Source organism: Salvelinus fontinalis, chromosome 32 (assembly GCF_029448725.1).
Source record: "Salvelinus fontinalis isolate EN_2023a chromosome 32, ASM2944872v1, whole genome shotgun sequence".
Lineage (NCBI taxonomy): Eukaryota > Metazoa > Chordata > Actinopteri > Salmoniformes > Salmonidae > Salvelinus > Salvelinus fontinalis.
Genome location: NC_074696.1, coordinates 43,132,282 through 43,248,311, shown reverse-complemented (window position 1 = coordinate 43,248,311; position 116,030 = coordinate 43,132,282). Strand labels below are relative to the sequence as shown.

The 116,030-nt window shown below is 42.9% G+C and overlaps 4 protein-coding genes across 15 annotated transcripts in view; all 4 read left to right on the top strand.

The window, feature by feature from the left end:
- Positions 1–1,485, top strand: part of mrps21 (mitochondrial ribosomal protein S21) — a 6,068-nt gene extending 4,583 nt beyond the window's left edge. The window contains exon 2 of the mRNA XM_055894777.1: positions 863–1,485. Within this exon, the coding sequence (XP_055750752.1) occupies positions 863–1,043 (181 nt within the window). The 3' untranslated portion in view covers positions 1,044–1,485. The remainder of the gene's footprint in view (positions 1–862) is intronic.
- A 6,919-nt stretch (positions 1,486–8,404) lies between these two features.
- On the top strand, positions 8,405–11,153 carry LOC129831402 (uncharacterized). The gene is made up of 5 exons (XM_055894776.1): positions 8,405–8,664; positions 9,554–9,915; positions 10,031–10,185; positions 10,301–10,445; positions 10,570–11,153. The coding sequence occupies exons 2-5, from the start codon at positions 9,556–9,558 to the stop codon at positions 10,984–10,986; spliced, it is 1,077 nt and encodes a 358-aa protein (XP_055750751.1). The 5' UTR covers positions 8,405–8,664; positions 9,554–9,555; the 3' UTR covers positions 10,987–11,153.
- A 9,907-nt stretch (positions 11,154–21,060) lies between these two features.
- On the top strand, positions 21,061–83,740 carry LOC129831400 (CUGBP Elav-like family member 3). 11 transcript variants are annotated; one of them, XM_055894775.1, is made up of 15 exons: positions 53,748–54,079; positions 58,920–64,784; positions 65,317–65,588; positions 66,156–66,238; positions 77,473–77,521; positions 78,219–78,344; positions 78,733–78,812; positions 79,057–79,200; positions 79,405–79,540; positions 79,733–79,873; positions 80,091–80,150; positions 80,262–80,366; positions 80,553–80,696; positions 80,918–81,066; positions 82,901–83,740. In XM_055894775.1, the coding sequence occupies exons 3-14, from the start codon at positions 65,444–65,446 to the stop codon at positions 81,043–81,045; spliced, it is 1,341 nt and encodes a 446-aa protein (XP_055750750.1). In that variant the 5' UTR covers positions 53,748–54,079; positions 58,920–64,784; positions 65,317–65,443; the 3' UTR covers positions 81,046–81,066; positions 82,901–83,740. The 11 variants fall into 11 exon arrangements, with proteins under 11 accessions (XP_055750742.1, XP_055750741.1, XP_055750744.1 ...); XM_055894774.1 differs by having other exon boundaries at positions 78,216–78,344; XM_055894772.1 differs by adding an exon at positions 81,550–81,634 and having other exon boundaries at positions 78,216–78,344; positions 80,091–80,366.
- An 8,145-nt stretch (positions 83,741–91,885) lies between these two features.
- Positions 91,886–115,820, top strand: cers2a (ceramide synthase 2a). Of its 2 annotated transcripts, none has more exons than XM_055894763.1 (11): positions 91,886–92,058; positions 103,797–103,979; positions 104,324–104,441; positions 104,716–104,834; positions 105,359–105,416; positions 105,559–105,609; positions 105,892–105,984; positions 108,064–108,192; positions 108,471–108,577; positions 108,920–109,073; positions 113,927–115,820. In XM_055894763.1, the coding sequence occupies exons 2-11, from the start codon at positions 103,798–103,800 to the stop codon at positions 114,074–114,076; spliced, it is 1,161 nt and encodes a 386-aa protein (XP_055750738.1). In that variant the 5' UTR covers positions 91,886–92,058; position 103,797; the 3' UTR covers positions 114,077–115,820. The 2 variants fall into 2 exon arrangements, with proteins under 2 accessions (XP_055750738.1, XP_055750737.1); XM_055894762.1 differs by having other exon boundaries at positions 91,886–92,341.
- Positions 115,821–116,030: the final 210 nt, after the last annotated feature.

The window sequence follows — 116,030 nt, the reverse complement described above, 5'->3', positions numbered from 1 at the left end:
ATGAAGTGCAGAGCTGGAGAGAGAAGAGTTGCAGGCTCATGTCTATCAGAGCAGAGAGAGGGAGCAATGTCATATAATGTGAATCTCATTCTAGTTCTGTGAGCGACACGGCCACACGTTGGTCTGTAGGTAAAAATGTTGTTTAAACAAACCCGTGCCGGCACAACACAAATAAAAAATGTTGAATAACAGGCCCTTTTTCACTTTTTTCTTTTTTTTGCGGGCATGATAATTAGGAGGCAACTTGAATTAACTCTGATTGCTTTTATTAAAAATGTTACATTGTAAACAGTCCCAATAATTGTTCATGCCACGAGGTACTGGATTATGGCAAATGGGTTCTGGATCGAAACAGTCCAAAACTGAGCGGTGCCAGATCCTGTTCTCAAATTAGCGAACTGAAGATTTAGCTTGCTACTGTGTTCACGATCACCAAATCAGTATCGCCCAAAATTGCTACCGTCGAGGGGCTATTTTCTACTGCTTTCCCTCCCTTCCTGCTTGGTTGCCTACCTTTCCATAAGACTCTCCATTCCCTCTTGCATATTAGAAATTTTGATAAATTTTTTTACCTAAAGCCCGTGGCTTTAAGGTTCTGATACATTGTATTTTAAGACTAGTTAAGTCCCATGAAAACCCCCTTATGTCTTGTTATCCATGCATGATGCTGACTAAAAAAACTGACATTTGAGATGGATTCATATTTCCTACTACTCAGAGACCTATTATACGCCTTTTAATAAGACGCATAATAGCTAACACATCCTCATGTCAAAGAATACAACATTTTACATGGAAGGTATACAGGTGTGGGCCTACTTCTAACCCATTTCTCTCTGCTCTCTCATTTTACACCCTTAAGAGTGCTGTCTGTGGACGGAATTATCGAAACGGTGAAACGAAAGCGCTACTATGAGAAGCCATGTCGGCGCAGGCAGCGAGAGAACTACGAGAACTGCAAGAGGATCTATCATTCTGAAATGGCCAGGAAGATCTCCTTCATCTCCCGGACGCAAAGACGAGACCCCTGGGTCGGCTCCTAGATGGAGGGCTATGTTCCGTCCGTGCGAAGAGGACAGTTAGGAGTAAGAGCTCACTGAGTTAGCACTACCCAGCTGGAAGATGGAAGGGGAAAGAAAAGTCCTCTGAAGGGAACTTCAATAAACCGGATCCAACTAGATTTGTATTCCACAATCCAAAGGGTTAGGGTTAGTTAGTGGCTGACACTTTGAAAAATTGTTTATCATCGAAATGATGTCGTCTGTTTTGAATGATAATTTTCCCTGTTCATTATAGCACAGTGTGCCAGAGGCGAGCATGTCTGTCTTGTTTGAGAAATTATACCTTCATTCTTGTTTGAAACAAGACAGTAACTATTTACATGAAACTATTGTTAACATTTTAGACACAAAGCCAAATTTATGTTTCGCACCTGGATCAAAAGTTGTGGTAATACTGAAGTTAAATAAATTGTCTCATTGTGTACGTTTGTTTCTAGTACGTTTTGTTTCTGAGATTAAATTAACCAATTTTGCTTGCGCCCACCACTTATTTTTGTTAGTTTTGTGCCATATTGCACTATTTTGAGGTAAGCCATGTTCTATAAATGAAAACGTCCTTTATACAATGCTTTTTTAGAGTATTGTAAAAAAGAATGGCATTTGTTTTGGGATGAACAAACAATTTATTAATTAGGTTGCAAGTTGATAACAATATATTCATTTTAAAAGGAGAATTTGAACAACAGTGTAATTATGCATGACAGCAGGATATCAGTCTCCTAAGACATTGGCTTCATCCCAAATTGTACCCTATTTCCTATATAGTGCACCCCTTAATGGTCCATTTAAGTCCATTCCTTGCCAGAGATGCATAAACTATGGACGGGTTGTCACATCCACTGGTTTCTCTAAATGGGGGCCCCAATGTGAGCTTGTGCTCTAGCGCCCATAAAAGCAAAAGCACTTGCTGCCCTGCAGAGGTTGCTGGCCAGAGCAAATCGTCTTGGCATTGTGGAGTAGGGCAATAAATTATCTATGATGGATTTGCAAGTTTTCCGGTTGGCGGCTGACCTACCTCCAATAGAGAAGTGGCGGAAGTCAGAATCGATGATTTTGGAAAGCGGGCTATAGATAGACTATAATAAAAATCGTGGAGACTGTTTAAAAGGTAAATCTACAACATGTTGGCCACTCATTTCAAGCAATGTCTCATGATACACTTGTCTCAAGAAATTGCCTGAAATTCTGATATTCTTATTGTTTCAAATAAAATATTATTTGTTACATACGCAGCGCCACTCGGGCACTTCATCTCAGTGCAAGAGGCGTCACTACAGTCCCTGGTTCGAATCCAGGCTGAATCACATCCGGCCGTTATTGGGAGTCCCATAGGGCGGCGCACAATTGGCCCAAAGTCATCCGGGTTTGGCTGGGGTAGGCCGTCATTGTAAATAAGAATTTGTTCTTAAACTGACTTGCCTAGTTAAATAAAGGTTAAATAAATACAAATATGTTTTGCTTATGTTAACACAGGTGTAGCGAAATGCTTATGTTTGCAAATAAAAAACATTTAAAGAAAATAATTAACAAATATAAGAATGAGCAATCTGAGTCCGGTATATAACTAGTGCCTTGATGAGGGGGAAAACTATTTCATCCATTTTAGAATAAGGCTGTAACGTAACAGAATGTGGAAAAAGTCAAGGGGTCTGAATACTTTCCGAAGGTACTGTATATGTGTATAGACATTATGGACAGTATATGAGTAGAAAAGGTGTGTACAGCAGTAATTATATAGGATGAGCCTTAACTAGAATACAGTATATGCATATGAAGTGGGTAAAACGGTGTGTAAAATTATATTGTAGTAACCAGTGGTCAATAACTTTGTACATACAGCAGCAGTCTCGAAGGTGCAGAGTTGAGTATCGGGTGTTGGCCAGCTAGTAACAGGGACTAAATTCAAGGAAGGGTACTGGGCGGAGGCCAGCTAGTGGTGACTATTTAACAATCTGGTGGCCTGGAGATAGAAGCTGTTTTTCAGTCTCTCTGTCCCAGCGTTGATGCACCTGTACTGTCTCTGCCTTATAGATAGCGGGGTGAACAGGCAGACACTAGGCCCTCAAAAACCTGCAGACACTAGGCCCTCAATGGAATGAGTTTGACACCCCTGGTCTAGGGTGTTGGGTAAGGTGGATGTGATATGATCCTTAACTAGCCTCTCAAAATACTCCATGATGACAGAAGTGAGTGTTACAGGGCGAGACGATAGTCATTTAGTGCCGTTATCTTCACTTTCTTGGGTACAGGAACAACGGTGTACATCTTGAAGCAAGTGGGGACAACAGACTGGGATAGAGAGAGATTGAATATGTCTAAACACTCCATAAGAACATTGTGGAAGGACCTCCAAATATAATTAGGCCTGTTCATTTCTGGATCAGATGATATGTTTTAGGAATGGTTGGGTCATCACAAAAATGTAAATGGCTATTATAGGGTATAATTTATCTACACCAATGGTACCCAAACTTTCTATAGTCCCTACCCCTTCAAACGTTCAACTTCCAGCTGCGTACCCCCTCTAGCACCAGAGTCAGCGCACTCTCAAATGTTGTTGTTTTGCCATCATTGTAAGCCTGCCACACACACACTATAAGATACATTTGTTAAACATAAGAATGAATGTTTTTGTCACAACCCAGCTCATGGGAAGTGACAAAGAGCTCTTACAGGACCAGGGTACAAATAATAATATAATAATAATCCATAATTTCTCTTTATTTAGCCATCTTACATATTAAACGTTATTTGTCGCACGGGCCTCCCGGGTGGCGCAGTGGTCTAGGGCTTCGCGCCCAGGGTTCGCGAAGGGGGTTCGCGCCCAGGCTTTGGGTTCGCGCCCAGGCTCTGTCACAGCCCGCCGCGACCGGGAGGTCCGTGGGGCTACGCACAATTGGCCTAGGGTCGGTTTGGCCGATAGGGATATCCTTGTCTCATCGCGCTCCAGCGACTCCTGTGGGGGGCCGGACGTAGTGCGCGCTAACCAAGGGGGCCAGGTGCACGGTGTATCCTCCGACACATTGGTGCAGCTGGCTTCCGGGTTGCGCTGTGTTAAGAAGCAGTGCGGCTTGGTTGGGTTGTGCTTCGGAGGACGCATGGCTTTCGATCTTCGTCTCTCCCGAGCCCGTACGGGAGTTGTAGCGATGAGACAAGATAGTAATTACTAGCGATTGGATACCACGAAAATTGTGGAGAAAAGGGGAGAAAAAATGTTTAAAAAATGTAAATAAAAAATAAATAAATGGTGAATAACTCACCACAGGTTAATGAGAAGGGTGTGCTTGAAAGGATGTTGGGTTGTATTGGAGAGAGTCTCAGTCTTAAATCATTTTCCACACACAAGTCTGTGCCTGTATTTAGTTTTCATGCTAGCGAGGGCCGAGAATCCACTCTCACATAGGTACGAGGTTGTCTCTGTGTCTTATCAGCACGATTTGCCAAGGCAGGATACTCTGAGCACAGCCCAATCCAGAAATCTGGCAGTGGCTTCTGATTAAGTGGACTGGAGGCAGGGCATGAAAGGGATAACGAATCCAGTTGTTTGTGTCATCTGTTTTGGGAAAGAACCTGCGTAATTGCGCACCCAGCTCACTCAGGTGCTTCGCTATATCACATTTGACATTGTCTGTAAGCTTGAGTTCATTTGCACACAAAAAAATCCTACAATGATGGAAAGACCTGTGTGTTGTCCTTGTTAATGCAGACAGGAAAGAGCTCCAACTTCTTAATCATGGCCTCAATTTTGTCCTGCACATTGAATATAGTTGCGGAGTCCTAGATTCAGATTATTCAGGCGAGAAAAAACATCACCCAGATAGGCCAGTCGTGTGAGAAACTGGTCATCATGCAAGCGGTCAGACAAGTGAGAATTATGGTCAGTAAAGAACTTTAAGCTCGTCTCTCAACTTAAAAAAACGTGTCAATACGTTGCCCCTTGATAACCAGCGCACTTCTGTATGTTGTAAAGTGTTACATGGTCGCTGCCCATATCATTGCATAATGCAGAAAATGCACGAGAGTTCAGGGGCCTTGCTTTAACAAAGTTAACCATTTTCACTGTAGTGTCCAAAACGTCTTTCAAGCTGTCAGGCATTCCCTTGGCAGCAAGAGCCCCTCGTGGATGCTGCAGTGTACCCAAGTGGCGTCAGGAGCAACTGCTTGCACGCGCGTTACCACTCCACTATGTCTCCCTGTCATGGCTTTTGCGCCATCAGTACAGATAGCAACACCACTTGACCACCAAAGTCCGTTTGATGTCACAAAGCTGTCCAGTACTTTAAAAATATCCTCTCATGTTGTCCTGGTTTGCAGAAGAGGATGTCTTCCTTAATTGACCGTCCATAAACGTAACGGACATATACTAGGAGCTGTGCCAGGCCCGCCACTTCTGACTCATCCAGCTGTAACGCATATAATTCACTGGCTTGTATGCGAATAAGTCCTCCACAATAGTATGGGAATTGCCTGTCCTAGCCAATCTGTAGCTCACCATATAAGACGCTTCTAGCCCCTTCTTATTAATGGTATCTGTTGCTTTTATACATGTCTTATTACTCAAAAGTCATCTTTATTTTGCTAAACAAAACTGCTGTGGCTTATTTTTCAAATTGTCATGTTTAGTTTCTAAATGTCATGTTTCGTTTCTAATTGTCTGCGCAAGAGTGAAGGTTTCCCGTGAGAGAGTAACGGTTAATGTGATTGGATGCTAATTATTTGACTAGGCTACCTGTATTTGACATTGTGTTGTTATTTCGCTGATGGTTGAATTTTATTTTTGGCAGTGAAACGAGGCTACCAAATGTACGTATAGCCCGTTGGAAATATAAATGTACTGTTTGAAAATGTGAAGAAAAAAAGATATATATTTAAATGTGAATCATATTTTTATTTGGCGTACCCCTGACTGCGTTGTGTGTACTTGGGAATACCTGATCTACACTAATTAAAGGTGCACTATGCAAAAATCACTCATATCCTTCTTGCTAAAATTCTAATAGTTTTCCTAATTTCAGTTTGTGACAAAACAAGCAAGCAGAGTGTAGAGAATCATTGTACCGTCTAAACCGCTGTGAAATATATTTTCCTTAACATAAAATATTGTATTTTCAGCTGTTTGAAGCTGGTGTACAAAACTGAAAGTAATAGACACAAAAACGAAACTTAAGAACGGGGAGCATAGAAAAAGAAGCACATCGAACAGATCTACAGTTTCTTAGACTTGCTTTCAACGAGAATGACATATATATAACTAAAATGTCTATGTGAATTTGGTTGGGTTGTCCAAAACATTACATATTGCAGCTTTAACAAAGATACACTAAATGGGGAGTAAACATGCAAGGTAGTTTTGGACAAATCCAGAATATGCATGCCTACCCCACGAGAACAAAATGTTAACTATCTACTAAATTCAGCAAAAAAAGAAACATCCCTTTTTCAGGACCCTGTCTTTCAAAGATAATTTGTAAAAATCCAAGTAACTTCACAGATCTTCATTGTAAAGGGTTTAAACACTGTTTCCCATGATTGTTCAATGAACCACAAATAATTAATGAACATGCACCTGTGGAACGGTTGTTAAGACACTAACAACTTACAGACGGTAGGCAACTAAGGTCAAAGTTAGGAAAACTTAGGACACTAAAGAGGCCTTTCTACTGACTGAAAAACACCAAAAGAAAGATGTCTCTGCTCATCTGCGTGAACGTGCCTTAGGCATGCATGTTGCAAGGAGGCATGAGGACTGCAGATGTGGCCAGGGTAATAAATTGCAATGTCTGTACTAATGAGACTCCTAAGACAGCCCTACAGGGAGACAGGACGGACAGCTGATCATCCTCACAGTGGCAGGCCACGTGTAACAACACCTGCACAGGATCGGTACATACGAAAATCTCACCTGTGGGACAGGTACAGGATGGCAACAACATCTGCCCGAGTTACACTAGGAACGCACAATCCCTCCATCAGTGCTCAGACTGTCCGCAATTAAGCTGAGAGAGGCTAGACTGAAGGCTTGTAGCCCTGTTGTAAGGCAGGTCCTCACCAGACATCACTGGCAACAACGTCGCCTATGGGCACAAACCCACCGTCGCTGGACCAGACAGGAAAGTCAAAAGAGCTCTTCACTGACGAGTCGCGGTTTTGTCTCACCAGGGATGATGGTCGGATTCACGTTTATCGTCGAAGGAATGAGCGTTACACCGAGGCCTGTACTCTGGAGCGGGATCAATTTGTAGGTGGAGGGTCCGTCGTGGTCTGGGGCGGTGTGTCACAGCATCATGGGACTGAGCTTGTTGTCATCGCAGGCAATCTCAACGCCGTGCGTTACAGGGAAGACATCCTCCTCCTTCATGTGGTACCCTTCCTGCAGGCTCATCCTGACATGACCCTCCAGCATGACAATGCCACCAGCCATACTGCTCGTTCTGTGCGTAATTTCCTGCAAGCTAGGAATGTTTGTGTTCTGCCATGGCCAGCGAAGAGCCCGGATCTCAATCCCATTTAGCACATCTGGGACCTGTTTGATCGGAGGGTGAGGGCTAGGGCCATTGCCCCCAGAAATGTCCGGAAACTTGCAGGTACCTTGGTGGAAGAGTGGGGTAACATCTCATAGCAAGAATTGTCAAATCTGGTGCAGTCCATGAGGAGATGCACTGCAGTACTTAATGCAGCTGGTGGCCACACCAGATACTGACTGATACTTTTGATTTTACCCCCCCCCCTTTGTTCAGGGACACATAATTCAATTTATGTTAGTCACATGTCTGTGGAACTTGTTAAGTTTTTTGTCTCAGTTGTTGAATCTTGTTATGTTCATACAAATATTTACAAGTGTTAAATTTGCTGAAAATAAACACACTTGACAGTGAGAGGACATTTCTTTTTTTGCTGAGTTTAGTTGGTAGCCACTCTAACTCGACCATTATCCAATTATGAATTGCCCCAGCTCTGGTGCGTCATCATCAGGCTGATCCATAGCTGATGACATCAGTTGTTGTCCAGTGTTCTACACGTGGAGTCTGAAACCGTAAGTACCATCTAATCACTAGCCTTACATTATGATAATGCAGGACAGGACACCTCAGCCACACTATATAAACCGTGTGGTTACTGCCTCGTGTTTTCCCTTGCTGACTATACAGCCACAGCCTTCCACACGTCTGACACGTGCAGTGAGAGAAAAGCGTGACAAGTAAGTTACTGGCCAATCAGTATTTATGTAGTCACTGAGTGGTTATATTCTCAACCAATGAGAGCGTTTTTGTACCAAGTGCTAACCAATCGTGGCCGTGCACACAGTTCAGCACGTGTAGCGCATGGTAGCAATTCACATGTTGCCCCTCGCTGTACTGAGGACTGAAAGGTAAACGGAATTTGAAAGGAGGGAAAGGAGGAAACAGTACTGAGACGTTGAGAATAGAGGACTCTAACAACTATAGCGCGCAATCAACATCAGTGTTTGTCATATATATATATATTTTTTTTTAAATAAGATCTTGTCAGAATTGTAATTGGAGAAGGAAATAGCAAATATTCAACTAGTTATCCATTTGACTGTTTTATTTTATTGTCTTGATATCGGCTTCATCCTAAAAAGGTAAGATTTTTCTTTAGAGTTTTTTCCCCCCTTGTCCTATTTTAACTCGATTTGAACTGTCAAATGTGCACTGTTGGATACAATAATTTAGCAAATAGTAAAAATAATTATTGGTTGTGCCTGAAGTATGCGCTGGTTCAGGATCAGCTTTCCCAGCTCTAGCCCGAACCTTCCTTTGGTTAACGCCTCAAACCAACCTGGAATCAGTTTATGGCATTAGTTATCTCAATGTATGTCATCTATATATTATTTAAGAACTTTAATACAGTATAGACTAATTTAAAGAAAAGGCATAGGGGATTTATGAGAAGCGTTCAATGAACATTGACAACTTTATAATGCGTGAAACAATGTAGTGTAATGCAGCCTCTGGCCTTTTGTTTCAGGATAGTCAATTAGTTTGATGTTAAAATGGTCAGATGTTTGAAATGTAACTAATAGCTGACATAAAATCCTAGAGCAATACAGCCAAATCCCACTGGACAGGGTGCGTCACACCCCCACACACCACACGATCACATGTATAGATAGCAACGCAACAGCTCGTGGAGTTTGAACCAATATCAGTGACTAACAGCATTCCTTCTTGAATATTTATTAGGGGACACACCTACTAGTATTCTGGAACGTGATGTGAAACTCATGCATTTGCGTTGTTATTGTTTTTTATTTGTTATTGTTTTTTTATCGATAGTTTTTTCATTTAAATTGTGATATAGGTATGTCTATGACTATGTCATTTTGTTAAAGTTTTTTTTTACTACATTACTACATTACTACATGCCGGACTTGTTGTAATGCCTAGGTCACTATTAACTCTACTCTGAGGTTTGTCTAATTGTAATATCCATTGGGACTGACCTGGTCTGTTCTCTCTCTCTCTCTCCAGGGATGCATTTGTTGAGCATGTCCACCAAATGGCCGTCCTACGACTCCCGCTCCTCCACCCCCAGCTTCCTCCTCAGCGAGAGCGACGCGACGGAGGATGAGGCAGACATTGATGTCTTCACCTCCGAAAGCGAGGGAGATAGCTCAGGAGGTGGCAAGACCTGCTCAGTACCCTTCTCCCTGGCCGGGGGTGGCGAGGCAGCCCCTAGGTTACACTGGTCCATGGCTGGGAGTGGACAAGCGGAATGCTTTCCCCACACCACCATCTACCCATCCATGGTGGCTTCCTCTTGCAGTGCTGCATTCTACACAAAGGAAAGCACAGAGCAGACCACACAAGGAGACCTGGCCTTCGCTCAGAAAGTGAGTTTTGTTTATTTAAAGACTGATTTAAACATACTTTGTTACTGATTTTCTCACCCAGGGACATTATCAGACAGTAGATGTTGATGTTTTCTGTTTCTCTTCGCTCTCCTAGTGTTCAGAGCTACAAAAGTTTATCAGACCCCTGTTGGAGCTTCTGAATGGACTCAAGACGGGGAGATTTGAGAGAGGACTTAACAGTTTCCAGTCGAGCGTTGCCATCGACAGACTACAGAGGATCCTGGGTATTCTTCAGAAACCTGACATGGGGTAAGCAAACCATCTTGTGTATAGCTAGCAGTAACTTATGGTGTAGTCACACATTTACTTTAAGTGTTTCATGTCGTAACATGTTATTAATGACAGTACTCCTCTTTTTCCACAGAGAGAAATTCCTCCGCACCCTCCTGCAGGTAGAGATGATGCTGAAGATGTGGTTCCCCCATGTGACCCCTGTCGCTGCCACCCAGAACCCCACACCCAGTCTTCCGCCACGATGGCACCAAAATCAGCTGTGTATGCCAGTCAAAGTGGGTCTCTTACTGCTCTAGCTATCACTGTTTCATATGTAATTGTCATAATGATTCCCACAGCAATCTATAATATGTAAGACTTGTATCTAATTTATGTTTTTCTTCACTCTTGCTCCATCAGAAGCGCAAGCTTAGCTGGTTGGACTCTGATTTCCCCAGTGCCGCCCCACCCAGCTGCAAGCGCCTGCAGCGTGAGGACAACTACCAGGAAGTGACCTCACAAGACTTTAGCCTTTTGAACACAGACACTTATAGCCCGTCATGTCTGACTGTCAGCAGGAGAAGAAAGGGAAATAAGAGGCTTGACATTTCACCTTGCTCTGCATGTGGTAGCCCAGCCACACAAGACAGCCGTGTCTCCTCAACCCATCTGGTGTTTCACTCACATCAGTTCTCCCTCCATGGACATCAGCCACGGAGATGCCACAGCGGGCCTGGCACAGTGAAGACACAGACCAATATTACATCAGTGGGAATCCAAAGGAGGAGTCAATCTATCCCCACATTACTAAGGTCTATGAAACAAGAGCTGGAGTAGAAGCACAGACACATAAAAGTGGACATAAAACTGAACTCTGAACTCATTGCACCTTTTAACCATCTTTCATTTTTCATTTTTTTACTGAAATTTACCTGGGAATATTTTTTATGGTTGATGTGATAAAGCAGTGTTGAGTAATAAATAAATAAAAATATATACTGTTACATTTTTATTTTATTTTAGACTTCAACAAAATTAGACATACAGTTCAATCACATGAAATACACTATACACGAATAAAAGATTGATGGAATACCTCTAACTTAACATCAACTCACAGTTATGAGTAGTATTAATAGTAGTACATCTTAAAACATGGACAATACAATGAAAGACAATACAAGAACCTGGTAATCCTTTAGCTGATGCAGCACAGTGAAAAAAGGCAGCTGAGTGTATAAGGCTTGCTATACCACCTCATTGATTGTAAACCATAACATACAACTGGCACTAAACCACTGCCAACCAGTGGCAACAAAACCATGTATTTATTACACAGTTTAATGTAACTATTGACTAAATCGACCTCAGTGTGAATACTAACTACCCCAGTAGCATACAACTGGAACGAAGGCAACCATTAGGAACTACAAAAGAGGATAAATAAGAATTATGTTAGATTTATTGTATTTCTCATAAAATGGGTCTGTTCTAGAAGAACCTGGATGCAGACTAGAGCCAGGGATTCCCTATTACATTCTAATTGGCTTTATAACTATTTATTTGATAGTATACATTTATCATCCTTTACTTTTTGATACATTTGATGTCAGGTTTATTCTACGGTGTGAAAATAAAAATATTTTGAGGAATACGTCACTGCCCAAAAACGATTTGCACATGAGTATTTGACTTTCGATAACAAAGGATATTCCACCTTATTGATAAATGTTACTATTGTGATGACGCCAAACACCTCATTTCTTTTATCTTCCAGGAATGTTTCTATTGGATTGGGAGAAAATCCATAAAAAGTATTTCATTAGTGTCACGTTCCTGACCTATTTTTATGTTATTTTGATTATGTTTAGTTGGTCAGGGCGTGAGTTGGGGTGGGCATTGTATGTTGTGTGTGTTTGGTTAGTCCATGGGTGTTGTATGTGTATGGGATAGTGTTTGTTAGGTTGTCTAGTTATGTCTATGGCTGCCTAGATTGGGTCTCAATCAGAGACAGCTGTCATTCATTTGTCTCTGATTGGGAGCCAGATTTAAGGTAGCCATAGGCAGTAGGCTTTTGTGGGTGTTTGTTCCTGTGTCCTCACAGGACAGTTGAAGGTTAGTCTCATTTGTTGTTTTGTAGTTTTGTAGTGTATTGTTTTGCTGTTTTCATTAAAAGATGGCTTATTTCCCTCAATTCGCATCTTGGTCCTATCCATGCTCCTCCTCGTTTGAGGAGGAGAACAACATTGACTGCCTTTACAGAAACACCCACCACAACAGGACCAAGCGGATTGAGGAGAGAGAGAAGGAACTACAGCAATGGGGAAAAGAGGAATGGACTTGGGAGGAGATTCTGGACGGGGAAGGACCCTGGGTAGAACCAGAGGAGTGTCGCCGCCCCAAAGCGGAGCTGGAGGCAGCAAAGGCGGAGAGGAGGTTTTATGAGGCAAAAGCAAGGCAGAGCGGCTGGAAGCCTGAGAGGCTCACCCAAAAATTTCTTGGGGGGGGGGCTAAAGGGGAGTGTGGCGAAGCCGGGTTGGATACCTGAGCCAACTCCCCGGGCTTGCCGTGGAGTAAGAGGGCGTCGTACTGGTCAGACACCGTGTTATGCGGTAAAGCGCACGGTGTCCCCAGTACGCGTGCTTAGCCCAGTGCGGGCTATTCCACCTTGCCGCACTGGGAGGGCTAGGTTGGGCATCGAGCCGAGTGTCATGAAGCCGGCCCAACGTATCTGGTCTCCAGTACGTCTCCTCGGGCCGGCGTACATGGCACCAGCCTTACAGGTGGTGTCTCCGGTTCGCCTGCATAGGCCAGTGCGGGCTATTCCACCTCGCCGCACTGGCAGGGCTACGGGGACCATTCAACCTGGTAGGGTTGGGGAGGCTCGGTGCTCAAGAGCACGTGTCCTCCTTCACGGTCCGGTATATCCGGCGCCACCTTCCCACCCCAGCTCAGTACCACCAGTGCCTACACCACGCACCAGGCTTCCAGTGCATCTCCAGAGCCCTGTTCCTCTTCCACGCACTCTCCCTATGGTGCGGGTCTCCAGCCCGGTGCCTCCAGTTCCGGTACCACGCACCAGGCCTGGAGTGCGCCACGAGAGTCCGGTGTGCCCAGTTCCTGTTCCCCGCACTCGCTCTGAGGTGCGTGCCCACGGCCCGGTGCCTCCAGTTCCGGTACCACGCACCAGGCCTATAGTGCGTCTCAGCCGGCCAGAGTCTGCCGTCTGCATAGCGCCAGAGCCGTCCAGCCTGCCGGAGCCGTCCAGCCAGGACCTGCCGGAGCCGTCCAGCCAGGACCTGCCGGAGCCGTCCAGCCAGGACCTGCCGGAGCCGTCCAGCCAGGACCTGCCGGAGCCGTCCAGCCAGGACCTGCCGGAGCCGTCCAGCCAGGACCTGCCGGAGTCCCTCAGCCAGGACCTGCCGGAGTCCCTCAGCCAGGACCTGCCGGAGTCCCTCAGCCAGGACCTGCCGGAGTCCCTCAGCCAGGACCTGCCGGAGTCCCTCAGCCAGGACCTGCCGGAGTCCCTCAGCCAGGACCTGCCGGAGTCCCTCAGCCAGGACCTGCCGGAGTCCCTCAGCCAGGACCTGCCGGAGTCCCTCAGCCAGGACCTGCCGGAGTCCCTCAGCCAGGACCTGCCGGAGTCCCTCAGCCAGGACCTGCCGGAGTCCCTCAGCCAGGACCTGCCGGAGTCCCTCAGCCAGGACCTGCCGGAGTCCCTCAGCCAGGACCTGCCGGAGTCCCTCAGCCAGGACCTGCCGGAGTCCCTCAGCCAGGACCTGCCGGAGTCCCTCAGCCAGGACCTGCCGGAGTCCCTCAGCCAGGACCTGCCGGAGTCCCTCAGCCAGGACCTGCCGGAGTCCCTCAGCCAGGACCTGCCGGAGTCCCTCAGCCAGGACCTGCCGGAGTCCCTCAGCCAGGACCTGCCGGAGTCCCTCAGCCAGGACCTGCCGGAGTCCCTAAAGCCAGGACCTGCCGGAGTCCCTAAAGCCAGGACCTGCCGGAGTCCCTCAGCCAGGACCTGCCGGAGTCCCTCAGCCAGGACCTGCCGGAGTCCCTCAGCCAGGACCTGCCGGAGTCCCTCAGCCAGGACCTGCCGGAGTCCCTCAGCCAGGACCTGCCGGAGTCCCTCAGCCAGGACCTGCCGGAGTCCCTCAGCCAGGACCTGCCGGAGTCCCTCAGCCAGGACCTGCCGGAGTCCCTCAGCCAGGACCTGCCGGAGTCCCTCAGCCAGGACCTGCCGGAGTCCCTCAGCCAGGACCTGCCGGAGTCCCTCAGCCAGGACCTGCCGGAGTCCCTCAGCCAGGACCTGCCGGAGTCCCTCAGCCAGGACCTGCCGGAGTCCCTCAGCCAGGACCTGCCGGAGTCCCTCAGCCAGGACCTGCCGGAGTCCCTCAGCCAGGACCTGCCGGAGTCCCTCAGCCAGGACCTGCCGGAGTCCCTCAGCCAGGACCTGCCGGAGTCCCTCAGCCAGGACCTGCCGGAGTCCCTCAGCCAGGACCTGCCGGAGTCCCTCAGCCAGGACCTGCCGGAGTCCCTCAGCCAGGACCTGCCGGAGTCCCTCAGCCAGGACCTGCCGGAGTCCCTCAGCCAGGACCTGCCAGAGTCCCTCAGCCAGGACCTGCCAGAGTCCCTCAGCCAGGACCTGCCAGAGTCCCTCAGCCAGGACCTGCCAGAGTCCCTCAGCCAGGACCTGCCAGAGTCCCTCAGCCAGGACCTGCCAGAGTCCCTCAGCCAGGACCTGCCAGAGTCCCTCAGCCAGGACCTGCCAGAGTCCCTCAGCCAGGACCTGCCAGAGTCCCTCAGCCAGGACCTGCCAGAGTCCCTCAGCCAGGACCTGCCAGAGTCCCTCAGCCAGGACCTGCCAGCCAGGACCTGCCAGAGTCCCTCAGCCAGGACCTGCCAGAGTCCCTCAGCCAGGACCTGCCAGAGTCCCTCAGCCAGGACCTGCCAGAGTCCCTCAGCCAGGACCTGCCAGAGTCCCTCAGCCAGGACCTGCCAGAGTCCCTCAGCCAGGACCTGCCAGAGTCCCTCAGCCAGGACCTGCCAGAGTCCCTCAGCCAGGACCTGCCAGAGTCCCTCAGCCAGGACCTGCCAGAGTCCCTCAGCCAGGACCTGCCAGAGTCCCTCAGCCAGGACCTGCCAGAGTCCCTCAGCCAGGACCTGCCAGAGTCCCTCAGCCAGGACCTGCCGCCCCTTGTCCCGGTGCCGCCCCTTGTCCCGGTGCCGCCCCTTGTCCCGGTGCCGCCCCTTGTCCCGGTGCCGCCCCTTGTCCCGATGCCGCCCCTTGTCCCGATGCTGCCCATTCAGTTAGGTGGGTTTAGTTGGAGGGTGGTCAATGGGTGGGGGATACGGAAGCGGGGAGTGACTATGGTGGTGTGGGGACAGCGTCCAGAGCCGGAGCCACCACCGTGGACAGATGCCCACCCAGACCCTCCCCTAGACTTTTGGTGGTGCGTTCGGAGTACGCACCTTGAGGGGGGGTTATGTCACGTTCCTGACCTATTTTTATGTTATTTTGATTATGTTTAGTTGGTCAGGGCGTGAGTTGGGGTGGGCATTGTATGTTGTGTGTGTTTGGTTAGTCCATGGGTGTTGTATGTGTATGGGATAGTGTTTGTTAGGTTGTCTAGTTATGTCTATGGCTGCCTAGATTGGGTCTCAATCAGAGACAGCTGTCATTCATTTGTCTCTGATTGGGAGCCAGATTTAAGGTAGCCATAGGCAGTAGGCTTTTGTGGGTGTTTGTTCCTGTGTCCTCACAGGACAGTTGAAGGTTAGTCTCATTTGTTGTTTTGTAGTTTTGTAGTGTATTGTTTTGCTGTTTTCATTAAAAGATGGCTTATTTCCCTCAATCCGCATCTTGGTCCTATCCATGCTCCTCCTCGTTTGAGGAGGAGAACAACATTGACTGCCTTTACAATTAGGCCATTTGGGTATTTGAACCACAATGTTTTTGCTGAGCAAATATCATTCATGTCGAAATGCCACTTTATCCCTGGCCACTTTCAGAGAGTCGCTCTTGAGTTGTAACTACCTCGATGGGAGTAGGCAGGAAACCAAGAATAACTGGGTACTGACTTGATCTGCCAACTTAAAGAAGATTTCTTGATAAAAACGAATACAGACAACTGAAGCTGGTAGTATGTGTTATTGTTCCTAACCGTGCCAGGGATGGCCCAGGTCGTTGGACAGCATAGGAGAGAGATCACTGCAGTTGTAAATACAGGTAACTGTGTTGAGGCAATGCACAACCCTTCCTAAAAACTGGTCATACATCAGCCAATTGTGGAGTTGTTTATTTAGATATTTCCCTTGAGGAAATACTGCAATTTCATGTGATGTTTTTGGTGTATGTAGCCTAATGCTCCTGCTTAATTAATAGTGTCCCGTGTGGCTCAGTTGGTAGAGCATGGTGCTTGCAACACCTGGAGAAGCGTGTCTGTTAAATGACTAAAGTGTAACATTAAAAAAAATCGAAAATAAAATGTACATTTCCACATAAATAGGGCCTATGTTTTGGACATTTTCTCAGTTTATCAAAAGAGGACAAATGGTTAGGCTGAGAAGGATACTTCGCTGTTTTATGTTATCTTCCTTTATTCAAGCCATTTCCTTTGTCTCCTTTCTTCCTACCTTTTACCCAACACCCTCCATCACATTTTTGGGTTGGACATAATATAATTGTTTTTAGGTTACACACAATGTACTTGTGAATAATATTTTATATATAATTGTTTGAGACCTACATTGTTTTTGATGAATTGCACCCTTTTTACTCAAATAAAGTAACGTGTTGGTTCATCAGAACTTGACGTCTGACACACATTCAAATGATTTCCCTGAACATCTGAGCGGATGTAGAATTGACTGTGGCCCTGCTAAATGATAGTTCAGGTAGGCCTCCGCGCTACAGCAAGAAAGTAGAAGGGGTGCTCGACAACAATGACAAAAATCCAACAAAATAGCCTACCAAGAAAAACTTCCAAAAGGACTACCGGTAATTTGAGGCAGGAAGGAGTTGGTGTACTCAACGAAAAATGCAGAGATACATTTCTTATTTACTGAAGCTTTATTCCATTGTTAGGATGAGTACAGGTGACTGATGTCAAGCTGCCAGTCACCTGTACTCGTCCTACTTCTTTCAGAGGAAGACATCAGTTTGGCGTCGAAACGTCAGTCACCTGTACTCATCTCGATGATGGATTAAAGGGACAATCTGCAGATGCTATATTTATTTGGGGATTTATAAATGGATGATATATACCCATTGATTCTTGAAGAATGTCACTTTTAAATGCCTCATGGGCTTCACACCCTGTCAGAACCTAAAATATAAGCTTGTTTTAATCCAATGTTTACTCTACTGTTTACTCCAATGTTTGTACTCCAGTATATTACTCCAGTATATTGTTTCAACTGTGGATTGGCCATTTAAAGCCTGAGCAAATCTACAGTATCCAGCTGCAGTCCTGCAGCATGGCCTGTCACTAAAAATGGCCTTTCACTAAAACCCTATACTATTAACTAGCTACTTTTCCCTTCCTAGTTCTCTTTCTTCCTTTCCTCCTATCCTTTCTGACCTTCCATTCCTCCTTTCCTCACTCCCTTTCCTCCTCTCATAGCTATATTTCCTTTCCTCCTTTCATAGCTTACTTTCTTATGTCCCTTTTTCTTTCCTCTTCTCCTAGCCCCCTTTCATCTTTTCTTTCCTACTTTCATTTCCTAGTCTCCTTTCCTAGCTCCGTTTCCTCATTCCTTTCCTAGCTCACTTTCCTTTCCTTGTTTTCTAGGTCCCTTACCTTAACTCCTTTCCTAGCTTCCTTTCCTCCTTTTCTAACTCCTTTCCTAGCTTTTTGATTTGATTTTAAACACAATACAACCACACATGTGGATACAGTACAATGCCATTAAAATCATTGACCATGACACAAAAACAATTATTATCCATTGTGGAAAGAAGGAAAAGACACTAAGAAAAGGAGGAAAGGAAGATAGGAAAGGAGGAAATTAAGCTAGGATAGGCAGAAAGGAAAGGAGGAAAGGGAGCTAGGAATGCCAAGAAGGGGAGGAAAGGAAGCTAGGAAGGAAGGAACGGAAGATTGGAGCTAGGAAAGGATGGGAGGAAGGCAAATGAGGGGAGGAAAATAAGGAAAGGGAGCTAGGAAAGGAGGAAAGGAAAGGGAGATTTAGCAAACATTATAGCCTTTTCTCATTTGCGCAACAGTCTGTCCTCCACTCTCTCCTCCGTCGGTTGTGGGCCTCCTGGAGGTCAGCCCTCCCCCTGATAGAATATGAACATGTCGGTTGGGGGCCCCTCCAGATTGCATATGGCAAAATGTGTATAATAGCTTGAGATTAGCTACAAAACTGTACATTTTTCTGTCTGCCCGCGGCAAATGTGTAGAATTGTATGAAGTTAGCTGTTTTCCGGGTGGTGGGGCCTCCTGAAGGTAGATTCCCTGCGGCCTGTGTGCGGTTTTAGTGACACGCAATGATGAGCTGGAGGACTGCAGCTATTTAGCCACAGGGTGGGACTACATTCACATTAGTCCGTTTTTAGTTTTCTAGTAACGACCAACCAACTACAATAAGACAGAAACTCAATAAATTTCTTTGTTGCTCAAATTGTTGAAATAAAACCAAGGACAGAATAAATACAATCGTTAGCAAATACAGTAATAACTTAATGTACTGTTAAAACAATAGCAACTGATTTATGCATAGAGCCAGCGCGGCACCATACTTTTTATAACGAAGATAGACCAGACCCTGTCGTTGGAGGGGCACAGGGTCTGAGCAAGCGAATCGAGGAATCCGGGTGGAAGAGAGCGTACTTGTTTGAAATGGAAAAACGTTGCGGTTGCAATTGATAAAGAAGAACATCAAGACGAAGCAGCTGCTTCCGAGGGGTTCGTGCTGATTGTACGGAGACTGTGACAGCCGGTTAAATGGCATCCCTTGACAAGGCAAGAAAATGTACACTACCGTTTCAAGTCAGTACTAATTCAAGGGTTTTAATTTATTTTTGCTATTTTCTACATTGAGCAATGGACATTAGACCGGTGAAAATGTGTACTTTGGTCTGGAGTCCAAATTTTAGATTTTTGGTTCCAACCGCCGTCTTTGTGAGACGCAGTGTAGGTAAACGGAGGACCTCCGCATGTCTATTTCCCACATAAAGCATGAAGGAGGAGGTGTTATGGTGTGGGGGTGCTTTGCTGGTGACACTGTCTGTTATTTATTTAGAATTCAAGGCACACTTAACCAGCATGGCTACCACAGCATTCTGCAGCGATATGCCATCCCATCTGGTTTGGGCTTAGTGGGACTAACATTTGTGGGAACGCCATCGAGACTGTTGGAAAAGCATTCCAGGTGAAGCTGGTTGAGAGAATGCCAAGACTGTGCAAAGCTGTCATCAAGGTAAAGGGTGGCTATTTGAAAAATCTGAAATATAAAACATATTTTGATTTGTTTAACACTTTTTTGGTTTCTACATGAGTCCATATGTGTTATTTCATAGTTTTGATGTCTTCACTATTATTCTACAATGTAGAATATAGTAAAAAATTAAGAAAAACTCTTGAATGAGTAGGTGTTCTAAAACTTTTGACCGGTCGTCTTTGTCAGGACAAGTGCAGTATTACCATAAGGAGACTTATACTTGGAATACGGAGGAGGAATGAAGGGAAAATGAGAGGCAGAGGAGGTCTAAGAGAGACAGGGAGGAAGAGGGTGAGCTTGAGTCGATTAAAAATTGTGAGAAAAAGGGAGATGGTTTGTTAAAGAAGAATGGTAGAACTTGTAAGCAGAGTGAGTTGAAGACCGGAGGAGAAATGGAAGTGAATGAGGGCGAAGTATCGGAGGTGGTAGGTGTGGTGAAGGCGGGGTGCCCATGGGGCTGGGGATCAGAAATATTCCGTGCAAGAGAGGCAGGTTGAGGTTTTCAGGGTTAGACTAGTGCAGAAGTTGTCATGCTGAGCCAGGGAAGAAAGTATAGGAATATGGATCAAGTGGGAGGGATCCTGAGAGGAGTGGTGTGAATAGTTGATCTATACCAGTACAGAGGGATAAACCAACAAGTGATATATGTTTCAGTAAGATTGTATTTTTGGCATTTATAGCAATGGTTATCAACTGTACTGCAGGGAACATAAGTCACAGAAAATAGAGGTTGTGGTGGGAGCTGCAAAGAGGTATTTGAGTGTGCAAGACTTGACATTATAAGAGTTACAGGGTGTGTAAAGTATTAAGTGTTAAGACACCACGTCTATTCCTTTCAGGCTGTTGGCCTGAAGTAGGACTAAATATATTTAAATAGTAGAGTATGGTATATATATATATATATTTTTTTTTGTGAGTGTAGTGTTTGGTAAGGTATTGTTGTTGTTTTTTCAAGCAAAGCATAAGGGAGTTATATTCCAGTCGAGTAGGTGGGCTAATGCAACATTTATTAGACCTCATCGAAGAAGAAGACCTTGTCGTTTCCAACGGGAGCAAATTAATCACAGCGAGCAGAACAAGCAAGGAGGTGGGCAGAGCCAAGCACGAGCTAGTGAGATCCTATTGGCGCGTTCTAGCATAATTTGTATATTTCCGTTAGGGAACGCCTACTCTATGAAGTGCGCGTGTGCAATAACTAAATTCCCACTTGCACTTAAACAAATTTTTTTTGGGCAAAGGGTAAAGTCTACAACACGCAGTCCAATCTGTTTGTTACTGATTATAGTTTTGGAAATAGAAAACTGTATGGAGATTAAATGTTTAATCGAAGAGAAATTTTGCAGAATTTCGCGCCATCTTCTCCTAATGCCGGCCATTGGGCTTTCTCTCATCACCATATTTGGTAGTGAGTGGAATCGACGCCAACCGGATGCTTCACATTTATACATCCGCTGAAATATCTGGCTCATTGTTTTATGTGTGGCTTGGCAGTGCAAGGCCCGAAGATGGCTGCAGGATCAGGCGCGTCAAGCGGCCAAAGTCGTGGTTTGCCTGTGGCTCTAGAGTCAACTTTGGACCGACGGTTTCAAGGAGTGTCGAACACAATGGAATCAATTCAAGGACTATCAAATTGGTGCATTGAGAACAAGAAATACCACAGCCTTATCGTGCGTTACTGGATTAAATGGTTGAGGAAATGTGAGTTGCTAATGTTAGCTAGCTAACGATAGCTGATTTGCCTGGCTAGCTTAGCGCTCGTTATATTGCTAGGTTAGCTAACTTTAGCTAGGTAGCTGTTGGCTGCATACTTTTACGTAAGTAACTAGCTATGTTTAGCGAATGTTAACAGTATCTAGTTAGTGACATTGGTGCACAACACAGGAATGTCATGTGAAATTAAATAATGTAATGTATCTTATAGTTAGCTTCTTGGGTAACGTTAAGTAACGCGGGAGTGCGCATATGTGGAGCTAGTTAGTTAAAAAGTTAGCTAATGTTGACTTGCAGTGTCAGCCAGATAATGCTATCACTACTAACGTTACTAGTTGTGATGTCTTGCAAATGTTTGTTATAACGTGTCTGGTCAGTTGTTGACAAACAATGGCTTTAATGAGCAAGTATTCTACGCATAGAATTAACGTTAGTGTAAAGTTGTTAACTAACGTTAGCTATTCTCCTGTTAAGACTGTCAAATTTCTTGAAGCCTTTGCCATCCTTGGTTTAACACCCTAAATCAGTTGGACTTAGATGTGTCAAACAGTAACAATCAAAATACATGTTAACTAGCTAGATAAATAGTTAAGTAATTAGCTAACACGTTTATAAAATATACTATGTTATTGAGTTTACTGTAACTTCCTGTTAACTACACAGTAGTTATTGCACAATAAAAATAGGAACGTTTTGAGGAGCAGACTAGCCTACCTCAGGAAATGACCAAACATTTTGGGAGCTTCAGTTGTTGTAGGCCCATAGGGAGTGCTTGTGTACGATAATTGAAGATGCCTGAATGTATTGTTGTTCAGGTCTCCCGGAGACTGGAAACATGCTGTGCTGCTTTTGCCAGATGCTTTCCTCTGCTTTTTTGTTAGTGACAGTGAAGCTTTGGTAGTCCATATTTATGTCATTGTGTGTTGTTTTAGAAACTATGTTATTTATTTTTTAAGAGTGTAGTTACTAGTAAAGTATGCCTAACATGCAGACCAGACAGCTCGCAGGCATTTTGATTTTGTCCTCCAACTCCAATCAGGACTAGCAGGTTGAAATATCACAACAAAGTCTGAGCCAACTATATTAATTTGGGGACAGGTTGATAAGCGAACATTTATGGTAATAGCTAGCTTGCTGTTGCTAGATCATTTGTTAATAGGATATAAACATTGGGTTGTTTATCTGACAATTAATACACAGATAAAAGGGTAAACCGATTTTAGTTGCTAGTAATTGCTCCTCCTTCGGGCTTCTTCTTTGGACTTTATATGGCGTTTGGCAACCAACCTTAAGGTGCATTACCATCGCTGACTGGCGTGAGGACCTCAGTTCATTTTACCATCACCCATGTGGGTATATGTGCCTAAAAACCAATGAGGAGATGCGAGAGGCGGGACTTAATAACGTAACTGACCTCACCGCTCGCGTTGCAAAATAAATGTACACATATATGTTATTCAATCATTGCACCCACACTGCTCACGCGCGTCAACGAGCATCTGCGTAGCCTGGTGCTAAAATAGAACTTGATTCTATTTGCGATGCGCTGCAAGTCCCGTCTCTCCCATCTCCTCGTTGGTTTTTAGGAGCGTATACCCATGTGGGTGATTTGAAAGATGAACTGAGGTCCACACTCCAGCCCAGTTGGTAGTGGTAATGCATCTTAAAGTTGGTTGCGAACCGCCATATAAAGTCAGAGGAAGAGAGATTACTAGAAACTAACTCGGTTTCACCCTTTTATGGATTAATTGTTGGAGTAGAGGACCTTGTCCATTTCAGGTAAAATAACAACCCAATGTATTTATCCCATGACAAATTAGTTAGCAACAGCAAGCTAGCTAGCTAAATTGCCATAAATGTTTAATGCTTTTCGACCTGTCCCCAAATTAATATAATTGGTTCAGATTTCGTTGACACTTTTCAACCTGAGTGTCCTGATTGTGGGTGGACAAAATCAACATGCTCACGTGACTTGTCTGGTCAGCATGTAACTCGAAATGACTGTGTAGTTTTTAAAGCCGCAATAAGCAGTTGAAACAATAACAAGAATTGTCCCGGCCAATGTTTCGGTAAAAATATGATGGATATGGCTGGGTAAATGTAACCACTGTCAAATTCAGAGACAAAGCTATGGATGAAAGTACTGACCATCCATCATAACATTAGTTTTGAAGAGTTATAGTTTGTTTACATTTACAAAAATGGGAGGTTTATTTTTGGTTCTAACGGGGTATGACTATTGAACTAAGCCCATTGGGGCATTTTTATAGGTATTCAAGAATCAATGGGTAGGTCTACATATCATATATTTATAAGTCCCCAAATGGATGTAGCAACTGCAGGTTGCACCTTTTTTTTAAGGTAATTTTCTTTGAGTTAAAAATAATGTGATTGTGTTGCAAGAGGGGATTGTGAGAGTGAAGAAGGTACTGCTTGTGAAAGCCTGGGGGGGGGGGGAAACTATTAAACACCTCATATTTAAATATGTTGGTGGTTGTGAAGGATCCAATGGATGGATTGGTTCATTGTGCTTTATATTCGCCCATATTACTGTACCTTGGTCAATGCTGTTGTGCTTTTTATGAATTCACAGCACTACACATGCACTAGATTCAAGCATCACTCCAATTCAACGATTGAATATTCAGTCAGGCGGCAGGCCCTGTGTTTGCAATGCGAGGTGTGAACACAGCCCCTCCCTGACGTTCATTGCGGTGTTAAAGCTTAATTAGGCTAGGCTTATTCTGTGTGCATTGTTCTAAGACAAATGCTGATAGAACCTGAATCAACAGTGATGGGCTTTTATTACGCTGAGCGATCATTCATAGGCTACACTGAAGGGCCAAGCCACAGCCGATATGTGCTAAAGGTGTATTGCCGTGCAACTTGGTGAAGGGGTCTTTGTAGGATTCCTTCATGATCCTAGTTTAGGAACAAGTGATAGTTCACTCACTCCAAAATGCATAGCCTGCTAATTACTCCTGTTAGTTTATACCTATTGGCTGAGGAAGAGTACAATGTTATGTTGGTATGCCTGGTCTTGTTACTACAGCAGGGAATTAAGTATTTTCACCCGGGCTTAGATGCGTATCAGGATGTTGCTGTGACTGCCTTGGAGGCGGAGCTCTGAGTTTTTCAGTCACCATGACTGTTTGCTGGTGTTCCTGCCTTTTCAGCAACAGAAGCTGATGTTGGCAATGCTTAAAAATGTTATGATGTAGGCTTAAAGGGCAAGTTTGTTTTGCATTACCTGGTGCCCCGGCTGGTGGAGATTTCACTTAAGGACCTATGTTGGCCTGAAACCTTCTTAGAGGTTCTTCCATTGGCACTTTGAAACCAACCCAGGTTGGGCTGGACTTGGTGGCCTAGCTCAAGATGTTTCCACTGCTTCCAGATAATTAGAAATTATGTCATGTTGCTAGGTAGACAATGTGACTGCAGTTGGCTTCACTAATGTTGCTAGCAAGCAAGATGTTGAAGAATTTAATTCACCCTCACCATACTGTAACTAACATTACCCCATACTCCTGCCAGTAAAAGCCAGACTCAGAGCGATGTATTTAGCTTGCTGAAGTTAGCTAAACGATTAGCGTAACATGCTAGCTAACTTAATTCCTACCTTGCTTGCCATGACATTGGCTATTAGCTAGCTAACCAAGCAAACCAGACAGGTTTGATATGATGTAGCTAGCTAGCTTTCAATACGACTTGGCAAGCTACAATTCTTGCTAGCTAGCTTGTTTTAACTCTGATTTGCTAGCTAATGTTTTTGGTCACTAGCATTTGAGTCACTAAACTTTCTCAAAAGTTTATTGTGTAGTGCAAAAATGTAATTAAGGATACAGCTATGGTGGTAATTAGTGTCATTTCTGACTACTGCAGTATTTGCTTGTCAATGTGCTAGCTAACAGAAACGAGTCCAGACAAGCTAGCTAAACGTTGTCAGCATCCAGCAGTGATCAGCTTGGTGGTTGCATAGGAACGGCATCACCAGCCCGACTTTTAATCGAGCTGGCACCAGTTGTGAAACTTGGCTGCGCTGTCCCAGGTTTCCCTCGACCTAGCTCGAATTTTAAGTGCTTTAGTGTCTGCTAGGGCTGGGTGATTAGACCTAAAAATAATATATATTTTTCAAAATTATGGTCGATAAACATATAAAACATTTAAAATGTTTTCTCTAAATCAGCGTTGTACAATTTAATGGTCACTGCATTTCAAACAGTCAGAAATAGTCTAATGAATTCACAGCTTGTGAAGTTATACCATGGATAAATATAAGCCTTCCACAACCATAAGACCCACTAATAATTACATTATTTTATCAAATTAGTTTTACCTGCTTTTTTTTGGAGATAATCACATCTGGCTTTCAAGTGTAAGAAAATGCCCTTTTTTGTTACAGATTTAACTAGACGATTAAAAAAACATGAGCTGGCGCTCACCCAGAGAGAGTGATTTTATGTAGAGGTGCTGACTAACTGCGATAAAGCTATACAAATATGTTGCACACTATATAAACTCCCAGTTATTTAACTAGAACCATGCATAATGCACGTTCACTAATGACTAACTTCTTGTAGCAGGCATAAGGCTATAGAAAATGAACACAGCTCTCATCCACAATCTCCCGAGTGGCGCAGCGGTCTAAGGCACTGCATCTCAGTGCTAGAGGCATCACTACAGACCCTTGTTCGATTCCAGGCAGTATCACAACCCGGCCATGATTGGGAGTCCAATAGAGCGGCGCACAATTGACCCAGCGTCGTTAGGGTTTGGCCGGGGTAGGCCGTCATTGTAAATAAGAATTTGTTCTTAACTGACTTGCCTAGTTAAATAAAAATCTCAAGCCCACGTGCTAGTGATAAGCCAGCTAATCTTTATTTCAAGTTCAGCCAACTTGGATCTATTTGCTAACTAACAAGGTTGAACAGTTTAATTGTTATGAACACACCCTTCTGTCTGTTTGCAAAGCATGTTAGCCTGTCCAGCCTGTCCACTTTGTTCAGAATGAAAACGAGTTGCCAATTCTTTATAATTGTGTTTTATGGTCAGTGCACATTTAATGAAAGACTAGACGGCTAGTATAAGTGTTTGGCTAAAATGCTGCTAGCGGTACCCCAATGCAGTGCGCGATAAACTGAGCATACATTTTTTCAATGTTCATTGATACCCTCGTTTTAGTAGTCTGCTCTGTGCACAATTTGAGTAGTTGAGACATAAAAAGGGTATTGTGAAGTTAACTTATCCTCTATTACAGTCAATGTTTCAATGTGTTTTGGTATCCATATGACAGATTCTGTTGGACCAAATTCAAATAGTGAGTTGAAGACGCTTGTCAGAGTGGAATATGTGATCTCAACTTTGTTGGCGTGAGAGGCAGGGGAGAGGCTTGTGTGCGTGTAAACCATAGAGGAAGAGGCGACGCGAGAGGTTTCACTCTTGCTAAAAACGTTCCAAAATAAGTAATGCGTTTCTAAGGGCTTATATTGGACCTAAGCTTGTTGCCTGCCTTCCCGACTTTGGGACAACAACGGTCTCCCATTTGTTAGGGCGGAGATGTGCATCTCGTCTTTATATACAGATCTCTGGCGTAAATGGGATGGTGCACGAAGGAGAAGAGACCAAAAATACAACAAGCGAGCAAGCGGACATAAACACTCCTAATAACGATTAAATGCAGATACAGGCATTTGGAATATCGGCAAAAAACATAAATTAATTAGATATAGTGTCTGCCTTTTATGGTGTGACAGAATAAACCTGTTGACGTAGGGTAATAGTGGCTAACTGCCTCCCTCTTTAGCGTATATGACTTCAGAACACTTGTGTTGATGATCTTATCGTGGCTAAGTGCTTTGCCTGGCTGTATATGACGTCTGAATCACAGTGTTGATGTCATAGTGGCTAATAGGGCTGGTAATTTCCAGGGACCTCACAATACGATATCATGATACTTAGGTGCAACTCAATATTCATGTTTTGTACACTCGGTGCATGTCTGCTGCAGAGGGACGAGAGAGACCAGAGAGACCCCCATCACTAGTGGCTACCTGCCTTTATAATGTCACAATAGAAGTTTTTGGGCAGGTTCAAGCGGACCATCGTTGATCACCAGCTTTCAAAGTGTGTTACATTATGGGTATAAAAATGGTCCTTCTTGCGACATGTTGACTGCAGGAGCTTTACAAAAACCTTGTGGTTTAAGGTCATGCAGTTTTTGATGAAGTCACCTTCAAGTCGCTTCAGTTGCTACTCGCCAATTACACTATGCAGCCATGACCTGCATTGTGGTTGACAAATAGTGCCTCCCAATCATTTGTGTTTTTGTTTGACCAATGCGAACGTGGCCAAAGACATGACTGAAACAGGAACCAACTTCCACAATTCTAAACAGTCCCTCCAGGATTTCGTAGGGATATTTTTGTGATATGTGCGGGCAAAAATGCTTGGTATTGCAGAGTCAATTCTGATATTTTGCATGGCAATGATTTTGTCACATGCGTTGAGGGAATAAGTTTGTTGACGTGTGGCTTGATTGAACCATATTGTGCAGAATAAATGTGCAGTGTTTGGTTAAAACATTTTATACTGCAGAGATGGGTCCCAAAAAAAAAATGTATCAAATAATGTTGGACTATTGCGTTTTTACTACTTTTTTATGTGGGAGTAATGCAGTGATTGGTCAAATGTGCAGGCACTCACATAATATGCAGGGAAGTATTGATTTAGCCCCCAAAAATGGATTGGAAAACTGGAGGAACTATCAATTCCCCTGACTGTTTACAGTGCCTTCAGAAAGTATTCATACCCTTGACCTTTATCAAATTTTGTTACAGCCTGAATTTAAAATTGATTACTTAAGTTGCATGGACTCTGTGTGCAATAATAGTGTTTTAAAGTGGAACTGACAGTTTTAACAACTTTGCAGTTATGAAACAGACAATCATATCAGCCAAAAAAAATCCCAGTTTATGCTTCAAAACCAACATAAGAGGTTTTGAAATGTGTTCTATTTGACTCAAAATTCCGTGACGTACTGTCAGGCATTGTGGGAAGTATAGATGGATGCAGTTCAATGTATGATTAATAGAATTCACCAATACATTTCTTGGTAGTCCAAAGAATCTGTCTATCAGATTGTAAAATCACAGCTGGCCTGGTACATTGTTTGCTGCCACAACTCATTCGAGATGCACTGTTTTCAATTATTCAATATTTTGAACAAAAACGGACTAACTAAGGCTGGGAATGGTTGACAAAACATTTTTAATCATGTTTTCAGTTGACATGTTACTACATAGCTACGTATTTATTTGGAGTTAAATACTTTTTGATTAGGGTCCACAGCATGTTATGCACATCTGCAAGCATAGCAGCAAAGGCTGGACATATTATTCATCTTTTATTTTAATATTTTAAAATGCTATAAAGAGCATCATAAGTGGACATTATAAAGTGCCATATTTTTCTGATAAAACAACGTTCAGTTGGGGTCGTAGTTGCATGTGTTTTTGTGAAAACAAATAGGCTATGGCTGGCCTGCAAATTCAGTGTTTTTAAAATATTGTCCGTGCGCAGATTGAATTTGACACCCCTGGGCTAGCGTAGCTATTTATTTAGCAAGCTAAGAACACTGAGCCTAATGCTAGCTACTGGGAGAATGTCATGTCATTGGAGGAGTGGGTGAGTGACCAACTTTTTCCCCTCATCATTTTTTTGTTGGCTACAGCAAGAGATGCTGCAGGTGTCTTTTGGTTAGGTAGCAAGAAATGTACATTGTTTTGCTAGCTAACTAGCGAGCTATGCTGAACTTGAACAATTGTTATCCACATATATCTTAGTTGTCAATCAAATGTATTTGGCATCGATCAAATGGGTGGGCAGGCAAGTTCCCATTGTCAACTTTGGTTGGGACAAGCATGCATTGGCGAGCAGGCTGCAGAAGGACTAGCAGGCTACTATTTCACCCTTTTTTTTAAAAATCAACTGACAGCCAACTAGTTGAAAAAGTTTGAGAGGGTGTAACTAATTTTCCCTCGTTTAGATTTTAGCTCATCTCACTCTGGCTAGCATTAGTTGTTGATCTTATTAATGTGCATCGGCAGCTGATGGAGAGAGAGCCTACTTTTTTTTTTATCAATAGGATTGTGACTTTCTCAAATGTAAGGCTCCCGTGGTGTTTACATATTTGCATAAATCCTTTCAATTGTATTTTGCAGCTTTTGGCAAATCAAATTTGATTTCTCACGTGCCGAATACAACAGGTATAGTGAAATGCTTACTTACAAGGCCTTAACCAACAATGCAGTTTTAATAAAAATAAGTGTTAAGTTGAAAATGGATGAGTAAAAAATAAAAGTAACAAATAATTAAAGAGCAGCAGTAAAATGACAGTAGGGAGGCTATATACAGGGTGTACTGGTACAGAGTAAATGTGCAATGCAAATGCAATGCAATGCAAATATTCTGGGTATACATTTGATTAGCTGTTCAGGAGTCTTATGGGTGGGGGTATATGCTGTTTAGAAGCCTCTTGGACCTAGACTTAGCGCTCCGGTACCACTTGCCAATGCAGTAGCAGAGAGGTCTATGACTAGGGTGGCTGGAGTCTTTGATAATTTTTAGGGCCTTCCTCTGACACCGTCTAGTATAGAGGTCCTGGATGGCAGGAAGCTTGGCCCCAGTGATGTACTGGGCCGTACGTACTACCCTCTGTAGTGCCTTGCAGTCGGAGGCCAAGCAGTTGCCATACCATGCAGTGATGCAACCAGTCAGGATGCTCTCGATGGTGCAGCTGTAGAACCTTTTGAGGATTTGTGGACCCATGCCACATCTTTTCAGTCTCCTGAGGGGGAATAAGCGCTGTCGTGTCCTTTTCACGACTGTCTTGGTGTGCTTGGACCGTGTTAGTTGGTTGGTGATGTGGACACCAAGGAACTTGAAATTGAACCTGCTCAACTACAACCCCGTTGATGAGAATGGGGCCATACTGTGTCTTTTACCTATTTGTCCATAAGCATCTCCTTTGTTTTGATCAAATTGAGGGAGAGGTTGTTGTCCTGGCACTACACTGCCAGGTCTCTGACCTCCCTATGGACTGTCTCATTGTTGTCGGTGATCAGGCCTACCGTTGTAGTCATTGGCAAACTTAATGATGGTGTTGGAGTCGTGCCTGGCCATGCAGTCATGAGTGAACGGAGTACAGGAGGGGACTGAGCATGCACCCCTGAGGCCACCCGTGTTGAGTATCAGCGTGGCGGATGTGTTGTTGCCTAACCTTACCACCTGGGGGCGGCCGTCCAGGATCCAGTTGCAGAGGGAGGTGTTTAGGCCCAGGGTCCTTTAGCTTAGTGATGAGCTTTGAGGGCACTATGGTGTTGAACGCTGAGCTGTAGTCAATGAATAGCATTCTCACATTGGTGTTCCTTTTGTACAGGTGGGAAAGGGCAGTGTGGAGTGCAATAGAGATCTGTGGATTTGTTAGGGCGGTATGCAAATTGGAGTGGGTCTAGGGTTTCCAGGATGAGGCTGTTGACGTAAGCCATGACCAGCCTTTCGAAACACTTAATATCTGCCGGTAGTCATTTAGGCAGGTTACCTTCGCTTTCTTGGGCACAGGCACTATGGTGGTCTGCTTGAAACATGTTATTACAGACTCTGTCAGGTTGAAAATGTCAGTTGGTCAGCGCATGCTCGGAGTACACGTCCTGATTATCCGTCTGGCCCTATGGCCTTGTGAGTAAGATTTTTAAAGGTCAATATTCACATCTACTCCCTTCACAGAACAGCGCAAACTAGCTCTAACCAGAGTGGGAGGCCCTGGTGCATAACTGAGCAAGAGGACAAGTACATTAGTGTCTAGTTTGAGAAACAGATGCCTCACTAGTCCTCAACTGGCAGCTTCATTAAATAGTACCTGCAAAACACCAGTCTCAACTTCGAGAGTGAAGAGGTGACTCCGGGATGCTGGCCTTCTAGGCAGAGGTCCAGTGTCTGTTTTGTCCAGCTTAATCTTTCATTGGCCAGTCGGAGAGATGGCTTTTTCTTTGCAACTCTGCCTAGCATCCCGGTTTGCGCTGTTCTGTGAAGGGAGTAGTACACAGCGTTGTACGAGATCTTCAGTTTCTTGCCAATTTCTCGCATGGAATAGCCTTAATTTCTCAGAACAAGAACAGACTGACGAGTTTCAGAAGAAAGTCTTTGTTTCTGGGCATTTTGAGCCTGTAATTAAACCCACAAATGCTGATGCTCCAGATACTCAACTAGTCTGAAGAATGATGTGCTAACATAATTAAAAAAGGGTTGATTAGCTAACACAACGTGCCTTCGGAACACAGGAGTGACGGTTGCTGATAATGGGCCTCTGTACGCCAATGTAGATATTCCATTAAAAATCTGCCGTTTCCAGCTACAGTAGTCATTTACAACATTAACATGTCTACACTGTATTTCTGATCAATTTGAAGTTATTTTATTGGACAAGAAACGTGATTTTCTTTCAAAAACAAGGACATTTCTAAGTGACTCCAAACGTTTGAACGGTAGTGTATGTACTGTCACTATGGGGATGACGTCATTGATGCACTTATTGATAAAGCCAGTGACTGATGTGGTGTACTCCTCAATGCCATCGGAGAATCCCGTAACATATTCCTGTCTGTGCTAGCAAAATAGTCCTGTAACTTAGCATTTGCTACATCTGACTACTTTTTAAATTGATGCTTCCTGCTTTAGTTTTTGCTCATAAGCAGGACTCAGGCTAGAATTATGGTGACATTTGCCAAATGGAGGGCAAGGGAGAATGCGTTCTCATGATCAAATGTCGAGCTGTTGCTACTGCCTGTAAACTTACAGTCCAGTTCAAAGTGAAAGATGGCACCCCCGTGTGGCAAATGGCTTTTTAGCATATCCCTACTGTTGCTCTGATTGGTGCACCTGTCTGGGTAGAATGCAGTCCTGGACAGTGTGTATTAATTGTCCAAACGCACAGCTGCTTTCCCGCTATATTGCTATAGAACTTTCACAAATGCCTGACTACGTAATTCCCAGACGTTCTATGAATTTATGAAAACGTGAAAATGACCATGTCCAAGTGCGCGCTTGTCAGAAAATGTAAAAAAAGGTGTTTGTTCTTTCTGTGGGTTTATATGAACAGGTTTTTAAGATTTTGTGTTGATAAAATGCTGTCGGTTCCACTTGAACATGATTTTTGAACGACTACCTCATCTCTGTACCCCACACAAGGTCCCTCAGTTGAGCAGTGAATTTGAAACAGATTCAACCACAAAGACGAGTGAGGTTTTCTAATGCCTTACATAGAAGGGCACCTATTGGTAGAGGTCAAAATAAAATAAAAAGTTGACACTGCATATTCTTTTGAGCATGTTGAAGTTATTACTTACACTTTGGATGGTGTATCAATACACCCAGTCATTACAAAGATACAGGCGTCCTTCCTAACTTAGTTGCCTGAGAGGAAGGAAACCGATCTCGGGATTTCCCCATGAGGCCAATGGTGACTTTGAAACAGTCACAGAGTTTAATGTTTGTGATAGGAGAAAACTGAGGATGGATCAACAACATTGTAGTTACTCCACAATTCTAACCTAACTGACAGAGTGAAAAGAAAGCCTGTACAGAATAAAAAATATTCCAAAACATGCATCCTGTTTACAACAAGGCACTATAGTAATACTGCAAAAAATGTGGGAAAGCAATTCACTTTTTGTCCTGAAATACATAGTGTTGTGTTGGTGGATTTGCCCCAAACATATTACGGAGTACCACTCCATATTTTCAATCATAGTGGTGGCTGCATCATGTTATGGGTATGCATGAAAAGAAAAATGGGCAAATGTTGTACAATCCAGGTGTGGAAACCTCTTAGAGACGTACCCAGAAAGACTCACAGCTGTAATCGTTGCCAAAGGTACTTCTACAAATACTTATCATTATGGGGTATTGTGTGAAGATAAGTGAGAAAACAATCAATGTAATTATTTTTAATTCGGGCTATAACCACAATGTGGAATAACTCAAGGGTCATAAATACTTTCTGAAGGCACTGTAGCTTTAATTTAGGTTATTGTTCATTCTTAGATTGTTATTAAAAAATATATAGGTCCATTATCTTTTTCTACATACATACTTTAGATTTGGTTTCAGTCATTCTAAGTTTAACAGAGTGTTTTTCCCATCCTGAAAATTATATATATTTAGGAAAATAAATCTTGGTTCTTGTGTAAAAAAAAAAATGTGGCATTGGCATCATAGACCATTTGGTTTGGATTTGTCCTGTATTTGCAATGCTTTGTCTTGGTGTACAACAGTATCGGTGACAATGATGCTGTCATCACCTGCTAAATGTATTGGGATGTTGGGATTAGTTTTTACGGGGGGAAAGCAGGGAAAATAAGCATTGTTTTGTCGTTTTTATATATTCAGGTCTGTTTTATGCTTTTCAACATTTTTCATGTTTTGGAGTGGCTCCAATGACCCTTTGCGGTGTCTGCCCAGAGCCTACTTGGCCTTGGGAAAAACTTTGTCACTGCCTTTTAGACTGGGGTTCAACTTTCAATCGCCCTAGGCCAGGGTATCTTGGACCCGGTACAAGGTAAGGCTTCAGGCCTGCATCTGAGTTAAACCTCCCAAAACATGGCGTCAATCCATGCAGGACAGGATGAAGAGTATCCTAGTTTGTACGAAACACAGGAAAGTTACCCTTCGGTTACAAGAAGGCAATGAACAGGTAACTGACAAAATTTAAGGAAAGACTTCAGTATATTAAGTAAATTGAGATCAGGTGGGGAGCATTGTCCTGGCAAGGTTTAGGTCCGCTCAGCCCCTTAGAGGGCAAGGTAAACGCCAGTAAATACGCAGCCATTCTGAGTGATCACCTTCAACTTCTGGTGAAGCATTTCTACCCTGATGGGAGTGATCTCTTCCAGGATGACAATGCCCACATCCACAGTGCACGAGGGGTCACTGAATGGTTTGATAAGCATGAAAACAATGTAAACCATATGCCATGGCTGTCTGTCAGCAGATCTCAACCCAATTGAACACTTATGGGAGTTTGAGGAGTGGTGCCTGAGATGGCGTTTTCCACCAACATCAATGAAACTCCTATTATGGAATTTCTTATGGAAGAATGGTGTCGCATCCATCCAATAGAGGTCCAGACCATTTTATTTTTTATGTTTTTTGTTCTTGTGCTTTTACCCCTTTTTTCTCCCCAATTTCGTAATATCCAATTGGTAGTTAGTCTGGTCCCATCGATGCAACTCTCGTACGGACTTGGGAGAGGCAACGTTCTAGAGCAGGGGTGTCAAACTCATTCCACGGAGGGCCTAGTGTCTGCAGGTTTTTGGTTTTTCCTTTCAATATAGCCCTAGACAACCAGGTGTGGGGAGTTCCTAACTAATTAGTGATGTTAATTCATCAATCAAGTACAAGGGAGGAGCGAAAACCCGCAGACACTCGGCCCCCCGTGGAATGAGTTTGACACCTGTGTTCTAGAGCCATGCGTCCTCCGAAACACAACCCTGCCAAGCCGCACTGCTTGAGTTCCAGACACTTGTAGAAATGATGGCGAGGCTCATTGAAGCTGTTCTGGCGGCTCGTGGTGGCCCACTGCCCTATTAAGAGAATTTGTTGGTTTTGCCTTTTTTTGGCAGTTACCGGTATAAGCCTAATGCTGTAATAGTGGCAGTGTCGGGTACTGAAAGGCTAGACGTATGAAACACTTGTCATGCTGGCAATTTTTACAGTCCCACCACTGTGGTTTACAATTCAACTATTTTCTCTCTCCCTCCCCCTTTTTCCTGCTATTTTCTCCTGGCAGCCGAGGCTTCTCATCGGCTCAATTTGTTCTACCTCGCCAACGATGTCATTCAGAACTGTAAGAGGAGAAATGCCATCGTCTACCGTACTGCCTTCGCCGACGTGCTCCCTGAGGCCTTCCAGCTGGTCAAGTGAGTAAACCACACACTGTTAGTTGAAGTGGCCCCTAGATGCTGATCATGGGTCGGTTATGCACTAATGGGTAAGGTTAGTATTGAGGGAGAGGGAGCAGATCATAGATCTGTACCAGTGTTTCTTCTAGGGGGAACAAATGTAGCAGTGTGGGGGAAAAGATCTCTTGGGAGTCCTGTTTCCAGAAAACTTGCATAAACACAGTGTTATAATGTATGCCTACCTGTAAGGGTAACTTGGGGTACTTCTCACAGAAAGCGCTTCATGTCCCAAAAAATTCCCCCAAAACTTTCCCTGTTTGCCACTACTCTTGCTCTTCAAAAAATGTAATCTGTCTCATTTAAGTCACTCCCCCAAAAATGATTTAGGAGTAGGGTGGTGGTTTACCCCAAGTTACTCTACAATAGGCGTGTTACATTTAGCCCCCCTCTCCCCTATGCACTCGAAATCAATTGCAGAGCGACAATGTGCTTAACCATGCTGTTGCTATAAACTCCAGGTTTACAATAGTGCAGTTCGAGGATATTTAGGAGTTGAGAAAAAAGTAGGAATGAAAAGCTGTTTTCCCTGCGACAGCAAGAATTGTTGTGCATTGACTGCTTGTTAGAATGCCTGTTTCCCTCCCTATGGCAGTCGTAACTTGAATGGGCCTCCAAATAATTTTAAATTACTGCAATAAAAACACTGATCCTGTACCTATGGGAAAACTTCAGCCCGGAAGCAGCTCGGTCAGAGCTAACGTCTACAATGTTTTTGTTTGTCCACCATACAAGTCAATGACTGTGTCCCAAATGGCTTCATATTCCCTTTTATATAGTGCACTACTAAACCAGGGCCCATTGAGCTCTGATCAAAAGTAGAGCACTATACACGCAGTTTATTAGGTACACCATCCCGTTCACAAAAATGAATCGCTCCTTCAGACCGTGAGTCACGTGGCCATGGCTTGCTACATAAAGCAGGCAGACAAGTATTGACAGTGTCTAGGGCAGGCCTAAGCAAGTATTTTCCATGGAGAACCACATTAGAATATATTTTTGCCGTCGCGGGCCGGAATCATATTACAGGATTATACATGTGTATGACTGTTGACAGACATATCTACTGTAAATCACATCCAGATATGCTACTTATTTAACTTGTTTAACATGCACATAAATAAACCACATCCGTGTTCTCCTTTTTGGTAGGTATTTTCATTATTATACATGCAATGAACTATACGGAGGGAAAAGTACACTGCATTCAGCACCACGGACAGAACTCTTGTTAATGGGTATGCACAAAAACAAAGAGCGCTCAACATTCCATTTAAACTACTCGATCAGTGTGAGGAGTGAAGTCTTTGATGGGCATTGACTAGAGCAGTGAAGTCCGGTATAGTTTCTGACGTCGCTATGCGCAGGATTGCTGAAAGGTGAGTCAGTAAGAGATTTTATTTTTATTTTTATTTTACCGTTATTTTACCAGGTAAGTTGACTGAGAACACGTTCTCATTTGCAGCAACGACCTGGGGAATAGTTACAGGGGAGAGGAGGGGGATGAATGAGCCAATTGTAAACTGGGGATTATTAGGTGACCATGATGGTTTGAGGGCCAGATTGGGAATTTAGCCAGGACACCGGGGTTAACACCCCTACTCTTACGATAAGTGCCATGGGATCTTTAATGACCTCAGAGAGTCAGGACACCCGTTTAACGTCCCATCCGAAAGACGGCACCCTATACAGGACAGTGTCCCCAATCACTGCCCTGGGGCATTGGTATATTTTTTTAGACCAGAGGAAAGAGTGCATCCTACTGGCCCTCCAACACCACTTCCAGCAGCATCTGGTCTCCCATCCAGGGACTGACCAGGACCAACATTTACATTACATTTACATTTAAGTCATTTAGCAGACGCTCTTATCCAGAGCGACTTACAAATTGGTGCATTCACCTTATGACATCCAGTGGAACAGCCACTTTACAACAATTAGCTTGGCTTTGGAGCGAGCGGTCGCATTCGCATTCGCTCCGCAGGTAGTATAACTTTTCATTACATTTCATTATAGTACAACGGTTTGATTTGTCTAACCTTAGCCATTTCTTCTTAGCTAGCTACATAGCCGTCTTTGTATCAAAGATAATTGCGTAATTATCGTATTTCGTCTTCCTATCGTAGTCTACACTGCTATCTGCCCAGCAGCTAGCCAGCTAGCCAGCTAGCAAACGTCCACCGTCTACCGAATAGCAGCACTGTAGAAACTATTACACTCAACGGAACGACTTGATTAGTGTAGTGTTAGCTAGCTACATAGTTGTCTTTGCTGTCTTCGTATCCAAGATAATTGGGTAGTTCAGAGTGTGTAGTTTTAGAGTGATTATCTTAATTTACCGAGGTTAGCTAGCCAGCTATTTGTCGTCCTTAACGTAGGAAACACTGCTAGCTAGCCAACAGCTAGCCAACGTCTACCGAATAGAACTTCCGCACTCAACAACCCGGTCGCATTCCGCTTCGCTCCACAGGTAGTATCACATTTTCATTTCATTTCATTACAGTACAACGGTTTGATTTGTTTGATCGTAGCTAGCTACATAGCTAGCTACATAGCCGTCTTTTATCAAAGATAATTGTGTAGTCTAGAGCGATTTTCTAGGTTAGCTAGCCAGCTATTGTCGTTCTTTTAACGCAACGTAACGTAATCAACACTGCTAGCTAGCCAGCTAGCCACCGAATAGCAGCACTGTAGCAGCACTGTAGAAACTATTACACTCAACGGAACGACTTGATTAGTGTAGTGTCAACAACGCAGCCACTGCCAACTAGCCTACTTCAGCAGTACTGTATCATTTTAATAATTTTAGTCAATAAGATTCTTGCTACGTAAGCTTAACTTTCTGAACATTCGAGACGTGTAGTCCACTTGTCATTCCAATCTCCTTTGCATTAGCGTAGCCTCTTCTGTAGCCTGTCAACTATGTGTCTGTCTATCCCTGTTCTCTCCTCTCTGCACAGACCATACAAACGCTTCACACCGCGTGGCCGCGGCCACCCTAATCTGATGGTCCCAGCGCACACGACCCACGTGGAGTTCCAGGTCTCCGGTAGCCTCTGGAACTGCCGATCTGCGGCCAACAAGGCAGAGTTCATCTCAGCCTATGCCTCCCTCCAGTCCCTCGACTTCTTGGCACTGACGGAAACATGGATCACCACAGATAACACTGCTACTCCTACTGCTCTCTCTTCGTCCGCCCACGTGTTCTCGCACACCCCGAGAGCAGCTGGTCAGCGGGGTGGTGGCACCGGGATCCTCATCTCTCCCAAGTGGTCATTCTCTCTTTCTCCCCTTACCCATCTGTCTATCGCCTCCTTTGAATTCCATGCTGTCACAGTTACCAGCCCTTTCAAGCTTAACATCCTTATCATTTATCGCCCTGCTTAGCTTCAGAAGCAAGCCAGCAGATGATCTGTGACTTGTTATATTTCATCACTGAAAATGTCTGTTCACATACATAGGTTGACCCAAACAGTACAAACATCCTCTGAGCATGACTTCTAATCTTTGGAAGTTTTGTTCGAGAGATGCATAGAACCTCGTCAGCGACATTGTTTTGAATAGTTCTCCAATCACTGCATCAGACTGAAGATCGATAAGCTCAAGTTGCAGGTCAGTGGGAGTGTTATCCACATTGAAGGTGAAGGGAGAGGAAACCAACAGCATGTCATTTTCCAACACTTTGAAATCCTCAAAACGACGAGAAAGCACGAGAAAGCATCCTCACCGTTCAAAGCACGCAGCAGCGATGTATACTTCTCCTGCTGGTCATCTGATAGGGAACAGACTAGTAGTGTCGGAAGGTGGGTGAGATCGTTGGCTTCTACTTGGCAGGTCAGGAGGAGTAATTTTCCCTTGTACAGCCTTGTCAAAGCCTTCATCTGATGTGCAAAAAGGCCCTTGTAGTTTGGAATTCAGTTCATTCATGAGGGCCATGATGTCCACGGTGAAAGCAAAATCAGCCAACCATTTTTTATCTTGCAGTTGAGGGATAACCACATTTTCCTTTCATTTGCAAGAACTCAGCAATCTCCGGCTTCAGGTCCCACACCCTTTTAAGCACCTTTGCCAAACTCAGCCATCTCACCTTTTTGTGGTAGGGGAGATCTGCATGACCCGACTGTTGGAAGAGACAGTGAGTCAAACTGCCTGTGGTTGAAAGATTTTGCTCTTATGAAGTTTACCACTTTATAGACTGTATCCACAACATGGCTCATTTTCAGAACACATTTACAGAGCAGCACCTGATGAATAATGCAATGCAGGAAAATCATTTTCTGATCTGGGTTCAGCTCAGCTACTTGATCTTGTATCCTTTTCAAAAGGCCAATGTTTTTTCCTGTGAAGTTTGGGCACCCATCAGTGGTCACACAGAATAACTTTTCAAAAGTCAGTCCCAGCTTTGCCCCATACTTATCCTCCAATAAATCTTTCCCTGTGGTTGTGCTCTTCATTGACTGCACTGAAGCGAGCTCCTCTGTAATTTCAAAGTCTGGGGTTATGCCTCGTAAGAATATCAACAACTGTGCTGTGTCACGTACATCACTGCTCTCATCCAAGGCCAAGGAGAAACAGGTGAAATCCTTTACCTCTATCTTTCAACTGTTGTTCCATATTCTCTGCAATGTCCTCAACACGCGTGTCACTGTTCGTCTTGACAGAGAAACATTTTCAACCAGCTCTTTCTTGTCTGGGCAAAGTATTGCTGCAGAGTCAAACATTATTTAATTAATTCGCCCTCAGTGACTGGCTTGCTATGTTTAGCAGTTTTGTGGGGCAGCAAATAGCTAGCTTTCGCAATTCCGTCGTTTGCTGGATGCAGTTTTGTGAAAAGTCCTTGCTGCTTTTGCAACTGAGAAAGCAACTCTTTCGATGCACTTGCCCTCTGCTCAGAAGACAATCCTATATTTCTCTGCATGATTTGTCTGGAGGTGTCTAGACAAGTTTTAGTCTTTCAAGACAGCGACGCTCTCTTCATACACTTAGCACCCTGATACCTCAAATAAATATTTTGATGTTCACTCTTGCTGGAACACCCTACATTCATTGTCTACTTCCCTTTTCTTTGAAATCTTTGAAAAACACATTTTTGCGCTATTTCTAGATGGTTACTATTTGTAACTGTTACGTGTGTATCAGCCTGTCAGTCACTGTCTGTCCTCGTGCAGTTATATATACGTGTCTTTTAAAATAAATGTCCCACAAGTGGTGGGAGTTAATCATTACACAAAGGCGAGTATTCATTGGGCCTTTGAATAACACATACGTCGCAGCATATCTCAACATTGTTGCTGACCAATCCCAATAAAGCATCTTTGGTATGAGAATAGAACGGGCTGTTTGCAGCATGGATGTACCACCGTCAAATCTGCCACAACTGTGTAATGCTATTCCTCCCTACACCTTGTAGAGTTAATGCCCCGAAGAATTCGGGCTGTTCTGGAGGCCAAGGTGGTTCCGACACAGTACTAGATGGGTGTACCTACTACCTAATAAACTGAACACGGAGTGTATAAGAAAAAGGGTTTGATCTGCTGGCCAGGGCTACTCTGTCACTTTACACATCAGTGCAATGTCAGTGATGACCTTCTCTGTCTCCTCCTGTCCTGCAGTAATGTCGGAGACTCTAAGGTGATGAATTCGGTGGACAGGATATTAACCATCTGGGAGGAGAGGAGTGTGTACACAGAGCAGCTTATAGCTGAGCTGAGGTCCAGTCTTGTCAAAGAAGAGTCACCTGCTGCTGTAGAGACGCCTAAAGGTGAGTAAATCTGTGCCGAACATGTACCACCAGCGGAGTTCACTGTGGTATACTGCTTCTTTTGAATATCATGAAGTATCTTTCGAAATTGCACAAATGTCATGTTTATTGTTGTGCAGTTCAATGCTTGTGTGTTGTGTTAACTTTGTAATTTCTTATGTAATTTCAGCTCCAGTCAACCCTAAGGCTGCTCTTCAATCTAAGATTGTAGCCGAATTTGTCGTAAGTGTCTACGACCCACTGTTCAGGATAGATTATATTTTCTGTTCTGTTGAGGTTTTCTTTTTTTTTTTATCCATCTCAATTGTGTATTCAGAAAATGTCAACTGCATATCCTCTTGATACCAAAACATACCAAATGAACTAACTACTGTACTATGAGAACTGTAAATACTTCAAGTAAATGTTTGTACTCCAAAGCTACTATGTTGAGTTGAAATTGACCCTGACTATTGTGGTGTGACTCTCTGACTGTCCTGTCATGCAGCCCCAGGCTTTCATCGATCACCTCTCTAAGTACCACAGCTCTGTGGAGGAGGTGGCACTGAAGGAGAAACAGCTGGCAGCCATGAGGGTGGATGTTTGCAGCACCGAGGCCCTCAAGAGACTGAAAGGTAACAATAGCCAAAGGTTTAAAGGTTAACACACAACCTGCTGCAAAGTTATCCATGAGCATTGATGCTGTTTGTCCCAAATTGCACCCTAATCCCTATTTAATGCACAACTTTTGACCAGGGCCCACATCCTCCTGAAATGTTGTCAATGAGCATTGGGCCAGTAACTGGAAAAGGCACTAGGCATCTCTTTCAGATCTGAAAGAAAAATACCTTGATCCCTGTCTGGCCACTCTAGTCTAGGAGGAGATAACAGTAGTTTTTAGACTGACCAAGGTTGTGTGTTTGTTTTCTTTCATTTCTCTCTCTAAATCAACTACCCATTCAGATAAGGCAGGAGGAAAGAGGCACTCCAAGGACTTTGAGGATGGCAGTGCGAAGTTAAAGGAGTTTGTTTCCTTCCTTGACCGGCAGATGAAAGGAGGGCCCCCTCTGTTGGATGTTCTTGGCAACGCAGATATTTTCTACGAGATGCAGTATAAGGAGGTCAAGATAGTTGCCAATGTGAGTAGCTGAATCAAATCAATCAAAAGTATTTATAAAGCCCTTTTTACATCATTAGAAGTCAAAGTGCTTATAGAAACCCATCCTAAAACTCCAAACGGCAACAATGCAGATGTAGAAGCACGGTGGCTAGGAAAAACTCCCTAGAAAGGCAGGAACCTAGTAAAAGAAAGGAACCAGGCTCTGACCGGTTGCCAGTCCTCTTCTGGCTGTGCCAGGTGGAGATTCTAAGAGTACATGGCCATTAAGGCCAGATAGTTCTTACCCATGTTCATAGATGACTAGCAGGGTCAAATAATAATCAGTTGTTGTCGAGTGGGAACAGTTCAGCACCTCCAGAGTAAATTTCAGTTGGCTTTTCATAGCATTCAGAGTTAGAGACAGCAGGTGCGGTGGAGCGAGCTCGTGATAGAAAGGGAGGTTGAGAGAGCAGGAGAGAGCTTAAGCTCACACAGGACACCAGATAAGCACTGTGGCCCTGTCCGACTATACCCCCGGACAGGGCCAACCAGGCAGGATATAACCCCACCCACTTTGCCAAAGCACCCCCCCCACACCACTAGAGGGATATCAACAGACCACCAACCTACTACCCTGAGTCAAGGCTTAGTATAGCCCACGAAGATCGCCTCCACTGCACGAGCCCAAGGGAGCACAAAACCGGACAGGCAGATTGCGTCAGTGACTCAACCCACTCAAGTAGATTATAGCAAAAAAGCCTGGGACGGCATGGAAGAGCACTAGTAAGCCAGTGACTCAGCCCCCATAATAGGGTCAGAGGCAGAGAAACCCGGTGAAGAGGGGAGCCGGCCAGGCAGAGACGTCAAGGGCGGTTCGTCACTCCAGTGCTTTGTCGTTCACCTTCGTACCCCGGGGCCAGACTACACTCAATCATAGGACCTACTGAAGAGATGAGTCGTCAATAAAGACTTAAAGGTCGAGACCGAGTCTGCGTCTCTCACATGGATAGGCAGACCGTTCCATAAAAATGTAGCTCTATAGGCGAAAGCACTGCCTCCAGCTGTTTGCTTAGAAATTCTACGGACTGCGTCTTTTGACCGTAGCATACGTGTAGGTATTTACGGCAGGACCAAATCGGAGAGATGGGTAGGAACAAGTCAAGAATCTAGCAGCCGTATTTAGCACTAAATACACTTCAGTTAGTGCTACCTGGGTAGCAGAGCATTTCAGTAGTCTAATATAGAAGTGACAAAAGTATGGATGAGCTTTTCTGCATACTTTTTTGACGACAAGTTTCTGATTTTTGCAGTGTTACGATGATGGGGGAAAAAAGTTGCCCTTGATATGTTTGTCAAAAGAGAGATCAGGGTCCAGAGTAACGCCAAGGTCCTTCACCGTTTTATTTGAGATGACTGTATTTAAGATTAATTGTCAGATCAAATATCACATCTTAGTTTCTTGGGACCTAGAACTAATTTCTCGTTTGTCTGAGTTTAAAAGTAAAACATTTTCCGCCATCCACTTCCATATGTCTTAAACACAGGCTTCTAGGTAGGAAATTTTGGGGCCTCACCATGAGTGTACTAGATGGTGTCCTTAATGTCTTCGTATCTGTTGTGAAAGGTTGAAAGAGATTTTCTTTGGTTTTAGTGGAGGGCTTTGGTAGTAAGACTTGAGTTGCATAGATTTGTGTTCGAGTTGTCTTTTCTTTTTTTTACTTCAAGGCCTACAAGACGTTTGCCAACCGGGTGTCCCACCTCAAGCGTAAGCTGGACAGCCTCAAGGCCACCTTACCAGACCTGGATGAGTCGCCCATCCCCTCGCCCTCGATGGATGCCCCCTCTCCCAATGGCTCAGAGTCCCCGTTCCATGACCTGGCTGACCCAGACTCCGACCTGGATGGCCTGGCCATGGATGATGAGGCGGACATCACTTTAGGGGAAGCACCCAGCCCCCTGTCCTCCCCTGGTGGCTCCCCCAAGCAGGGCTTCACCGTAGGGGAGTCAGACAACCGCGACGTGGAGGACATGGAGCTTTCGGATGAGGAGGCAGAGAACGTCAGTATCATAGGTGAGGGTAATGACATGTGATGCAGAGCATAGATGGGGGGCAGGTGGTTAAGGGACAGGATCTATACTGAACAAAAATATAAATGCATCATGCAACAATTTGAAAGATTGTACTGAGTTACAGTTCATAGAAGGAAATCAGTCAATTTAAATAAATACTTTAGGCCTTAATCTATGGATTCCAAATGACTGGGATGGGATGCAGCCCTGGATGGGCATAGTCCCACCCACTGGGGAGCCATGCCCAGCCAATCAGAATATGTTTTTTCCCCCACAATAGGGCTTTATTACTGACTGAAATACTCCTTGGGCTGACGTGGTTACACGTGGTCTGCAGTTCTTATGCAGGTTGGACGTACTGCCAAATTCTCTTAAATTATGTTTTGGGTGGCGTATAGTAGAGAAATTAACATTAAATTCTCCGGCAACAGCTCTGATGGACATTCCTGCAGTCAGCATGCCAATTGCATGCTCCCCCGTAACTTGAGACATCTGTGGCCTTGTGTTGTGACAAAACTGCATATTTTAGAGTGGCCTTATATTGTCCCCCAGCATCTTGATATGCCACACCTGTCAGGTGGATGGATTATCTTGGCAAAGGAGAAATGCGCACTAACAGGGATGTGAACACATTTGTGCACAACATTTGAGAGAAATAAGCTTTTTGTGCGTATATCAAATTTCTGGGATCTTTTCAGCTCATAAAACCAACACTTGTTGGGGATATGTTTTTGTTCAGTGTAGTACTTTTATGTGCCTCATTTATACCTGTAAGGCTCTATTGTGTTGCAACTTAGCTGTTTGGATTGAACATTTCCTCTGTTTTCAGTTGAGCAGCGAGTTGAAAGTCCCATCCCATCTCCAGTCCCCATTCCTGTGCCTGTTGTCACACAGCCGCCACTGGCCACAGAGGCAAAGTCTGTTCCACAGGCCACACCCTCCCCAGCTCTCGTAACCCCTATGACCCATGCAACCAACATATCAGTCAACCTCGCCAATGTGGACCTGGGTAAAATTAGCTCTATTCTCAGCAGCATCACATCTGTCATGAAGAAACCAGGTGAGAAACTTCAGCTATTGTAACATCATAAAGGCACTACATGCAGGCAGCCACTGTTGCGTTATCAACACTGCTATTCTGATGGGCCATCGTAAAGGCACCATGACATCATCAGCGCTGTTATTCTGATGTTGCGTCATAAAGGAAGCAGTCTAGAGTTGGGGTCAATTCAGAATTTAATTCAATACAACACTTGATTTTAAATTTCCAATATGAATAACTGGATAACCCCACCGAAAGCAGAATTTAAATTTGAAGTAGAATTGAATTAAACTTTTCACACGTGGGTTACAAATATCTCGTAACGGTGTGAGTTGTTTTATGCACGTGATGTCAGAATGCACCCACTGTTCCAAGATGTGATTTGTTACTCAAAAGGACAGTTAACACATGCTGCCTGCTAATTATCTATAGGCTCCGTTTTTAATTTGTCAATTTCAAATGATTTTCTAACAAATTGTATTTTCGATCAACAGTTTGAATTGAAGTGTGTTCCACCTCATAACAGAAGCCATGCCAATGAGGCCTATTTGTTATATGTACAGTAGTGATGCGTGGTTCAGCTGTTTATTGACCCGCACCTGCCCGCAATTGCTAATAACCCATCCGCAACAGGCCGACTACATGAAAATCTGAGGCCAGCACCCAATCCTAACACGGGAAATATAGAAATGTGATTTAGACTGCAGAACCATTTTTGGGACAGGGTGCAGGATTTTGTTTTGCCTGATATGTTAGATATGGTTCTGCTTATAAGTTCTGACATTTTGGAAGGCCTTTTGTTAGTAAAGTTGTCTAATTTAGATAATGTAGCTTCTCTTTTATCATATGTTGCCCTAGAAGACTAAATGAACCATTGCTCAACAGAATGTAATAGATCGATAGAAATGAATACAATTAAGAAAAAAACAAAGGGATTAGTTATTCTTTAAAATGTCTAAATGATAGCATCATGTAGGCCAAACTGTTTGTAAGCTACAGACGATTTTGTGAGGGGACTGCTTTTCAGGATGTCTCATGGTCTGATTAACACCCCTCTCGCGCTTTCATAGTTTCACTGCAGATGCGGAAGTGCGACATAGGCGGATGCAGTGGATTGAGACGGATCCGATGCCAAAAAACATATCTCTAGCATGAATTGCTAGATTTCTATGTGGATGTTTTCAATGCTTATTAATATTAGTGGGGTGCGGATATCGACCTCATGGGGGTTTTATCCTGTGTTCTCCTTTCTAATCTACACTAATTTGAAGTAGATTTAACAACTGACATCAATAAGGCTTCATGGCTTTCACCTGGTCAGTCTGTCATGGAATGAGCTTACACTCCGTGTATATGGAGCAAAATGTTAGAATCGCAATAACAGTATGCAATACGTATAGAATTGTGAGAATCACAATGCATATCGTATCGGCACTTAAGTATCGCGATACTATCGTGAGGTTCCTGGCAATTCCCAGCCCTATTAGCCGCTGACATCATGAACACTGTTATTCTCATAGAGATCCTATAGGTTATCAATAAAAAGCCTCAAGGTGCAGAGCGTTCAATTTGCCTGCAAGGAGACCCCCTGCTCTGCTAAAACCATTGACGACTGTGCTGTTTTCAAGTGATTGTTAAATGCGTTTATGATTATTCCATGCAAAACAATTGCGCACATTTAGCTCTATCAGAGTTATACAGCAAGTAACTGCTCGCTTTTCATCATCAGTAAACCTCAATTGATCACGTCATTTCAGATACTTGAGGGTTAGACCTATTTACTATTACATTTACATTTTAGTCATTTAGCAGACGCTCTTATCCAGAGCGACTTACAGTAGAGTGCATACATTTTATAATTTTTTTTTTATATTTCATTACATTTTACATACTGAGACAAGGATATCCCTACCGGCCAAACCCTCCCTAACCCGGACGACGCTATGCCAATTGTGCGTCGCGACAGAGCCTGGGCGCGAACCCAGCCCAGCCTGGGCGCGAACCCAGAGACGCTGGTGGCGCAGCTAGCACTGCGATGCAGTGCCCTAGACCACTGCGCCACCCGGGAGGCCATTAGGCTATTACATTGTTAAATAACATTTGATGTCACAACACCTTGTGAAGTCCGTTTAAACGAGAAGCCATTATTCTGAGCAGTGGTCACCAACCTTTTCTGAGTCGAGATCACTTTCGCAGTCAAAAAGCAAGCTAAGATCTAAGACTCAGATTTATTTTATTTTAAATATGACTTCAAATGTAACATTAACCAAATAAAAACCGTTCTGTAGGAATGCATACATTATCACAGTATTTTGGCTCTATGCCTGGCCTGCCAATAATGTTCTTCTCAGACCATATTATATTTCAGAACTCGAGCTTTGATAAGAAAATAGATCAGTTGGTGTAGCACTTGCAAGGCACATCTGAGCATAAATTGAAATGTTCAAGTATTTGCTTTTTTATTTTACTGGACTGATGGTACCTGTATCTGATGGTCATGGTCCTTTCAAGACAACTGAACTCGGGGAAACAACGAGGTCAAATCACGACGTCAGTCATCTTCATGTCGGAAAGTCGCAGCTCTAGAAAGGTGCGTGAGTTTCAGACTTGGAATTTCAAGTTGGATGCCTGTTCAAAAATATTTTTCCCAGTTGGATCTCGTTTTTCCCCGAGTTCCCAGTTGCCTTGAAAGCACTGAAATCTGAAGTTGGAGATTTCAAAGTTCCCAGTTTTGAACACGGCCTTATTCTCAGCAGAGGGAGGGAGAGAGTAGGAGAGGGTCCGCCTCTCTCGGTCCCTGCTCCCTCCTTCCTTTCTTCTGATGAGAGGGAACAGTCTTCCACCTGATGGCAAAACTTGAGTCTCACAGCATCTGCACAAATTCATGTTCATATGACCAGAGAAAGTGAAATATTGCTAATAATAAAAATGCAGGGTGTTCGATACTTGGCTACTCATTCATTGCAGCTGCAGCTCAAGTGGAAGTAGAGAGAAGCACGTTTTATTTTTTGTAATGGTGTTGAATAAAACTTAGACATGAACTCATAAAACCAGCAGTTTTTTACTGTATTCTTTGACAGTCTCTCTGGTCATGGTTTTAATGAATTTAAATCTATTTTCCTCTTTCCCCTAGGAGTGAGTCCAGGTGGTTCTTTGGTCTCCCCCTCTCCAGCCAAGACCATCCCTCCTGCCCCAGTAACCCCCCAGGTAGCCAGCCCTCTGGCCAGCATCCTGTCCAAAGTGGACATGACTCCTGAGGAGCTCTTCAGTGCACTGTCCGAATCCCAGGGGCAGGCCAGCGGGCTACAGGGTGAGAAACCGTGTGTTAGAGCAAATTTTAAAGAGTAACTGAGCTCATCGTTTAGCTCATTAAGAAAAACTAGATATCAGTCCTGGTGGTGTGGTTCGATGTGTGTTATCGTAGCCTGTCAGTTACTGGTGTTAGTCGCTCTTGAAACACTGTAGCAACAACAGCTATTAGCCTACCACTTCCTCCAAATAGTCATACGAAAGAAATGTTATTAATTTAGACTTTTTTGCAGAGGATGTTTTAGTCGCACAATTTTGCATCTAGCTAAGTTGTTTGGGGATTTTGGTATTTCTCAAAAAAATGTGCATGAAAACTAGTGGAGTGCACTTCAGACTATCAAGTCTACTGCTACTATCTATGACCAGTGTATGTGTCTATCTGGTGCTGTTTCATAGCGAATCATGTTACAAAACAGGGCACGGCGGGACACAAGATGCTTGCGAATGGGTTTAGAATTTTTGGAATAAGAAATGGCAGTTGGGATACAAGTAAGTGTGCATCGTCTCAATTCTCATTCTGCCCAAAACAGACTCCTCAGTGCTTGACTTGGGCAGGTCATAGAACTAAGTACCGGCACCTCACATTTTCTACTGCTAGAGGTCCTGCACCTCTAAGTGGCCACTCCAAAAAGGGCTTAGGGGCCAAATGTTCTTTAAACATACACTGAACAAAAATATAAACGCAACATGCAACAATTTCAAAGAATTTACGGAGTAAGTTCATATGAGGAAATATGTCAATTTACATTAATTAGGTCATCTATGGATTTCACATGACTGGAATACAGATATGCATATGTTGGTCACAAATACTTTTTAAAAAATGGCGGAAACTGGAACAAGCTTTTATACACCTTTTTGATCCAGAGCATCCCAAACAAGCTCAATGGTGACATGTCTGAGTATGCAGGCCAGGACTTTTTTAGCTTCCATGAATTGTGTACAGATCCTTACGACATGGGGCCGTGCATTATCATGCTGGTGATGGCGGCGGATGAATGGCACGATAATGGGCCTGAGGATCTCGTCATGGTATCTTTGTGCATTCAAATTGCCATCGAAGGTGAACATTTGCCCACTCTAGTCGGTTAGGACGCTGAACTGCAGTCAGGTCAAGACCCTGGTGAGGATGACGAGCACACAGACGAGCTTCCCTGAGACGATTTGTGCAGAAATTCTTTGGTTTTGCAAATCTGCGGCTGGTCTAAAAAGATCCCGCAGGTGAAGAAGCCAGAGGTGGAGGTCCTGGGCTGCTGTGGTTAAACGTCTGTGGTTGTGAGGCCGGTTGGACATACTGCCAAATTCTCTAAAATGACGTCGGAGGCGTCTTATGTTAGAGAAATTAACATTCAGCTCTCTGGCAACCGCTCTGGTGAACATTCCTGAAGTCAGCATGACAATTGCACACTCACTCAAGTTAAGACATCTGGCATTGTGTTGTTATAAAACGGCTCATTTTAGAGTGGCTTTTTATTGTCCCCAGCAAAAGGTGCACCTGTGTAATGATCATTGTTTAATAAGCTACTTGATATGCCACACTTGTCAGGTGGCTGATCTTGGCGAAGGAGAAATGCTCACTAACAAGGATATCAAGAAATTTGTGCACAACATTCGAGAGAAATAACCTTTCTGTGCATATGGAACATTTCTGGCATCTTTTATTTCAGCTCATGAAACACTTTACATGTTGCGTTTTATATTTTTGTTAAGTGTAACTTTGGCGACGTGTTGTCTTATGTACACTAATCTGAGGCACTGTGTAATGTGGGCAAGTCTGTCTATCTGTAATGGGGAGGATACAGCACAATCCGCATAACTGTTTGTCCATGCATGACAATTTTCCTTAGCCGTAACAATCCCGTGTATCAAAACCCAAGTACAACCCCGTGTAATTTGTCCCTAACTCAGTTACACAAATCTCACAACTCAGTTTTGGAATATACTGACTTCTTACACTTTTTTTTGTCAATTTTGGCACTGGAATAAATGATTCTGACTAATATGGAGGCCACATACACCGCTGCGTCACTCGGGAGCACTAAGGCACTGTATCTCAGTGCTAGAGGCGCCACTACATACCCTGGCTCGATTCCAGGCTGTATCACAACCGGCCGTGATTGGGAGTCCCATAGGACGGTGCACAATTGGCCCAGTGTCGTTAGGTTTCGGCCGAGGTAGGCCCTCATTGTAAACAAGAATTTGTTCTTTACTGACTTGCCTAGTTAAATAAAATAAACAGGCTATTTTCAACCAGAAAAGTTGGCTGTTGTATTGAGTTGCCCTTTAACCCTTGTGGGAATTGGCCTATATGAATAGGACTACATTCAAATGTTTCTTCCCGAAGAAATATGAAATGCATAACCATGGTAGCAATTGAAAGAGAACAGTTTGGAGACAATGGGAAAATTATTAGACCAAAGGTGAGTACACAACAGTTCACCTGACACAAGACTGAAGCCAAACATTACACTGTTGATTTTGCTGTACTTTTTGTCGCATTTGTTGATAACAAGATCTGAAAATACCCTGGATTCATTCAGTAGCATAAGACTATTCCTGCAAAATGTTAGGTTGGTGCAACATAAGGCAACAAAATTACAAGGATTTGAGTGAGAGGACTAACTGGTGTCTCCAAGTAGCCACAGAGTTCCTATGCAATTTCAATGAACTTTAATGACTCTGTCTTCAGCTATAAGTAGTATTTATTATTATTATTATTATTTTCAGCTCTTCTAGCTTTGCCGTCGAGGAACGAGAGCAAGCACACTTCTAGTTGTTTTGTTTGGGACACAACCCTGCATCACCGCCATCACACAATTACGGTTGTTATTTACGCAATCCAAAAAACGGTCCAATATAAATCGCAATCTGGGTCAGGTGGGCTTTTTTGAAAGCTTGTTCTATTGCCAACATGGCTAGCTAAGTGATAAAATGCGGTCTTAATGTTAAGCTTTCACAAGGCAAATCAGAGAAACGGGGTTTGTAATTGGTGTGCAAAGAAAGGAGTCGTGAGTGCATTCTGTTGCTTGTGCTTCTTCAACTTCCTTCACAAACAGGCTTATTCTGCTCAGAACAACCCAGGGTATGGCGCCATATCGTCTTGTAACGAACTGTACATCAAACCTAGTGATCATAAACGTTGACACTGTCACACATTTTATGATTTGGAAATGTGATGTGCACATTTGGATATCGTTGTTCTTGTTGACTGCTATTTGAGTAGCAATGGTGGGGACAGACGGGGAGTGTAAATCTTTATTCTGCTATCACTTTATTGTACTGGGTGAGAATCATTCAGATTCGTACAATGGAGTTCGCTATTCATAGTTGTCATGTATTTTAACACACATTTTAACACGCGTCTTCTCCTTAGGCCTCTCCACTCGTCTGAACAGTCCAGTGGGAAACCTCTCCTCAAACTCCCCCAGTACAGGCAAGCTCTCTCCCTCTGCCTCCATCCCTACAGTACCCTCTCGAGGCCTTCCTCTCACCTCCTCTCCGCTCGAACCTACCCCATCAGCCCCTGCAGTGGGGAACACCACCGCCGTCCATCAGGCAGCGTCCCTTCCCCAGTCCGCACTGCCTCTAGCCATCGGCCCTCATAGAGGGCTGGTCCTGGAGCAGGAGAAGGAAGAAAAGCCTTCCGCTTCCAGCCTGGAGTCCAAGATCCACAGCTTCCTGCAGGGTAATCCTGGCTTTAATGCCTTTAACCTGGGCTTGGCTAGCGTGGCCGCCCAAGCGGGAGGCAGCAACCTCAGCCCCTTAGCGTGTACAGAGACCCAGGGGGGCACTCCGGTACGGGACGAGGCCGGAGGAGGCACCCCCACCCTGGATGAGATCATGGATACTCCGGGAGGAGCAGAGCCCTTCCTGGCCAAACAAGGTCAGGTCTCTGGGGTTCCTAAACCAGAAGATGGCAGCCTGTCTCTGTCTCCAACTGCCTGCCATAACCAAGCCTGGCAGGATCCCAACAACACTCATGGCCATTTAGGACTACATCCAGGAGTGCCTAATGGTCAAGGGTACCACCAGTTGCCTTATGAAGGGAAGGAAGAGATGCATGGAATAGCTCCTTCTCTCAGAGAGTCTGGATTGGCCCATTACCAGCCCATCACGACACAGGTGTCAGCCCCAACCCTTGGGGAGGGGTTACTCAGTAACACACCAGGAGGGCCTCCGGCAGGGCCAAACGCCGACGTAAGTGAAGGAGGATGGTATGGTAATCCCTACCCAGAGGGACAGGCCCTGCATCCCAGCAACCACAACATGGCTGCCTCAGGTGCAGGAGATGGCAAAACCCCCATGTCAGGACTGTATGCATACCGGGGGGAGGGGCAGACGCAGCCCTACCAAACAAGGGATCCTCATGCTCTGCCTTTCCAACAGGGGGTCAACCCCTCAAGCTTCCTCAACAGCCCTCTGCCCCCCATTCCCCAGCTGCCCCCACCGCCCTTCCCTGGGATACCAGCCCCACCGCAGGACTACCAGGGCCCGCCCGCCTCTGTGATGGTGCCTGTGGAGGGAACTTCACCAAACCCTGAGATTGAGGATGACAGGGCGGGCGTCCGTACATTGGGTGGTCCGGTGATTATCAGTGACCCCTATCACCCTGATGACTTTCGCCGTCACCCAGATGACCTCCACGGCCACTCCGATCTACTCCGTCAGCCTGACAACCTGCATCACCTTGACGACTTCCATCGCCATCCCGGGGACCTCCGCCGGCACCCTCACGATCTCTGTCACCCAGACGATCGCTATTATCACCCAGACGATTTCCACCATCTACCTGTAGACGATCCTCATTATCCTTATAGAGTCAGAGAGCGCCTCACTCCCCCCCTCTCTCCCTCAGAAGACCCTTACTACTATAACTACCCTCTACGCAGCCCTTCCCCTCCATATGGTCACAGACACCCCCTTCCCCCTCACATGAACCTGCACCACCCTGACCACATGCCCCTGCCTCGCCATCCTCTCCACCTAGCTCGCCATCCACACCCGAGAGGCCTCCCGCGGGGACCCCCACGCCCACCTCTCCGTAGCCCCATGTTCAGGGGGAAACGGCCTGGGCCTCCTTTCGGTGGACACCCCAGAGGTGGGGGACCAGGTGGTCCGTTCTTTCCCCCCAAAAGACCACACCTACCTCCACGGTTCTGACTTGTCAGCTGACTTGGTTCACATCAAATTAGTGCTTAGTCTACCGGAATGTCATTGAGGCAGGCGACGTGACACATGGAGGGTGGATAAGAAATGAGTTGGGGAAAGAAGCTGAAGACTTCAGGTGTACTTTTAAACCAAGATGGGGAGCGGAGAAGAGGCCTGAGGAGGAAGGGGAATAGATGAGTACAGTTGAAGGAGAAGTGGAGGTGTAAATTGGGAGTATCTTAAGGAATCGAAGAGAGGATGAGTGAAGACGTAGATACATGGATCTGGAGAAAGAGGGAATGGAGAGGTCGGCCTGAACAACGGAGACGCAGCGGAATAAAAGAAGATAAGAGGTGGATATATAATTCAGTTTGATTATTGTTCTCATATTTGTTTGAGTATAAAACGTTACATTAAATATTTAGTTAATTTCCCCCTCTGAATTAGCTCTAAGCTTGCATATATGCTTGTGTGCATGCGTTAGCGTGAGTTACATCTAAGACTACTGTTCATTATTTAAACTGCATTTTAAGACGTTGTTCTTTTGCAAAGTAGGCTTAAGTGTCAGAGAAAGGTAGTTACTTCTATGTTTCTCTTGTCGTTTTTCAATTAAAAGTTGAGGTCTACTTTCCCTTTGCAAAGACCTAACCGAGATCCCAACACCCGAGATGATTGCTCCTACGTTGTCTCTTTTTGTTTACACTACATTTTATGTAAGTAGACACAAAGAGAATGTAAACGTAATATTATGTTCTTCTACAATATGCGTTTGTGTAGCTGGGGGACAATGATGATAAATTCCATAAATGTTATGACTTTGAATATTTATAATTGTTAACCCTTTACTGGCTGTGTCATCACTTCTCTCATTTCTCAGAGAAGGATGACACCAGCACAGGGGTAATAGAATAAAACAGGGCTTTGAGGGGGGGGGGGGGGGTGATATTTTTGTTGCCCCTAAACGACAAAGAAGAAAAGTTCATTTTGGAGCTGGATCAAGAAACTCCACTTTCCGTCTTCAACTATCTTTTACTTGTACTGGCTTTAATAAAAACCTGAGTTTGAAAACCGCATCGGGAGGTTACTTTCTTTCTCAGTCTTGGGGAAATGCCTCTCGCCTGAGTCATGTTTGCCTTTAATTCTTCCACCATGATTCCTTCCCATCACCACTTCCACAATAACATTGATGCCCCTCGGGGTTGTGGTCAATTCAAGTTGTAAACTGATGTTCCAATTCAATAAAAAATGCATTATTGAGAAGCTATTTTCAATTACTTCTCTATATTGAAAGGGAGGTGGTATATGTTTGAAAAAAATGTTTGGATTTAAATTCAAATCATTTCCTGGGTTTGTTGACTTCTGTTTCTGTTCTAACTGACCCCAACCATGATGCCCATGCACTAAACGAAAATCTAACAGAGAAATGTAAGTGCGTAGTCATCTGGTGTACTGTAGGAAGCGAATAGCCTAAGTGATTCACATCTGTTGCCATGCAACGTGCTGCGTAATTCATTTACTTAGAATGGGAGGTTTAGAAATTAGATTTGAGCTCGTGGCCATGTAGGAGTAGCCCACTGGTGCCTGATACAAAATGGTTGAGACACACCAGGAGACGTATTCTGTGACCACAGTGCAAACATTCACTGACCTGTCACAAAGATATATAGTGCCCTCTGTAATTATTGGGACAGTGAACAATTTGTTCTACTTTTGGCTCGGTTCTCCAGCACTTTTGTATTTGAAAGTATACAACGACTATGAGGTTAAAGTGTAGACTGTCAGCTTTAATTTGAGGTTATTTTTATCCTTATCAGATGAACCATTTAGAAATTACAGCACTTTTTGTACCTAGTCCACTCCCATTATAGGGCACCGAAAGTATTGGGACAAATTCACGTGTGTTAAATTAGTCAATTTTAGTATTTGGTCACATTCCAAGCACACAATGATTACATCAAATGTGTGACCCTACAAACGTGTTGGATGAATTAGATTATTGTTAGGGTTGTTTCAGATTTATTTTCTGCCCAGTAGTAATTAATGGTAAATAAGAATAGAATATGTTTGTAAACACTAATACATTGTGGATGCTACCATGATTATGGATAGTTAGACGCACAAATATCATCCAACAGTTTGAGTACAGCTTGGTGTAATCATTGCTTGCTAGGAATATGGGGCCAAATACTGAACTTTTGACTACTTTTAATATGCATAGGTGAATTTGTCCAAATACTATTGGTACCCTAAAATGGGGGGGACTATGTACACAAAGTGGTGTAATTTCTTAACGGTTCACCCGATAGGGATGAAACCTCAAACTAAAGCTGACCGTATGCACTTTAACCTCATAGTCATTGTTTGATTTCCAATCCAAACTTTTGGATTATAGAGCCGAAAGAAGGAAAAAATGCTGATTACGGAGGGCAATGTAAAACAAGTGATACAGAATGTTAATACATGGTTGGTTAGATTGACCTGTTGATTGGCTTTTAGATCAGGGGCCTTATTCATAAAGCATCTCAGAGTAGGAGTGTGGATTTAGGATAGGTTTTGCCATTTTTGATCACAATAAGAAAGATTTTATTGACAGTTGACCTGATCCTAGATCAGTACTCCTACTCTGAGACACTTGATACACATGGACCCAGATTGAATTGTCAGTCAATTTTAGAAATTAAAAGTACATCCAAAAACAGCTAGATCTGCTGTTCCTAGATGTTTGTGAACAGTAACTTATGTTAAATAATGAATGGTTAGTGAAAGACCTTTAATTAAGGTTACCTAAACAGGACTAGACAATGCCCTGCCTTCGGTTTAAGTTTTCGCTGCCTGTGCTTACTATTAGAGAACGGCCATCACCCATGGCCTGCATCACTATGCTTCCTTGAAAATAATACTTATAGGCCTGGGGTCATATGTAGGAGTGCTTAGAATCAGTTTAGATCACAAGAATGGACCTGGGGAAACTGATCCTAGATTAGCACCACTACTCTGACACGCTTTATGAGTCTTGCAGATCCTCAGTAATGTTGCAGTGCTCTTATGCTTTACTGGAAAGATGAGCTTTGATCAGTTTTGTCATTTTAAATTACTTTCAGCCAGTTCTGCAGTGCTAGTTTAAATTCTGGCCTTGATCATGAATACATTATCTATGACATGATTCTTTACAATACCAAAATAAAGCAAACACTGAAATTGTGTCGGAGCTAATATGTCTGAGTAGGCTTTGAATAAATATTGCGGGAATCATCTGTGGTGTAAAAAGTACTCAATTTTCATACTTCAGTGAAAGTAAAGACATTTTTTTTAATAGAAAATGACTCGAGGTAAAGTGAGCCACCCAGTAAAATTCTACTTGAGTAAAAGTCAAAAGTATTTGGTTTTAAATATACGTGTGTCAAAAGTAGCCAATTGCTAAAACATTTTATCAAAAAGTGAAAGTGTAAATCATTTCAAATGTCTTATATTAAGCAAACCAGATCATCATTCTTGTTTTTTAAATTTTATTTACAGATAGCCAGGGCCACACTCAATCACTCAAATCATTTACAAATGAAGCATGTGTGTCTAGTGAGTCCGCCAGATCAGAGGCAGTAGGGATGACCTCTTGATAAATGTGATGAATTTTACAATTTTCTTGTCCTGCTAAGTATTCAAAATGTAACAAGTACTTTTGGGTGTCGGGGAAATGTAGGGAATAAAAAGTACATTATTTTCTTTAGGAATGTAGTAAAAGTACAAGTTGTCAAAAATATAAGTAGTAAAGTACAGATACCCCCAAATACTACTTAAGTACTTTACACCACTGAATAATATGTAATGAAGACATTTATTGAAATGTAATTGAAGTATTTTTTAAAAAGTTAATTGAAAATAGACAAGATCATTGTATAATTTTGAGGATTTTTTTCAGTAAGGGGATCTACACATAAAAAAACAACCAAACTATGTGATCCTTTTACATATTGCAAAATGCATCCCAGTGTGTCATCCCTGACCACTATGTGAAAACGTTTTTTTCCGTTTTGCTATAAGTAATACTCGGGATCACGTAGGCCTATATAAAATGGTAATCAGAATTTTAGTTTAGGGTAATATTAGACATACTGTAGATGTGTATGTTGTATACATACAAACGTGGGCAATGTTCAGTACTCGGGCGCTAGATGTCAGTAAAGGTTCTCATAGGCATTTGTCTCGCAGTAAGAACATAGTCTAATCGGAAGAACGGTCGGATAACATCTGAGCAATTTGAGACACGCAGCATAGTGTTTTAAATGTAAAAGTGAAGTGATATAAAAAGCACACCGCGTTTGTTACGGTATTGGTTTACGTGTACCTTACCGTTTGTTGCCAATTCATAAGTTCCTCCTTATCTGACGAGAGCATGGGACGTTTCCCCGCTCATCGTTAGAGCCCCGCATTGTAATTTTAAGGTATTGACGAATGTTTTAAGTTGTATACAATCAGTGCGCAGAACCTTGCAACAAAAAATGCTTTTCATGTGCGCGTTTTCGAACTGTGCAGGTCAGGGGCGTGTTCAGCAGGACGCAACGTTTTGTAACGTTCAGATAGAAATTTGCTATGTTGGACAGACATGGCTACACTCCGACATGTAGATTTAAGGAATCGGCCCTATTCATTGAATTTCTATGTGCAACGTTCAAGAACGTTTTGCAACTGAACGTGGCCCAGGTGCTGGCACATTCAGGAAAGGGATTGACGCACGAAGATGAAAGATATAGGACAAATATAGGTACAGGATAATACCCGACAAAATAGTGACGTTGTTACTAATGTTGAATGGAAAACGATAGAGTAAAGAAATTGATATTTGAATGTTATAGCCACACTAAGTGCATACCATCAAAGAACAAAAATGTTTAAAAAAACATTTTGTATATTTTATTTAACATTTTATTTAACTAAATTAAATGCATCCCTCTGACATTTTCATCTGTAGGTAGCCCTACAGATTGCTAAAAGGTGTAAAACTTGTGGGATTTTGTTTTCATAAAACAAATGTGAAGTGATGTCCAGCTCTGATCTGGGCATTTGCCCTTACTATGATAATGGTTATCTGAATTTCTCGGGAATTGTTCTATTTTTAGGTGCTTTATTGATTTTTCCCTCACCTTACTCTGTTCTAATACCTCTTTTCTTTCCATCTTTCCTTTCTCCTGTTCACAGTAACCTGGATGACTGATTTCGGAACCTGTGTAAGGAGTGGGAAACTGCTGGCATGAGTGACAAGACAACAAGGACTGATATTATCTCCTCAACGTCCACTAAACCAGGGTAATAAAACCTTTAACACCGCCAAAGAAGTACTAAATACAGGGACGTTTCTCTGACACAGATTCATCCTAATGGTCTACAATTCTAGCTCAAGTGAGAATCTCTATTGAAAATGCTTGTGAGTCCAGGATTAGGCATAATCTGTGTCTGGGAAATCTCCCATGTATGACTGGCCTTGTGTTGGCCATAATTTAGTTGAGGAAAGTCATTTTATTTCCTCAGGTTGGTGAAACAATTTAAGTCAAAATACTATGTTGTTATTCAAGCACCCTCTAGTGGTGCAATGTCTTATTTGAGAAGAACCACAATGTTATTGTCAGGGTGGTGGTATGATTGACTAAGGCTGCTTCCCAAATGGCACCCTGGTCAAAAGTAGTGCATTATATAGGTAATCTCGTTCCCAGACACTTCTGCCCAAATGCATGGAAGGTCTAGTGGACCAATACGTCAAACTAGGCCTTCGTTAGCCAATAAGAAAGACGTGAAACTCCCGGCGTGATAGGCATTGGCTTAATCTACCAACCAATCATCTCCCACTACAGCTTCCCCCATGTGTCTTTTGCACCTCTGTCGTATCAGAGAGGAAGAGGCGAAGCGAAAGGTTTTAATCCTCCCAAAATCTGTCCATGAAAAATAAGCCCACAAGTTGAGTAATTTTTGTATGGAGGTAAATGAGTGTCGAATTTGGTCAACAATAACAATTTGTATTGCTTATTTGCTACATGAGGCTTATTTGATCTAATATAAGTCTAGTAATGGTTAGGTTGTTACGAATGGCATTTCGGCAACTTTGGGAGAAAAAAATGTTTTAACATTGACACTGCCCTCACCGTTTTAACATGGACACAGCCATTGAAGGCTTCCACAATTCCACCATGGGTGGGGAATCCTCTGAGCCAATAAAGATCGCCTCAATGGCGCTATAATAGCACAGCTACAAAGATGAGTCCTCTATCTAGCTCTCTGGCCTCTTCACACACTTATCTCCTTTTTCATTGGCTAGAATGATCCCACCTGATCTGGCTTCCTCCCCCCTGCCTTCCATGTATTTCCATTGTTGGAGTGGTATATCTACTATCTTGTCAATATAATAGACAATCTTTGGTTGTATCGGTCTGATGTCTTGGCAATAAAGAGATTGTAACTCTTATTGGGATAGTCCCACCCACGCGACACACATCGACCACAGATTTTAATGGTGTAGGCTTTCTTCTCTGTGAAGCCATTGGCTGGCTAGCTAGCTATGTTCATTGCTAATTAGTGAGCTGGAAGTTCTGTCTTTGCTAGCACACTGGCACAAGTTCCTGCCCGGGTCATGCCTCCATTTGGAGCAACGCCTCGCGGTCGTGTGATTCGCTAAAGTTAAATGATGACAAATACTTTACTCAATAAGTCACTCCCATAGAATTGTATGATCATTCACACTAGGCCCACTTTGCATCGTTGATATCCCAGGTTCATATGCGATGTGCGCAATAGCCTTGGAATGAGGTTACTATAAATGGAGTAGTATTGTTATTGTATTGTTATGACTGATTTGCTGTGTGTAACCTTGTCCCATCTCTTTGAATGTCTCTTGAGGAGAGAGGTGAGGGCTGTGAGCGTGAGGAGGAGAACCAGAGGGGAGCAGAGTGGTTGAGAGACGGCTAAAGGACATGCCACTTAGCCAGGGACAGTAAGTACAGCCAGAATGAGTGAGCGTGGTGCCGCAAACACGAGGCCAGACAGGTTAAGCTCTCTGTTTCGCACACACACACACACACAGTATTCTACTTAGGAAGATTCTGTACATTTAAACCATGTATTTTAACTTCTCTAGGGTAGGTGAGACGCTAACGTGCCACCAGGCCAACATCCGGTGAAACTGCAGAGAGCTAACATTTTAAATACACCATTCGTTGTATTAAACATTCTTGTAAATACATGTATCTTACATCATTTAAAAGATGAATGTCTTATTAATCCAGCCGCTGTGTCAGATTTCAAAAAGGTTTACTGCAAAAGCAAACGTGATTTTTTTTTGAGGACGGCGCCCCACACACAAGTATTACTAGCATTTTCCAACCAAGCATTAGCGTCACGAAAGTCAGAAATAACAATAAAATAAATCGCTTACCATTGAAGATCTTCCTCTGGTGGCAATGCCAAGTGTCCTAACTACACAGTGAATGTTCGTTTTGTTTGATAAAATACATTTTTATAGCCTAACATGAAACATTTGTAAACCGGTTGCGTCGTGATTTCCGTCACATTCAACTTTGGACGAAGCGTTCGTGGTAATTACACACACTAAACAAACGTTTATCCAGTCATGGTTGGTTTCATTGCAATTCTCTGGTTGTTACTAACACAACCATACATGATGGTTCTTTTCCCGGGACGTATTGACCGAAACAAACCGATTTGAAGACACCAATCAATGACCTCATTGCGCACCAATGGTAGGACCGGTCTATCGTTGATTGACTGTATTTTGGCCCAATGACCACTGATCATCTTGAAATCTAGCTTGGAAGATAGCCAATGAGCTGAGGTAAACGGCAATATGTAATGGTTATACGTTCGAAGACCAGCCTTTGTCGTAAACTCTGGCGTAAAAGAGGTTCATTCGCCATTGCAAATCCTACTTGACGGAGCCACGAGTGTTACGCATAGCAGTACATATTCAATAGCATTTTCAACAAGTTTATATATTTAAACTATGGCGAATAAATCAGGAAAATCTAAAACAAAGTCTAGGTATACAGATTTAACCCAAATTTATAAAGGAAATTGATAGAGACAGCCCCCCATCTCACAGCTAGCCTTCAGGGAGCTGCTCATCCAGGAGCTTGCTAGCTACAGCAAGTCCACTGCAACACCTTCTGCTCTAACCAGTGGTGTTCACCTGCCCAGATTCATCTCTGCAGGGATGAATGTGCCTCAGGGCAAAAAGGGCACAGTAGGGAGCCGTCGTTGTGCCCTTTGTCACAGGAAATGCCCCATCACCTGCACCACCTGTTCAGTAAGCCTCTGCTTTACAGCAGAAAGAGACTGCTATGGGCCATGGCACCAGCAGCACAACATTGTGTAGAGGACTGAGGGTCTTCACAATATTGTAAATCGAAAATGTGTAAATAGTTACCCTTGTTATTTGTTTGTTTATTATTTGTTTATATATTTTTCCATATATATATGTATTTTTTGGGGGTGTGTTAGAATAGCATTTATGTATTTTGTATATAGTTATTTCCTTAAATGTATCGCTGTACCAATTCGTCCACTTGGGTACATTTGTGTGGGACACCTGGGTGACTTCATGCTCAATGTCATGTAGCTCGCTCATTTTTGAAGTTATCTGTCTAAAACTTTGCTCAGTTATTGTTGCCATCTTATGTTCTTAATTCAAATCATCCACAGCATCCTATCTGTATGTTTGGCTGTTCTTGGTCATTTGAAAGATGATGCAGCAACAATAAAAAACAGAAAACGTATGTTTATTTCCTTGTATTTTCTTCTACCAGATCTATTGTGTTATATTCTCCTTCATTCAATTCACATTTCCACAAAATTCAGTGTTTCCTTTCAAATGATACCAAGAATATGCATATCCTTGCTTCTGGGCCTGAGCTACAGGCAGTTAGATTAGGGTATGTCTTTAGGTGGAAATTGAGAAGGGGGGGGTACCCCAAAGAAGTTAATTAACAGATTTGATTACAATAAAAGCAATAATAACATGTATGCTTCTCTTTACACAATACAATATTTATTATAACTATTTTTATTGCTCAGTTACTTGTATCTTTTGCATAAACTTGAAACTGACATTTCCATTGTTGATGCATTATGAGGCACAGTGAGTGACAGTCTAGGTATTCGTTGGATAGATCACACTTTTACAGAAAGTGTTCTATCTTGAAAATGTTATCGCTGACATGCACTATTTTTTGGAGCGTATTAGCAGCAGACAAATTAGCAAAATACGTTTTCCCAGAGTAAAATATCCCTTTTTAATGTGATTGTAATATAACGAATAACTACAATCCGTAGTGCTCTCAGGTTTCTCTTTCATCAACAGTGAAATAATACAATTGACAAAGTGATAATTATCTACATAACATGCCATCGTAGTGGCTTTCTGGAAATGGTTGCCAAATGTCGTTGGTCAGCAGGCCTAACCAGTGCTTGACTTGGACTGAAATGGGTTCCGGTACTCATTTTGGATGCTGGTACTGTTTATATGTAGGTGCAGGAGCACCACAATACTTTTGAGCTTATATTTTATAAGAGGAACAGGAGCTCAAGCAGTAGAAAATGTGAGGTGCAGGTACTCAGCTCAAGTGAGCCCCCGCTCAAGTCAAGCACTAAGCCTAATTTTTTTTCTCTTGTCTATTGACATGCACCATCTGAAATAATCACCTGCCAATTTCAACTATTTTCTAAATGTCAACCATTGTATTATATCATCAAGATGAGTAAAATAAACTCTAAAGTTTAGTCTAAAGATCTTAGTCCATGCATGTGCGTTGGGATGGAAGTGGGGATATGATTTAAGGAGGGATGATAGATGGCAAATTTAAGAAATGGTTTGGGTTGGGTACAATATTTTTTGAGGAAAAAAAAGATTAAAACACCACTGGCTATTTAAAACTGGGATAAACCCAATGTGGTTTTCGGCAAGAGCTCATACAAGTATCTGTTTTTCATTGTGAAGTGAAAAACAGTGTTTAATTTGAAGTGCCATGATTAGGTATGTGCGCATAAGTGAATGCTGTCATGTGGGCCTATTGTTTACATGTTCGCTCATTGAGGGTAAAGTGGGTGTGTGCAGCAGAACCATTCAAATGACATTTATTATGAAGTATGTCAAATTTAAAGAGATTTTGTTTTCATTTTTTTTTTTGTCAATCGAAGTTTCAGTCAGCGACCGCATCTACAACCATTTCAGCACCGCGGTCAGCTCTCACTACTAGAACAAAAGACAGATTTGCTTGCGTCCCTTGATGTCAGGCACCGTCAAAAAGTGCATGGCTAAAATGAAGGACGAAAACATGTCAAAACCAAAAATCCCTCTCACAATCTATCATTTACGTCCAATAAATGTTAAGTATTATACGATTAAGTAATCGATTTTGTATCATTATGTTGTCTTATTCTGCACAGTCAAGAAAAATTGAGAATGGAGGAAATATGTCTTAAGACCAGTCCTGATAGAATTCTTAGACGCTTCCTAACGGCAGACATCACGGCTTGTTACAACCTAAGGGAGCAAGCATATAGATCGACAGGGAGGGAGACACCGGTTTACGACGTCAAAGGCAACGGAGTACACAGACGGAGAGCCAGCCAACGCGGGAGCGAGCGGCAGCAATAGTCTACCATTTCCTGTGTTGGATCATAGGGAGCCGTTTATTATAACCACAAACCGCTTGAAAAATCCAGAAGAGGTTGTCATTTTTTTCGAAAATCCAAATTTGTGTGTATTTAGAGTGGGAAACCGGGTTTGTAGACAAATAACACAAACAAAACTACGAGATAAAGCATCACACGCTCATGTTTATGGATAAAGGACGTCGCCGCTTGGATTTGTTAGGTGCGCTCTTTTGGGGGTAACTTGTCAAGGCACGGATTCAGAGGGGTCCTACATTAGACAAATTAATTGAACAGGAGAATAGACAGAAACCGAAAATAAACCCTATTTGACAAGGGACAGAGGAGAACGGGTGATTCTGCTCTCAACTAACCGCGAGACGAAGGAGAGAGGATCACGGAGGAATAGTAGGTGATGATTTTGTTCTCTTAACGTATGTACAATTATGTTCAATTCATTGTTATCGTCACCCCATCTTGACAAAGGGACCAAACAGGCTATACGTTGACACAACGTGACAGTATAGCCTATGGGTTTAAACAAGCAATTTAGACCCATAGAGGTTTGAACAAAGGAGTACTTCGATGTCTGTTTTATTTACATTCATGTACCCATGTAAACAACGGTGTTAGTCAGAACCTAATAATAGGTTATCAGCTCATCAATTTCCCGATATATATATATATATTTTTGGTGCGGGAACAGATTACAAACAATTACAGGGAAAACCATTGCAAATCATTATAATTGCAACATTGCAAGATGTTTTGCATGGCTATACCAACTGATAACCGTGATAGCTCCTGCTATTCAAAACATTGAAAGAAAATGAAAGTAGTTATACATTTGAAGAATAAATGAATAGACTAGACCTCTTCTTCTCATCTGTTCCTCTGTCGTTGTGTTCTAAACACCTTCCCTCGCTCTCCTCGTCTCCAGGACCGAGTTGAAACCTTTGCCCGTCATCTCCAAATCGTCCGAAGATCTATAGGTCCTCCCGGCTCCTTCTGACCGTAATTCCAGTGTCCATCCTCGGTGCGCACATCCCCGCATCCACACCGTCTCAATGAAGGAGGCCGACGCAATCAAGCTCTTCATTGGGCAGATACCCCGGAATCTTGAGGAGAAGGACTTGAAACCGATCTTCGAACAGTTCGGGAAAATCTATGAGTTGACAGTGATAAAGGACAAATACACGGGGATGCACAAAGGTAAGGGGAGAGGAGACTACACTGTATAGGCTAGGCTGTAGAGCGCACGGAAATACTTAGTTACAATACATATTCCTGCTGTCAGGCATTAGACATTGTTTAGGCTGTATGACTGAGCATATTTAGGCTACCAGACCAATGTAACAGGTGCATGGCCACTGGCAGTTAAGTCTTTTCTGGCCAGCAATAAATGTAGTTCATCAGTGCACCTTCCAGCTTGTCTTTGTGGTCGTACCAGCTGAAGCAATGGTTAGCATCTCAAATGGCACCCTATTCTGTATGCAGTGCACTACTTTTGACAAGGGCCCATAGGGATCTGGTTAAAGTAGTGCTCTATATAGGGAATGGGTATCATTGTAGAAAATGTCACTTCTCCCCTCCATAGGCTCAGTAGCCTAATATACATGTATTTTCTACAACAGAATATTAAAAGTCACAGTGCAACCTGCTGCATTTTCTCTCTGCCCATTGTTGCGTCACGGAATACTAATACATTCCACATATAGACCTAGTGTTATGCACCCATCTTTGTTTAATGGTATAATGAACCCTCAATCCTCCCACCAGGCTGTGCCTTTCTGACATACTGCGAACGAGAGTCTGCCCTCAAGGCCCAGAATGCACTGCACGAGCAGAAGACGCTACCAGGGGTGAGTGCTCTCTCTGACATTCAACAGCACACACTGGCTGAGGACCAAATGACATCCTATTCCCTATGTAGTGCACTATTGGCTAGAGCCTTATGGGCCCTGGTCAAAATTAGTGCACTAGTACTACGTAGGAAAATCGGGTCCCATTTGGGACGCAACCACTTCCATGAGCACAAAGCGGAACAAGTGGCAGTCTACCTCACTGCACTACACACACACAGACACAACAGTGTGCCACAGAAAAAATAACTCACTCTGACATGTGAGCTCCACTTCCCTTTGAGTTGATTTGCCCAAGAGGAAGGTCAGAGGCGGCTTTCCTATATTTCCCTATACATGACGCATCCAGTCAGCGTCTTAGTCATCATCCTACGTCTTGGTGGGTTGGGAGTGACAGCTTAGGGGCATGCCGGAGTTACTTTGCCCTCTCTCGCGTCCCGCACATTCGAATCAAAGTTAGAGCAGCTTGTTTAGCATAACCAGGCAGCAGGTGTGCTGCCAAGTGACATTTATGGAGCAGAATGTGACATGACAGGCGTTCTCTCTCGGCAGTCTCTATAGAAACAGACTAGTATTGCATTCCGAATGCTATTGCCTACGGTGCCTTCAGAAAGTATTCATACCCCTTGACATATTCCACATTTTGTTCTTACCCATCTACACACAATATCCCATAATGACAAAGTGAAAACATGTTTAAACATTTTTTTAAACAAATTTATTGAAAATTAAATCTCATTTATACAGTACCAGTCAAAAGTTGACACTCCTGCTCATTCAAGGGTTTTTCTTTATTTTGACTATTTTCAACATTGTAGAATAATAGTGAAGACATAAAAACAATGAAATAACACATGTAGTAACCAAAAAAGTGTTAAACAAATCAAAATATATTTTATATTTGAGATTCTTCAAAGTAGCCACCCTTTGCCTTGATGACAGCTTTGCACACTCTTGGCATTCTCTCAACCCGCTTCATGAGGTAGTCTCCTGGAATGCATTTCAATTAACAGGTGGGCCTTGTTAAACGTTAATTTCTGGAATTTCTTTCCTTAATGCGTTTGAGTCAATCAGTTGCGTTGTGACAAGGTAGAGGTGGTATACAGAAGATAGCCCTATTTGGTAAAATACCAAGTCCATATTATGGCAAGAACAGCTCAAATAAGCAAGGAGAAACAACAGTCCATCATTACTTTAAGACATGAAGGTCAGTCAATTTGGAAAATAAATGCTTCAGAGTTCAAGTAACAGACACATCTCAACTTCAACTGATCAGAGGAGACTGCGTGAATCAGGCCTTCATGGTCGAATTGCTGCAAAGAAACCACTACTGCAGGACACCAATATGAAGAGACTTGCTTGGTCCAAGAAGCATGAGCAATAGACAATAGACTGGTGGAAATCTGTCCTTTGGTCTGATGAGTCCAGATTTGACATTCTTTGTTCCAAATGCTGTGTCTTGTGAGACGCAGAGTAGGTGAACGGATGATATCCGCATGTGTGGTTCCCACCGTGAAGCATGGAGGAGATGGTGTGGGGGTGCTTTGCTGGTGACACTCTGTTATTTATTTAGAGTTCAAGGCACACTTAATCCGCATGGCAACCACAGCATTCTGCAATGATACGTCATCCCTTATTGTTTGGGTTTAGTGGGACTACCATTTGTTTTTCAACAGGACAATGACCCAAAACGCACCTCCAGGCTGTGTAAGGGCTATTTGACCAAGAAGGAGAGTGATGGTGCTGCATCAGATGACCTGGCCTCCACAATCACCCGACGTCAACCCAATTGAGATGGTTTGGGATGAGTTGGACCGCAGAGTGAAGGAGAAGCAGTCAACAAATGCTCAGCATATATGGGAACAAGAATGTTGGAAAAGCATTCCCCCTGAAGCTGGTTGAGAGAATGCCAAGAGTGTGCAAAGCTGTCATCAAGGCAAAGGGTGGCTACTTTGAAGAATCTCAAATATAAAATATATTTTACAGGTAACACTTTTTGGGGTTTCTACATGATTCTATATGTGTTATTCAATAGTTTTGTTGTCTTCACTATTATTCTACAATGTAAAAAATAAAAAACCCTTGAATGAGTAGGTGTGTCCAAACTTTTGACTGGTTCTGTAAGTGTTCAGACCCCTGAGTCAATACTTTGTAGAAGTACCTTTTGGCGGTGATTACAGCTTTGAGTCGTCCTGGGTGTGTCTGTATCAGCTTTGCACATCTGGATTTGGGGATTTTCTCCCGTTCTTTCTTGCAGATTTTCTCAATCTCTGTTAAGTTTAGATGAGGAGCGGCGGTGAAAAGCAATCTTCAAGCCTTTCCACAGATTTTCAATGGGATTGTCTGGGCCACTCAAGGACTTTAATATTCTTGTTCTGAAGCCATTCCAGTGTTGCGTTGGCTGTATGCTTGGGGTCATTGTCCTGTTAGAACGTAAATCTTCCCCCTAGTCTAAGGTCGTTTGCTCTCTGAAGCGGGTTCTTATCAAGGATTTGCCTGTATTTGGCTCCATTCATTGTTCCTTCTGTCCTTAGTCTCCCAGTCCCTGCCGCTGAAAAGCATCCCCATAGCATGATGCTGCCACCACCATACTTTACGGTAGGGATGGTGTTAGATGGGTGATGAGCTCTGCATGGTTTTCGCCATACATAACGCTTTGCATTCAGACCAGAGAGTTAAATGTTTGTCTCATCAGACCACAGAATCCTTTGCCTTATGTCTTTATGTGCCTTTTGGTAAACTCCAGGTGTGCTGACATGTCATTTGGCCCATCTACCATAAGCCCAGGTTGGTAAAGTGCTGTAGAGACTGTCCTTCTGGCAGGTTCTCCCATCTCAGCCAATGAACTCTGTAGTTCTGTCAGAGTGGTTATTGGGTTCTTGGTCACCTCCCAGACCAAGGTCCTTCTTGCTCGGTTGCTCAGTTTGATTGGACGGCCAGCTCTAGGCAGTCTGGGTAGTTCCATATTTTTTTTCATTTCCCAATGATTGACACCGCTGTGCTCTTAGAAACGTTCAACACTGTATAAATAGTTTTATACCCTTCCCCAGATATATGCCTTATCACAATATACCTCGGAGCTCTATGGACAGTTCCTTGGACTCTATATGGTATAGTTTCTACTCTGACATGCACTGTCAACTGTGGAACCTTATATAGACAGGTGTTTCTTTCTAAATCATGTCCAAACAATTGAATTGGCCACACGTGGACTCCAAGTTGTAGTGACATCTCAAGGACGTTCAAAGGAGATTGTATGCGCCTAAGCTCAATTTGGAGTGTCATATCAAAGGGGTATGAATACTTATTTAAATGAGAGATTTCTGTATTTAATTTTAAATAAATTAGCAAACATTTCTAAAAACATGTTTTTAATCCATTTTGAATTCAGGCTGTAACACAACAATGTGTCAAGGGTTATTATGAATACTTTCTGTAGGTACAGTATTTACTGCACTACTTTTGACCAGGGCCCATTGGTTTCTGGTCAAAAGTAGTGCACTATGCAGGGAATAGGGGCCACCATTTGGGACTCTAAATAGGCTATATGCAACACGGCTAGGAATTATTATTGGACAAACCTGCTTTCCTCCTCCACTCACTCTGCCTCCTCTCAATATCTCCCTCTTCTTTTTATTGAGGTTTACTGAGTTGTATTCTTTATTGGGTTTTATTACCAGCATTTCCATTTTAAGATGGTAGTGGGCCAAATCAAAGTGTATTTGTCATTCGCCCAGGACACAGCGTAGTGTACTCGGTACAATGAAATGCTTACTCGCAAGCTGAGACAGTGAGGAGCATTTGGGAGCCAGAGAGGGAGAGTTAGCACTAGCAGCAATATACTGTAAATCCTATTATTAGCATGACAGTAGTCTGGCCTTCCTGACCTCTCAGAGGGGATCAGCAGGCAGGTTCCCCGTCGCTAAACCCTGTCTCCCTCGTCTATCTCCCCAGTGACTCGCTTCCCAGACCTTCTCACCTCAGCCATGTACAACCGTCCAAGAACAACCTCCCCCTCGTGTCCCCCATCCCAACCCCCGCAATGATGAAAACCACCTTATTAGCTAGACACTGACTATCCCCCCCCCCCCCACCCCCGGACAAGTAGTATCCCTACCCCCACTACCAGCTGTGGTGTAATCGTTATCTAATAGCACCTGCACTGCCAGAGAATAATTAACTTCACCATCCCCTTGTCAGGGACGCTATAAAGAAAAAACATGAAAGTAATTGTAAGACACGAATACACCAATGTGCTTCTGAATACAGAAAGCTGAAGCATGTCATTATCTCTCTCCTCTCTCTGCATTTATATTCAACATCCCTCGGTCTGTAGTGAGCTATACGCTGTCTGCCATGGTGGAAAATGTCGGTGCTTTTAATTGTCCTCACAATACTCAACTACGGCCGAAAAGTAGATATAAAAGGAGTAAGGAGAGGGGGGGGGAGAATGAAGGGACGGCGGGATGAACATATGGTCTGATCTGAGTGGCACCTGGCCTTGTGTTTAATTTCAGGTGAGAGACACTCCGTCTCACTAACATGGAGGCAGAGGATAGTGTCGAAAGGAGAATCTGCTGGTTTCTCTCTCTCCTCCCGTCTTGTACTCATGTCCTCCTGTCTCCTCTGTTTCTCCATCTCCCCGCTGTGATCTCTTGCTGTCTGAATTCTGTTTTGTTGCCATCCCAGTGTGTCTGGTCAACTTCACTACTACAGCTGCTGGAGACGGAGAAACTCTGGGCAGATAAACATGACCAACTCACAAATTGAATATAACCTATATTTATATCCCTTTTCCTCTATCCCCCTTTATCTACGTTTTGGATCTAGATTGTATGTGCTTTCACAATGGTCATCCCCACTGGTAAGGGTCAAATGCTTGTTTCGCTGATTTATTATGATAATGTTTCACTGAAATCAGAACCGGACATTGCCCTTCGTTAGCAAGAAATAACCAGGTGACGATGGATTTAGTAAAGTCGGCCTGTGAATGAAATTCCAATATTTTAGGACTCATTTTGAATGAAGAAATGTACATACATTTATTTTGCGTGCAGATTGCTGGGGCATGTCTCCAGAGATGGAATGAGACGACATAAGACTGTGTGTGTTGTGGGGGAGGGGGAGGGCAGGTGTTCAGACTGACATGGTTTGCTGAAGGGGGGATGGAGCGTGTATGCTCGGGAAGAAAACATCCAGAGATGTGGATTGGAGATGTTGACGTCTTCATAAAGGAAATAAGAACGTACACACCGCTCTTGTCAGTATCAATAGTTTATTTAGCTTCGTCAGAGCTTCTTTTTTTTTTTTTTAAGATCTTCATAAAAGAATAGACGCTCTCCTTAAAAAATTAAAATAAAAATGAACATCTGACTAAGCTTGGCATTTACTCAGCCATGAGTCAGACACATTATTTTGTGAATAGTCTGAAAATGAATGAATTTATGACTAACAATTGAGCATACACACTGTGTGTGTGTGTGTGTGTGTGTGTGTGTGTGTGTGTGTGTGTGTGTGTGTGTGTGTGTGTGTGTGTGTGTGTGTGTGTACATACATACAGTTGAAGTCGAAAGTTTACATACAGCTTAGCCAAATACATTTAAACTCAGTTTTTCACAATTCCTGACATTTAATCCTGGTAAGAAATCCCTGTTTTAGGTCAATTAGGATCAACACTTTATTTTAGAAATTTGAAATGTCAGAATAATAGTAGAGAGAATGATTTCTTTCTTCGTCACATTCCCAGTGGGTCAGAAGTTTACATACACTCAATTAGTATTTGGTAGCGTTGCCTTTAAGTTGTTTAACTTGGGTCAAATGTTTCAGGTTGCCTTCCACAAGCTTCCCACAATAAGTTGGGTAAATTTTGGCCCATTCCTCCTGACAGAGCTGGTGTAACTGAGTCAGGTTTGTAGGCCTCCTTGCTCGCACACTCTTTTTCAGTTCTGCACACACATTTTCTATGGGATTGAGGTCAGGGCTTTGTGATGGCCACTCCAATACCTTGACTTTGTTGTCCTTAAGCCATTTTGACACAACTTTGGAAGTATGCTTGGTGTCATTTCTCCAAAAAGTACGATCTTTGTCCCCATGTGCAGTTGCAAACCATAGTCTGGCTTTTTATTGGCGGTTTTGGAGCAGTGGCTTCTTCCTTGCTGAGCGGCCTTTCAGGTTTTGTCGATATAGGACTCGTTTTACTGTGGATATAGATACTTTTGTACCTTTTTCCTCCAGCATCTTCACAAGGTCCTTTGCTGTCGTTCTGGGATTGATTTGCACTTTTCGCACCAATGTACGTTCATCTCTAGGAGACAGAATCCGTCTCCTTCCTGAGCGGTATGATGGTTGCGTGGTCCCATGGTGTTTATACTTGCGTATTATTGTTTGTACAGATGAACGTGGTACCTTCAGGCGTTTGGAAATTGCTCCCAAGGATGAACCTTGGAGGTCTACAATTTCTTTTCGGAGGTCTTGGCTGATTTATTTTGATTTTCCCATGATGTCAAGCAAAGAGGCACTGAGTTTGAAGGTAGACCTTGAAATACATCCACAGGTACACCTCCAATTGACTCAAATGATGTCAATTAGCCTATCAGAAGCTTCTAAAGCCATGATATAATTTTCTGGAATTTTCCAAGCTGTTTAAAGGCACAGTCAACTTAGTGTATGTAAACTTCTGACCCACTAGAATTGTGATACGGTGAAATAATAATAATAATAATAAATAATTGTCTGTAAACAATTGTTGGAAAAATTACTTGTCATGCACAAAGTAGATGTCCTAACCGACTTGCCAAAAATATAGTTTGTTAACAAGAAATTTGTGGAGTGGTTGAAAAACGAGTTTTAATGACTCCAACCTAAGTGTATGTAAACTTCCGACTTCAACTGTATAAGTACTGTACTTATTCAACTATGTGTGAGTGTGTATGTATATATACACATATGTATATATACACAGTATGCCTGTGGGGAAGCCTATTTGTTCTATGTGCTGTGTGTAAGCATTAAAAGCAGTGAGTAGTCTGACCAGGGATGATTTATTATAACGAGTGCATATCTGAGCACACGTATCTGATTGATCTATTAAAGTGTGTGTGTATACATTTGCATATGTATGCATATAATTACGGGCTGATATCAATGTGTGCAAGCCAAGGGATAGTACAGATGTCATGCACACTCACCTCACTGTAGAAAGACTCAACAGCTGTCACTTGGAGAGACTGTAGGGCTGAATGTAGAATAGATTCAATTTACGAGGAGGGTAAATGGGTGTGAATTGAAGAGAAATTGGATGAATGGCGGGGGGTGGGGAGGAGGGTGGGAAAGGGGGTAAGAAATTAATGAAAGTTTGACATGAGCAGCGGGTGGGGGTGGGTCAGTGGGGGTTGTGGGACGAGGGTGCTTTGAGGCAGTACGTTTATCAGCTTAAATACAGACATCTGTTACAGAGAACGATGGTGTTTTGTCGGGGGGGGTGGGGGTACGAGTGTGTGTGCGTGTATGTGGAGTGTAAAGAGGCTCTTATGATGAAACTCATCAGATTCTGTGAACTCGGGCACTCAGAGCAGGGCCAGCGTTTAATCTGATGGACATGCATCTCTATATATATCGCACTTAGGTGGAATTAAACTGACTGAACCTAACAAAAAAAATAAAAAATAGGACGCAGCTTTATGAAAACAAGTCCAGCTCCCACAATTTTAGTTTTTTTACCCCTGTGCAATATGGACAAACATAACATATGGTTAACACATACTTCCAACATTATGCACAGAGAAAATGGTCAACGATTCAGAATCCACTCACCTCTGACTGGTCTATACTGTACCTACTTACCGTATATCTCTACTTTTAGAGATATACTCTGCATCTTCGGACGAAGAAAAGCAGCGAGGTTGTATTTCAACGTATGACCCCACCCTAGAGAGCGTTGAATGTGTGAACAGGCCGAGCATGACTAGCAGTGACATACTGAACACAGGCTTGCTCATTGATTACAGATTGTTAACGTGTGTGCGTGCGTGCGTGCGCAGGGAGATTTCCCATCTGTGTTTGCGATTGTACCTCTTTTTCTGTGCCTGCCTTTGTTGCTTTGTTTATCTCTTTGTGTGCCTGAGTGTTTTTCTATGTCTGTGATTTATCTCTTTGTTTGCATCTGCGAATAGAGATATAGCCTATGTCTCCACCTGTGTGTTTTCTGTGCTCTGTAATTATCTCTGTACATGTTCAGATGTGTGCTCTGGTGTGTGTGTGTGTGTGTGTGTGATGTGGAGGGAGATATGGGGGGGGGGGTTGATTATAGTCGCAGGTCTCGTTGCCAGGAGACGGCGGGATCGAGGGATGCCAGGTTGCTAGGTAACCGGCGCGATGCAATGACCAGCGCTGTGTGATGGAGCGGAGGGAGGCGAAAGGGAAAATTGTCTTTGTGCCCCCCCCCCCCTTCCCTCACTCCCACCCTCCCTGTAAACACTCTTGAAAGAGACAGAGATGGTCTCCGCTGATATATTTACCTTTCAGTCACTGCTTTTCTGGCAGACGGGCAGAATGGACTTGAATTAGAGAGAAATGTGTCACCCTCTTTACTGCAGCCTGTTTGGGGCTTATTGATACAGTGAGTGAGTGGAGGGGACAGAGATTATGAGCTGTCCTCTGGTTTGGAAGAGGGCAAGAGAGGAGAAAAATGTGATGAAGAATGTGATTAACAGGGATATACACACCCTGTCTCTATCATCTTCCATCCCACATTCAGGCTCCTCTATAAATATGAGCGTTTGTGTGTGTACACACAAGCATCTGTAAGTGTGACGTGTGTGTGCATTGAGGGGATGTGGTCAGGTGTGGGGGAGGGGTCTTGCTGTGATTTGGTTGGATGATCTATGGATTTAATATCTCATACTCTAATCCTAGCGAAATCCCTTTTGGCATCACAGGGGGAAAAATTAACTGTGTGTGTGTGTGTGCTCACATCAATGTGAGCAAGAGTGTTTATACATATGAGGCTGCCATGAACAGACGGCGCATGTGTCTACAGACTGCCTGTGTGGACATGTGTGTTTGTGCCACTGTGTTTGTAGAGTTTGAGAAATAAGCATAATGTCAGTGTAGATTTGGGATTTAAAAAACGTCAACATGAACATTGAGAGATAAAATGGGTCACAGATACGGCCGGTTTGGCCTTTGGCTGTATTTTATCTGTGCTGTGTTTTTTTTTAAATGAGCCTGTTGATTTGCAGAGAAAATATAGAAGACAAAAATATGAAGTGGCTCGGCTCGCACAGTGGAATAGATGGAGACATTTTCTTGGTCCCCACAGTATCTGCCCTTGTGGCAGCAGTTAAATGCAACAGGCACCATCCCCATGTCCCTTTGTCCCTAAAATCCCAGTTCTCCCCCAAGCATCCTTTCTCCCTCACGACATGCACATCCTCATAATCCCAATGTCTCTCAACCTAGTACCACCCTTTTAGTCATTCGTTTTTTTTTCTCTCGTTCATCCCTCTTCTTTTTTTTTTCTCCTACGCACGTTGTTCGGGGCAACCTTGTTTACCTGCTGTGGATCTCATCACAAGGGTGTCATGGTGACCGCAATGTGAGGTGGAGACTTTGTCAGAGGAGCAGGGCTGGTTGCTGTGCCGATGTCGAGTGCCACTGCCTTGATGGCCCTCCCCCTTCTCCAAGCCTTGCTCTTGTATACTCTAATTCCAGTCTCTTGTGCCATCTGCTCTGCTTCTACTCCTTATCGAAGCACTCAAGTCATAGATTGACTAACCGAGCGTTTATATGAAATATACTCTGTTTTATTCAGGGCGTTTTTATATCCTGAAATTCGATTTGAGACAGGTTTATACGAGCAATCTATCAAACAATTGTTGCGTCATGATGAGGTTGTCATTAAAGTCCAAGTGTTGGCTAAGACGGGATATTTTGGTTTTGCGTGTTTTAATACAGTAATCTTTAACCCGACGCAAATTAAATTAACTCATTTAGCAGGTGACTTTATCCAAGGTGACTTTGTCGAACATTTTGAGGCGTGGGGAAAAACATCACCTCCGAGAAGAAAATTAAATTCTATTTACTGACTTCCGGAAACATTCTCCACGTTCACATGCGTTTGAATTACTGCTTTCATTCCTTCCCGGTAAACAGATGCTTCTCAATCCACACGGTCATCGAATTCATTGTCGTAATCAATGGCTCGTTCTCCATCAGGAAACACCCGGCCTGCTGGTGATGGTGTTTGTGCATGCAGGTGGCAAGGGCCCTGCCAGCACTGATCAATACTGTCTCCCGGTGACCGATCACAGCTGATCAATCAGAGACGGGGATCAGTGACTAGCTCAAATGTCACCAGCTCCATAATTAAGACCTTCATTAAGCCAGCGGTAACACACTGTCACTCTGCCCCGTCTCCTTTCTGCTCGCCAATCCCTTTCCTCTCTGCACCCTCCACCCGCTCTCCTTCTCACTGCACCGCCAAACATTTGAGAGAGAGCTTCGAAGTGCCTAGCTATGCCTAGATCATTATAAGGATTGTGTTAGTGGTCCACAACTGTTGTGAAGTCATTTTTTTTGTGGATTGGGTTTTGATGACGCGTGAAAGGTTGTCTGTTTCTTACTTAGTTTTGGTTGCGCTCTCCTCATTCTGGTCTGATTCTGATTCGATCCACTCCTCTTACAGCTCCTTCCCCCTCTCTCTCTCCGCTCAGAATCTTTCGCCATTCTAATCCAGCATGCTTTGGTAATCCAGATTAGCCGGCGAGCATTCTTAATCTTATCACTTGCCCAATCCCGCGTGGGTGTGTGCTTTTCCTTTTTTTTTTTTTTTTTTAATGCCTGATAGGGAGAGAAGAAACGATAGAGGACAGGATTAGATAAGAGCGTTTGAGAGGGAGGGGGGACAAGAAAAGTGAATGAGATCTTGAACAGTATCACTGACAGACTCTGGGAGGGAATATACTTGAGAGGGAATGAGAGGAGAGGAAAAGGAGAGCAGTAAATGAGGAGGGTGATGGGTTGAGGCAGGGTAGGGCTTCATCAGAAGCCCAGGGAGTGGGAGTGGCCAGCTCACATTCCAGCTCTTTTCTTGTGTTCTACTTACATATGCACAATATGCATGCATGTATGTACAGTACATATGCAACTAAACAAGCATCTGCTTAATTATGGATGTGCCTTGGGATAAGAGCAACTTTACTTACTGACCATGTAATGTGGGCTTTCTATTTCAGATGAACCGGCCCATTCAAGTGAAGCCAGCAGACAGCGAGGGCAGAGGGGGTAAGAGGCATCCGTCCATAGCAACACCTGTTCAAACAACACCTCTCAAACACCTGTCTAACATATTACCTTTTTGAAACAACACTCTGTTTCAAACTAACGACAACGTTTCAAGACAAAACCCTGAAACGGCTCCAGCCCAGCTTCAACAAAAATACCCACTCGTCACTGCTTCTAAGCAACTCCTGCTTCTAAACAATACCTCTAGAAATATTAGTAACTCAAATATTAAAGTAGTAGCATTCTTAAGTGCCTGACTAGAGAAAGTAATTAAAATAAGGATTTCAACCAACTGCGTATTTCATTGTCACCTAGCGTACAGAACAGTAGATGACGAAGGAGCATTCCAGTCACAGCCAGATCATGCTCTTTATGCAGCAGATTTCCTTGATACTGCCCTCTGGTGGCTTTTTCTGTATATGGCAGGGTTCTAGCACAATAGTCACAGACGTCAACATCCTGCATGTTGTAACATCCCACATGAATGCCTAACACTTTAGCTGATCGATGAACACATATTGGGTTTATAAAGCAATGTAAACAATGAAATAATTCAATTATAATCTATGCCTCTGCCTATTCTTGCCCTCAACCAACCACTCTCTCTGCTCTTCTCCCCCACTCCCCCCCCCACCCTCTGTCCATTCCTTTCTTTGCGTTCCTATCTTGGCCCCTCACCTCATCTTCCCCTTAGAAGACAGGAAGCTGTTTGTGGGCATGCTGGGGAAGCAGCAGTCTGATGCGGACGTGAGGAAGATGTTTGAGGCGTTTGGGAACATTGAAGAGTGCACTGTGCTCCGCGGCCCTGACGGCACTAGCAAAGGTAGCTAACACCATTACTGCAACACTGACCCCTACAGCATTTAGCCTTCCATCGACGCCACCACATCAACAGCACTAATATTACCCTTAAGGTCAGGAATCGGTCACATCTAAACTCGTGGCTTTACATAGATGCTTGATTACCTGTGTTTGTTGTATGAGGCATGACCGATGATGCAATATGTTTTATAGATCATCGGTAATGATGCGCAACGCAGTTTATGGGTTATGAGTGATTGACGCAATGAATGTTTTGTGGACCACGGTTAATGACGTGGCTACAACTGATGAAGTGACGATTTGTGAGATGCGTTTTTTAGGCCGTAGCCTGCGATATGTCGTGTCACGTGCGGGGAGGCCAGGGTTTGACGATGTGTCATGTTTTGTAGGCTGTGCCTTTGTGAAGTACCAGAACAACGCAGAGGCTGCGGCAGCCATCAGCACTCTGCATGGGAGCCGCACTCTACCGGTCAGTCAGTCACACACACACACACACACACACACACACACACACACACACTCACACTCACACTCACACTCACACTCTCTCTCTCCAAAGCAGTCATTTAGACATAGAGACTCATCCAACAGTTAAATGCTCCTTCTGTCAGACCTCCTATACAAACAGCCTACTGTAGTTTATAGGAGTGGAGAAAATGTATGCTTCTCAGTCCTTCCTTTTCACTGTGTAATATCCCCCTTTCTCCCTGCAGGGTGCCTCTTCCAGCCTGGTGGTGAAGTTCGCCGACTCTGAGAAAGAGCGAGGGATAAGGCGCATGCAGCAGGTGGCGTCCCAGCTGGGGGTCATCAGTCCCATGACCTTGCACCTCGGGGCTTACAATGCCTACACACAGGCAGTGAGTACTAGTAGTACAGAACCCCAAGCATTATGCAGAGATTGGAATACTCGAGCCAACACACTGGTAGTGAATGGCTACGCCCCAAATGGCACCCTATTTCTTATACGGGTCATAAGTAGTGCACTACTATAGGGAATAGGGTGCCATTTGGGATGTGATCCTGACAGTGAATGAGACGCCCTCGCTTTTTCGTCTTTGTAGCTGGTGCAGCAGCAGGCTCTGGTGGCCCAGTCGGCGTACTTGTCACCTGTGTCCACCATCACCATGCAGCAGTTGGCTGCCCTCAACCCGAACAGCCTCATTGCCACGCCCATCACATCACTCACTACATCCTCAGGTACTTAATAACAAGCTGCCGTCCTCTGCCACTTCATCCCCTCCCACAGGATTCTCTGCTCGGCTCAGTTTCTCTTTATATATAAAGTCTTGGCCCCATTTTTTTGTCTGCTTTTGATTCCATTTTATTGCATTTGTTACTGCGTTTTGTTTAACCATGTCTGCCTGTCCCCTGAATGGTCGTCCTGTGCAGGTACCAGCACTCCGCCCACCATGGCAGCCACACCGGTGCCTGCTCTGCCTCCACCACTCAGCTACCCTCCAGTCCCAGCTCCACCCAATGGACAGTCAGCGTCTGAAACCCTGTACACCAATGGAGTTCATTCTTACCAAGGTATCTCACTTACTCTGACTTTGCTTCCATCAGAGAATCATTATGAAAATGTAAGCAAATTAACCTTATCTAGCATGTTGGTTTGTTTACTAAGAATGTAAGCTGTTGCACGGCACCAAATGCCATTTAGAGCATGTAAGCATCCGCCAAAAAGCATGTTTGTATAGCAGTTGATAAATCGGGCTGTTATTTTTCTTTGATTCTCTCTCTCTCTCAGCTCAAACTCCAGTTTTGGATCCTCTTCAGCAAGCGTACGCAGGCATGCAGCACTACACAGGTGGGACAGTAGTGAGTCCATTTGAGTCCTTAAAATTTCCTGGAGGGAATTTTAGGTTTGAAATGCCCTCGCAACAGTCCTTAATGTTTACTTATGCGAACACACCCACAGCAACTTACCCTTCTGCCTATGGAATGGTGGGGCAGCCATTCCCACACCAACACACAATGGTTGCGCAGCAACATCAGCAGCCTCAGCAACTGCAGCAACGAGAAGGTGATTCCTACCTACTTGTCCTCCCTTCCATGCGTTTTCTCTCTTGACTATTTTCAATGTTGGTGTCCCACAGAGTTTAGACTGCCTCAATCACTACCTCCATCCTGATCATCTCAAGTCACGTCAGAACCCCTCAGGGAGCCTTGATGGTCTAACCTTCCCCTGTATTCTTCTTCTTCTCCGCAGGGCCCGAGGGGTGTAACATCTTCATCTATCACCTGCCTCAGGAGTTCTCTGACTCTGAGATGCTGCAAATGTTCGTCCCCTTCGGCAACGTCATCTCAGCGAAGGTCTTTGTTGACCGCGCCACCAATCAGAGCAAGTGCTTTGGTGAGTGACGGTGATGACAACGGCTGCGTCCCAAATGGCACCCCATACCGTAGGCAGTGCACTACTTTTGACCAGGGCCCATAGGGAATAGTGTGCCACATTGAGAACATGGTCAATGATGAGGAGGAGGAAGTGCTGGGAAGGGTTATACTCCCTTCTCGTAGTTTAATACTTTCACAGAGTTGGCCATAAGGTTTTGCTTCTGTTTGCTTCGCCCTCAGGTTTTGTGAGTTTTGACAACCCGTCCAGTGCTCAGACGGCAATTCAGGCCATGAATGGTTTCCAGATTGGCATGAAGAGGCTCAAGGTGCAGCTCAAGAGGCCCAAGGATGCCAACCGACCCTACTAAATGAGCAAGGGAGATGAGAAGGTGAGCAAGGAGGGATGAGAATGAGGTGTGAGATGGCGGGTCAGGGGGACTGACAGGCATTGAGAAACTGTGAAAGGTAGGTTATGGGATAATTAGTTCAAATTTTGTGGAAGCTCAGTATTAAAATAATTACTTATCAACTGGGATAAAATAAGTGAACCAGATCCACACATGAGTAAGGTGACAGTCTACTAAAAGCAGTAATTGTTTAAAACATTACATTTAGACAAAATCATAGGACTACTTGGTTTGTTGAGATAAGGCCATACCACTGCCGTGACAAATGGATTGACAACATGTTTCATTATTCAAAAGCAGATTTTATATAGTCCAGACAAATGTTTCATTAACAAGTGTTGTATGATTAGGTTGAAGACAATAACTATTATACGTCATTAATTTATTTTTTACTTTTTATTTATTGTTTTTGTGCTGTGTCATATGTCATTTTCCTGAAAAAAAACCCATCATACCACACTCAAGACTGTCCTGTCCATACATATATCGTGGAGACTACGTCGCTATGGTTGCCTAGCAACCGCTAAAAACCCCTTCCTCTCACAGCGTTGTAAGTTAATTGGCCTGTGTTGGTTGCTGTGGCGATATTGCCTGTGATGGTTGCCATTAGCTATTTTATTTTTGGCCGTTGCCTTTATTCACCATGCTCAACTGCATGGCGAGTTGCTGTGGCGACCATGAATTGTGTTTGGTGCGTTGTGAGTTTCCTCTATTATTTTGTACTGTTTCTATCCTTGCAAACACTGATAAATTACTGTCACTGTACCTTAGATTTTGTAAGCAATTGATTATCATGACAGGCTATTCTATTTTTTTGTAATATCTCTTAAATTGCACAGAGCAATATTAAGCATTAACCGTAAATCAAACATGTATCTAAATATTTTCTTTGGATTTTATTTCTGATTAGTTTCCTTTTTGTTGTTTGTCATGATTATCATTCTTACATATCCCCCATGTTTAGTTGGTCGTTGTTTTGGTGAGTGCAGGGCTTTTGTGAGGTCGTAATTGAATCCAAGTGACTTAGTGCCTGAACTTTGTTTGTTTTTGGTATGACTGATTGTGAAAATAACTATGTGTTGCCCACCTACAGTACAAGTTAGTGACATAATGATGCTGTGTGCGTGTACGTGTACGGATCCACATGAAGTACTTGTGTGTATTAATTAATAAATAAAGTAGTGTGTGTGGTTTTGTGTGTACCAAGTGAGATACCGTTCATGTGAGGGTTTTGGGTCAAACTGTATGGTTGTCATTGTGACACGTCACACGTGCTGCTGACTGAGGAACAGCATTCCTCTGTAGGAATTCTGGGTTACTTCTATTCTCCAATCAAACTTAAAGCCATAGGCTACGGTCTCATGTGGAACCTTCGATATAACAGCTTTAAAAAAAAAAACGTTCTCTTATCTCAAGTGATTTAAGAAGAATTTTGAATCTCCTTTGACTCAATTGTTTGGTCAGTGCGATGTAACATTAGACTAGGGTATTAAGAAGAGATACAAAAACAATACCGCCCAGAATTCCTATTGTGCATGTTTGAAATTTATTTGCCTGCCAAAACGATACAAAAAAATATTTCATAAATGCACACCGATGCAGCAGTATGGTTGTCACTGTATGAGTTGCATGGACACTAGGCGTGCTTGTGTAGTTATAAATGAGGACATCCATGTGTGTAACCAACGTGTTTGCAGATGTTTTTCCCATACTTCCAAAGAGTGTCAACATACTCCATATATATATGCTCATCTAAAAGATTTTAATATTTGTTTTCTTTGTATTCATCCTCTCTTTCTGTCTCTCTCTTTCCCAGGGAAGATATAAGAGTTCTATCAAGAAACTGCTTGGGACGTTCCGGCCTTTTGGTTGTTTCGCCAACCGTATAGCACAGGAGCAACAACACTTCTCAGAAAATATGATAAATATATGTATCTGCAACAATAACAAAAAATCTGTAACGACAAAATAACAAACGTGTGGTGGGTGGTTGAGTACACATACCATTCCACAGCTGGATTCAGTCATATTATGTACATACTGTATTGTCAGCTACAAGGTCTACATGAAAAAGCATATCACTTATTCTAATGAACAGGGTTTTACTGTATAGTGTGGTTTGTGGTCCATAACGTAAGGGGGAAGGGCAATGTGTGGGGTTGAAGAAGTGGGATGGTAACCTTATCGGGGGGGGGGGGAAATAATATTCTGTATGATTACCATTGGTCGAATTGGTATGTAGATTTAGTTTATTATTTAAAAGTAAATGAAAGAAGGGGTTTCTATCCTTGCAACAGGAAGAAAATCAACTTCTTCTCACTGTACATATCTTTGTCTTAAATGGAGTCAAATAATGAAAATGTGTTATTATAACCACTACTACTGGTATTGGCATAATGGTTGGAGGGAGGGTAATTGGGTGGAATTTTTGTATCTACATTTTTTACATTTAATTTATTTGTTAATGGCGATTTGTTTTATTTTATTTTAGAAAATAGAAGATTCCTGTGGTCTACAAGACTATGGGTAAACTTATTGTAGAAGGTTTAATTACATAAATGTAATTATCAAAAAATCATTGTTTAATTATTTATTCCCTACAATTGCTGTTTTAAAACATGTCTTTAAGAAAAATAAAGTACAGTTTAGAAAAGGATGTGTGCGTATGTGGATGTGCAACAGAGAGCAGTGTTTTTTTTTATACATACCCCCAAATATTTTTTTTCTGGCTTTCACTCTACTGTAGGAAACTACTCTGTTAGTAAATATTTGAAGCCTGCTTGTCATATGAAAGCATAAACAATCAACCCCACATTTATTCTTTTTTTTTTTTTACCTGTTCAGAGAAAGTCATTAAAGTTGTTAGGTTTATGTCCCATCCTTCATCCTGATGTTACCAGGTTCTGACCACTAGATAGTGCTGTTCCTGCTATAATATAATTTATTTAAAGCTCAATGTTATAGGGATAGTTCACTCAAATTACAAAATGACACTGGTTTCCTTACCCTGTAAACAGTCTGAACAAGTTAAGACAGCTACCCATGCTTTGGTTTCAGATGTTTACTTTTTAGTCAATGGTACCTATATTAGCATTTTATATCCAAATCAACTATAAGTAACATTGAGTATCACAATCCATTTTTACAGTGCCTTCGGAAAGTATTCAGACCCCTTGGCTTTTTCCACATTTTGTTACATTACAGCCTTATTCTAAAATTGATTAAATTGAATTTGGGGGGGAACAACCTACACACGATATCACAATGACAAAGCAAAAACAGGTTAAGAAATGTTTGCTAATTTCTTTCTAAAAAATGTAAAAAATTATACCCCATTTACATAACTATTCAGACCCTTTACTCAGTACTTTGTTGATGCACCTTTGGCAGCGATTACAGCATCAAGTCTTCTTGGGTATGACACTACAAGCTTGGCACATCTGTATTTGGGGAAATTCTCCCATTCTTCTCTGCAGATCCTCTCACGCTCTGTCAGGTTGTCAGGTGCAGCAACGCGCCCAGCTATTTTCAGGTATCTCCAGAGATGTTCGATCGGGTTCAAGTCCGGGCTCTGGCTGAGCCACTCAAAGACATTCAAAGACATGTTCCCGAAGCCACTCCTGCGTTTTCTTGGCTGTGTGCTTAGGGTTGTTGTCCTGTTGGAAAGTGAACCTTCGCCCCAGTCTGAGGTCCTGAGCGATCTGGAGCAGGCTTTCATCAAGGATCTGTCTTTGTACTTTGCTCTTTTCATCTTTGCCTCAATTCCTGATTTGTCTCACAGTCCCTACCACTGGAAAACATCCCCATAGCATGATGCTGTTACCACCATGCTTTACCATAGGGATGGTGCCAGGTTTCTTCCATATGTGACTCTTAGCATTCAGGCCAAAGAGTTCAATTTTGATTTCATCAAACCAAAGAATCTTGTTTCTCATGGTCTGAGAGTCTTGAGGTGCCTTTTGGCAAACTTCAAGCGGGCTGTCATGTGCCTTTTACGGAGGAGTGGCTTCTGTCTGGCCACTCTACCATAAAGGCCTGATTGGTGGAGTGCTGCAGAGATGGTTGTCCTTCTGGAAGGTTCTCCCATCTCCACAGAGGAACTCTGGAGCTCTGTCAGAGTGACCATCGGGTTCTTGGTCACCTCCCTGACCAAGGCCCTTCTCCCCCGATTGCTCAGTTTGGCTGGGCGGCCAGCTCTAGGAAGAGTCTTGGTGGTTACAAACTTCTTCCTGCTGCAGAATGCTGCAGAAATGTTTTGGTAGCCTTCCCCAGATCTGTGCCTCGACACAATCCTGTCTCGGTGCTCTACGGACAATTCCTTTGACCTCATGGCTTGGTGTTTGCTCTGACATGCACTGTCAACTGTGGGACCAAAAGACAGGGGCGTGTGCCTTTCCAATCAATATAATTTACCACAGGTGGACTCCAAGTTGTAGAAATATCTCAAGGATGATCATTGCAAACAAGATGCACCTGAGCTCAATTTCGAGTCTCATAGCAAAGGGTCTGAATACTTACGTAAATATATGTTTAAAAAATATATATATATAAATCTGCAACATTTTCAATTTTTTTTGCTTTGTCATGATGGGGTATTGTGTGTAGATTGCTGAGGATGCATTTTCTTTTAAATACTTTTTTGGATTAGGCTGTATCATAACAAAATGTGGAAAAAGTCAAGGGGTCTGAATACTTTCCCGAAGACACTCTAGATACTTTTAGGATGTTTTGAACATGAAGCGTGAAAGAGCTAATATACAGTGCCTTCAGAAATTCACACCTCTTGAGTTTTCCACATTTGATTCCAGCCTGAATTTAAAAATGATTAAAGTGCTAATTATTATTTATAATTGTTTTGTTCACTGGCCTACACATAATAAATACCCCATAATGTCAAAGTGGAATAATGTTTTTGGAAATTTTTACAAATTAAAAATTAAGCTGAAATGTTTTGAGTCAATAAGTATTTAAGCCCTTTATTATGGCAAGCCTAAATAAGTTCAGGAGTAAAATGTGCTTAACAAGTCACATAATAAGCTGCATGGACTCAGTCTTTGTGTAATAATAGAGTTTAACATAATTTTTTTAATTACTACCTCATCTCTGTATCCCACACATACAACTAAATGTAAGGGCCCTCCGTTGAGCAGTCAATTTCAAGTACAGATTCAACCTCAAAAAATTTGATTTTCCAATGCCTCACAAAGAAGGGTACCCACTGTATTGGTAGATGGTAAAAAGAAAACATTGAAAATCCCTTTGGTGAAGTTATTAATTATTAATTATACTTTGGATAGTGTATCAACACACCCAGTCACTACAAAGATACAGGCGTCCTTCCTAACTTCGTTGCCGGAGAGGAAGGAAATCGCTCAGGAATTTCACCATGAGGCCAATGGTGACTTTGAAACAGTCAGAGTTTAATGGCTGTAATAGGAGAAAACTGAGGATTGATCAACAACATTGTAGTTACTCCACAATACTAACCTAATTGACAGAGTGAAAAGGAAGCCTGTACAGAATAAAACATCTTCCAAAACATGCATTCTGTTTACAACAAGGCACTATAGTAATACTGCAAAAAATGTGGCAAAGCAATTAACCTTTTGTCCTGAGGCTAAGTGTTATGTTTGGGGCAAATCCAATACAACACATTCCTGAGTATCACTCTCCATATTTTCAAGCATAGTGGTGGCTGCATCATATTATGGGAATGCTTATAATCTCCTATCAGGACTGTGGAGGTTTTCAGGATAAAAAAGAAACGGAATGGAAAACCTGGTTACGTCTGCTTTCCACCAGACACTGGGAGATGAATTCACCTTTCAGTAAGACAATAACCTAAAACACAAGGCCAAATCGACAACGAAGTTGCACACCAATGTCATGACGTTGCCCTCTTTGGACACAGCTCTGCACCATCCCCCTACCTCTGCACAATCCCCCTACCTCTGTCTCCCACACCCAGGCTGCTGTGGTCAGAGGTCATACATTCCTAGGGAAGATCCATAGCCAGACAGTATAGAGAGAGAGTGAGTTTCATAGAGAGAACAAAGGAATTTCTTCCACCTCACAGAACTGGAGAACCGAACAACATTTATTTTCTGGAGAAGGTATAAAAGATCGGGGAAGAATCCAGCTACGAACTGGTCCGTTTGGTACAATTTTGTGAAACTCATGGGAGACAATACGGCCACTTTACCGTAACGCTGTTTATACAATAGCCTCAGATATGAGGCTTACATCTAATTGTTGTATAAGATGAATGAGTGAGGATGATACTGTTTGTGCAATTGTGTAATGTGATTTTGGACTGTTTAATGAAGGAAACTCCAATTGGAGTTTAACTAAATGAGAGGACCGCCCATGAGCACAGTTATTGTCTGGCGTCGTGGGACAGGCCCTTTTCTGCTCTTCCGAATAAAACCCCCACCTGGGTTTTCTATCACCAGACCAGCGTACCTCGATAACAAGAGGGCCAAGGTTTGAGAGGAGACCGAGCTTACCTCAATTTCGAGGGGGCTAAGGGTTGAGACGAGACCAGTACCTCTATCATAGAGGGAAATAAGGTTTAAGTAGATTGCTGAATCTTTTAACCATCCCACGTGGTTAAACTCTTAGACTATCGATACCGACAGAATAAGAACAAGTCTTTGATATTAATTACTAGTCTGCAGCTAGGAATTCAGTATCATTGAACGCGAAGACCGACAACCGCCGACACATCTATCCTATAACGACATGAATGAATGTCACTGAACTATCCATCTAACCACGACAGAGAGAGTGAGCGGACAAACTCTCCAACAGAAACAAACTTTTCAACAGAGATCCCGACGACACACTGAGCGTAAATATATATATTGATTGCAATTATTCCCGAATGAGTGAGCGTTCATGTGCAAAGGATTAGCATTTCAATTGTTATAATTATCACTCTGTCTAACAAGCCGCCATACCGGTTTAGCCCACTAGGGCACATCCCCCTATCATTTCTTTGTAAGTAGTTTAATCACGTAAATAATAATTACAGAGAATTGTTGATAAAGATTAATCTTCAGTTTAAATATGCCAAAGACACGACAATGTGGAATAAGTTAAGTATGAATACTTTCGGAAGGCGCTGTAGACACCATTGACTTGCATTAGATTTGTGCCACAAATTATAAAAAGTTTGCATTTGAAGCCGTGGCCAACAAAACCAATGCATAGGTTGCTGTCATACCTTGTCAATACACTGCTTACTAAAGAAACCAATTGAATTTTGTAATTTGTGTGAACTATCCCTTTAACATCGAGGGGAGGGGGGATTCGTCAAATGTATTTTTTTTAAACCTAATAGCTGGAACAGCACCTGGTAACATTGGGATGTAGGATGGGACATAAACTTCAATGACTCATTTCTCTGAACAGGAAAAAAGAAAACATCACCCAATTCTTTGGGAATACACTACACAGGATGAAGAAGCAATCCTTTAGAACTGAAGCTCCATACTACTTGTCAGACACAGAGAACTGATACTGTATACGTGTTGTTGACCTGGGATTGGAGTGGGGGGTTCCTTTGGGGGCTTTTGACCATTCCTATGGATTCCTCATGTCTTTCTTATTGTTAGAAAAAACGTTTGGTCCAAATCGGATGTTAGATACTATATTTATTGAATATTCTATGAATCATATCAATTAAAATGGCCAATTTGGATGCAATCAATTACCTTAGTTTTTCAGAGATCAAATTATATTTCAATAAAATAACGTTAAAATAAACGATTCCAGAATAATCTGAGATGGTGGGTGTCGAAATCCTATTTTTTGTGCTTTTTGGAGGTAGAACGACGCAAGACCCAATTTAAGGATTATTGTAATGAGGGGGGGGGGGGGGGGGGTATACAACACTGAGATTCCCATTGCCCCTAGACCTAGCCTATCCATATTGAACCTCCAGCGGTATAGCTAAACTATACTGAGCAAAAATATAAACGCAACATGCAACAATTTCAATTATCATACTGAGTTACAGTTCATATGAGGAAATCAGTCATTTTATATAAATTCATTAGGCACTAATCTATGGATTTCACATGACTGGGAATACAGATATGCATCTCTTGGTCACAGATACCTTTAAAAAATGGGCCTCACAATGGGATCTTGTCACAGTATTTTTGTTCATTCAAATTGCCATCAATAAAATGCAATTGTGTTCATTGTCTGTAGCTTATGTCTGTCCATACCATAACCCCACCGCCACCATGGGGCACTCTGCTCACAACGCTGACATCAGCAAACCGCTCCCCAACACAACGCCATACACACGGTCTGCGGTTGTGAGGCCGGTTGGAGGTACTGCCAAATTCTCTAAAATTAAGTTGGAGGAGGCTTATGGTAGAGAAATGAACATTCAATTAACTGGCAACAGCTCTGGTGGACATTCCTGCAGTCAGCATGCCAATTGCACACTCCCTCAAAACTTGAAACATCTGTGACATTGTGTTGTGTGACAAAACTGCACATTTTAGAGTGGCCTTTTATTGTCCCCAGTACAAGGTGCACCTGTGTAATGATCATGCTGCCAGGTGGATGGATTATATTGGAAAAGGAGAAATGCTCACTAACGGGTGGAAACAAATTTGTACACAACATTTTAGAGAATTATGTTTTTTGTGCATTTGGAAATATTTCGGATATCTTTTATTTCAACTCATGGAACATTGTACCAACACTTTATATGTTGCGTTTATGTTTTTGTTCAGTGTAGTTTGTACTAGAGGTCGATCTGCTGGTCCAATGAAAGCATGGTAAACTTATTTTCAACCAACCATTACCTGGCAATACTTCATTCTTGATTTGGAAGGCATTGGTGTCTTATAAACATTTGTTTCTAGTTCCAGGTGGAACTCCAAAAAAACAATATGAAATAAAATATGAAATCAACTTTTTGCACTGTATGAGGAGGTTCCTCACCCTCTTAGCTCCTAGACATCTTGCATTTCCCAACATCTTTGCTGGAACTAGTCGTTTCTAAGCAACACGGTTACCTGTAGGAGAAGATGACAGCTAGTCACACAGTGTGACCCAAACAATACAAGCAAGATCTACACACATGCAGGAGGCATTTCTCAGTCAGTACAAAAAGTGGATTTAGTATATTTCCTTGTTATCGGAGTTCCACCTGCAACTGGAAAAAGACGTTTATAAGATACCGGTGCCTTCCAAGTTGAGGAATAAGGAAGTATCGTCAAGTAAAGTTGAACATTTTTCCCCTATCCATAACCCATCCTAAGCTAAAACCCTGTACATAGCAGGCCTACGGGGATCGAACTAACTTTTTCACTCCTAATGCAGCCTTGATAATAGGCTACAATTTTGTTTGAAAATGTGATTAATTTTTGCTCTAACCCCAACAATTTGTTCTATAGTGATTTCTTTCAGGTCAGCCCCATAGACTCTCAGCAGATCTGCAGATAACGTTAACACAGTTCAGTGAACTGGGACTATTTCAACCATCATCACTCACTGAGCTAGTGCTTGGCAGATGCATCCCAACCAAAAATTTGTATAAACACCAGATGACTAATAGGGGGCACTGTGTTGAAGCCGTTGTGCCTCCATCTTGGCGTGTCTCCGTCGTGGCACTCCCCCAATTTTCTAAAACATATTTTGGAAGCTACAGAAATGAATGTATTAATGTCTACATTCGTTTTGCCACATGTATTATATTACAGACACCTTAATGCATACTTTGAAATTATATTATGTGAGCTTAGCAAAAAAATGAATGAAAAAATATGAAAAATGTTTCCTTAGTCTTATTAAAAAGTATTACTAATGTGATATATTCTGATGTATTATTGTCTCTATCTTTTTACCCTTCGTGCTGTTGTCTGTGCCTAACAATGTTTGTACCATGTTGATGCTTCTACCATGTTGTGTTGCTGCCATGTTGTGTTGTCTTAGATCTCTCTTTATGTAGTGGTGTGGTGTGTCTCTTGTCATGATGTGTCTTTTGTCCTACATTTTTATTTTGAATCCCATTCCCCGTCCCCGCAGGCCTTTTGCCTCTAGGTAGGGTGTCATTTCTAAATAAGAATTTGTTCTTAATTGACTTGCTTAGTTAAATAAAGGTTCAATAAAAAATGTACTGTCCCCACTACAACGCAAATACTTAAATACATGTAATTATGACCTTGAAACATTTAATTGAAATACTGTAGAATTCCATTCATTCCTGTGAATGACTGATCCAATATGGCCAACCGGTGGCTTCAAAGCTTTCAATGGCCAATAGCATCAGCATCCAGGGTTGGGATGTATATAACCCTAAAACGCTATGTATTGGCCGTTGATAGTATTTCAATTTAATGTTTCAGTGGGGACAGTAACATCATGTGTGGTCAGACCTTGCATCCATAGCTCTGTCTATGAATTTCAGAATGATTAGATTTCTCCAGCCGCATCCCTCAGCTTTTTACTTAAACAGGTGGCAGGGAGGCAATTTGTTCTTGTTTCAATTGCTGATTGGCCCTTTAAGGATTTTGTATTTTTTATCTTCATTTAAAAAAAATGTTTAGTTCACATAATATCATGTAAAAGTATGCATTAAGGTGTCTGTAATAAAATGAACGTGTGAAAAACGAATGTAGACATTAATAAATGCATTTCTATAATAGCTTCCAAAATATTATTTTTTACAATGGAGGAGTACCAAGATGGCTGCGGTTAGCTTCAAAACGGCCATCCAGGGTTTATACACATTGGTTCCAACACGTTCAAGCCCTTTCACTCGGCGTAAAACGTCACTTAACAGTTTGATCCCCTCCCACTCTACCATCTTCTACTTCCATTCGGTTTGGCCAACCAAGAAACCAGAATAACCGACGCCTATTCCCGGCAAACATCTGTCATATTGCTCCGAGCAAACGGAAAAGTAAAATTACTGGTTGTGTTGTATGCGGGCCCTCATCCCAACGAAAAGTAAGTCTTTCAGACGGGAGTAAGTGCTACAAGGGGAAGTATTACATTTCCCTCGAACATGCAGAGAATTGGTGGAGATCGAGAGGCCGGATAATAATATTCAAAGCACACTGCAGCCCATTTTCATCAACATATTGGATTCTCTCCGGTGGCGTCTTCGGTATAGAGCACAAGTGATTATTCTACAGGGGACATACAGAACTCTTCAATATTCCAGTGACGGTAGGAGTTTCCACCTTTTCACACCGCGGTGAACAGGCCTACCTGTGTGAAAGATCAGAAGGTAAATTGCCCACCGTTATATTTAACTAGATGTGATACAGGTTTTGTTTCAGTTTTGCAATTGACATTTCAAAACAGGCTATGTTCTCACTTCGCCTTGTTAGTATTTAAAGATTCACTCAACCTTGGATAGCTAGTGGTCACGGAAGATGCGCGCGCCCATATTCACCCATCCTCAAGCGGAGTAAAGCGGATGTAGGCTAAATTAATAAGTGAAATCAGAGATGTGGTCCAACTGGCGCGGCTTGTGAAGCATATATATTTGAATGTTTTCACAAACTATTCAGGATGACCACAGAAACTCCTATCAACTCGAGTTTTCCCGAATAGATGTAGGTTCCTCTTGTCTGATCTCGCGGCGATGACGTTTGTTTAGGAATACGGCAATACATGAAGGTCATGGTTTGAAAAACAACCATGAACAATCGCACAATAACACCGGTTGAAAACAACAAGTCGTCCAAACGAATGTTTTGGATGTCCTTCGTTTGAGCTTACATGGATTCGGAGTAAATAGCCTACTGATGATGAAACGCAAAAAGCTCCACACCCCCAGAGAAAATTTACGGAAATCTTGTTGAGATGGATGTGATTGTGGGGCGTTCCACCCAAACCACTAATTCATATGATTTACCGTGTTAAATACCAATAATATGTGAAAACAATATTTTTTTGTGACGTGTCATTTTGTCTTTATAACAAGCAGTAGCAGTGCGTGGGTAAAATCACTGTCATACAGTACACCCTTTTATTTTTTGTTGTCCCAGGCTACCTGGTTAAAGTGCTTGCTCGCTAGCCTAACTTCAAATCCTACTCAAATTTTATTTGACACATGCGCCGAATACAACAGTAAGAAGACCAGCATCCTGGAGTCACTTCTTCACTGTTGAAGTTGAGACTGGTGTTTTGCGGGTATTATTTAATGAAGCTGCCTGTTGAGAACTTGTGAGGCGTCTGTTTCTCAAACTAGACACTAATGTACTTGTCCTCTTTCTCAGTTGTGCACAAGGGCCTCCCACTCCTCCTTCTATTCTGGTTAGAGCCAGTTTGCGCTGTTCTGCGAAGGGAGTAGTACACAGCATTGTACGAGATCTTCAGTTTGTTGGCAATTTCTCGCATGGAATAGCCTTAATTTCTCAGAACAAGAATAGACTGACGAGTTTCAGAAGAAAGTGCTTTGTTTCTGGCCATTTTGAGCCTGTAAATGAACCCACAAATGCTGATGCTCCAGATACTCAACTAGTCTGAAGAAGGCCAGTTTTATTGCTTCTTTAATCAGAACAACAGTTTTCAGCTGTGCTAACATAATTGCAAAAGGGGTTTCTAATGATCAATTAGCTTTTAAAATTATAAACTTGGGTTAGCTAACGTAACGTGTCATTCGAACACAGAAGTAATGGTTGCTGATAATGGGCCTCTGTACGCCTATGTAGATTTTTCATTAAAATATCTGCTGTTTCCAGCTACAATAGTAATTTACAACATGTCTACACTGTATTTCTGATCAATTCGATGGACGAAAAATTTGCTTTTGTTTCAAAAACAAGGACATTTCTAAGTGACCCCCACACTTTTGAACAGTAGTGTATGTCCCCATTACAAAACCTATTTCTTTCACTTGCTGTGCTGGTTCGTTGTTCATTTGTTCAGTCATTTCATTCTCAACCAGGATTTCATCAGTGAAGTTTCAGCCCTGTCCGTCCGTGACCTCTTTTGTCGTGGGTCCTCTTCTTCGGTGCTCACTGTCACAGTGTCTGTTTATCTTGTCCAGCTGAGTAACATTTCACGTAAACCATGTTTCTTGTCTGCATCAAAGTAGCGGTCCTTGTACCTAGAGCATGGTGGCGACAGAGTAAAGAGTACTTTTGCAAGTTTTAACCGCACGGTTTGTCTGCAGTTTTGTTGAGCAGGCATTTCAGTGCCATGACGGAGGATATCACATCTGCTGCAGACGCAGTTGATGAGCTTATTTCTCGAGTCAGTTGTTCGAATGGAGCTAGGAGTGTGTTCATGTTTTAAAGCACTCATTTTTGTTCCAGCAGGCTCTCCATGTAAAAAGTGCTGTTCCATCTGGTGGAAACGTCTTGCTTAAGCCTTTTCGTCTTCACTCCAAGCTGCTCCTGTATTGCTTGCAGGCGGCTGTATGCTAGCTGTGAGTGTTTAAAGTGACCCTCTATCCTCCTACCTGTTGCCACTGTGTCAGATGTGCTGCGTTGGGCCAAACACCTTCGTTCACAGCCAGTTGCAGCGTGTGTGCCATGCATGGCAAACTGGAGACTCTGCATTCTTCCAAAGCCTTTGTCATGTTATGTGCATTATCACGTAGCACAGTGTGTACTTTGTTCTTGGGGATTTTCCAAGTTTCAAACATTTTCTCAAATGCCATTGAAATGGCAGCAGCGGTATTAACACATTCTTGAGCATGCAATATGACTTTCCTCAGTACAAAATCCTCGTCGACCAACTGTGCTGTCAGACTCAGCATGCTCATGGGGCTGACATCGCTCGTCCAAATGTCAGTTGTGAAGCTAATAGCAGCGACGTCCATATCAAGTAGCTCGTGGATATGCGAAACACTAATACTGTGTAACTCCGGTAGGGCAACATCTGAAAAATAGCACCTACTTGGTAGTGTGTAGCGGGGCTCGACCAGTCAGCGAAAGCCAACATCATCCACAACAGAGAATGGTTGATTGTCAAGGGCAATGAATTCCATTATCTTGGCATAATGGATTTCACCTTTGAGTTGTCTCGCTTAAATTTTCTTACTCTTTCAAAGGACTGCTCGACTTGAACTTGTTTAGTTGTTGGAAGTGTGTGCTTAGTTTTATTTCTGCTTTTGTTCTAAGTAGTCGCTGAATGTCTGGGGGTGATGCACTTTCAAACGAGTATTTAGGTTTATGGTATTGAAAGATATCACTTTCTCCCCTCGGGAAATAATAGCAGCACATGTTGCATAAGGACTTTTTGTTATCTTCCTTTGAAACATCAAAATAGATCCACACCGCAGACCTTGTGGGCTAGGTTAGGAATGCTGTGTTGCACGTGTGGCGTCATTACGTCATCTACCTGCGTTATATAGGTATGCACGTCAGCTTTGACATCAGTTTTGCACATCGACGTTAAACTAGACATCGGGCCGATGCCTGACGTCATTTTTCGCTAATATCGGCCCATTCTGATATTCTCACCGATTATATCGTGCATCCCTAGGTATGTATGCAAGGTCACTGTGGGGACGACATCATCGATACACAGCCAGTGACTGATGTGGTGTACTCCCAAATAGAGGTTGACCAATAAATCGGCATTGGCCGATTTTAATTAGGGACGATTTCAAGGTTTCATAACAATCGGTAATCGGCATTTTTGGAGGCCGGTTACATTGCAATCCACGAGGAGACTGCGTGGCAGGCTGACCAGCTGTTACGCGAATGCAACAAGAAGCCAAGGTAAGTTGCTAGCTAGCATTAAACTTATAAAAAAACTATCAATCTTCACATAATCACTAGTTAACTACACATGGTTGATGATATTACTCGTTTAACAAGCTTGTCCTGCGTTGCATATAATCAATGCAGTGCCTGTTAATTTATCATCGAATCACAGCCTACTTCGCCAAACAGGTGATGATTTAACAAAAGCGCATTTGTGAAAAATTGCACAATCGTTGCAAATGTACCTAACCATAAACATCAATGCCTGCCTTAAAATCAATACACAAGTAAATCTTTTTTAAACCTGCTTATTTAGTTAATATTGCCTGCTAGCATGAATTTATTTTAACTCGGAAATTGTGCCACTTCCGAGATTAGGCTGGCAATACTATAGTGCCTATAAGAATATCCCATAGTCAAAGGTATATGAAATACAAATGGTATAGAGATAAATAGTCCTATAATAACTACAACCTAATACTTCTTAACTGGGAATATTGAAGACTCGTGTTAAAAGGAACCACAAGCTTTCATGTGTTCTGAGAGAGGAACTTAAACGTTAGCCTTCTTACACGGCGCACATTTCACTTTCTTCTCCAACACTGTTTTTGCATTATTTAAACCAAATTTAACATGATTCATTATTTATTTGAGACTAAATTGATTTTATTTATGTATTAACTTAAAATAAGTGTTCATTCAGTATTGTTGTAATTGTCATTGTCATTGTTACAAATATATATATTGAGCATGTCACTGGTTTATTTTTATTTGAACTTTTAACTAGGCAAGTCAGTTAAGAACATATTCTTTAAGAGCAAATTCTTATTTACGATGACAGCCTACCAAAAGGCAAATGACCTCCTGCGGGGACGGGGGCTGGGATTAAAAATATAGGACAAAACACACATCCCGACAAGAGAGACAACACTACATAGAGACCTAAGACGACAACAGCAGCATGTTAGCAGCACAACATGGCAGCAGCACAAAACATGGTACAAACATTATTGGGCACAGACAACAGCACAGAGGGCAAGAAGGTAGAGACAACAATACGTCATGCAAAGCTGCCACAACTGTCAGTAAGAGTGTCCATGATTGAGTCTTTGAATGAAGAGATTGAGATAAAACTGTCCAGTTTGAGTGTTTGTTGCAGCTCGTTCCAGTCGCTAGCTGCAGCGAACTGAAAAGATGAGCGAACCAGGGATGTGTGCGCTTTGGGGACCTTTAACAGAATGTGACTGGCAGAACGGGTGTTGTATGTGGAGAATGAGGGCTGCAGTAGATATCTCAGATAGGGGGGAGTGAGGCCTAAGAGGGTTTTATAAATGAGCATCAACCAGTGGGTCTTGCTACGGGTATACAGAGATTACCAGTTTACAGAGGAGTATAGAGTGCAGTGATGCGTCCTATAAGGAGCAGTGGTGGCAAATCTGATGGCCGAATGGCAAAGAACATCTAGCCGCTCGAGAGCACCCTTACCTGCCGATCTATAAATTGTGTCTCCGTAATCTAGCATGGGTAGGATGGTCATCTGAATCAGGGTTAGTTTGGCAGCTGGGGTGAAAGAGGAGTGATTATTTTAGAGGAAACCAAGTCTAGATTTAACTTTAGCCTGCAGCTTTGATATGTTCTGAGAGAAGAACAGTGTACCGTCTAGCCATACTTACAAGTAATTGTATGAAGTGACTACCTCAAGCTCTAAACCCTCAAAGGTAGTAATAATACCTGTGGGAGGAGTGGAATTCTTCTTACCAAACTACCTTTTGTTTTGGAGGTGTTCAGAACAAGGTTAAGGGCAGAGAAAGCTTGTTGGACACTGAAAGCTTTGTTGTAGAGAATTTAACACAAAATCTGGGGAGGGGCCAGCTGAGTATTAGACTGTATCATCTGCATATAAATGGATGAGAGAGCTTCCTACTGCCTGAGCTATGTTGACGTAAATTGAGTGGGGCGTGGGGCCTAGGTTTGAGCCTTGGGGTACACCCTTGGTGACAGGCAGTGGTTGAGACAGCAGATGTTCTGACTTTATACACTGCACTCTTTGAGAGAGGTAGTTAGCAAACCAGGCCAAAGACTCCTCAGAGACACCAATACTCCTTAGCCGGCCCACAAGAATGGAATGGTCTACCGTATCAAAAGCTTTGGCCAAGTCAATAAAAATAGCAGCACAATATTGCATAGATTCAAGGGCAATGCTGGCATCATTGAGGACCTTTAAAGGTTGCAGTGACGCATCCATAACCCGAGCGGAAACCAGATTGCCTACCAGAGAGAATACTATAGACATCAAGAAAGCCAGTCAGTTGATTATTGACAAGTTCTTCCAACACTTTTGATAACCAGGCCAAAATAGAAATAGGCCTGTAACAGTTAGGATCAGCTTAATCTCCCCCTTTTAAATAAAGGACAAACCGTGGTTTCCTTCCAAGCAATGGGAACCTCCCCAGAGAGGAGAGACAGGCTTGGTGATTTTATAGGGGCAGCAACCTTTTAAAGAAGAAAGGGTCTAAACCATCTGACCCAGATTTTTTGGGGGGGTCAAGTTTAAGGAGCTCATTTAGCACCTCAGACTCAGTGACCGCCTGCGGGGAGAAACTTTGTAGCGGGGAAGGGGGGAAAGTGGGAGGAGCTTCGGGGCTAGTCGCATTAGGAAGGGTGGGAGAAGATGTTGGACGGGCAAGGAGGCATGGCTGAGTCAAATAGGAATCCTGACTTAATGAAGTGGTGATTTTTAAAAAGCTCAGCCGTGTGCTTCTTGTCAATAACAACCACATCAACTTTAAGGGACATGGGCAGCTGTGAGAAGGGTTTTTTCTCCAGGTCTTTAACTGTTATCCAGAACTTCTTGGGATTAGACCCACAGAGAGAGAACTGCTCCTTAAAGTAACTAACTTTGGCCTTCTGGATAGCCTGAGTGCACTTATTTCTAATTTGCCTGAATGAGAGCCAGTCAGCCTGAGTATTCGTGTGCCGAGCTTTTCGCCAAAATGCAATTCTTGAGGTGGTGTAACTCTGCAAGATCACGGTCGAACTGCTTTAATTTTTGCTTGGAATCAGGAGGATAGAATTATGGTCAGCTCTGCCAAAAAGAGGGTGAGGGAAAGTGTTGTATGCGTCTCTGTGTGTGGAGTAAAGTTGGTCTAGCCATCTCCTCCGGCGCCATCTAATATTCCTTTCATGGGCAGCGTTAGCTAGTTAACATTAGCCTTTGACATCTAGCTACATATTGAACTTCATCCTTTCAGGCCAGGTGCACAACAATGTATGAATTAATGGTTGGATCAGAATCTGCATTATAATCATGGGCCAATACGGAGAATTAGGTAAAACCACAAGTCCAAATCCCTATCTCCATCCATGGCTAATTTAGGAAAGGGACCATTTTAGCTAGCTCCCTAGCTAGCCACCGGAGGACAACAACACAGCGAGATGCAACAATTCAAGTTTTTCTGTCTGATGTATGCTCTCAATGGCATTTGATAGAAGTGACAGCAAATCAAAGCTGGCTTCCCTTGGCACTTTTTTCTGCACCAGGACCATTCACATTTGAGCTCGCTCAGTTTAGCTCAACGTTGATTGGGGGAAAAATGTATACTTTTTTTGTCAAGCTCGGCGGCTTCCCTTGCCTTCAATGCTACAGGTGGCAACAATGTCATACTTGTTTGGACCAGACAGCATCAGATAGATGGTCTACACGTAGAGAGACAGAGGGGCGCTCGCTCGGATGCTTTGTCCTGTGAGATACTTTTAGCCTCATGCGAATTGAAGGAAAATTATGAAACACAGAGAGACGAAAGATACATTTTATTTATTATTCATACATTTTTGGGGGAAGCCTGGCTTCCCGTGGCATCCATGAATACACACCACTGATAACAAGGTTGGTAGCAATGTGAAAATCTTGGAAGTAAGGACATGCAGGTTGTAATATCAAAACGAACTCTGAACCAACTACTTTAATTTGGGGATAGGTCGAAAAGCATTAAACATTCATGGCAATTTAGCTAGCTTGCTGTTACTATCAAATATTTCCTGGAATATAAACATTGGGTTGTTATTTTACCTCAAGGTCCTCTCCTCCGACAATTAATCCACAGATTAAAGGGTAAACCGAGTTTGTTTCTAGTAATCTCTCCTCCTTCTGGCTTCTTCTGACTTTATATGGCGGTTGGCAACCAACTTTAAGGTGCATTACCACCACCAACTGGACTGGAGTGTGGATCTCAGTTCATATTTCAATCACCCACGTGGGTATATGCTTCTAAAAACCAATGAGGAGATGGGAAATGTGGGACTTGCAGCGCATCAAGTGTCACAAATAGAACCAAGTTCTAGTTTAGCGTCTGGCTACAATGATTGAATAACATGTGTACATTTTATTTTGCAGCGTACGTAACGCGAGTAGTGTGTTCAGCATGTTACGGTGAGGGCAGGTGCTCAGCAGGTGGGGGCGAAGGACACTGCTTGCTAGCTAGTACTCCGGGAATGTTAGAGGTGGCGGTGACACCGGTAGATAGCTAGCAAGGACACCGGTAGGCAGTGTCCTTTGCCCCCGCCTGCCAAGCACTGCTTTACTGCAGTTCTGTTAACGTTACGGCGAGGGTAGTTCTGTGCAGTTCTGTGTCTATCTATTACGTCAGTTCCTCACAGCTTTGATAAAGAGAGGGGTGGGATGGCTGGTATATGTTTGCTATCCAACGCAACAACAGATTACACATACATTTTTTTAGCTAAAACATTGTACATTAATTATACTATGATAAATTGCATAGCCTAAATGGAAAAACAACAAATAATACTTTTATTTCCCCTTTAACCCACATTTTAATTGCATAAACAGAGGAAATCCAGAATATCGAGTGTCACTTAAAATAACTACCCAGTGTTTCCAGATTTCTATGAAATATGACCTATAATTACTAACTATGACTGAATTGTTATATATTTTAAAGCTGCTTTTCTGTGTTGAAAGGTGTGTGTGTACCACAACAACAGAATGGTGTGGGTGTATACCAGTCAATAAAAATGTTCACGTAATTAGACCACTGATGGGCCAGCTGATCCTTCTCAAGGAGATAAGAAACCATTTTTTAGGCTGTTTTTTTAACGTGTTTTTTTCCCCCCCTTCCAATTTATGCGTTGTCCTATATTTGTTTGTGGCCAAGTCAACAACATAATTTGGATATGAGTTAACAATATGAACTTTTAAAAGTGAAAGTTTCACTGGGCAGTTACTTTAAACTAGGGGTGCACGATATATCGGTAAACTTATCAGAATCGTCCGATGTTAGCTAAAAATGCCAACATCGGCCTGATGTCTAGTTTAACGTCGATGTGCAAAACCGATGTCAAAGCTGACGTGCATACCTATATAACGTATGTACATAACGTAGTGATGCCACGTAAAATTTTGCGCAACACAGCATTCCTAACCTAGCCCACAGTGTCTGCTGTGTGGATCGAGCAGTCAACAAGTCCAGCAGTCATTTGAAAGAGTAAGAGAATTTCAGCAAGACAACTCAAAGGCGAAATCCATTAACGCCAAGATAATGGAATTCATTTTCCTTGACAATCAACCGTTCTCTGTCGTGGGTGATGTTGGCTTTCGGCAATTGATCGAGCACCGGTACACACTACCAAGTGCGCTATTTTTCAGATGTTGCCCTACCGAAGTTATACAGTAATGGTGTCACTGCTATTAGCTTCGACTGACATTTGGACCAGTGACGTCAGCCCCATGAGCATGCCGAGTCTGACCGCACAGTGGGTTGTCGAGGATTTAGTTCTGAGGAAAGTCATATTGCATGCTCATGACCGCTGCTGCCATTTCAATGGCATTCTCTCTTTACTGTGTCGCCACCATGCTTCATGCTATGTACAAGGACCGCTACTTCGATGAAGACAAACGGTTTATGTGAAATGTTACATACACAGCTGGGCAAGATGGAAATGGACACAGTGACAGTGTGCACCAAGGAAGAGAGGCCACGGACAGACAGAGCGGAAACTTCACTGCTTGACATGTACAGTATGATGAAATCCTGGTTGAGAATGAAACGACTGAACAAATGAACAACGAAACAGCACAGCAAGTAAGTGAAAGAAATAGGTTTTGATTATGTTTTACTGGTAATCGGGACGTACGTAAATGCCAGCAAAATAACTTTTTGGTGTGTGTGTAACCTTTTATTTAACTAGCAAAGTCAGTTATGAACAAATTCTTATTTACAATTATGGTCAAACCCGGACGACGCTGGGCCAATTGTGCGCCGCCCTATGGGACTCCCAATCACGGCCAGATGTGATACAGCCTGGATTCGAACCGGGGACTGTAGTGATTCCTCTTGCACTGAGATACCGTGCCTTAGACCACTGCGTCTGTGTGTGCTTGTGTGTGTTTATTCGAGTACTATTTAACTGTACTAGAATGCTTAAGGCTGCTAATATTTGAAATATCGGTTATCGGTATCGTTTTTTTGGCAAAGAAAATGTTGGTTTCTGCCAAAAATGTAATATTGGTGCATCACAACACAAGCATGAAGATGCCCACATGCAGGAACCAATGGGATGCTCGAAGGGGGGTTGGAGGAATGCCCCAAATTGCGGGCCGCAAAGAGGGGTGCTGTGACGGGTTTGTTTGGAGTATCTCTAGTGTAGCTGGCACTGAGGCTTCCCTGTGCGAATACTTCCCTGTGCGAATACTTCCCTGTGCGAATACTTCCCTGTGCGAATACTTCCCTGTGCGAATACTTCCCTGTGCGAATACTTCCCTGTGCGAATACTTCCCTGTGCGAATACTTCCCTGTGCGAATACTTCCCTGTGCGAATACTTCCCTGTGCGAATACTTCCCTGTGCGAATACTTCCCTGTGCGAATACTCTGTAACCCTTTTGTACCAAGAACTATTATCGTAAGTGAACAATACAAAGGTGCCTCAGTAAATTGAGAATCAGGCCTTCTTGTTCACATCCCGTCTCTAACAAAACTAGCATCCACAGGTGACTAAAGAAAACACATTCAAAACCTGCCAGTAATGAGTAGCAGTGATGTCATAGTGGCTCTGAGAGCCTTTCACAGCAGATCTCATTGCCCGTGTTGTAATTAAGCCTACACCGCATGTTGCCCACTTAACTAGTATCAATGACTGCATCTATGCCACAAGAGCTGCTCTGCACTGTCAAAGCTTGTATTCAGCTAGCTAATGGATTCATCTTGGGAATGTCAGGAAGTCCTGCATTAGGTGTTTGAAGCACCTAATATATTCTTCTTTGTGTTCGAAGTTCTTACACACCAGGCCATCGCATTGTTGGATATGTTGATGCTCATGTTTTCATGGCTATGTAAATATGGATGGACGCACCTGCACACCAAGATCAACATGACATAATAATCACATCACATACAAATTATGCATGCAAATAGTAGTCCTCTTTTGACCTATTGTCTAATGATATTTAACTTCCACTATTTAAAGTAGCAATATGTCATTTTTTTTCGCCAACCCGGCCAAGTTCACATAGGGATGTGAAATCATTCTACTTGAAAGCAAGTCTAAGAAGCTGTAGATCTGTTCTATGTGAGCTACTTCTATAGTTCCAGTTCTTAAGTTTTGTTTTTGTGTCTTTTACTTTCGGTTTTGTACACCAGCTTCAAACACAATATTTTTGGTTATGGAAAATCTATTTCACAGTGGTTTAGATGGTACAATAATTCTCTACTCTACTACCTTGTCACAAACTGAAATGAGGTGAAGTATTAGAATTTTAGCAACCAGTAAATGGCAGAGCGATTTCTGCATAGTGCAACTTCAAATTCACAAACGCAACAATACATTCCCTACAAATATTTGCGGCAGCGTTTCTTTCATTGAATAATTTTTGACATCATTTTAATTTTGGTATGGGATCTAATAAAGAAATGTCCTGTCAGACTGTACAAGGCTTTGACCTTCTCCCCTTTGTCTGAATGTCTCTTACATGTTTATCTCTCTTTTTTCCTTTTCTTTTTTCTCAGAATGTTGACCTGGCTCAGGGAGCTCAGTGACTGGGTCTGGCAGGACCGGCTGTGGTTCCCTCCGGGCCTGGGTTGGGCCAACCTCAAGGACCGGGATGGCCTAGTCTTCGCTAAAGGAAGTGATCTCTGGGTCATCTTCCCTATTGCAATATGCTTCCTGATTATCCGACAGATATTTGAGAGGTCAGTACTCCAGGCATATGTGCGTCCCGAAATGTCACCCTATTCCCTACATAGTGCACTACTTTTGACCACAATCCTATTGGCCCTGTTCAGAAGTAGAGCACTATATAGCGAATAGGGTGACAGTGAGGACAAAACCAATACCTCTCCCTCTTCACATTGCAGTGGTCTCGGTATGTTTCATTAGCTTGCTGTTGTTTTTTTTACCTGTATTGCTCAAATCTCATTTGCTTGTTCATCTAGCCTTGTTGACTTGTGTTCACTGCAACAACAACTACCAGAACTGTTTTACAGTCCCTAACCACAATTTCCTCTCCTCCTTTGCCTCCTCTATGACTATCCAGGACCGTGTCCGTTAAACTCGCCTCTTTACTTAGAGTGAGGGAGAAACCTCGTGTCAGAGCTGCTTCCAACACCACACTGGAATTGTATTTCTGCAATGCATCGAAGTTCCCCTCACAGGTAAATTGCACAGCATAGCTATAATGCTACATAACGGTGTTTAACGTCAACTCCTTCCTAATCCTCCATGTTGGAAACTACCTTACAATTCCATTGACCAAATCCAAGTGACCACTCAGTTCAATAGTTCCCACAACTCCTAAGTCAAATCCCTGCGCAATTGCTACATTAAATCAACCATTATTTAAAATCGCAACACGTTTTACAGTAAAACAATACAATTAAAGATACATTAGCACTAAATTGCCCTATAACCCCTGTCTCTCTCTGTCAGAGTTCAGTGGAGGAGTTAACTAAACAGTCAGGTTGCTCGGTGCGGCAGGTCCAGAGGTGGTTCCGGCGGCGGAGGAACCAGGAACTGCCCAGCCAGATCAAGAAGTTCCGGGAAGCAAGGTACCCACAGCAGCCAAGTGGAAACCAACAATACTTATTTTTGAACTTTTATAATCCGAGATGTAGGCTACACTCATTTCTGTATTGAATATTGTTGAAATAAATTGTTTTAGCAAAGAAAGCACAGTACTGCAATGAACAGTAGCAGAGCAGTTAGCAACAGCAAATAGGAACAGATAAACATGGTTGAATGGAACTTGCACTTGCCTACATGTAATTAATGAGTGTCAAAACAACCCTTTATTTCCGACGCGGGCATATTTCTACTGTGTAACATGTTAGGTGTCGTGTGCCTTCTGTAAAAGATTCTTGTATCTGCCTGTTATTTTCTTATTCACCTGATCAAAATACAACCACCCATAGTTTACAGGTGGTTGTAGCTTATGCTTTACTTTGTGATGGAGCCCTCGTTTTTATTGTGTCTCCGTTGTGTGTGTGTGTATATATGTGACAATGTTGTAAGCTGTGTGAAATTGTGTTCTGTTCCTATGGGGTTTCTGAGGTTGCTGTTCGTTCTCTTGCAGTTGGAGATTTACCTTTTACCTTCTTGCTTTCATTGCTGGCCTGGGTGCCCTAATTGATGTGAGTACCATGATTTACTGTTGGTAAATATTTTCTCTGGCAATGCTTTGCCTCTGTTTTTTTATATCTTTGATCTGGCGTGTACCATTTTGTGCTTGTTTGGTTTGAGACTGAAATCCTCACTATGTGAATCTCTCTCCAGAAACCATGGTTCTATGACATGGAGGAGATGTGGAATGGCTTCCCCACGCTGGTATGTACACTGTAAGACTGTTGTTCTCTAAATCATAGTTGGTTTTAAATGTTTAGCTGGTCTAAAATCTTTACGAAGTCAGTGTCTGACACATTTTGGGACAATCCCCAACATAAAGGGTTTTTCAAAGGTTTCCAGTACATGATTACAGCTTGGCATTTTTAGACACCTTTTTTATAAATGTAACAAATGTATGCATGCACTGCTCTGTTGCTAAATAGAATCTGCTAAATAGAATATATATATATTTTTTAATTAAATGTTTGTTCTTCCCTCTTACAGCCACTGCTGCCTTCTCAGTACTGGTACTACATGATTGAGCTGGGATTCTACATATCGCTGCTCTTCAGTGTGGCAACGGATGTCAAGCGTAAAGTAAGTGTTTCTGAATTTGTCTCCAATGACATTTTTACATACGTACCATTAGAATGGCAACAGGATAGACCTTATCTTTGCGAGGAGGCCAGAGAGAGAGATAAGCGACAGAGCTAACCACATCTCGGCAGATGTCAGTTTGGGTATCACAACCAAGTTATATAACTGTTGGTTCACCACAAAAATGATTGTAGTTTCAGTTGCAAGCAATTTCTCCTCTTCCCTGTTGTGTGCATGTCTCAGGCAGGGAGGGGTGTTAATGTATCTAGGACAGGGTTTCCCAAACTCTGTGCCCGTGTAGTTTTTTTGCCCTAGCACTACACAGCGGATTCAAATAATCAACTAGTCATTAAACTTTGAATCATCTATGTAGTGTTAGGGCAAAAACCAAAACCTATTTGGGTCCCGAGGACCGAGTTTTTGAAACGCTGGTCTGTGGGTTAATGTGTGACCCGCACATTGTGGAAAGGTTTCACAGTGGAGACTGATTGATCATGTTCTCCAGACTTATTTATTTTCCAGCTGGTGAGCCCAAATGGAAAGTGGCAACTCTTCAAACAGTCAGCAGACAAGACTGAAATCTAGTCCTGTTTTGACGGTTGATTTGACAGACCCAAGGGATGAATAGGGCTGATCCAAAACAATGGTTTTAGAGACTTGGTTGGCAGAACTTTTGTGTCGTTACGTTAGCTGTAATTGCTGTGGAACTCCAAATTGGGCTTGTTAGTTTTTTGCTCGCCTCAAGCTTATGGCTAGGGTGACGCTTTAGTTCAGTTGTAAGTGGGAGTGTACACATGGGAGTGTACACACAATGTAAGTGGGAGTGTACACACAATGTTGTTTCCATAGCTAATGGAAACAACATTAGCTATGTTTCCATTAAGTTGTCCAGGGATTTTTGTTGTTGTTGACATTTAAAAAGGTTTCATAGAAAATACGTTCTACAATTGCCTGCTACGGTGCGTTTCCATTGAACCGTCTCTTGTGTCAATAAAAACAGCTGGATGTAATGTCGTCAATTTGTTGAATCAAAATTAAGTGGTTGAAGTGTTTCCATTATCAATTAAGGCAAATTGCACATTAATAAATTGGCGACAGCCTGTATGCCTTCCCACCTGTCCGTTTCATGTCTCAGGTAGCCCGCAAAAGCCAGCATTGCTAGAATGCAATTTTGCTATATTCAAATAATTCTCATGTGCCAACGTACCAACACGGTCCGTGCCATGATGAAACTCGCACTCCTTTTAGATCTGAAATGATTGGCTGGTGAAACTTGCTTCCAGCCAACTAGAAAAGCAAGGCGAAGCAATACAGGCAGTTTTGGAAGTCACGACAATCCTTGTCCTGACTGAGTTTTGTAGTTGGGATTTATTTATTTATTTATGATAAAAAATGGGCATTTAGAATTAAATGTGGAGTGGAGCTTTATAGATATGTGATGTCATTTGCCCGGCGTAGGCCTAACTTAAGGTATTCGGCAATCCTCATTTATTTGAAAAACACAGATTCCATCATTTGTCACAGAGAAAGTTAGACCAAACGATAATCCAACCGTTGAACAGAAACATTTTGTCGATCTTTAGAACATTTCTCCTATAGATGGCGTTTCCATTATACATGTCGCAACGTTTTTTTTGTTGCCACAGTTTTTATCGAATAAACCTGGGTCAATGAACCTGCCTACTGTCACTCATTTGTGAGTACTGGATGAATCGGTATGCACACACTCTTACGCCGTCATTAGTCAATAAGTGGTGAAACCAGGCGTCTGTAACAGTAGCTTAGAGGTGTCCCTACAGACATTTGAAGCTATGAACGTTTTGCTGATATTCAGCGGTGTTAAAACTCTAATTTAATATAACTGTAGTTCAGAACAACGCATCCAATATAAACTTGATAATCAAGTTGCGAGTGAGGAATGTCATGACCCTGATGCCATGTCCATCAGAACTAGAACACATTTCATCAAGATTTTAAAGTCAACAACTACCCCCTCTGTTATGACTGAAGCTGATGTTCAGTGCACAAAGTAAACACAACATTTGCATAATTGACAAACTCCCCCTTCCTCTCTTCCAGGATTTTAAGGAGCAGATTGTTCACCATGTGGCCACTATTCTGCTGATCAGTTTCTCGTGGTTGGTCAACTACATCCGTGCCGGGACTTTGATCATGCTGGTGCACGATGCCTCAGACTACCTACTGGAGGTACAGCCCCCCCCCCCCCCATACCCCAACATATTACCCCTACAATTCAATGTCACCATTACAAACCTAAAGAAACGATATCCATTCAATAATAAGTATAGAGGAATGTTATTACTATATGGACAGTCAAGGCCATTACAATTGTATTCTAGTCAGAAATGTTGCTTACATCATTTCTACTCCCACAGAACTGTTGAGCCTGCCATCCAGAGGAGAATATAGGAAACGGCAACCGAATACTTAATTTTTTCCCCCTCCCTTTCTGTTGTTCCTTTTAGTCAGCAAAGATGTTCAACTATGCAGGATGGAGAAAGACCTGCAACTACATCTTCATTCTGTTTGCAGCTGTGTTCATCCTTACACGCCTCGTCATACTCCCTTTCTGGTAAGATGCTCGGGATCTTGGATGACACTTCTCTGCATCCCAGGGGAGGGTTTCCCGGACACACATTAAGCCTTAATCCTGGACTAAAAAGCATTTTCAACTGAGCTTTTTCATTGAGCTTGCTTTTTAGTCCAGTAGTAGGCTGAATCTGTGTCTGGGGGAACTGCCTCCATATGTCTGAAGCGCCCATAACTTAGTGTAAAGTGTTATTTTCTGGCATTTTTCAATGATCAATTGTACAGGATGCAATGCATTCTGGGGATTTACTTAAGTCTTTGCCAAAATGCTTTTGACTGCCCATGCAGATCAGTGTTGACTGGATCTGTCTGTTTCTTCCCCCAGGATCATACATACTACGTGGGTGTACCCATTGACCATCTATCCCCCTTTCTTTGGGTTCTACTTCTTCAACGGGTTGTTGTTTGTGCTGCAGTGTCTGCACGTCTTCTGGGCTGTCCTCATCCTGCGCATGGCCATCAAGTTCCTGCCTGGAAACGTACGTATTCACAAACCTAAACACTCACGAAACCCTAAACCTCAACTAAATCTTGTAATAAATAATGTGGAAATTGAGCAAGTTGAGATGACTAAACTGCTTGGAGTAACCCTGGATTGTAAACTGTCCTGGTCAAAACATATTGATGCAGTAGTAGCTAAGATGGGGAGAAGTCTGTTAATAATAAAGCGATGCTCTGCCTTCTTAACAACACTATCAACAAGGCAGGTCCTACAGGCCCTGGTTTTGTCACACCTTGACTACTGTTCAGTCGTGTGGTCAGGTGCCACAAAAAAGGACTTTTGAAAATTGCAATTGGCTCAGAACAGCACAGCACGGCTGGCCCTTGGATGTACACAGAAAGCTAATATTAATAATATGCATGTCAATCTCTCCTGGGTCAAAGTGGAGGAGAGATTGACTTCATCACTACTTTTATTTATGAGAGGTATTGACATGTTGAATGCACTGAGCTGTCTGTCTAAGCTACTGGCACACAGCTCGGACACCCATGCATACCCCGCAATACATGCTACAAGAGGTCTCTTCACAGTTGCCAAGTCCTATGGTTAAGCACACAGTACTACATAGAGCCATGACTACATGGAACTCTATTCCAATTCAAGTAACTGGGCCGTTTTCAAAGGGATTATTTTTTTTTTTTTTGCGGCAGTCGCTCTTTAAAAAAACTTTCTGGTGCTTCCAACTTTTTCATGTTGGGAGAACCAGTGTTACCAATGAAAATGTATAATTTAGAGCCCTGGTAGGGGCCTACACACCTAAACATCAGCAATCTGACATGCTGTATTGCATGGAAACAACAAGAAAATGATTCTGTCTGATCAACTGTAGGCTACTAACAACAGCATCTGCATAGTCTAGCCTACTATGCGCCCTGTCCCTCTGGGCAGGTTAAACGAAGCATTAATGTTGTGTATTTATAGGCCATTTGTTTGTGTGAATGGGATGAAATTTGGTTTATGTATTTATATGGGCTACCTACAATTTTTCAATACAAAATGATTAACTGGAATTATTCAATAAACACAATAGCTGACAGACTGAGTACATATTTAATTAGGACTACACTATGCACATCTGCATAAAGCAAGCTCAGCCCTGTGTTTTTTTTTAATTTTCCAATTATGTTGCATTCTCTGTCTGTGTATAGGACCCCTCCCTAATCCTTTCTTTAAAATACAATATAATTTATATGGAGTAAGCACACGGTTGTGTATTTATTTAGGATCCCCAAGGCAGCAGTTACTCTTCCTGGGGTCCAAGCACATTAAGACACTTATATCACACACAAAACAAAAGATAAAACAGTATAATATAACAATATAACGTTTATTACTACAATGTATAATACCACGATGCAACAATATTACAATGTACGTGTGTGTCTGTACCTGTGTCTCTCTTCACAGTCCCCGCTGTGCCACAAGATGTATTTTTTTAAATATTTTTTTTAATCTGATTCTACTGCTTACATCAGTTACCTGATGTGGAATAGAATTCCATGTAGTACTGTGTGCTTCCTATAGTCTGTTCTGGAATTGGAGGGTTGTGAAGAGATCTCTGGTGGCATGTCTTGTGGGGTATGCATGGGTGTCCGAGCTGTGTGCTAGTAGTTTAAACAAACGTTTCGGGTACATTCAGCTTGTCAACACTTCTTACAAAAACAAGTAGTGATGAACTTTGAACCATGAGAGATTGACATGCATATTATTAATGTTAGCTCTCTGTGTACATTTAAGTACCAGCCATGCTAACCTGTTCTGAGCCAATTGTGATTTTCCACTTTGTGGTACCTGAACACACAACTGAACAGTAGCCCAGGTGCGACAGAACTAGGGCCGTAGGACCTGCCTTGTTGGTAGTGTTAAGAAGGCAGAACTTTTATTATGGACAGACTTCTCCCCATCTTAGCTACTGTTGTATCAACATGTTTTGACCATGACAGTTTACAATCCAGAGTTAGTCCAAGCAGTTTAGTCACCTCAACTTGCTCAATTTCCACATTATTCATTACAATATTTAGTTGAGGTTTAGTGAATGACTTGTCCCAAATACAGTGCTTTTTGTTTTTTTAAATATTTAGGACTAACATATACCTTGCCATCCAATTTCACATCCAATTTCACATGCGCCAAATACAACAGGTGTAGACCTTACCATGAAATGCTTATTTACAAGGCCTTAACCAACAATGCAGTTCAATAAATAGAGTTAAGAAAATATTTACTAAATAAACTAAAGTACTTTTTTTTTTATAAAGTATACAATCAAAAGGTAACACAAGAAAATGGCAACAATAACGATGCTATACACAGAAGGTACAGACTAAATGTGTGGGGGGGTACAGGTTAGTCGAGGTAATTTGTAAAGTGACTATGCATAGATAATAAACAGCGAGTAGCACCAGTGTCAAAAACAAAGGGGGTCAATGTAAATTGTCCGGGTGGCCATTTTGATGAATTGTTCAGCAGTCTTATGGCTTGGGGGGAAGAAGCTGTTAAGGAGCCTTTTGGTCCTAGACTTGGCACTCTGGTACCACTTGCTGTGCGGTAGCAGAGAGAACAGGCTATGGCTTTGGTGACTGGAGTCTTTGACAATTTTTTTGGGGGGCCTTCCTCTGGCAGGAAGCTTGGCCCCAGTGATGTACTGGGCCGCACGTACTACCCTCTGTAGCGCATTACGGTCAGATGCCGAGCACTTGCCATACCAGGAGGTGATGCAACCGGTCAGGATGCTCTCGATGGTGCAGCTGTAGAACTTTTTGAGGATCTGGGGACCCATGCCAAATCTTTTCAGTCTCCTGAGGGGGGAAAAGTGTTGTCGTGCACTCTTCACAACTGTCTTGGTGTGTTTGGACCGTGATAGTTTATTGGTGATGTGAACACCAAGGAACTTGAACCTCTCGACCCGCTCCACTTCAGCCCTGTCAATGTTAATGGGGGCCTGTTCGGCCCTCCTTTTCCTATAGTCCACGATCAGCTCCTTTGTCTTGCTCACATTGAGGGAGAGGTTGTTGTCCTGGCACCACATTGCCAGATCTCTGACCTCCTCAATGGCTGTCTCATCTTTGTTGGTGATCTGGCCTACCACTGGTGTTGGAGTCGTGCTTGGCCACGCAGTCGTGGGTGAACAGGGAGTACAGGAGGGGACTAAGCACGCACCCCTGAGGGTCCCCAGTGTTGAGGATCAGCGTGACAGACGTGTTGTTACCTTCCTTTACCACCTGGGGCGGCCCGTCAGGAAGTCCAGGATCTAGTTGCAGAGGGCGGTGTTTAGTCCCGGGGTCCTTAGCTTAGTGATGAGCTTTGTGGGCACTATGGTGTTGAACGCTGAGCTGTAGTCAATGAACAGCATTTTATTTTTTTTCACCTTTATTTAAACCAGGTAGGCTAGTTGAGAACAAGTTCTCATTTACAACTGCGACCTGGGCAAGATAAAGCATAGCAGTGCAACACAAACAACAACACACATGGAATAAACAAACATACAGTCAATAATACAATATAAAAAGTATATATATACAATGTGTGCAAATGAGGTAGGTAAGGCAATAAATAGGCCATAGTGGCAAAATAATTACAATATACCAATTAAACACTGGAGTGAATGATGTGCAGAAGATGAGGGTGCAAGTAGAGATACTGGGGTGCAAAGGAGCAAAATAAATAAAATAAATAACAGTATGGGGATGAGGTAGTTGGATAGGCTATGCGCATGTGCAGTGATCTGTGAGCTGCTCTGACAGCTGGTGCTTAAAGCTAGTGAGGGAGATATGAATCTCCAGCTTCAGTGATTTTTTTACAGTTCGTTCCAGTCATTGGCAGCAGAGAACTGGAAGGAAAGGCGGCCAAAGGAGGTGTTGGCTTTGGGGAGGACCAGTGAAATATACCTGCGGGAGCGCGTGGTACGGGTGGGTGTTGCTATGGTGACCAGTGAGCTGAGATAAGGCGGGGCTTTACCTAGCAAAGACTTTTATAGATGACCTGGAGCCGGTGGGTTTGGCGACGGATATGTAGTGAGGGCCAGCCAACGACAACATACAGGTCGCAGTGGAGGGTAGTATATGGGGCTTTGGTGATAAAATGGATGGCACTGTGATAGACTACATCCAGTTTGCTGAGTAGAGTGTTGGGGGCTATTTTGTAAATGACATTGCTGAAGTCAAGGATCGGTAGGATAGTAAGTTTTACGAGGGTATGTTTGGTGGCATGAGTGAAGAAGGCTTTGTTGCGAAATAGGAAGCCAATTCTAGATTTAATTTTGGATTGGAGATGCTTACTGTGAGTCTGGAAGAAGAGTTTACTGTCTAACCAGACACCTAGGTATTTGTAGTTGTCCACATATTCTAGGTCAGAACCGTCCAGAGTAGTGATGCTAGTCGGGCGGGAGGGTGCGGGCAGCAATCGGTTGAAGAGCATGCACTTAGTTTTACTAGCATTTAAAAGCAGTTGGAGGTCACAGAAGGAGTGTTGTATGGCGTTGAAGCTCGTTTGGAGGTTTGTTAGCACAGTGTCCACAGAAGGGCCAGATGTATACAGAATGGTGTCGTCTGCGTAGAGGTGGATCAGAGAATCACCAGCAGCAAGAGTGACATCATTGATATATACACAGAAAAGAGTCCGGACAACAGACCCTCCGATTTGACCCTAACGAATAGAGCGGAGTGTGCGCGAAGTAAAGAATCCCACACATGCGCAGAACCCCCGGGACCCCCATGTCCGGGAAGCAGGGTCCAGAAAAGTCTGATCCTCGACCTCAACTTAAATTCACTGATTTGCTCTGGATGAGAGCGTCTGCTAAATGATACATTTAAATGTACTCTCTCCCATCAGGATATCGTTGAAGATGAGAGGAGCGACAGGGAAGAGACTGATTCAGACGAGGCGGAAGAAGACCATGAGAAAACGAAAAATGGCTTTGTACAGAATGGCAATGGCCACACAGTGCTTAACAACAACCACCACCACAGCAAAACGAATTGATTTGTTACAGAGACACCAAGGAGGATGTGTCTGCAATGGTGGCCTAGTCCAAGAGGCCACAGTAAGGCAGAATTGCTGGTGGAAAGGCCACAAACACACACACATACACCGCTGAATAATATATACACAAATAATGCTAAAGATCACACGGACACACTCCTTACATGGGCCGGATGGGTTTCACTGCTCTGTAGATCACACTAGTTGGAGGGAGAGGATGGGGAGTACAGGAAAGACGGCAATAGAGCCAAACGCTTGGTAAAACTGTGCCTTAGCAACAAACTGTTATTCCCCATTTTTATTTCTATCCATCCCTCTAGTCCTTATATTGCTAATCGTTCAAATAAGGTGCCTAGCCCTACTCGCGGCTTCCCATCCTGCGTTATGGATAGCGCAATTACTAATTGTTGTTCACGGGGCATTCCTTTCATGCATGCTTTGGTTAACGCTCGGAGTATTGCTAGACTGTTCAAACGTTCAAACGTTGCCGTCTCAGTACGCCGACTCCCGTCCCAAATAATAAGCGCGCCACCACTTAACACTGCCAAGAGAGATGAGGTTCTCTTAATGACCACAGCTTGGTGCAGGTCTGTGTGTGTTCAAATCACCATGTCAGACCACTAAAGCATACAGTAGTGATAACGGAAAATGTATCTTTTTTTTTGCACCTGCCATTTTGTTATTGGAGTGGAGCAGTCGCTACAATTATTGCCATGGGATTCCTATTCAACCTGGAATGTGCTAGTGTTGTTAATGTCCTTGGTTTAAATGTTGTTGGGGGGGGGGGGGGGATATGGTGGTTAATTAAGTTTTAACTGTCTAAAGAAAAGCTGGAGAGTTCGGTTTGCATTGTGTGAATATTTTGTTTTTGTTTATGCCGGTCTCCAAATGCAATGGATTTTGGGGAGCAGAAATCACATGGCTTTAATTAATACTTTTTAAAAATGTTTTCAAAATTACTTTTTAGTTATCGGATTTTATTTTGTTACTTTTTTTAAAGTCCAGACACTAATCCAGACAGGCAGAAACCTACCCAAACCAGTCCAACCCTTAATTCAACCGGACTGGAGGAGAATTCATTCATTCAAATCAGTATTTTTCTGCCCATTCGTCCAAAGATGCACTTTATGGGTCAGCATAGACCCAATATAAAGAAAGATGAATGTCCAGGTCATACTGTGTTTATTTGAGTGAATTGGGTTATGATTGGGGTTTACAATTACACTACAGTTAATTTCCTATTTATTTCATTATGTCCTTTTCAATTTCTTTGTAACGCTTCTAATTCAATTCATTTAAGTTTATTGAAGCTTTAATAAAATGGGACACCAAAGTATGTTTTGCATGTTTTAGTTTCGCAAGTGCCTTAGTTATCTGTTACTTGAAAAAAAAAAAGTATAAATAATCACCATGTCTTTTTCATTTTCTGTCTACCATCTTGCACTTTTTTAAATTTCTTCACCTCTCTTTTGTCAAACTCTCCAACTACTTGACCCTGGTCTAAGGTGGTGCACTATATAGGAAATGGTGTGCCACTTGGCATGCAACTTGACCTACCTACAGTGCTGTAACATGGCCTTCGTTCCCCTTCACTTCATGTCTCAACGTAAAGACCACCACTTCCTATAATGATCTTGTGTGTTGCGTATGGTCCCCCTTCCCCAAAACCTGCTTTTCTCCTACTGTAGTGTTTTTATTTTGTCATGTTGCAAAGATATAAGATAAAGGTTATTGTTGATTTAAATGGTTGTCTCCTGTGATTATTTCTTGATGAATATGCTTTGTGTGCTGCCTGGTTCAAAGTACAAACCATGAAAAGTATTTTTAAAATGGCAGACGACTGAACGCACCCATCCGTGTTCCATTCCTAATGCTAATTATACCGTGGCAGTCTTCATGGGAGAATCTCAATAGCATACTACTCGGGTCCTCTCCTCGCCTCCCCAAAACCCAT

Bases quoted from the DNA above. Each gene is read 5' to 3' on its own strand.
- LOC129831402 (XM_055894776.1), top strand. From the start codon at position 9,556: ATGCATTTGTTGAGCATGTCCACCAAATGGCCGTCCTACGACTCCCGC. The intron at 10,186-10,300 runs GTAAGCAAACCA...CTTTTTCCACAG, and splicing joins CTTCAGAAACCTGACATGGG to AGAGAAATTCCTCCGCACCC. The intron at 10,446-10,569 runs GTGGGTCTCTTA...TTGCTCCATCAG, and splicing joins AGCTGTGTATGCCAGTCAAA to AAGCGCAAGCTTAGCTGGTT.
- LOC129831400 (XM_055894767.1), top strand. From the start codon at position 21,072: ATGTGTGGCTTGGCAGTGCAAGGCCCGAAGATGGCTGCAGGATCAGGC. The intron at 35,280-40,930 runs GTGAGTAAACCA...CCTGTCCTGCAG, and splicing joins GAGGCCTTCCAGCTGGTCAA to TAATGTCGGAGACTCTAAGG. The intron at 41,080-41,248 runs GTGAGTAAATCT...ATGTAATTTCAG, and splicing joins TGCTGTAGAGACGCCTAAAG to CTCCAGTCAACCCTAAGGCT.
- cers2a (XM_055894763.1), top strand. From the start codon at position 103,798: ATGTTGACCTGGCTCAGGGAGCTCAGTGACTGGGTCTGGCAGGACCGG. The intron at 104,835-105,358 runs GTACCCACAGCA...GTTCTCTTGCAG, and splicing joins AAGAAGTTCCGGGAAGCAAG to TTGGAGATTTACCTTTTACC. The intron at 108,578-108,919 runs GTAAGATGCTCG...TTCTTCCCCCAG, and splicing joins CTCGTCATACTCCCTTTCTG to GATCATACATACTACGTGGG.